Source organism: Haliotis rubra, unplaced genomic scaffold (assembly GCF_003918875.1).
Source record: "Haliotis rubra isolate DU_JTF1 unplaced genomic scaffold, ASM391887v1 Scf215, whole genome shotgun sequence".
NCBI classification, from domain to species: domain Eukaryota; kingdom Metazoa; phylum Mollusca; class Gastropoda; order Lepetellida; family Haliotidae; genus Haliotis; species Haliotis rubra.
The window spans coordinates 248542-392720 of NW_025766170.1; the positions used below are offsets into that span (position 1 = coordinate 248542).

Sequence of the window (144179 nt, forward strand, 5' to 3'; positions counted from 1 at the left end):
CCTCACCTGTGTAATAGTTTGAGTCACAAACAAATTGTGTTTTCCGTTGTTTTAAGATCGATTAATGGTTGGGTTGGGTGGAATATTTGGGATGGGGAAGGAAGATTATGAAGGTGTGCGATCGCTATCCCGACGGCGTCAGATCCCCATCCATCCATTACCTGTAGCTGAATTTATAGACTTTGGTTAAAATGCAACTGGATGTGATTATTTTATTCTATTTAATTCATGTTTCTTCTTCGAATTTGGCAAGTTCTGATTGGTCAGAGGTGCCACAATCACAATAATCACAGCTGATTTGACGATGGTGCTACCGCGGAAGATGCACGGCCTTCTTCGTTGGTCGGTGGACAATATAAATGACATAGATAATTATATATATATATGTTCAATGAACGACCACAGAGAGCGACGCACACACGCGCAAGACACAGACAGACACATTAACAAACACAAGACACACGCCGATAGACACACATACACACACAAAACACAAACTTACAGACAAACATACACACACAAGACATAAACGTACAGACACATACACATGCAAGACACAAACGCACAGACACAATCAGATACACACAGACACATGTACTCACACGACACAAACGCACAGACACAATCACATACACGTAGAGACACATACACACACGAAACAAACGAACAGACACACAATCACATACACACAGACACGTACACACTTAATCGAAAACTTGCTTGAGTCTTAAATATATCATATGCATTCAAGACGACACAAACAGCGAAACTAGACTGTGCAATTGAAATAAAGAAACTATACTGCCGTACACTGGGGGCGGGGGGTCCATAGACCTCGATCTGGAGACCTCCGATTACCTCCATTCGATCAGCTTCCCATTGGACAATTTTTATCCAATCCCATTGGGTGTTTTTCATATCCTGAACTTTCATGTGTTTCATTGCTCAGGGTACTGAGTGATGCCTCATTCCTTTCTCTCGATCCGTGAAGATCCGGGTTTAGAATTGATCATCAGCAACCAATACTTATCACAAGAGGTGACTAACGGGATCGGTTGTTAGGCTCGCTGACTTGGTTGACACATGTCATCGTATCCCGATTGCGTAGATCGATGCTCATGCTGTTGATCGCTGGATTGACATTTTGACATGTACCCAATGTTTCCTCAATTTTCTAAGCTGAACAAATATGGCGAAGAACATGCTCTTATCTTTGTGACACACCTGGCATATTTGCTAAATGATATGGATACAATTTGTGAAGCCCATTTCTGTGTTCCCCGCGGTGATATTGCTGGAATATTGCTAAATGTTAATCACTGGATTGTCTGGGCCAGACTTGATATACAGACGGCCGCCATATAAATGGAATATTGCTGAGTGCTGCGTAAAACTAAACTCACTAACTCACTCACTCACTCACTCACTCACTCTTTCTGGACAACGTGCTCTGTTACCAACTGTTGGAGTTTCTTATGTCCTAGAAAAGTAGCAAACTTGTGTGTGCGGAAAGATCGTTTGAGACGTCACAACATTAAAGAGTAGTCATAACTGGTTTAATATGTCTCACAGTCCCTGAACCTCATTATTTTCCCTGTGTGTGTGTGTGCGTGCGTGCGTGCGTGCGTGTGTGCGTGTGCGTCGTGCGTGCGTGCGTGAATATTATAGTTATAGTTTGGCATGAAATGCATGTGGACCCGGTTTTTTGTAAATATATCTTCAGCCAATTACCCAATCGATCTCAAACTGTGCAAGTGGATGTTTTGTCAGACAATTAATCACATTGTAAATCACCGATGTTATGCATTTGTATTAAAGAATCTGTCTATGTAACTGTCAACAAAATCAACAGCAGAACGCAGACTGCTTGCAGAGGGAGGGAGCCAATGACCTGTAACAGCGAAAAGTGTTGGGTCATAAAGGTCAACGTTCGGCAATGTAGGTCAGCTATGCACGTGACAGGTATGAAGAGGTGTCACAGGTCGTGAATAGGGTAAGGTGGGTGCCAACTGTTAACCATCATACGGAGTTTGTTTCTCTGAGTTGTTCAACATTAACCACAAAACCCATTAGTGAGAATTATTCTGTAGGTTAAAATCTTTAAATTTGTAATGTTAATGCCATATTTTGTTTATGCAGTACCTAAGTGGAAATGTATTTTAAGAACACAGAAAGTATATTTACACTAAATCATTAATCGGACCACCTATGGTTAGAACTCAACAACTGTTAAAGCCCTGTTCCCTCGGACACAAGCACACACAATCATGCACACCCATTGAAGAAAAGATAGAATGAAGACAAAAGTGTTATGTTTTGATGTTCACATTCCAAATTAAGCAATGCAGTTCTAATAGCTTTAAGCATATTGATAGTTAATATTTATATTTTCATGATAATTTTATGTGAAATGAGTGTTTCATGTTACACTATAAGTCGTTGGAATTAGTCAGTGCTGTCATTGTTAAAAGAAGTTATATTTCTTTGAGCATATCTGGCTGGATACTTTTATTATCTGTAAATACCATAACAGAATTAAACTTCATCAAGTTCACTCCATTCTTCCACAGAGGAGTCATCAGTGTCCAGACGAATGACAACTGGATTAACTGTTTGCTCCTTCAAGCCATCTTTGAGCCAGTACTCTTTCTCCACCTTCTTGACATGTTCAACACATGCATGCCAGCGTGCAATGTCAATGTCACATATAGCAGTGTTGATTAATGTGCTTGACATCATTCAACTTGAATGATTGATTTTTCCGGGCCACTGTACTTTTAAGGTCTCCCCAGATAAGTTCGATTGGGTTGAGATCACAGTGGTATGGTGGTAATCTCAAGACCTTATGGCTGTGTTGGCGTAGCATGTTGTCAATGTTATATGTCGGTGGAGGTTTGTTAGGTTTAATCAAAGAGTACAACTGTGGTTTAGTGGCCTTAATTGAAAATTGTATATTGTTATTTGTTAGCCATTGCTGTATATCTGACTTCTTTGCATTGGAAGTTGGGCACCTATTGTTTGGATCTCGCACACTGTGATAGGGAGCATTGTCCATGACAACAAGACTTTTGTAAGGCAGAGCTGGCAACAATTGTTCCTCAACATACTGTGTGAAAACCGTTGAGTTCATTTCTGTATGATAGTCCCTACCATTTGTGCTCTTTGACCGAAATACCAGATCACACCCAGGTAGGAATCCACGGTGGGAACCAGCATGAAGAACGATTAAACGTTCACCTTTGCCTGTTGGTATTTTCCTACCACCACTGGGATCAGTGGGTAGCCACTGTCTGGCAACAGTATGGTTTGCATTGACCCAGGTCTCATCCAGATATATAGGTTCGAACCCATCCTCTCTTGCCTGCTTAATTTCTCTCAGATAGTTACACCTTATTTTCACAATATCAGATCTCTCACACATTACAAGTTTCTGGATTGCTATCTTCTTGTACTTGTATCCAAATTTGAGCAGTAGTGTGCTTAGCATAAACCTAGAAACATTAATGTCGTGATCCTCTGCAAGGATGTGTTTTAACTTTCTTGTGGACAGGTGTTCATCTTTAACAAATAGCCGGCGATTGACATCTCTGATGACCCTGATGTCAAATGAATCTAACTTTGGATGCCTACCTTTTTGTACAAGGTTTTGTTTATTGGTTGTTGGTTTATTTTTGACAATTTTAGCACGATGTTCTTTTTCATGCCAAGAGCAAAAGTTGTACGTTTCATGTAATCCAACACCTTATAAATCGGTTTGCTACGTTTGCTCTCTTTTTAAAAAAAATTCAACACATTTCTAAGTAAACGTTTAGCATCATCTGAATAAGCTTTCATGATGACAGCTAGAAGTAGTCAATGTGAATGATCCAAACGGTCTATCACTGTGCAGTACACAGGTAACTATCATGAACTGCACGTGCATTTACCTTTATGACCCAACACTGCTGCTGTTACAGGTCATTGGCTCCCTCCCTCTGCTAACATTCTGCGTTCTGCTGTTTATTTTGTTGACAGTTACACATGCATTTCATGCCAAACTATAACTATAATATTACACACACACACACACACACACACACACACACACAGAGGGAAAATAATGTGGTTCAGGGACTGTGAGACATATTAAACCAGTTATGACAACTCTTTAATGTTGTGACGTCTCAAACGATCCAGTTTCGTCTCAAACGATCTTTCCGCACACACAAGTTTGCTACTTTTCTAGGACATAAGAAACTCCAACAGTTGGTAACAGAGCACGTTGTCATGAAAGAGTGAGTGAGTGAGTGAGTGAGTTTAGTTTTACACAGCACTCAGCAATATTCCAGCTATATGGCGGCCGTCTGTATATCAAGTCTGGCCCAGACAATCCAGTGATTAACATATTCTGTACACACAATTTAATATTGTTGGGATGAGTTGCATATGTAACCTGGCTGACAAGATAATGTATGAATTTAGTTGTTACCACATTAAAAGCTCTTTGAGTGATTCCCAATTGTCTCTATGGGTATTTCAGTACGTTTTTTTAGGAACAAACGTACTTTTATATATATTTATCAGTATGACTAAATAAATATCATGTACTTGGTGTGATATTTTAAAGGGATAATTAGGACATTTAACAAAAGCATTACATTTAAAAAAATATAAGCGAAAAAATCCTTGTCCATAAACATGAATATCTCTTTTCACATCTGAGATTCCATTGAACAACAAAACAAATATACAGGTATATCATATAGTAGTGAGTGAGTAAGTTTGGCTTTACGCCCCTTTTAGCAATATTCCAGCAATATCACCGCGGGGAACACAGAAATGGGCTTCACAAATTGTATCCATATCATTTAGCAAATATGCCAGGTGTGTCACAAAGATAAGAGCATGTTCTTCGCCATATTTGTTCAGCTTAGAAAATTGAGGAAACATTGGGTACATGTCAAAATACGAATTCAACCACCTCTCTGATGTCCCCAAAACACCCGTGTTCATAGGCGGATCCAGGGGCACGCACGCACACACACGCACACTTTCTCAAAAAGCTGTATCCGTCCCTGGTGTTTTCTGTCTGTTACAGCCTTGTTATGGACAGTGACACACAGTCAACCAGGCCACAGGGACTAATTACCTGATCAGTTAGCCGTGTCTTATAACAACCATAGATCACTGGGGACCACATCCTCACCATGAAGCATAGCAGGGGAAACACCTACTTGTTAACGTTAATGCTAATGGGTATAAGTTACGAACTTACAGAAAGTTCAAGGTCTCCCATGCTGCAGAATTGTACGTAAAACATGTTATCTTTCGAGACCATCGTCGTATTTTAGCTGGGTTTGTGTGGATTTTTACAATTGTATATTGAAACGGATAGATATACCAAGCCTTCTATACCACTTGCAGAAAGGCTATGTAAATATTTTTTAAATGCTTGTACAGATTTCACTTTTTGATCCAATGTACTTTTTATAAAGACATTAGTTTTAACCTTTTAAGGCAGCTGCAGAAAGCAACCGTAATTTTAATCACCTTTGTGATGAATATAAATTGTTTTATATAATAAATTCAGATGTTTTACAAAAAGAATTAGCAACTGCACTTGTTAAAATGTTAAAAACGTCAAATGGCTGAGAAAAAAAAAATTCAATGTAATTTCATCTCATTTTGGGACTTTAAGAATCTTCTGTTATTCTTTTGTTTCTCTTTTGTTGTTTCATCAAGGAGTCTGGTGTTGTTATCAGTGTGTCTTACTAAATATCTGCACAAATCTCTATCTCCCATATTATATTCTATTATGTGTGTATCATTAATCTTGTTATAATGTATTTATAGTGTCTCCTGATGATGTACGAAATTTCAATATTCCCAATTCGCAAAGTTGTCTGACGTCATAGTGGTTAGTTATGATGTCACACTGCAATATTACACTAGCAAACGTCGCAATGCTATTACCGCTGGCACAATGGTATTAGACCTTGCTTGACTTGTGGAGAGCTGAAAGTCAATACACTTCTAAGGCAGTTTTCATCAGTTTATGTTGGAGAGTAATAAACAGAATACTAAACTCGCTTCCGTGAAATACCAGTTTTATTAAACTTGTGAAACATTTAGCATCAAACTCGCTTTCACTCATTTGATACCAAATCATTAACTCGTTTAATAAAAATGGTATTACATGGAAGGGTTAAAGAATTCGCTCATCACACGAAGGCCGATTCGATTCCCCACATGGGTACACTGTGTGAAGCTCATTTCTGGTGTCCCAAGCCCTGATATTGATGGAATATTGCTAAAAGCTGCCTAAAACTAAACTCACTCACTCACTATATATTTAATGACCGTAATATGGTCACTGGTCATTGTCATGATAAATATACACTGTCTACGTGTTAAAACTATTTAAAAAACCATTTGTTATTGTTTCAAAGAAATAAACACATCAACTGTGGACTTTTCATTGAATTCTTGAATGCACATTCATAATTGTTGATATGTACTGTACGTGCCTCCTTGTTACATTGTCTACATGTTAAAACCATACTGGACAAAAATCGTTAGGGATATATGTAAATTTTGAAATTATGAATAATGATCTATTTATTCATTGACACTCTGATAAAATATCAATCATAACAATACCAATATCCCTAACTTATTTTGTCCAGTATATGTAAAAAACATTTGTTATTGTTTCAATGAAAATAACACATAAACTGTGGACTTGTCATTGAATTCTTGAATGCACATTCATAATTGTTACCCTATAATCATGATATGTACCGTATGTGCCTCCTTGTGTATTGTATTTGCCACATTCGTTGCAGCCCATGTATCTGTGTGTTCAGATCTGGAAGCACACCAAAGAAACACTCATTAAGTTACATTTCTATTTATTTTCTCTTTCAGTTAGCCACATTTGATTTTGAAGATGACAAGGTATGTACAATGAAACAACGTGGGATGACATCTTAGTATGTACAAGACAGAGAAGTCAACTAAGTTCACATTAAATACATTTAAAAAAGAAGACAAAGTCATCAATATCCCCCCGCAATGGCAAAATACTCTTCATGATTATGTCTATGAGTTATGATTATGTAAAATATTTAGGTGTGTATATAGAAAAGTGAAAGGAGAGTATTGAAAGGTTTTTAAAGTTTTGCTCCAGAAAGGAGCGCCATCACTAATTTCAGTCTAAGTCAAACTTGTTGCCATGGAAACACCAAAAATATTTTATTCAGAATTCCAAAACTACCAAAAGGCACAAGTACACCACCAGACCAATCTATGTGCCAACTTTGGTGAAGAAATAGTGAACGGTTTTAGAGTTCTGCTCCGGAAGAGAGCACTACCACTAATTTCAGTCTAAGTCGAACTTGTTGCCATTGAAACGCCAAAAATATTTTATTCAGAATTCCAAAACTACCAAAAAGCACAAGTACACCACCAGATCTATCCATGTGCCAAGTCTGGTGAAGAAATATTGAACGGTTGTAGAGTTCTCCTCCGGAAAGTAAAATGTGCACGGACAGACGGACACACGGACAGAGTCCATTTTAATACCCCCCGCAAAACGCGTTGCAGGGGATAATAAAACATAACAAACAAAGGGAGTACCTAAAACCATGAAACAAAACATATGAAAATATTATACAAATTTAAACATAATTTCCATGTATTCTTTTTCTCCAATCAAAACACACAAATGAAGAAGATGAAATTTATCCCGGACAGTGAGTTAGTGATTCTATTCTCATGGTTCCATAGTGACTCATAGTTGACTTCTCTGTTGATTTATGAGGATCAATTTAACAGTATCAGTTCATGAGCACTTCAATCTGTACAAGTCTAGAGTTGGTATCCCCCGGCAACCGGTATGGCAGCATCCCAGCAAACATGATCAGTGCTCTTGCTTGACTCCTCAAGTAGTTCAAATACTGAAAATAGAAAGAAACACTTAATTTCTAATATAAAGCAATTTTATTTATATCAGCAAAAATACCAGTCATGAATTGGAAACTCTTCATTTCTATTATGGAAAGCATCAGTCTCATATATATACAGTTGAAATTGAGGAATGAAAATCTTTCACATACAGTATGATAGCCTTCATCCATATACACTTATAGGAAGGGGGTTATTTTACTGACCGTGTCTTTTCCTCCATCATCCAGTCGTCCTCTCTGTCCTGGTGTTGGACTTTGGATACCAGCATTTCTGAAATAGAGGAAAAATTACCTTCATAATTTGTTGTACCAATAATCCTGGGTTGTCTTTATTGAATATGATCAGTCATGCACAAGCCCACAAAAAGTAACTCATATTCCAATACTGTAAGAAAGTACCATGTGAATCAACAAGGTACCATCTTAAGCCGCTTTTACATGCACACATTTACTTACAGGAGTATATTTGCTTATGTATGTCAGAGCTCCAGATAAGGATTTAGCTCATGTGGGTACTGTACCCACTGTATGTTTTTGGAGTGGGTATTATGAATGTTGAGTGGGTATTTCATTTTCCGTTACCCACTGCTTTCAAATATGTGCATTACTTAAATATAATGGAAATGATTTCATAAAAAATCACTCATCCTATACTGACAGTACAACACTTGTCTTATACTAACAGTACAACTTGATAGCAATCGATGTCTTTTTCATTACGCAAGCAATTTTTATAAATATATTTCATACACATTTGTTTTAAACCTTTTCTGTATCTAACAATTATTTTTCAATGCATAATTGGAAATTTTATATGCGTATTTTACCCCGATACACAGCTTATCTGGGCCTCTGAGTAAGTAAATTTACCTATGGTAAGTAAATTGACCATGTAAACGTCACAAAACAAATTTACTCACATAAGTATTCATACTCCAAGAGTAAATTTACACCTGCTCTGGAGGTAAAGTAAATGTATATTTACTCTTGGAGTATTTTACTCCAGGAGCAAATTGACACTTGTAAATGACCCTTTAGTCAAATATTTTCTTGCTTTTTGACAAGGTGCTCATGTAATTTGATGCATTTCTCAAAGCAAGACTTGTTTTATTATGATGCAGAAGCTGTTTATTGATCCGACTGTCTCGACTATAAGCCTTGTTTGAAGCAAGTGATGTGAGAGTAGGAATCTGATATTGATCAACAGGTGGACTGACAAAAGGACAACTTGTAACAGCTACTGCTGCTGCTTCAAGCCACATCATTCCAGCCGTGTCCTGACATGACAGCTGCAGATTTATACTTCTAACACTGTTTATTGATTCAGTTTTACACCACTTTTAGCAATGTTCCAGCAATATTACGGAGGGGAACACCAGAAATGGGCTTCACACACTGTACCCATGTGGGGATTCAAACCCAGGTTTTCGGCGACTATTGCATTGTCTTCGCAACCGTCATTTATATGGGAACGGAACCCGTGTCTTCGGCTTGGAGAGATATGATTACAATGCTTCTAAGATGACATGATTACAATGCTCCTATGCTACTAAGATAATGAGCAAATTGAGGACCCCAAATGTGATGCTACCCCATATATCACAATATGGCTGCAAACCATATCGATCAACAGATTAAGGAGTGATTCAGTATGGCTTTATGCCACTTTTTTGTAATATTCCAACAATAAAACTGTTGGGTACACCAGAAATGGGCTTCACACACTTGACCCATGTAGGGAATGGAACCTGGGTCTTTGGTTAGACAGGCAAATGTTTTACCTGCAAGGCTACCCCACCGCCCCAGCAGATTGAGGACATTGTGCAGGTGGTTTTCCTTACCTGAGGTTCTTGTACTTGTTGTGGAGGATGTTCATCACAGCCAGGAGGATGTCTGGCAAACACCGTCGCACCTACAACATGAGTGAGTGAGTGAGTTAAAATATAAAGTCACCTTGGCAATATTCCAGCCATATAGTGATGACATGAGTGAGTGAGTTTTACTCCACTTTTAGCAACATTAGAGCAATATCACGGCTGGGGACACCAGAAATGGGCTTCACACAGTGTACCCATGTGGGGAATCGAACCCGGGTTTTCCGGCATGACGAGCGGACACATTAACCATTATGCTACCCCATCACACCACCTAAAAGATGAATGCCTTAGATGGTTGGCTTTCCTGATTATTGTGCTGACAAACCTTGAAAGGCAGCAGGGCAAATATGCTTTTTTAAAATGGGGAACATAAAGTTGTTGTCAGCTGGTATGTCCTAGAATACAGAGTGATGTACCCTGTATGTGAGCTTTTGTACCGTCTGAGCAAGCCAGTGTGGCCTGCGTGCAAGCTAATATTCTCTGTGCAATGATGTACCCTGCATGAGCTGATGTATGCCAGCTGATGAAACTTGACAACAAATAATGTCATGATTTGAAGCATATGTAGAATAGCATCAAGATACACCCTTACCTCATCTGTGAAGTGACGGAAAGAGTTGACCCTGTGTTCTACTTCCTCCGCAGTCAGTGGAAGCAACTTGAGCTGTTTCACAACCTGTAACAACATACAAACACGGTGGTAATCTTGGCAGCTTGATCCCTGAGAGTTGCTAGGACGTAAGTCCTGTTCCACAATGAAGCACACCTGACACATGTAGTCTCTTAGGCAAATGAGTTTGTTCATAAATCGCCTCTGGTCACCCAGCAGTGAATGGGTACCCGGTGGATAAGTCATATGACTGTTAACCTTCTTGTGCCTCACAGGCAGCTTGGGTTAACCAGGTTAACAAGAATAACATTGTGCGCTTCTTTCAGCATGCACAAGTGTGTGGAAACAGGCGCTTTATAAAAAGCCATTATCATGTATCACAATCTCTGGAAACCTCAAGCAAGTATCTACAACACCTTCATAGGCGGATCCAGAGGGGGGGGTGCAGGGCTGCGCACCCCACCTTTTGTGCTGAAAGTTTGTTAAATGACCATTGAAACTCGGGTGAAAATGAAGTGTGCACACCTCCTTTTCTCAATAGTGTGCACCCCCCTTTCTAAAAAAGCTGTATCCGCCCCTGACCTTCATCAGTAGGCAATTTGGATGACAACATGCAACATTTTACTCCGATGATAAATGACATATGAATCCTTTTTCTAAGTTTCTGCAACAATGAACAAAGGCACATGTAAATGGGGGAAAGGGATAAACTGACCATTCCCTTTCGCCTAGGTTCACTGCAATCATTCTTACCTCTTAACCTTAGTCCATACTACCAATATTGAAGATAAGTCAATCACTTTAACCATGTTCTTTCACAGTGACTTTCACCTCTAAACCTTGGTCCATACTACCGACATTAAACATGAGCCAATCAATTTAACCGTGGTCTTTCACAGTGATTCTCACCTCTAAACCTTGGTATACTACCAACATTTAACATGAGCCAATCAATTTAACCATGGTCTTTCACAGTGATTCTCACCTCTAAACCTTGGTATACTACCAACATTTAACATGAGCCAATCAATTTAACCATGGTCTTTCACAGTGATTCTCACCTCTAAACCTTGGTATACTACCAACATTAACACAATCAATCAATTTAACCTTGGTCTTTCACAGTGATTCTCACCTCTAAACCTTGGTCCATACTACCGACATGGTACAGGTCGAAGAAGGTGATCAAGTCAAGCAGAAGGTAGAAGGTGTTGGATGTGGCCTGTGTGCCCTCATAACCAAGTGTCCTATACCTGCAATTATGGGGTCATTGATCATTTTTCAGCCGACAGATTTTAAAATGCTAACTCTGAAATGGGTTCTTTGATTTCTGTTAAATGAATACAAAAAATCTAGTAAAGCAGTGACAAACAGAGAAGTGAGTAAGTGAGTTTAGTTTTACGCCGAACTCGGCAGTATTCCAGCTATATGGCGGCAGTCTGTAAATAATCGAGTCTGGACCAGACAATCCAGTGATCAACAGCATAAGCATCGACACAGATAGCATTCAGACGTTGACCCGATGTTGGCAATGGTTTTGCCAACATTGCCAACGTTGGGCCATCATCCGAATGCCATCTGGGGATCTACACAAATGGGAACCGATTGAAATGTGTCAACCAAGCCAACGAGCCTGACCACCCAATCCCATCAGTCGCCTCTTACGACAAGCATGGGTTACTGAAGGCTCATTCTAACCCAGACCTTCATGGGTCGACTAACAAAGAAACATAATCAGGGCAAATCTACGAATCACACAGAAATACCATGTGTATTATGCGGATTATTTCGTTTTGTTGAACACCAAACTCAGCAATATTCCAGCTATATGGCAGCAGTCTATAAATAATTGAGTCTGGACTAGACAGTCCAGTGATCAATATCATGAGCATCGATCTATGAAATTTGGATACGGTGACATGCGTCAACCAAGTCAGCGAGTCTGACCAACCGATCCGGATCCCAATCATGTGGACAAGGGGTTGCCACTCTAGACAGTGGATTGCAGCATTTTAATTGTCTGGGTCACCCCAAACCAAAGATGTTATTGTGAAAGGTCAGATACAGGAATACAAATCTTGTTAGGAACCTCACTTTAAATCCCAGATATCAGATATTTCTTTTGCCAATAATATTGCTCACATTTACATTGTCACACAAAGCATGTCATCCAAAATTTGAAATTCTGGACAACTTAGACAGTATTAAAATGATAATTTTTAGTGTGCTCATCAGTATTGTTGGTGTGAAGCCCATATTTTATACTTATCCTGACTCCCATGCTTATTGCTTGTCTTCTTCTTGTTGCGAACATAGTGGAAAACACAAGTAGTCTAACCCAATTTTGGGAAAGTTCCTTCAATAAAAAAATCACTAATTAGTACTCATCCACTCATGTTACCTCCCTTCCACATAGTGGAAACATCTCTTGGATCTCCTAATTGAAGCCCTTCAATGTAAAATCACTCAACACCATGTGCCTCAGCTGAAAGGTGGCTTCACCCTCTCTCTCCTCCATATTTTTCGAGCCAAACACTTGAATTTCCAGGGAAATCCAAAGTGTTATGTGGGGAGGATGGGAGGGTTTACCTCATGAGTCAGGATAAGTATAAAATATCAATTTTACTATAAATATTACATATTTTTCCTTATCCTGACTCATGCTTATTGCTTGTAGAATCCGACGGAAAAGGAGGTGGGAATATATAATACTTTGGACTTTAATAATTAGTGATTTGAACTGTGATGATTGTAATAACCCTATGGGAACTTCATAAAGGCACTGAACTGATGAATTCCGGCTGCTAACTTATCAGCTGCCATATAAAGGTTATTACAATGTACTTATTATGATAAAAGTATATATAACATTAATACAATGCTTAAGACTAATAGACTTAAGCTTGTTAATATGACAGCATAAACACCTTAGAGTTTGTTAGCTAAAATACTTTTATGATATAAACATAGTACTGAGCTTAAGATATGATTAAACTTAAGCTAAATATATAATAGCAAAAACTCCTTAGAGTTTATTAGCTAATATACTTTTATGAAGTAAACATAGTACTAAGCTTAAGATATGAATAAAACTTAAGCTATATATATAACAGCAAAACTTCGTAGAGTTTGTTAGCTAATATATTTTATGATATGAGTATAGTACTGTGCTTAAGATATAATTAACTTAAGCTACCTAAATAGCCAAAAACACTCCGTAGAGTTTGTTAGCTAATACATTTTATAATGTAACCATAATGCTTAAGATATGATGAAACTTAAGCTAAATATATAATAGCAAAATACTCTTTAGAGTTTGTTAGCTAATATACTTATATGATATAAACATAGTACTGAGCTTAAGATATTGATAAACTTAAGCTACATATATAATAGCAAAAACTCCGTAGAGTTTGTTAGCTAATACATGTCATAATGTAACCATAATGCTTAAGATATGATGAAACTTAAGCTAAATATATAATAGCAAAAAACTCTTTAGAGTTTGTTAGCTAATATACTTATATGATATAAACATAGTACTGAGCTTAAGATATGAATAAACTTAAGCTACATATATAATAGCAAAAACTCTGTAGAGTTTGTTAGCTAATATATTTTTATGATATGAGTATAGTACTGTGCTTAAGATATAATTAACTTAAGCTACATATATAATAGCAAAAACTCTGTAGAGTTTGTTAGCTAATACATTTATAATGTAACCATAGTACTGAGCTTAAGATATGATTAACTTAAGCTTAATATATAATAACAAACTCCGTAGAGTTGTTAGCTTATATATTGTATACATGATATAATAATCATAGTACTGAGCTTAAGATAATAAAAGAACTTAAGCAAAATATATATAGCATGTAGCTATTTAGTACTGTTATAAGATAAGTAGAAATCTGTAAGATTGACTTATCTTCTCCGAGGAACTATCAACTGTTGTGCGCGGACCATGGGGCCGAATTGGTGGATACCTGAGACGCCTCGGTGGTGATATCTCTCAGATAGTGGTTGGCAAACACCATATCGGATCTCCAGAAATAACCTCCATTATGGTATTTTTCAATAGCACTTGCCGTAGAGCAAGTGTAGATGTTAGCTCTAATATCATGAGGATTAGAAGCTCTTGGAGGGTCGAGTCCTGCAGTCTCAGAGAGGCACATAGTATGACAGTTCTGATCCAAAAGGAGATAGTAGTACGTGACTTCAGTCTGCGTAGCTTGTTGATAGAGGAAATAAATCTCTTGAATTTTTTCCCTCCTGTTTGGCCTCGGTGGAGATATATTTTCAGTGCTCTTACTGGCCATCGTGATAGATTCATCGTGATCATGGGGTCCAAGTATATCATCAAAGCGTGTTCATAAACCTCACTTGTGAGGTGTTGGAGCACTATATTCAGATCCCAAGTTGGAGCGTGAAACTTCCGCTTTAATCCTCCAATCGAAAGCTCAGCAAGGAGAGTAACTGGGTTAAGGTTAACTTGACGCTCGTTCTCAGTTATGATAGAGCTATTGCTGCAAGATAGGTGGACAAGTTGAGCCTTTTAAAATCTTAGTCTGACGATAACATAATTATTCAGCCACTTGAGGATGAGTAGAATATCTAGCTGTAAATCCTTTCTTTGCAGCATAATTGTCAAACTGTGCCATTTGTCATCGTTATAAGTTGCCAGTTGAGTTACGCAGGGCAAGCTAGACTGCTTTGCCGCTCTGGCTGAATAACCTGTTATTCAGACACCTTGATACAATTCATACATTGAAGTTGGAATATTTCTGGCTTTCCGATGCGCTAGTTTGGTGTGCGGATGTATTAACAGATCTCGAAAGCACTCTGTAAGATGTAGTATTGGTTGTCCGATTTCTTGAATAAGAGTTTGAAACCACGTTCTTCGCTGGTCAGTAGGTCGACCACTCAAATTCAGATGGAGGCTCTGCGTTTGACTGATTTTGAGTAAACTTGTGAGATTAACGCTGGTGGCGGAAAAGCGTACGCGTTGAGTCCTTCCCACGATATGCTTAGTGCGTCTGTTGCCAATGCTAGTGGGTCTGGAACTGGCGATACGAATATTGTCAGTTGTTTGTTGAATCGAGTGGCAAATAGGTCTATTAATGGAGTTCCTATTTCCTTGATAATTTGAGTGAATATCTCTGTATGGAGCATTCATTCTGTCGGCGATGGTATGTGTGGCCGAGAGAGAGCGTCTGCTATCACATTCTTTGCTCCTGGAATGTGATGTATGTTGAGATTGTCGATCAAATCGAACAATTGAAAACATAGAGTCGATAGGTTCGGGGACCTGGTTGAGCTTAGTTTGTTCACATAAAAACGCCACTGTCGAATTGACTGTGTGAATCATCCACTGGGTATACTGTAGTAAGTTGCTCCAGTGCATTAAGGCGTTTATCACTGCTTACATCTCTGGCAGATTTATGTGTAATTTGCTCTCTTGATTGCTCATAGCCCTGATGCCGTCCTGTTGGCAAGATGGGCTCCCCAACCTTGTAGTGACACATCTACGTAGAGAAGTGTTATCGATTCCAGCTCTATTAACGAGACGCCTATTCAAACATTCGATCTCTTGGTCCACCATAGTAGATGAGGTTTGACCTGAACCGGTAAATTGAACGGTAGAGATTCGTCTAGATGCGAATTGATGATGACTTGTAACGCGAATGTAATTGTAGTCTGCCTCTGCCTGTCATGTCCTGAGCTGAAGTGCGAACCCCAACAGGCTCTGCCACTGTCGTGAGTGGTAGCGGAGATAGTAAGACTTGTGGAAATGACTGTTGGATCTTGATCCATGGTCCTCCGTACAATTATACGATTCTGCGCCGTTACAAATCAAAACCTAGAATTAGCAGATCTTGCGAAGGTTCTAGGTCCAACTTAAATAGGTTTACTAACCATCTAGTTGTAAGTTAGTAGCTTGATGATGAAATTCAACTGTAGTCTGAGACGCTATGGATTTGGATCCACTTGTATCCCGTCATCGAGGTAAACTCGCTGCGAAGTCCTTGACGATGTAGGTGCACAACCAGGAGTGACTGCCATCGTTGAACTTTATGTAAAAAATCGTCTGACTGCTGTGCCCTCGTCCTTACTTGACAGGGGAGGTCTCTAACCGCAAGAAGGCAGCCCAATCATGAAGGTTCAGATTAGCTGGACTGTAAGGAGGCTTGCTCGTTAACTGATATAGTGTTGTCAACCTATGTCTTGAACTGTGAACTATGATCGACCTCTGCGTAGGGCGTTGTCCATCTCGGTCCAATCAGAACAAGGCATTTTGATTCTGTAGAGTACCCGCGCTGTGATGTCACCGGTGTGGCAGGAAAAGGAACCTTGTATAATATAGTGCCGTCGTTGATATTAGAACAATTGTCGGTCTTCACCGTAGCTTCCCGAAGTTACCCGAGTGACCACGTGTTTCGAGGGTTAATGGTAACGCGAAAACTTACCGGGCGCGAAATACCTCGCTCTGTAATATTAATGCTGGGTAGTTTATTTCCTGGCTGTCGTGAAAGTAACTTCAGTCTTGAAGATAATTCCGACTTCCTTATATAAGGTTCAATAAAACTTGCAAGTTGTCAGCTTGTAGACTGTTAAAGCTGAACTTGTTCATATTTCTTCTCAGGAAATCGATGATTCGATTATGAGTTTTACATCGCTGTAACAAGCCTGCTGTTCAATTTCGTTATTGAATTGTCTGCAGATCTATGAAGGTCACGCATGTAGATAATCAGATCGTAGTCCGGGATTGCATACCTAGCAATCTATACGAAATGTTGATTCCTGTGAAGATCTCACGAAACGTCATTGATGCCCTTGATGTAGGTAGTCGGCTTGAAGATCCTTAATTAGGCTCTTCATCTGTTGATAAAATAATACAGCCACGCTTCTGTGTTGTAAATAGCCTGTGCAATTGTCTTCGCTGTAGTCTTGTAGACGGCATATGGCATACAGTTGATAGACAACTCATGCGATGTCTTGAACGGACTGACGAAAGTGGCTATATATGACGAAAGTGGCTAGTATATGGAGACCTTGAGGAGACTTCTCGGGCTTAACTGGACTTCGCGAAGATCTCGGCATCCCTTCTAGATCTTCTGGGTGAAGTAGACTTGAGCCACTTAGCCTTCGCGACCTTCGCGAAAGTATCGAGTCAGAGTCCGATCAATATATGAGCCCTTGCTTCGCGAACGACCTCTGTGTTCTACAGGGTGTGGGCTCAGCAAAGCGCTCCTCCTCCGCGATGTCCCTCGCAACTGGTGAGGCTCTAGCTCCTTTGCGGAGGCGGCCTGGGACTTCCTTAGCGAAGTGTCTAGAGTCCGATCAATATATGAGCGCTTGCTTCGCTTGAGAATGACCTCTGTGTTCTACAGGGTGTGGCTCGGCAAAGCGCTCCTCCCCGATGTCCCTCGCAACTGGGTGAGGCTCTAGCTCCTTCGCTGAGGCGCCTGGGACTTCCGCAGCGGGCGTTCGCCACGGTCTGCTGCCCTTCGCCGAGGGGAGGCGCTTTACAGCTCTGGGGACTCCACGCTGAAGTCAAGGCGGGCTCTGGGGCCCTGTATGACTTATTATGGGTTGGGCTCTGGGGCCCGTAGCTCTGGGGCCTCTGTAAACCGTATCGGTCCTCCATCAGTCTCATGATTTGGTTGACCAGGTCGTCTGGGATGGTCTGCGCTGGCGTTGAGGGTGTCCTCTGTGATAGTGACGGATCCTCAATTATAATCTCCGGCCAGCCGTAGGGCATCTCTGGTTGCATGTTGATCTGCGCTGAAGTGACGGTAGCCAATACTGGTCACTTCTTATGACGTACCTCTGGAATTATAATCGGAATGTCATCATCATATAAACATAATTCTGAATATCAGAAGTAAAGGTGGGTTTTTTTTTTAGTAGCCTTCGTGGATTTCCCTTTTGGCGAAGCTGTAGACCTGGGGGTTCGAGCTTACGTTGAGATCTATTACATGGAAGCTCATCTAGTCTTAGACTGTGATGAAGGAACGCCCTGGATGCAGGTCGCTTCTAGGATATAGCGGACTGCGTCCCACGCTTAACCCCCGAAGGTAACTCAGGATATATCTGACTCCGATCTATTAGCCATGACTGAAGATTGTTTCCGAGATCTATCTGCCATCCATCACAAGACGCAAAACAAATATTTATCAAAGGCAGAATTAGACAAATTAATACATAATTTACAGCGTGAAACAATAGAGCATGGAGATATGCAACTAGGGCATCTTAAATGCGGATCGGTAGCAGAGTAACGTAATTTACAAACAGTGCAGATTTTTATTAACGCAAACTGCTGAGCAAACACGGCGAACAGTGAATCAAGCAGCAGAAACACGAATAATTATCAATGCATGTTGAATAAGGATACTAGTTACACCTCTATAGATGAATATAAGAGGTAACAAACTAAATATAAATAAAGGATATTGCAGGGAGACACAGGCGCTCTCACGTCTTGCTCACTGGGCGAAGAAGGAGAGAGTGAGGCACATGGGTTGAGGTGGCGCCCTCGTTCCCGCGCTTGTGGAAGGGAGGTAACTCGTGGTGAGTACTAATTAGTGATTTTTTATTGAAGGGAACTTCAATTGGGAGATACACGTGTTCCACTATGTTCGCAAGAAGAAGAAGACAAGCAATAAGTATGAGTCAGGATAAGGAAAAATGACAAGTTTTTGTGTGTTCATCTGTATGGTTGGTTTGAAGCCCATATCTGGTGTCCCCTGTCCTGATATTGCTGGAATACTGCCCCCAATTAATATTGCTCAAAGCGGCATAAAACTAAAGTCATCCACTCAGTGTGCTTGTTGGTAATCTTGTATGTGGAAAAACTGACGAAAGTAGTCTTACCTTTCTACTCATTTTGGGAAATGTGCCAGAGAAAATATTAATTTAAAATAAATTTACGAAGCCTTACAGTGGACCACACCTTACCACTTGGTCCTGAATGACTGCAGCACACTATGGCTCCGCAATATAACCGGTTTACCGGTATTTACCGGTTCAGACATGAAAACGATACGTATTGCGACATGCTGATCGAAAACCGGTATTTTGACATGCATTCGGAAAACTTCGTAACACTCGGAAATCTTCGGATATTTCCGTTTTTTTAATTGTTCTTTTCCCTGTTTAATTAGTGCCAAATGTTACTTACATTTTTATTTTGTCATGATTAAAAGTTTTATTAAAGGTGAATCAATCATAGTGATTTTGTTGTGTTTTTGCTTTATAATCAAGCATTAACTCGATTATAAATAGTTTTTGTTAAAAAAATAATTCTTGCAATATATTGCAATACATATCGCAATATATGCTTCCGCATCGCAATATCGCAATATGAAAATTCTCTGCAATACCCACCCCTACAGCACACACTAACCTCTGAGCAATCCCAAGAGCCATGTTTTTCAGCCTGTCTCTGTTGGACTGTGGCGCCCCTGGCTGGGAGATCACCTGACTCAGCAGCTTGTTTAGCAAGGTCAGCGTCTTCTCATGGTTCTGGAAGACAAATAGGAATTTTTCGGTGTTTACAGAATGCATAAATATCCAGCCATTTACTGTCAGTTTATAAATAATCTAGTCTGACCTGACTAACGAGCCTGACCACCTGATCCCATTAGTCGCCTCTTACGACAAGCCTCTTCAAACGACAAGCATGTACTTGGTTACTGAAGAAAGTTCATTCAAAACCCACATCATCAAGTGTTTGCCACTGATATGGTAATGCCACGCTATATTTACTCATGAACAGGAAGTTTGAAAACCCAATGTAGGCTGTAATTGAAAACACTGGTGACCTTAAATAAAAAGAGGTCACCGAAATCTACTGGTGTCTGCGTAAAACCCCAATGGCGGCTGTCACCAAATTTGAAGAGTTTTAAAAGTGGTCAAAGTGTCGTGGTGACTTTGAAAATAAGGTCAAGGTCAGGCTGTCACCAAATTTGAAGACACTGGGTACAACAGTCCATGATAGCTAACAATATCAAAACGTTAACATGAAGAGGTGACAAATTAACTGGTGTGGACAAAGAGTGACAAAAGTGGACAAAGTGTCGTGGTGACTTTCAAGAAAAGGTCATGGTCAACCAAATAAACTGGTGTCTGCATAATCCCCTTATGTAGGCTGTCACCAAATTTAAATATATTGGATACAAAGTGCATGAGATATCACATTTACAAGAGTTTAAAAAGTGGTCAAACTGTCGTGGTGACCTTGAAAATAAGGTCAAGGTCACACAAATCGATTGGCATCTGCGTAATCCCCCAATGTAGGTTGGCACCAAATTTGAAGACATTGGGTACAAAAGTGCATGAGATATCGCGCTAAAAAGAATCGGGACATACAGATGTATGGACGTACGGACGGACGGACACCGCTGAATACATAGTCCCCCGTTCCGCGTTGCAGTTGGGGACAACTAAATCATGCTGAAAGAAACATACCTTTGCTAAATCAAACAACATCACAGCATCTTCAAAGAGTCCTTTTGATTCTGTATCCTTGGCAACCAGCTCTATTATCTTCTGTGTGTCTCTGTTGAACTTGTCAATAGCACCAGGCTAAAATCCAGTAATTGATAGCTTCATGTTTGCATACTGTTCACAAAATCATACACCATGACCTCAATGACATATAATCTTCCTTATCTGAGTTTAAACACCCATCATCGTACATAAACATCTTTTAAGTTTAAGGGAGACAACTCTTCCAGACTTGTCAGCTGCTGTTATTTGCATTTAAAGATGTAGCAAGGTACTTCTGTCATGGAAGTCTCTGGGACTGAAAACAAGACATGTCAGTGGATATAGCCAGCACTGAATATAGTTGATCTATTTTCTACTGATCAAAGCAACACTTACTTTCCTAGTGCCATCTCTTTCGAGTTTTCCCAGGAGCATTTCAAACTGGAAACAAAAAATTTATTGTTTGTTAAATGAACTTTTACACTTTGCATTGATGTATTAACTACAAGTTCAATTTAATAAAACTAGGGATGTAAGCTGTCTGCAGGGATGGAAATAACTTTAAATTGATAGTGTACTCCAGTACAGTGGAACATGTAAAGCCAATTGCCCTGATAATTTTTCCACGATTCCGACCGTTTTCTTGCTGATTTTTTAAATAAACAACATAATTTACATTGGAAAGTCAACTGGACACCGGTACAGTGTGATATACAAATTTGCTTGCCCAACAGAAAAAAACACTGGACTCGGACGTCGGGCAATGGGTTATTTCCACCCCTGCTGTCTGTATTCAGAACACTTTATCTTCCTCTGGTATGAATGTTTAAAATCAAAATGTCAACCATATTTCAAGTTGAAAATGGAAGGACAACAGCATGCTAGACTGTGCGTACATATATTTAAAACATATTCACAAAGTAACAGCACTTCTTCCAGTGATGATAAGGGCAGTTTCCGGCTGACACATTCTGTGATTTAAACAGGCCAAACCATGCATTTGCTCAGTTCTGTCAAAACTTCACGGGTGAAACTTCATTCATCAAGCTGAAGACTCAGGTTTGATTACCCACATGGGTGAAGCCCACTTCTGGTGCCCTCCGCCGTGATATTGTTGGAATATTGCTAACAGTGGCATAAAACTAAACTCACTCACACTATAATTTCACAATTTATAGGTCCGTCTCCTATTCTCGCGCGTCTCCTATTCACGCGGTAAACATGTTTTCTGCCGAAATCCCTGATGCGCGACACTTATAGTTTGGCATGAAATGCATGTGGACCCCGGTTTTTTGTAAAGATCTCTTCATCCAATGATCCAATCGATCTCAAACTGTGCAAGTGGATGTTTTGTCAGACAACCTAATCACATTGTAAATCACCGATTTTATGCATTTGTATTAAAGAATCTGTCTATGTAACTGTCAACAAAATCAACAGCAGAACGCAGAATGCTTGCAGAGGGAGGGAGCAAATGACCTGTAACAGCGGCAGTGTTGGGTCATAAAGGTCAATGCACGTGCAGTTCATGATAGTTACCTGTGCACTGCACAGTGATAGACCGTTTGGATCATTCACATTGACTACTTCTAGCTGTCATCATGAAAGCTTATTCAGATGATGCTAAGCGTTTAATTAGAAATGTGTTGAATTTTGTTAAAAAGAGAGCAAAGCGTAGCAAACCCGATTTATAAAGTGTCGGATTACATGAAGCGTACAACTTTTGCTCTTGGCATGAAAAGAACATCGTGCTAAAAATTGTCAAAAATAAACCAACAACCAATAAACAAAACCTTGTACAAAAGGTAGGCATCCAAAGTTAGATTCTTTTGACATCAGGGTCATCAGAGATGTCATTAGCCGCTATTTGCTGGAAATGAACACCTCTTCATACCTGTCGCGTGCATAGCTGACCTACATTGACGAACGTTGACCTTTATGACCCAACACTGCCGCTGTTACATGTCATTGGCTCCCTCCCTCTGCAAGCATTCTGCGTTCTGCTGTTGATTTTGTTGACAGTTACATAGACAGATTCTTTAATACAAATGCATAAAATCGGTGATTTACAATGTGATTAGGTTGTCTGACAAAACATCCACTTGCACAGTTTGAGATCGATTGGGTCATTGGATGAAGAGATATTTACAAAAAACCGGGTCCACATGCATTTCATGCCAAACTATAGCGGTTGTTTACATCACTGAATGGTAACTAGGAAGTGGCCCAAGTCTGTGAGTGATCAAAATCTTGCAATGTCACGAAAATTGGGGAGTTTATACCAACTTGGACACATAACCCTTTCATAACTTTAATTCCTCTTTATTCCGCGAGAATTGTAGAAGCCTCATTTTGTCAATGACGGATGGCAGTGTTTATCACTGGGGTCACGAGTGGTAATTCACCTGATGGATCTAGCAGCTGATAGATGCAGATGTTAGAGGAGAAGGCCCTTCATTTAAAAACAACGAGCATTCATACAATAAGAATTGTTTGTGTTACTTTTTCAACCGATACCGGTAAGTACCACGAGAATAGGAAACGCCTTCCTACTTTGGAACTGAGATGCCAATTGCAGAATGTGGCCAAGACAGAAGCTACCATAAACACCAATGTGCAAAAATTATGAAAATTGAAAGGCTCAGTGCCCTGCTGCAACACACTGTTCAAAAGACAGTGCCTGAGAAACCATTGTTCTCAGATACCACAGTTACCTCTCTTGTTTCGAGAACCAGCTCACTGACACAAGACATGAACAAGTTGTCATCACTGCTGGTACGTAAATCTCTGCAACATAAAACAAACACTGTTATTAAAAATAGGCCTCATCGTGCATAAATATATTCTTATTAGACTGAATACTTTGACTGATGATGTTACCATGGAAACATTTTAACTAAATTACATAGTGGAGTATCACAGGCATACAGGGATAAGCACCTGTTAAATAACAGATATGTTAAATTTTACCTAAGGAAGTAGAAGTACTGCAAGGCTTCCCGTGCATCAGTAGCTTCGAACTTGCGTGTGTACATCATGATGAGTCGAGCCAGATTCAGCCTCATCATCGGGGATGTGTCACTGGAGTGACTGGATACTGGAAACACAGATCACAAAACTCACCCGTCTCACTTTCTCAGTTTGATATACAGTCAGGCCGCGTTAGTCCGGACCCGATAATACGATTCCCGAGATATCTGAATGGTAGCTAGCTGTAACCAATCTTGTTTACTATGTAAACTCATTAACTGTTGCTTCATTAATCCGGTGTTTCACTCCCCGGATCTGGTCGTTAATTAGCGGTAACGGATTAGCTAATTACACTTGGTTTTGCTTCATTAATCCGGCGGTATATCCAAAAGGTTCGGATAATCCCCTTACCTCATGAGCACCATTGATTAGAGCTGATCTTCATCGGTAAACTTCAGTGGTAATTGATAAGTGAGGTGACACTTCTGAGTTGAACATGTCGTTAGTTTGTGATTTTAATCAATTAATAGGTCTCACTTGTGCAAACGCAACTGGCACCATCAAAACATGTATACGTTCTTATGATCTTGTCTCGGTATGTCAAAAGGAAGTAACTCTATTGTAGTGGTGTTCATAATGGTTTGTTCAGTAGTCCGTACGTTTCACTATCCGAACGTTTTTGATGAAAAACGAAAGTGTCCGGATTAACGCGGCCTGACTGTAATATTATTACAAATTGTTCCATTATTGAATTATACCTCATCAAATCAAACCTTTCACTCAGTCTCATCTTCACACAGAGGTGGATAAAAATATATATGTCTAAAGACATTGCACCTCCTGTTTCAAGTAGAGTAAATTCTCATTCTTTTAGCTCAAAAACATTATTTGAAAAGCATTAAATTAATCATATAAATTTAACAGTCAAATTAAATAGGTTTTAAAAAAGTCTGCAATTGCAACATCAGCAAAAACCCTCTGACCTGAAAGCATCTTATGTCTCCAATTGGCCAGCAGTGCAAGGAGCCTACATCTACACACAATGTAAGCTTCAACATATATAACTGCTAATCCCTACTCACACAGCTGTGCCTGACAGTTCACTGGCAGTGCTAGGAGCTTCAGCTCATACAGGACAAGTGCCACATGAACAGCATGACATCGCAGCCTCTCAATCCGGGACAGGAACTCAATGGCAGCTTCAAACTGTGCTGTCAAACACAGCACTTGGAAGTACAGAAATGGTTGACTGTAGCCGTTAAAGTGACTCTCACCTGAAGAACAGAGGAAACATAAAGCAATGATGGTTCAAAGGGAGTGTGAGTGAGTTAGGTTTCAGTAATATTATGGCAGGGGGCACGAGAAATAGGTTTCACACATTGTGCACAGGTGGGGAATCAACCCAGGCCTTCTGCATGACGAGTAAACGCTTTAACCGCTTGGCTACGCCACCCTTAATGGTTCACATACTTTGATGACTGAGATCACAATTCAATGTAGTTAGGACTCTGACCGTTTGAGTAAAGATGGGCTCAAGTCATTTCTCAAAGACAGTATTATCGGAACAAGGGAGGCAACTCTGATATTCACTATTCGACATGCTTGTTGTTGATGGGGAAGAGAGACACTTTCAAGAGCCCAAGGTATAAAGTCTTATTTCTCGAGTTGTAACTGTGGCAGTGTTGTATACATATATCTGTATTTTACATATTTGTATATATTTAATGTTGTAATGAAATAACATTAACTTTTACTGTGATGTACAGAATAAAATAAACTTGCTTTCTACTTAGCTCCTGGTTGACTTTTCTTAAATTCAACTTTGCTATTACTTAACTGCCTTTGGGTAGCTGTGGGGTAAGATTTTATAGCTTGGGTTACTCCTTTGTTAAAGACAGCTTATACCTGATTGGCCTTGTTTAAAATACAAATGCTCAACACTTCACCAGCACAGCACACAAGCCACTGTACACCGAGACTGACCAGGTGTTCTTACAGATGGAGTTAGGATAATCAACTGGTGCAGTCATTCCACACCCAAGTATAATCCACAGGGTACAGTGGTAACTCTTTGTGTCTGTTTACAAAAACTAGTCTTGATGCATATCATACGTATACATAGTCAGAGATGTTTATACCACAATACTTGAATGCATTTGATAAATGTAATTGTTAATTACTTTATACCACTTCATCCATTTGATTAAATGTGTGAATATATATGAATATAAATATGAATTGTGATTGTGATGTACCCTTTTATACGCATGTGTGTGTATATGGGTAAGAGTTTCGCCCGTAACCCCCGCTTGCAATGTATTCTTTTTATTATGAATATTTTGAGGTTTTAGGGTTAGGTTTACAGTTTTAGGATGATGGTTAGGGTATGGGTTAGTGTTAAGTTTTTTTTTATAAAAACCATTTGTTCTTAGGCATAGAATGATAACAAAACAAAAAAAACGAGGGTTACAGGTGGAAATCTTTTCCTCTATCACAACCTGTGTGTCATTCCTGAACACCACTGGTTACATAAAGTAATATCGATCTGAACATTTCAACATCAAAATCATCAGCTGGTGTTAGGGTTAGGGTTAGGTCACCAGAGGTCTTCATATTAGTCATATGGAAAGCAACTAGCCAGACTATATGCAGTAATAATGTTTGACAATTGCAAAGAATGTCAGATTCAGTTAATTACAATCGCTCACTCAAAGGAAATAATTATCAATAGAGATAAGATTACCATAATCTTTATACAATAGTGTCTGCAACTTCTGCAAAGTAAACTGCTCCTGCCCAGTCTCATCTGGTTCAAACTGGATCTGACACAACTTGAGCCACAGGTAGTCATCTATCTTGTCTGAGATCTCTGCATGATCTTCACTGAAGTCACACTGTCCTACCACACAGTACACTGCCCTGAAAACCAACCAGATGACACAATGTACATTCATGTCGTTGTGGATTTTGTTGTCCAGAAAATAAAAGTGATGAAGAAATGGGCATCCACTGATTTGTATCACAAAGTTTGAGTTAAAGGTGTCAATCCCTACCCTGTAGGTTCAGGTGACAAAGAGGTGCACTCAGTTGGGGGTAACAAAGAGAAGATCATTTATTATTGGGGCGATGCTTGCAGAACTTTATAATTTCAGAACAATAAATGAAACTCCCAAAACTTTCAAATTTTTTATGACAAAGGTCACAGGACTTTCCTCCTTCATTTCATTCTTTAACACTGCCAGATAGCAACATTACCCCAGTATTTATCAATTGTTACACCCATAAACACACAGCAAATAGAGTTTCTGGATTAAGTATTTCTCATCTGACCAAAACTTATGAATACCACACATATGGGTTCGACCAAAGAGTGAGAGTGAGTGAGTTTAGTTTTACGTCGCTTTTAGCAATATTCCAGCAATATCACATTGATATCCAGCAATATCAATGTGTGAAGATATGGGCTTCACACATTGTACCCATGTGGGGAATCGAACCTGGGCCTTCGGTATGACAAGCGAACACTTTAACCACTAGGCTACCCCACCGCCCCCGGTTTGACCAAAGAGGCAACTTTTACCGATGCATCATTTCAAGCTTTTTTCAAATAGCAAGCATGACAGAACTGAAATGCTCCAGCTCCCTTGGAAGAATACAACCATCCTTGCCATCATGCACTTAATACTGACACTCTGTCCATCCGGCACCAGTCTACTGTCATGTTCTCACCTTTTGTATGAGTCTGTGCTGTTCTTTACAATACGTCGATACTGCAGCTTGATTTTAGTGTCACTGCCGGGACTCAATCTGTGAAAATATGAACAGAATAACTTCCGTTTTTGTCTCGACATTTGAAATTGCCAGTCAGTAAACAAACAGGAAAACAGGTACAAGTAAGAGAGCCTAGCTTCAACGACTGAAACATTCAAAATTGAAAGGATGAGGAAGTGCCCAACTAATTATTGCCTAAAAATATAAGAACCAATATAAGATCAGCTTTTTCTTCAATCTCTTAATTTCTGAAGGTCTGGGTGGAAATGAGACTTCAAGACCAATAATTTGTTATTAAAGTACTGACGGAAAAAAAACAACTGTTTTTTCACATCTATATCTACAATTTAGGTAGTTAATATGTGGAAGTGTGAAATATCTGTAAACTAAGTTTGGCCTAACTACATACAGTATTAGTGGGAGGGAGATAGGAAACGTGAAAAAAGGACTTTACTGAGAAGTGATTAGTGCAGAAATGAGGAATGCATTTTTTTACTTAGTCCAAAGCGACTTACTAGTATTTGGAACAGACCATGGCTTTATGCAAATTAGTGTGCATTGATATTGTATTACAAATGACACTTTCTAAATGCCCATTTTGAAATTAGACTTAGCTTCATTATAAACGATAGCAGACGTAAAAAGTAATAACATTAATACTGAAACTATTAAGGATGTAGATACCATTGAGTCTCACTATCACTATAAAAAAACAGGTAGGAGGGGTCGCCTCAAAAGCAAAGCCAGGGCAGGTGTTGCAGACGGTGGTTGGGGTCGGGCTGGGGGAAAGAGACATCAGCTGAGATAACATAATCAATAGAGACATATTCAGTGCATATCAAAAAAGCATAAAATATCTTTGAGATGACCCCTTGTGCCTATGGGCAGCACATGCATTTCATGCCAAGTGAGTCGACGGCCCATCGTCATAACTGGCTGGGCAACCTATTGTTTTCAGAAGCCATTCGTATTTTGGCTAAGTTTTTCCCGATTTTACAAGTAAACATGCTTTTCTGGATATCCTATTACTAAAAATAGTTTTTTTTCTATTTCCGACAGTACTTTAATTTGAATTACGCATGTTTGGTCATAATTGGTTATGGATGGTTGACAGTGAAGAGGACTTTGAAAACCTAAAGATTCTATATTATTTTTTGTATCTGTCTGTGTCTGTGTGTGTCAGTGACACAAACCTATATCTTACATATATATAGGTTTCAAGGGACATAATACCAGAATGAGGGAGTAAAAACTAATCCGATCTGCAACATTTAAGAAGCTGTGATGGTTGCAGGAACATCATGAATAGGCATATAACATCACCACTAACTCAGTAGGTCTTGTTTGCGACATGGAAATGCAATCAACCTATCATTTGTAGACACTCAGTGACAAAGGAAAATAACCCACCTGTGGTCGGAACTGTTGACATATTCCCTAAAGAATCCTGGGAAGTCATCTAGCTGATGTCTGTAACAGATTCTCATTTAGCAACACATTCAAAGTTATTACATTTTTCTAGTGGTCTGAACTTTATCAACTACTGAATTATCTCCCTTCCTTAAACTTAACATTACACGAGATGAACTTCCTTTTACATAAGAGGCCAATGGTTCAGGAGTATTCTTAATTTGTTATTGTAGATTTGGTAATTATTCGACAGGATTGCATTTTAACTATGAGTAAGGGAAGCAGGTGTTTTGTTTACAGGTGCCCTCAAATTTGACATTCCTTGTATACTGTTACAAATTGTAATTTGACACTTTCCTTAGTATGAATGTAGATCAAATGCACAGACAATCTGTGTGATCTTCAAGAAGCATGCTGAGTCGATAGTATCTTCACAACTTGTCTCAGGTAGATTGACTCTTTATCAGTTAAAAATCAAATACTGAAACATACTGAGTGGCCACTGTGTTGACCTCAAGAGCACAATAAGGGAGACAACTCATTTCCAGCAGTAGCTGTGTTTTAACTCTTCTTTGAAGAGTGATTTGCTTTCAACTTTTTTTTTACTCAATGTATCATGACAAAAAGGATCGAGTTAACCACAAATCACATCTTCATTGTCACCCAAAACAACTAGTTTATACAATGTCACTACAAGACGTAATGTATGTTTCTACATGACTCAGAACAGAAGATACACGAATCAGCAACTTTAAAACAGGCAATGCTGATACAAATATATGCCACAATGTACAAGTGTGACCTGCTCTGCTCGTTACTTCACAGCTGGTAAAGGCGCTACTTGTTTCTGCTTGTAGAATTCTGCCATCTTAGCTAAAGTATCGGTATGACTTACGAAGCTTTTTCCACAACTTGCTGAGCAGCCTTTAGATCTCCACAGCGAAGACAGTAGTAGATTAGTGCCCACACTGGCAGACCATCCATCAGGCCCTCCTGGGAACAGAGCATCACAGTTTTACGCCGCTTTTAGACATATTCCAGCAATATCATGGCTGGGGACACTAGAAATGGACTTCACAATGTACCCATGTGGGGAATCGAACCCAGGTCTTCGGCGTGACGAGAGAACTTTGTTAATTTTGTTGAGCATGGCCATTAATAGTATCCTATCTCAAATGTAATGTTCTTAGCATGTTAAGAGTGTAAGTGCTCACCTCTGATCCCCGCACTGTCACAGGGGGCCTGACTTTCAGGTAGCTTTTCACCAGGTTGAGTGTACCAGGGACTCCACCCAGCTGGGCTTGTTGCAGGTTCACGTAGATCATTGTATTGATGTACTTCACATAACTGAAATAGTGAGAGTTTCAAAAGGTATGAAAAGAACGGTAACAAATATGAAACATTGGTCCAGCATATATTCATGAGGAAATATGGCTGCCAATTATACAATAATAATATTATTACTATGGATATGACCATACTTTCTTCACAACATTGTTCCAGGTGTAGATAAACATTCAAAACTCGACCAAACAAACGATTGACAAGAACAATCCAGTCATGGTACAATCAACCAAGTCACTGAACCTAACCACCTGATCCATTAACTCCCATCTTATAACCAGCTTAAGTTGAAGGGTTCAATCCTAACATAGAATTGCCCCAGACACTTACGTCTGTTCTAGATACTGCCGCGCCTTGTTAAGAAAGGCCATCTGCATGCGCTTGTCCTGCCTCATGGCCGCCGGACTGGTCCCTACTGGGAGACTGAGAGGGACCTCCACCATACACTGCACCATGTCCCATAGGTCACAGACACTCTACAACAAACATCAGCGTGTTTCACCAGGGGCCCGTTCCACAAAGCGATCGTAGCTCTAAGATGATCGTAACTCCCATACTTCAACATAGACTTACCACTGTCGTAGTGCTATGAGGTGAGGTGAGGTGAAATTGGGTTTAACGTCGTACTTGAGAATATTTCGCTCATATGACGACGTGCATGCGTGTGTATGTGTATGTGCGGCTGCTTGTACTAGCCCAGACTGAAGCTGGTTTAATAGTGCTAGCTCACTGAGATACCATGCCACAGTGAAGCATGAATACCCCCACTCAGACACATTATACTGACTCTGAGCCGACCAGTCCTTGTTGTACCCATTAATGCCGAGCGCCAGGCAGGGACCAACAAGTACATTTTAACGTCCTTTGGTATGACGCTGTCGGGGATCGAACCCGCGACCTTCTGCTCTCCGGGCGGACGCTCTAACCACTACACCACGGGGGCGGACGCTCTAACCACTACACCACGGAGGCAGTCGTAAACAAACAGAGATGTGCAAGCTGAACGTAGCAAAGTGCATGGTGCATTTTCTAGGGCTGCACAAAATAACCGGTTTACCGGTTTTTACCGGTTCAGACATGAAAACGATACGTATTGCAATACGTTGATCGAAAACAGGTATTCTGACTTGCATTCGGAAAACTTCGTAACACTCGGAAATCTTCGGATATTTCCTTTTTTCATTTGTGCCAAATATTAGTCACATATTTATTTTTAATCATGAATAAAAGTTGTTATTAAAGCTTAATGAAGCATAGTGATTTTGCTATGTATTTGCTCAAATCAAGCATTACCTCGATCATAAGTAGTTTTTTGTTTAAAAATACTTCATGCAATATATTGCAATACATATCGCAATACATGCTTTCGCATCGCAATATGAAAATTTTCTGCAATACCCACCCCTAGCATTTTCTGGTGATGATAATGTGAGACAATGTCTGAGTGCGTGAGTGAGTGAGTGAGTTTAGTTTTACGCTGCACTCAGCAATATTCCAGCTGTATGGCGGTGGTTTGTAAATAATCGAGTCGGGACCAGACAATCCAGTGATCAACAGCATGAGCATCGATCTACGCAATTGGGAACCGATGACATGTGTCAACCAAGTCGGCGAGCCTGACCACCCAATCCTGTTAGTCGCCTCTTACGACAAGCATGGGTTACTGAAGGCTCATTCTAACCCTGACCTTCACGGGTCGACAATGTCTGAGACTTTCATCATGAACTCCTGAAAATTATGAGCATTGGTGATGAAAGTGTTTGTCTAAAGTCTGGGTTCCATTCCCCACAACATTACTATTTAAGCCATACGGGAAAATGGCCCAAGGCAGTGTCAAACCACACTCCCTGACTTAAACACTATTATGGATGTTTCAACTTACCTTGTCATCAATTTTCTTGGCTACTTCTACAAACATGTCCACCAAGCTGGGGCGTATACTACCCTCAATGACTTGCTCATTGTACATGAACACCTGCAAGCAGAAAGACACACAACCCCAAAGTTATCAGTTTAACGTCCCAATAGCCAATACTGCAGCCATTTCTGTAACAAAGTCGGTTATGACACTCATTTAAGGAGATAATATCATGCTTATTCAGATTGGTGGGTGACAAGAAACACATAAACACAGCTTACAAAATACTCAAGATTTCTGTGATGCAGTTTGAATTAATTAGAAGTATATAGTATATCTAAGTGCTCCATATGTTTCTAAACTGGAGCGTCTGAAATGAATAAATTTTCTGAGGGTTAATTGATTCAAGCATACAGTCAAATACTGATGGCAAATCAAAGGGTTCATCATGTCTTTAGTGTGAAAAGGAGTGGCAGCCCTTGAATTGACAGGAGGAAGCCACAACATGCAAGACAACAAAAACGATGTAAACAGATACTGCTGTACTCATGCATGTGCTCCTAAAACTATCCACACACCTGTCTGGCATAGGCCATCTCCACATGATCCAAGCTGCTTCTCCCTTGAGTGTATATTGTGTCGCCGATGAATGACTGAAACAATACAACACAGTCATTGCAGGCTATAAACACTAGTGAGTGAATTCAGTCTTATGCCACTTTTAGCAATATTCCAGCAATATCGCGGCAGAGGATACCAGAAATGGGCTTCACACATAGTACCCATGTCAGGAATCGAACCCAGGACTTCGCCGTGCAAAGCGAACACTTTAACCACTAGGCTACCCCACCGCCCCTATAAACAATAAAGTCTCTGGAGCTTAAACAATGGTTGATAGTACATATTATGAACATTACACGTCAAGGATCAATGACACACATGCCACAAGAGTCTGACCCCATTTGATCCGACTCTTATGACAAACATGTTTGTTGTTGATTAATGCCACACTCGGCAATATTCCAACTATATGTGGCGGTCTGTAAATAATCAAGTCTAGACCAGACGATCCAGAGATCAACATCATGAGCATCAATCTACCCAACTGCGATATGATGACATGACAAGCATGTCAACGAGCCTGACCGACCAATCCCCTTAATCACCACTTACAACAAGCATGAGTTGCTGAAGACCAATTCTAATTATATATCTTCACGGGCTTCCTACTCATATAAACTGGCTCTTATGAGTTCAATGTGTTTTTCACTGTAGATGTAGTTTACATCAAATATATCCTCAAACCTCTGTCTCCTGCTGTAGCTCCAAGCCATCTTGACTTGAACTGAGCAGCGTGTTGAGAATTTTCTGTTTCTCTCGCTCCCACTCATTTTCCATACATTCCCACTGGCGCCGCTCTGCTTCTTCAAATGTCTGGACAGAAAATCAGACAGTGAGTTCATGGTTGTTTCAGACAAACTTAGCACTATGACAACTACAGTACACAATAGCAGCCTTATCACTTAAACAGTGATGAAATATTTTCTTCATCTCATAAAACATCAATTTACATTCAAATGGTTAAGAGATGCCTTCACATATATACCCTTACTAATTACATTCTGGGTGCCTAAAGGAACTGCTGTAAACAATAATCCCGACAGACAAGAATGATGACATGAAATCATCCACAACAGCGAGCCTCACAACCAATTCCAGTAATAAGATGGGTCCCTGATTCAGGGATAAAAATACACCATCCAATGATTATCAATATTGTGTCACCATTTTAATACCTTGAGATAGTTTTGTTTCATGGGAAGGTTTATTTATAACTTACAACATAGTACTTGGAGAACACAGGGAGAAAGTGTGAAAGTACTTGTGTGATTGTTTTTGACAGTCATTTTATGCATCAATTCACCAAACCTTGTATGTGCGAGAAGCAATTAAATTAAAACGTATCATCATTTACCACTTACAAGTCTTTCAAAGATTACTGATTGTAGAACAATGGAATTTTGTCTCACTGTTTTTAACTATTTTAATTGATTTCAGATGACATATAAATCCATCATATAATGATTTCAGACACAACTGCCATGTGATCAATGCTTGGAACAGAAATTCTGTAAATACTTACATGTTTTCTTGTTTGTTCGATGACAGCTAAGAAGGCATTTTCCCTCTCATTCCTGAGGAATCCCTGAAGAAAACAGTGCAGGAAAAGAGTAAATTAACAGTGTGGTACATACGACACTATTCCAACAATATCAGAGTGTGTGATACATGGGGCATTTGAACCCATGATTGGCAAATGCTTTATCCACTGGGCTAGCCCACCACTAATGGGCCCCCAAGACAAACTGACACAGGAACAAACATCTGGGTTAAAATAGTTTGTAACATATATTAAAAATGTCAGGCATTTTTTCAGTCTACTGTCAGGGAAAGTTATCCTGCAACCAAACAAACCCCATTTCCACAAATAATCCACAGAAAATTCATTTCTCACATTCAAAAAGTCAACTATTTCCCCAAATAGTTTTTCATGTCAAACATAAATAAAACACTGACATAATATATTTTAACTTAATGTCTGACACTCCAATTCACTCTTTACTAGCACTTGTCTAGTTGGCCAGTACATTTGTCAAACCCTGATCAATGAATGATAAACAGAAAATGTCCACATTCTAATACTACCTGAATATCTGTGTCAGCGACAGGCTCCAGTGGCTCAAATGTTGTGGTGGCCTTGAGACCCTCAAGTCTCTCTGCAATCTTTGGTACAGCATAGCCTTTTGACCCCAGTAGAATTGACCTACCAATGGAGAGAAATACAACACTTCATCACTTGTCAATGTCCTGATGTTGAAAGTTGAAGATTTAGGGGTCCCTTGATTTAAACCATATTAGAGTAAACCTCATTTAACCTCATCCTTAATTCATCACAAACGCTTTTGCAATTTACACCAAAACAAACATGCTATTTACGTTTTGATAGATATCATGATACAATCACCATGGCATTTTTTCAAGCACTATTTTTACTTTCCCCATAAAGTTGCATCAAAATGACTGGCATATTTTCAACAGAGTCAGCATCTAAAATAACTGCATTTGGATGCACTTTAGTATTATAATACACATTTTGATGTTCTTAATCTTGTTTCCGAATTTCAAGTATGCACACATTCCATGATTTCTTTCTCTGCTGTCTTACTTTGACAGGCCTGAAAATAGTACCCCTTTTAATCTTTATAGATAGAAATAGTATTCCTAATTCTCTCATGTTAAAAATAACATTTGTCTCAGGACAACTTAACAGTTTATAGGGGCTTATCGTGACCATTTATCATTCTGGACAGTAACAATCAGAAGTTTGACAGTTTTGTGAAACCTCAATCTATAATTATGAAATATGTTCCAGTAATAACATTTTCAAAGGCCTCAATCTATACAATTTTAAGGTCTATCTGTTCCGAAAATAATCTACAGAAAACGAAAACCCAAGGGCAAGTTGTGTTCGGTTAGTTAGACACAGACACATTATTTCTGTTGCTACCCATGCATGTCTTGATACATGTCAAAATGGAATGATAAGTCATGACGTCACAATGTAATATAAGCTCTTTGAGTTTCAAGGGTTTTGACCTCTGCTGCTGAGGAAGGGCGTCTACCCCTACGAGTACATGGACGATTGATACAAGTTCGATGAGACGCGATTACCTCCCATCGACCGCTTTTACAGCAACTTGACCGACTCGACCATCACCCTGGACGATTACGCGCACGCTCTCAACGTGTGGGACAAACTGCCCTGCAAGAATCTGGGCAATTACCACAGCCTGTACTTGAAAACCGACGTGCTGCTGCTGGCGGACATGTTCAAGATATTCAGAAAAACGTGCTCGAAACAGTATGGCCTGGACCCCGCGTGGTATTTCTCATCCCCCAGTCTCTCTTGGGACGCCTTGTTGAAAAAGACCGGCGTGAAACTGAAACAACTGACGGATTACGACATGCACCTGTTCGTGGAGAAAGGTCTGCGAGGTGGGATTTCCATGACATCCAAACGGTACGCCAAAGCTTACGAGTACGTTCCAGGTCACGACCCGAGCAAACCGACCAAACACATCCTCTATCTCGACGCCAACAACTTGAACGGCTGGGCCATGAGTCAGTATCTCCCCACCGGGGGATTCGAATGGGTCTCCCCAACTGATATCGACGGGAATAGCATCGCACCGGATTCGAACAAAGGCTACGTACTCAAAGTGGACTTGGACTATCCCGCAGACCTACATGAATCGCACAACAGCTATCCGCTAGCTCCCGAACGATTGACGGTGAACCCGGACTGGATGTCTGAATATCAGCGAAACTTGCTGGGAAACAATAAGCCGGCTAACGTTGAAAAACTTGTACCGACTTGATGAACAAGACAAAATACATTGTTCACTATCACAACCTGCAGCTGTACTTGTCGCTGGGAATGAAACTCACGAAAAATACACAGGGCGCTGGAGTTCGATCAAAGTTCGTGGATGGAGCCCTACATCAGAATGAACACGGATTTACGAAAGCTGGCCACCAGCGATGTCGAGAAAAACTTGTACAAGCTCATGAACAACTCGTTCAGCAAAACGATGGAGAATTTGAGAAAACGGGTGAACATGAAGCTAGTCAGATCAAGCGAGGAAGAAAAACTCAGGAAACTCATAGCTAGCCCGGCGTTCAACCGAAGCAAAATATTCAACGACCACTTGGCAGCGCTGCACATGAACAAAAGTCACATCAAATTCAACCGGCCTGTTTACGTGGGGATGAGCATCCTCGACTTATCCAAACACTTGATGTACGATTTCTACTACAACAAGCTGAAGGAAACAGTACGGCAACACCAGCGACTACCCTAAAGATCACCCTATGCACAGCCAACTCAACAAAAAAGTGCTCGGCAAGATGAAGGACGATTGCGCTGGCACACTGATCGCCGAGTACGTCGGCTTGAGACCCAAGATGTATTCCATCAAGAAAGCAGATTTAATTTACACTAAATCAGAAAGGCGAAAAGGCGAAAACACGGTGAAAAACATGTGGTGAAAAACACATCAAGCACGCCAGATTCAAGGAAGCCCTGTTCAAGAATAAAACGTTCAAACACCAGATGAACATGCTGAGAAGCGACGGACACAGGATATACGGACTGAGAATCAACAAGACATCGCTGTCTCTCATGGACACGAAACGATAGATCGACGGAGTCACCACTTACTCGTACAGACACACACACATATTAAATAATTAAAATGCACGCAATACATACATCATGGACGAAATTTATTACAGCCCACGCGGTTACTGGAAAGGCGCGGACGCCATCCCGAAACTCACTAAAGCCGATAGAGTCTCGGAAGACGTCGCCAAAGCTTGGCTTAAAAAACAAGCCATCTGGCAAGTTTACCTGCCGGCGCCTCGGTACACCCCAAGAAGAAAATTCGACATTTCAACGCTGAATTGCGTTCACCAAGCCGACCTCCTGTTTCTACCTCATGATAGGGTGAGACGCAAAACCTACAAGTGCGCCCTCACAGTCGTCAAAGTCGCCAGTTGCTACAAGGAAGCCGAACCGTTGATGACCAAAGATTCGAACGAAGTCGCCAAAGCCTTAGAACGCATCTACAAACGCAGTCGATCCCGGACGATCCAGGTGTGGCAGGAGCTCACCAAAGCTAACCCATAGTCGAGAGATTCAATCGCACCTTAGCCGAACGCCTGTTCTCACATTAGTACTCGCAGGATTTAATGGATCCCAAAAACAGAAACACGGAATGGGTTGTACGCTTGCCGCGAGTGGTGGATGCCATCAACAACGAAGTCACCAGACTCGTGGGCAAGAGACCCGTCAAAGCCATCCAAATAAAATCTGTCGAATCGTCGGCGGCAGCGGCACGTCGGGATAAAACAGAAAAAAAATTTAAACAGAGAAAAAATTACCGGACCGGGTCAGCGTAATTTACTTGTACCAGCCGGGAGAATACGAGGGAGACAGCAGAAAACGTGCCACCGATCCGATATGGTCCACGAAAACATACAACGTAGACCTTGTCGACATCAAAGACGGCGAACCGAACTTGTACTACTTGAAAGACGGACCGCCGAGAGCATTCGTCAGAGAAAAGTTGATGATCGTACCTCACGACACAGTCCCTTTTCGATCGCCCACTGTATGATAATTTTCATGATTATTTGTGTGTGTGTGTGTGCTATTAGGTTGTGGTGTGCTATGTGGCTATAGACGCAAAGTTAACACAACAATATGTCAGAGTTGTATTTTCTCGTGTTATCAGCCATCAATTTTAAAGCCTAAATTCATCTCTCACAAACACCCCCTTTTAATTTTAACATCAGAGCCGTGGTGACTATACAGTCTGAGTAGGGCTACTAAGTCGTAAAAGTTTCTGCTGAAAGCAGGGCTCCAGATAAGGTCTGTATCGGCGTATGTACGGATACAAAATATGCACGATACGGTAGCAAATAATTTAGAAAACGTAGCAGGTACGCACCGCAGCAATGGTGTATGATCTTAAAATCATTTACAGACGTATTTATCTGAAAAAAATATTGGTTTATTGTTTATTGACCTGTCTACACAAGACTATCAATGTTGTGGTGCATATATGAAACGAAACGCAAGATTACTGATACGCCATTAAATTCCACTCAGTACCCTAAATGTACTCTTAAGGTTTTCCAGTACTCCTGTAGTGAAAAAAATATGGAGTATGTACTCCTGATGTTGAAAAATTATCTGGAGCCCTGTGAAAGGGAGATTCGAACGCTGGACCTCAGCATAGTGAGCCAAGCTCTGTTACCATTACAGCCCGGAGGACGCTGATAGCACTTGCAAATGAAAGCTACTTATCGATCTAAGCTGTACCACTGTTGATAGAGAGAGACGACCCACCATCATTCTAACCATATTTTTACTCCTGCAGGAGCAATGGATCGTAAAAATTGAGGAATCTGGTCCAAAACTATCATTACATAATGTAGCCAACAGCCAGCCAGCTCTACAGCGAGCTGCACATGGTGAACAATAACCGATCCAAGACACACACACACTGCGACTCGCCCACAGCACTCGCTCAGTACTACCGAGACGGCAGCGAGGCGACCCGGGGGGACTGCCGAGAGCTGCGGTATGATTTAGTGGAAATCAACATAATGTTGCCAGCCAGCTAGCCAGTCGGCTGTACAAGCCAATCCGAGCCAAGACACACACACACACTGCGACTCGTCCCACAGTGCTCGCTCAATGCTACCGAGACGGGACTTAATTACAACAAAAGTTGGAAATTTTGCCTTTTCCCGACAGACCCCATGCTCACTTAAAACTCAATATTTCAGAAACTATTCAACCGATTTTCATCAAATTTTGCTTGCACCTCAGTAGTAGTATACACAATGGTGGACTGGATTAGGGAATTATCCAAGGCCTTAATTTAGAATTAAGGCCTTTGGAAGGACCTGATCCAGTTCCACCATTGTGTATACTACTCATTATGTATCCATATATGACAGCGATCAGTAAATAATCTAGTCTGGACCAGACAATCCCGTGGTTAACATCATGAGCATCGATCTACACATTTAGGACACGATGAAGTCTCAGCCAAGTCAGCAAGCCTGATCACCCGACTTTATCAGTCACCTCTAACAACTTATGGGTTGCTAAAGATCAATTCTAACCTGGATTTTCACCGGTGTGTCTTTATCTATTTATGTAAGACTTAAGGATGGTTAGTTATAGTCATAAGTGAATGAGTACCTGCTCTGATGAAATAGTAATGTGACAACCTGATAACTAAGAATAAGACTTGAGATTTGAACACTGTTCCAAAGACAGTCATAAAAATAATAAAGTGTAACGCTTGTTCATGTTAATTGCTGAATGAAATATGAAGTATTTGAAAAGGGCTTGTTATAATAATGTAATTATTATTTCTTGTACTCACGCCTTAACATCAGATGCATCCTGACTGACAGGGGCTGTCTTCGTGAGCAGTCTCTGTCCAGCCTCTAGAATCTGATGTAGGTTCCGCTCAACGTGAGGCAGGTCAGTTCCACTGTCCATGTCAGCAGTCAGCTGTTCTGCCTGCTGAAGCAGGTCACCGAACCCCTCCACCTCCATTGTGGGTCAGGGTGCTGCTGGTAAACTGCTGTTAACACAAAAATATCACCTCTTTAATGGGTGTCCAGATGTTGGCAATTTTAATTAGCAAAGTATGTGTGCATAGCCACAGTAAGTTTTCCTGTCCAAAAAACGACTAACTTTAAGGCACGAAGAGACACGTGAGATCTGCGAAGCGAGAACCACAGCAAGCAGTGTGAGCCGGCTGAAGCTGACAGTGAGACAGCTCAGTAGTAAGCACGACTTGGATAACGGCATTGTTACTAACACGTATCTGTGTACTCAACCCTATCTGTATTTGCAGTACAAATGACACAGATAGGAAATTCAAAAGATGCATGTATTGCCCTCAAACATGGAGAAAACGAAAGTGGTTGATTGAACTGACGAAAGAAATAAGTTTGCTGTTACAATCAAAGTTAAAACAAAATATCTCTCACAAATTTCTTCAAAATTGGAAGATGATAGTTAAATGGCTGCGGAGGTAAATATAGAATTCATGTCAGTAACCTGGATAATGTAGATGACGATAATGTTGAAATCTAAACACAAGGTTTGAAGCTCTTCGCGGGGAAGGAGGTTTCCGTTTCCGGAATAGAAGATTATGCAAATGTTAAGTCAAGAAACGAAACATTCAAATAGCTCCTAATGGAATATATTGTAACAGATCCCAAAATATACATTTTAATCTCACCTACAGTATTACAAAATTAAATTTATATTTTAAGACATGTTTCTTGTTTTTAGTGGAAACAAATATGGCTTGACAAGTGGAGGCGATTCCGTTAATAATTCCAAGTAGTGATTTGTAATGTTCTATAATTTACCCCTAATGCCGTGTTGATCAAAATGGCCGCCCCCATGATGAAAACATGGTCCTCATGAAATGTAAGGATACGTTTTGATTGCTTTATGAGACAGACTGATGAAACCATTTGTCCTTTTGAAGTAATTTCAATATACAGATTGACGTACACATAATTACATATAAATATGACCATGATAAAAAAAGGATTTGGCTGCGTTGATCAAAACATGCGAGTTTTCAGTTGGAATGGTTTTCAATGACGTGGGGGCTGTAGGTGAATTCGTAGACCAGACTGGTTCGTAGACGTGGAAATCCGGTGGATTCGTAGGCGGATTGAGCTGTGAATTCGTAGACGTTAGTAAAATGGGGAAACTTCAACATCATTGATGATGAAAATCGATATTATGACTTTAGTGTAAACCAAAAGTGTTCGAGTTTTAGTGAAATAAAAAATAATATTAGGTAAGTATGGTCAGTAATGAAAAAAAACATCAATTATCAACATTCAACTACGCAGACCAGCAGAGAAGTAGCAGTAGAGGATAAGGTGGGTCACCAACAAAGTAATAAACAAAACACTTAAATATACACACAGTATTTCACAATCAAAACAACTCACCACTTCCTAATTAACATTCACAACAACTCAGTGCAACCTGTTTTCGATGAGTAGACTTTTTTTTTTTAATCCACCGACAACCTAAATGAAAGTGAAAACTGTTTAACAAGCGTCATTATTTTCTTGTTGGAAAATTATGATGAGTAGACTAATTTTGTCTGATCCGCCGACAAAGATTACCTGTACAAACACTTAAACCTCAAGATGGTAAAAAGAAATCCAAGTGATTATCAAAATCAATATGTTTACAAAATACTATTTTTCAATTATTTATACACGTCTATGAAATCAACGTCTACGAACAAGTCTGGTCTACGAATCCACCGCGTCTATGAACTGGTTCAGCCTACGAAAACACCGTCTCCCTGACATGGTTTAGCGGGCAATTTATAAACTACAGTAGTTAAAATGAAGTGACTGGAGTCTTCTGTGGTTTCACTGATCTCCCTTGCAATCCTTTGACTGAGGGACAGTACGTCAACAGTTGTAATGCAGTGTTTGTGAATATCAACTGATAACTATCAAAGTTATTTGGCTCTGCCTGCCTTTTCTGCGAATGATGTTTCTGCTTCAGTGACTACACCTCAGATGTTAGCCTAGTGATTAAAGTGTTCACTCGCCATGCTGAAGACCCGGGTTCTCTGGTGCCCCCGTTGTGATATCGCTGAAATATTGCTAAAAGCGGCATAAAACTGAAGTCAGTCTTGTGACCGAACTGTTTATAAAATAAGAATAGACACCTATTGCATACCTTTCAATGTTATCTACATTTTAATTCTTATAAACTGCAACAGTGAGATCCAGGACAATGTGGCTGATCACTGGCTCTCCACAGGGATTTAGTGGCAGCACATGGTCTAAAAATATGTAATGAACATAGATTGTTTGTTTTACGGATATTGTTGCAGCGAGGTTAAACATTTCATGACATGTGTTTGTCTATATGTGTAGACTTGTCCTAAAGGGAACAGATGAAAAACACATGACTGGACATGCGACAATTTGGCAGATACAAGGCTAGCCACAAGGCAACTTTGGGTAGGCAAAACATTGGCTGCATATAACTGTGGCACATATACAGGCATTGGAAAAAACTGACTTCTAGTCTAAACAAGCTGTAATTTTGTACTTTATACCTCATCTTTAAGAAAAACAAGCTAGCCTTCTCTTTTCGTTTTGTCTCTGATAAAAAAATATGACTGAAGCCTGTTTGATACAGGCAGCACTAAGGTTGTTGGTTTTATTTTGCAAATCTCTCCCTCTTGATTTAAAATTTGAATCGGGCACAAATAAAATATGTGACATCACTCTCAGCAATTGTACCCTTTTATACCAATCTTTTATCCTTTATCAATGCTTAGTGTAATATGTTAGTTTGCAAATATGTTTGCTTTGTCTTCCCTTTAATCCAAAATAATTTGAGGAAAATCCTTAAGGGGTATGTGAGGTTAGTTTTGTGCCACACTCATAAGTATTCCAGCTATATGGTGGCGGTCTGTAAATAAATAAGTCTGGACCAGACAATCCAGTGATAAACAGCATGAGCATCGATCTACACAATCTGAATACCATGACATGTGTCAACCAAGTCAGCGAGCCAGATCACCCGATCCCGTTAGTCACCTCTTACAACAGGCATGGGTTACTGAAGATCAATTCTAACCAGGATCTTCACGGGTCGGCAAATCCTTATGATTATTATCTGTTTAGTAGTGACCCTAACTTATCTTCGAGGTGGCAGTGAAAATACAATACTCCGGAGAACATCTGAACAGTGCATCAGGAAAACTGCAGCATTTCCATGTCACCTTTTACCATTTGTAAAAAAATGTATGCATTATATCTCATTATGTGATGTACAAACAGAAGTAGTGACACTTTTAAAAATGTGTAGAAACAGATGCTGTGATGTGGAAACAAAATAGGTGTGACTGTCACAATATTTTTTATTGAAAGTTGAAAATAATTTGTTTGAGTGGCTCTGAGTGTGGCTAAAGTCCTTTATCGAGATAGCCAAAGTGGCCTCAAACGGTGAAAAGGATCCCAGCTCATCATCAGTGAAAGTGGCACCATAACATAAAGATAGTGTGATAGAAAAAGAACTCGAGAGTTCCTGAATGTGCACAAGTTCCAAATAAGGAAAGCGACAAAATAGCATCTCTGAAAATGTGTTCTAATCAATGATATATTTAATTGTAATGTTGTAATTATTTGAAAAGAATCATATTTTGTGTTTTGCCCTTTTCTCGGATATTTGAAGTCTGTTAGCACCATTTTTCCAGACACATTTTGCCTCCAGCTGCCAGTTTGGCATTGGGCCACTTTAAGCATAAACTACATCCAGGAAACTGGAATTGCAAGTTTCTCGAAGTTGTGCATCTCTTTTTCCAGGTCTGTGTATGGCATCATCTAAACACTGACATAGTCAACAATGCCTGTAGACTACAGACAGAAAGTTATCCTGGCCCCCATGGTGAGGGTGTGCACCATCCCCATGAGACTGCTTGCTCTGGAGTATGGCGCCGATCTTGTATACTGTGAGGTATGCAGCAAACATTTGTCCAGACCTTGATTCGTAAAATATCAATAGACTATTATATGCAAGTACAGATCTTAATTCGGTGAATCTAAACAAACATGTGACTCCATAAGAGGCATACCTGTGTCTACTGACATTTGAAGAGTTGATTATTTGGTTACAAAGTTGTCAAGAACGTTGTTATTTTCAGTATTGGAAGAATTAATTTTGATGAGTCAAGTGACACAGAACTTGACAATCATATTTATAATTCCACTCTTTGTCAATCTCATTAAAGTAGGATCTTAATTATTCTTTTTCAGAAGAAGTCCTCCTTGGGGTACATATAAGCATTAAAATGTCCATTTTAAAATACCTACGACAGTTGTAACAATATTTCAATAAAATATTTTACCAAACAAAAAACTCGTTTTGTTTAGTGAGACCACCCCTACAGGGTCCCTCACAGGGCCCCCTGCAGCCAAGAGCAGGTAACTCTGGCTGCTTACCTCGTACCTCACTTTTCATGCTGTCGTTGTCAAGAACGGTTGTGCATGGTCCAGTAGAAGACACGTCTTCACCTATCTATGAAAGAGAAACGAGTGAGAAAGAGTCGAATTCTGTATGTTTGGTTCCTTGTTTTTCGCACAGGCGCTAGCTGGAATCTTCGGATGTCTTTTTTCATTCATGATTTATTGTAACTTTGCCGGCGTGTTCGCTGTTTCCAGCCATGTGGCAGGCAAGATGGGTCCCTTCTTTATCCCTTCTGTTGGCTTTGTAAGCCATTGAAGTCGGGTTGTAAGGTTTTCATATTTCATTACGTATGTTATGCTTGCCTAAATTCCTCTTTTTCAGCGGTTTTTTGGTAAGTTATGGTTGAGTGATTGTGTAGCATGTTCATTTCGTATCGCTTACAAATGTTGCTCTTTGTTAGTTATGTGCACAATTAGGCTTCGCTAGTGTTGCTTTATGCTAGTATTTTAATAGCTTTGCTGTGGCAGTTAAATATCGCCCGTATGTTGTATTTTTCTGTATTATTGTGTGCATATTCCACTATGTTAAACAGTCCTTGCTATTAGTCATAGCGCGGTTCTGTTTTTTGCAGTCCAAGGGGTGTGTTACCTGTAGCGCTACATTATCGCCTCAGGATCGCTACCTTGTATGTTTGCGTTGCTTGGCGGAGGAAGCCCATGAACAGGGTTGTACCATGAGTGCCACCGTGACTCAGCGTCGATTCTTGGGTCGGTCGTACCGGGCACCTCGGCTCTGTTCGAGCCTCTGTCACTCTCCCTAGACCCCTCGGACGAACCCTCGGAGCTATCTCTAGACACAGAGACTTCACTCCAGGAGGATCCGTTCGAGGAGGCTATGGAGGAGGATGAGGGTCGGGGAGGGTCGGATACACCATCAGTATCACTCGGTGTGTCCCTGAGACAGGTGCGGGAGCGCATTGCCTCTGTCCTGCCTCAGGTGGTCGTCAGTTCTAGCGCCCCGACCCTACGGAGTTTCGCCTCCCTGGGGAGGCATTCGCTCCTACTAAGGTGGCAGACTCACGGCTATGCATTTTGCCTTCAGTCCTAACTTGCCCGAGCTGGACCGTCGGTGCCTCATGGGTGAGGCCGGTCTATATAATCCCCCAGTGGTAGACGATTGTGTCTATGCGTCAGTTGCCCTGGGGGGTTCATCTAGTAGCTCGCTTGCTTCCGCGAAACAAGGCCGTCGGCTTCCGCCAACTCCACGGCACTCAAGTCCGCGTATCGCTCCTTCGAGGTGCAGTACCGCAATGCGGTCCAGTGCCTCAAGGTTACCATCCATTCTGCCTATATCTCGGTATTGCAGAGGCAATTAGTGGATGTGGGCAGGGTCAAGGAAGTTGCGTCTCCCTCCACCTTGGATAAACAGTTGACAGGTCCAGTCACATCTGGCGCGCGACTCTCTAAGGTCGTCGGCTTGCCAAATGATGTCTGCGGTTATCGGCCTCCGTCGCTCGTCTCGCGCACGGCCCCGGCACTTGCCTCGGCTTATCCTTCTGCCTCGGCGAAGGAACCTGTTAAATGGACCATTACAGTCGTGGAAGGGCAAGGGCAAGGCTGTGGCGGCCCACCAGCCTGTTCAGAGGAAGGGGAAGTCAGGCCCGGCTTCCCAGCAATAATTCCTCCAGAGCTCTTGTCGGTACCAGATCAATGGGAAAATGTCCGAATGGGAAATGGTAACCTCCAATCCCTGGGTCCTGTCCACACTCAGGTAAGGCCACATGCCACAGTGGAAGCGAGACCCACCTCCCTTCTCTGGGATCCGAGTTCAGGAAATACCTAAGGTTTTCCTTCGATGGGAGGTGCTATCAGTTTCGTGTGCAGTTTCGGCATCTCCACGATGCCAAGGGTGTTCACCAAACTCATGCTAATTCCAGCGCAGGTAGCCAGGTCACAGGGCAGGTGCTGTCACCCTGGTGTACCTAGACGATTGACTCATTCATGCGCTTGCCACTCACTTGAGTTGAGATGCGACACTTTCCGTGATGAGTATACTCACCAAGTTGGGCTGGATTATCAATCTCAAGAAGTCAGAACTTGTTCCCACCCAGGATCTGGTTTTCTTGGGAGTGAGATTAGAGGCAGCACGAGGTGTAGTCTCCCTGTCTCCAAACCGTGTCACCAAAGTCCAGAGAGTTGTGTTACAATTTCTCAAGTCCCCCAGGGTCTCAGCTCGGACTTGGCTCCAGTTGCTAGGCAACGCTGGACATTGTTTGGCAAGCGCGGTTGAGGATGCGACCAATTCAGCAAGCTTTGGCTCGAATGTGGGTTCACTCCCGGAGTTACAAGTTGATTCTCCACACTCCGGGGTGGCTAATTCAACATTTGCGGTGGTGGACAATGGCAGGGAATATATCCAAGGGGATCCCCTTGGACATCCCTTCGCCAGATCTCTCGATTCAAACAGAACCAGATTCCGGTGTTTTGCTCTCGGATACCGGATCCAAGAGCCATCGCCTCGGGCGCTTTCAAGCTCGATTGGACGGGCAGGGTTATGTGGTCGTTCCCACCATTACCCCTGATTCCCAAGGTCCTCTTGCAGCTTGCCACCCAACCAACTCGACTGCTTGTGCTCCTTGCACGTCTTTGGTCGGCTCAAAGCTGGTTTCCGATACTACTCAGGTTTCTGGCTCAGCCTCCTGTACTATTACCCTTTCGACCGGACCTACTATCCCAGAACGGAGCGCCACACCCGAATCCCAGGATTCAGTGGGTGGCCTGGCCACTGTCCAGAATCTCCTCCAAGCGAGAGGAATTCCTGCACCAGTTGCAGACACAATTCGTGGAGGAATTCGACAATCGTTCAATATGAGGATAGATGGGCCTGTTGTACGCGCTGATGTGTCAGCAGAGGGATTCTCGATCCCTTTTCTTCAACTGTAATTGAAGGAGTTTTTACAGTCTCGGTTAGAGGCCGGCTTAGCCACATCTACTACCCGGGGCTACTCCACGGCAATCTCTGCCTTCCATGTACCTGCCGATGGTGCTCTCTTGGGGCAGCACCCTCTTGTGCAGCGCTTTTTAGCAGGCGTGGACAGAATCCGTACGACTGTCCGGCGGTTTAGTCCCCTGTGGGACTTGTCAATATTTCTTGATTGGATGTCCGGTCCTCTCTTTTACGATCTGTCGTCTCTTTCACTTCAGCTGTTAAGTTGGAAGGCTGCCTTTCTTGTGACGGTAGCATCTGGCCGGCGGGTAGGCGATATCCACGCGATGTCAGCGGATACTGCTCTGACTGTCTTTCACAAAGACAGAGTAGGTATTCAGTTGCCAGACTCTTGCCTTCCCAAGATTGCAAGCGCCTTTCACGTAACGGCACCTATTGAACTGCCAGCTTTCACTCAGCCTCCATCATCCGGTACCTCTCTTCGACGTGCTCATGTCTTAGATGTCCGTAAGACTCTCAAGGCTTATATCAAACGAACGGCTGCTATCAGGAAAGATAAGCAGCTGTTTTGCTGTTATGGCGAGGGTCAGGCTCATTCGGTTAGGGCAGTGGCTACATCAAAGGCATATGCCGCGGCACTGCCCATTGAGGAGATCTGCTCAGTGGCTATTTGGAGCCGACCGAGTACGTTCATCCGCCATTATCAGCTGAACAAACACTCACGGGAACATGCTCGGTTTGACCAGACAGTTCTCAACAGTGGGCAGCGTCGTGACTCTCTAGCCGAATGAGCTTTCGAATTCACAACTGATTTTACTTCCTGGTGTCGGTTATAAACATTCCACAATTTTTAACGGTGGTGGTATCATATTGGTGGTGGTTTTTACCGATTTTATTGGCTCTAGCATTGTTATGCGCTATATCCACTGTTTTTCCTCCCTGCACCACACTTTGCTGGTTTGGGATTATGAGTGGAATATTTAGGACTTGCCCATACATTCCTTCCCATTTTGATGGTTGGGGTGGGACTTACATCCGTCATTATAATTTCGCCAGTAGCATATAAACTAGGCACTTTCTACCCCGCCTTGCCACGGCCCCGCCTGATTAACATCAGCGGTCACGTGACTCGGTAAGTGTGTCAGCTTTGGCTGTGCCTTCGATTGAACTAGAGGGTATGTTAGCCAGACAGAATACCGCTCCCGCCTCGCCGTCGTTGGGAGTCTGTCTTATGCTTATATGTACCCCAAGGAGGACTTCTTTTGAAAAAGAATTTTACAAACCTGTAGAGGTTATGAATTCTTTGAAGAAAGTCCTCCTTGGGGTACGGCCGCCCACCTCCCTCATTCTGTCTGACACGTTCCGCATGAAAAGTGAGGTACGAGGTAAGCAGCCAGAGTTACCTGCTCTTAGCTTTAGGGGGCCCTGTGAGGGGTCCTGTGAGGGGCCCTGTAGGGGTGGTCTCACTAAACAAAACAAGTTTTTTGTTTGGTAAAATATTTTATTGAAATATTGTTACAACTGTTGTAGGTATTTTAAAATGGACATTTTAATGCTTATATGTACCCCAAGGTGAACTTTCTTCAAAGAATTCATAACCTCTACAGGTTTGTAAAAGTTTTTGCTATTGTGAAACAAATATCTGAGAACATCCACATCAAAACAGTGATTATAAAGTAACCAGTTGTGGTTAAAGTATCTTGTAACTGAAGACATGGGCAGTCATTTGGTATTGTTTAAATGGTTTGAATATGACAACTTATTAATGCTTTCAGGAAATTATAGACTTCAAGATTTTGTCAGCCGAACGCAAAGTAAACGGTGAGTGCATTATCTCTCTACTCTTAGAGAAGTGTTTAGGAATCAAACCAATAAATATTTTTTCAGTTGGTAAGTTTCATGGAATACTTTTCTACTATCTGTTATGTCAAGAAATTGTTGTACCTTGTGAAGAAATGTGCCAAGGGAGTCAGTATTTTGGCCTCACTCGCTCACTCACTCACTCACTCACTCACTCACTCACTCACTCACTCACTCTTCACTCACTCACTCACCCACCCACCAGGTAACATAGTCCTTTATATATATTATGGTAAACATGTCTCTACTTAGCTTTAATGGAAAGAAAATCAGTTTTATTTTTTCCTTTGATTCAGGGAACATCAGATGCAAAGAGGGCTCTGATGGCAGCCAAGAAAGTGTGAGTTACCATTGTTACGTAAACCTATCTCATCTCACAAGATGCGCTGGGGTTGTGAGTTTGAATCCTAGATTTTCTCATTTATCTTTAGTTTGTCAGCATGCCAATTGTGCATGTAGGTTTCATCAAGAAGTCAACTCCACCCAAGTTTAAATCTGACACAGATTAGCTTGGGCAAGTATATATGGCACCATCATCTACCAGAAGACATATTATGACCTGATCAATGACATACAGGTTATTCTGCCATCCAAAATATGCTAATAGGAATTAGGTTCAATTCTAGGAATGATGAGTTATGTTCAAATGAAAATCTTCAGCGACCCATGCTTGTCATGAGAGACAACTACCGTAACAGGATCAGGTGGTCAGGCTCGCTAACTTGGTTATGTCCCAAATGACATGCCATTGTGTCTGAAATGTGTAGGTCAGTGCCGATAGTGTCAATCACTGGATCGTCTGGTCCAGACTCTATTATTTACAGACTGTCATCATATAGCTGGAATGTTGTTGAGTGGTGTATTAAGCAACAAACAAAACAATTCATATGGCCACAGAGGTATAATGGGAAGATTCATGTGGACTGTAAAACATATCTTTGACTCAACATGATTGAGAGATTCTGTTGTTTTAAGGGAGAATGATGTATCTGCTCTGGATATCAACATGGGCTGCCCCAAGGAGTTTTCCATCAAGGTATCAGAACTTAACTCCTGGCTGTATTACACACCTTAGGTGTTCTGGAATGTGTGTTCTGGTATGTGTGTTCTGTGTGATATCTGGTAATGTGTGTTATGTGTGATATCTGGTAATATGTGTTATGTGTGATATCTGGTATGTGTGTTCTGTGTGATATCTGGTAATATGTCTTATATGTGATATCTGGTAATGTGTGTTATGTGTGATATCTGGTAATATGTGTTATGTGTGATATCTGGTAATGTGTGTTATGTGTGATATCTGGTAATATGTGTTATGTGTGATATCTGGTAATATGTGTTATGTGTGATATCTGGTATGTGTGTTATGTGTGATATCTGGTAATGTGTGTTCTGTGTGATATCTGGTAATGTGTGTTCTGTGTGATATCTGGTAATGTGTGTTCTGTGTGATATCTGGTAATGTGTGTTCTGTGTGATATCTGGTAATGTGTGTTCTGTGTGATATCTGGTAATATGTGTTATATGTGATATCTGGTAATGTGTGTTATGTGTGATATCTGGTAATGTGTGTTCTGTGTGATATCTGGTAATGTGTGTTATGTGTGATATCTGGTATGTGTGTTATTTGTGATATCTGGTAATGTGTGTTATGTGTGATATCTGGTTATGTGTGATATCTGGATAATGTGTGTTATGTGTGATATCTGGTAATGTGTGTTATGTGTGATATCTGGTAATGTGTGTTATGTGTGATATCTGGTAATATGTGTTCTGTGTGATATCTGGTAATATGTGTTCTGTGTGATATCTGGTAATGTGTGTTATGTGTGATATCTGGTAATATGTGTTATGTGTGATATCTGGTAATGTGTGTTCTGTGTGATATCTGGTATGTGTGTTCTGTGTGATATCTGGTAATATGTGTTCTGTGTGATATCTGGTAATGTGTGTTCTGTGTGATATCTGGTAATGTGTGTTCTGTGTGATATCTGGTAATGTGTGTTATGTGTGATATCTGGTAATGTGTGTTATGTGTGATATCTGGTAATATGTGTTCTGTGTGATATCTGGTAATGTGTGTTATGTGTGATATCTGGTAATATGTGTTCTGTGTGATATCTGGTAATGTGTGTTATGTGTGATATCTGGTAATGTGTGTTCTGTGTGATATCTGGTAATATGTGTTATATGTGATATCTGGTAATGTGTGTTATGTGTGATATCTGGTAATGTGTGTTATGTGTGATATCTGGTAATGTGTGTTATGTGTGATATCTGGTAATGTGTGTTCTGTGTGATATCTGGTAATATGTGTTATGTGTGATATCTGGTAATATGTGTTCTGTGTGATATCTGGTAAATGTGTTTATGTGTGATATCTGGTAATGTGTGTGTGATATCTGGTAATGTGATATCTGGTAATGTGTGTTATGTGTGATATCTGGTAATGTGTGTTATGTGTGATATCTGGTAATATGTGTTATGTGTGATATCTGGTAATGTGTGTTATTTGTGATATCTGGTAATGTGTGTTATGTGTGATATCTGGTATGTGTGTTATTTGTGATATCTGGTAATGTGTTATGTGTGATATCTGGTAATGTGTGTTCTGTGTGATATCTGGTAATGTGTATTCTGGTATGTGTGATATCTGGTAATATGTGTTATGTGTGATATCTGGTATGTGTGTGTTATGTGTGATATCTGGTAATGTGTGTTATGTGTGATATCTGGTAATGTGTGTTATGTGTGATATCTGGTAATATGTGTTATGTGTGATATCTGGTAATATGTGTTATGTGTGATATCTGGTAATATGTGTTATGTGTGATATCTGGTAATGTGTGTTATTATGTGATATCTGGTAATGTGTGTTCTGTGTGATATCTGGTAATGTGTGTTCTATATGTGATATCTGGTAATGTGTGTTATGTGTGATATCTGGTAATATGTGTTCTGTGTGATATCTGGTAATGTGTAATATGTATCTGGTAATGTGTGTTGATATCTGGTAATGTGTGTTATGTGTGATATCTGGTAATGTGTGTTCTGTATGTGATATCTGGTAATATGTGTTATGTGTGATATCTGGTAATGTGTGTTCTGTGTGATATCTGGTAATATATGTGTTATGTGATATCTGGTAATATGTGTTCTGTGTGATATCTGGTAATATGTGTTATGTGTGATATCTGGTAATGTGTGTTCTGTGTGATATCTGGTAATGTGTGTTCTGTGTGATATCTGGTAATATGTGTTCTGTGTGATATCTGGTAATGTGTGTTCTGTATGTGTGATATCTGGTAATGTGTGTTGTGTGATATCTGGTAATATGTGTTATGTGTGATATCTGGTAATGTGTGTTCTGTGTGATATCTGGTAATGTGTGTTATGTGTGATATCTGGTAATGTGTGTTATGTGTGATATCTGGTAATGTGTGTTCTGTGTGATATCTGGTATATGTATGTGTTCTGTGTGATATCTGGTAATGTGTGTTCTGTGTGATATCTGGTAATATGTATCTCATGTGTGATATCTATCTAAAATGTGTTCTGTGTGATATCTAGTAATATGTGTTCTGTGTGATATATGTGTTCTGTGTGATATCTGGTAATGTGTGTTCTGTGTGATATCTGGTAATATGTACTCAGTGTGATATCTGGTAATATGTGTTCTGTGTGATATCTGGTAATGTGTGTTATGTGTGATATCTGGTAATATGTGTTCTGTGTGATATCTGGTAATGTGTGTTCTATGTGATATCTGGTAATATGTACTCAGTGTGATATCTGGTAATATGTGTTCTGTGTGATATCTGGTAATATGTGATATCTGGTAATGTGTGATATCTGGTAAAATGTGTTCTGTGTGATATCTGGTAATATGTGTTCTGTGTGATATCTGGTAATATGTGTTATATGTGATATCTGGTAATATGTGCTCAGTGTGATATCTGGTAATATGTGTTCTGTGTGATATCTGGTAATATGTGCTCAGTGTTTTATCTGCTAAAATGTGCTCAGTGTTTTATCTAGTAATATGTGCTCAGTGTGATATCTGGTAATATGTGTTATGTGTGATATCTGGTAATATGTGCTCAGTGTGATATCTGGTAATATGTGTTCAGTGTGATATCTGGTAATATGTGCTCAGTGTGATATCTGGTAATATGTGTTCAGTGTGATATCTGGTAATATGTGCTCAGTGTGATATCTGGTAATATGTGTTCTGTGTGATATCTGGTAATATGTGCTCAGTGTGATATCTGGTAATATGTGCTCAGTGTGATATCTGGTCATGTGTGTTCTGTGTGATATCTCTTAATGTGTGGGGCGGTGGGGTAGCCTAGTGGTTAAAGCGTTGGCTCGCCATGCCGAAGACCCGGGTTCGAATCCCCACATGGGTACAATGTGTGAAGCCCATTTCGGTGTCCCCCGCCGTGATGTTGCTGGAATATTGCTAAAAGCGTCGAAAAACCAAACTCAGTCAGTCAGTCTCTTAATGTGTGTTCTGTGGTATAAATTTTAAGATATGGTCTCTGTTCCAGGGAGGAATGGGGGCTGCACTTTTGTCAAATCCAGAGAAGATCAAAGAGGTAAGGGTTTATTGCATCCTTCAGTAGACTAATGAGATGTGGAGTGTTCTGTCAATGATGTGAGGGGAAGGGTTCTTCTGCTATCTGATTACAATTAGATCTATTCTTGCTACCGCTGAACATAGAACTGAGGACATGTCGCTCCTTTAATACAACCTTACCAGAAAGTGAGAGCTGAAAGATTTTTCTAATAAAGGACCGTTCATAATTTATGGCTAGGGGGTTGTGATGATGATTTTAAGGGGGGGTCACCCATTTTGTTCTGGGGAGTTAGGCGGGTCATCTATTTTGTACACACATGCTAGGGGAGGTCAGCAATTGTGTACATAAAAATATGTTTAAAAATATAGCTGCGAGCAGCGATGTAGGGCTCCTTGGCTTTACTTCTTTGGAGCCTTTTGCATCTCTCACATATCTCATGAATGTAAGAGAGGTATTAGTTAATATGAATCATATCACTGCTAGTCAAATGCTCTTCGACTGGAAGTACTGGGAGGTCATTAAGTTTCGAGAAACTCATCACAAAACCTATTTTCGTACATTAAATAATATCACTTAGGTATCATAAATATCAAAACAGAAGAACCCTTTGTTCAAACAGTCAGAGAAACAGAAAATTTTGTGGCCTGAACTAAATAATTTGAAAGGTTCACTGTGACTGACATTATGTGAATGTAAATGTACGTCACATGTAGCTGACAAGTCTTGATTCACATTTAACGGTCAGTCAACACAACTCATGTGTCATTTTACCGAAAGAATGACATTCTCATGCTCTTTATTATGGTGCATTGCCTACTGATAGAGTTACCTGGCGAGTTTAGTGCGAGGATTTTTTCTGCACTGTTGGTGAACACCATTTCCATCTAAATATCAACAGCAACCAAATAGACATGTGGATACCACGAAGCACTCGTGCTCTGTATTTCTGTAGCGTTTATCAATATCCATAGCAGCTGTTCCTCTCACAGCTGACACAAGTGAACATGTGCTTTTACAGCAACTAAGGTACTCCAGTAGGGGGTATACTCGTGGCGTGGACATCCTAAGTCGTGTAAAACAAAGTCAAGAAAAATGTGTCCACTTTGGGTTACTTAGCTAATTAACCCTAGACAATAGACAAAACAAAATAAAAATAAAGAAAAGAAAATAAAGAACAAGATACCAAGTGCATTTTATGTTTATATCGTTGTTACTTGAATTCCGTAAAGCCGTTAGTTTCAGTTATATAATTCTGTAACGGATTTTATAAGATTTTCATTGTCTAAAGGAGATAAATCGTCATTGCCGTGAAGCGGTATTTGCATTCTTACATAGCTTTACAGCAGAAGTAACACACTTCTCTCGTCATTGTCAATTGAAATTGACATCGTCTCCCATATCTGCATGGAGCAGCACACTTTGCAGTGGTAGTTTCTTTATAGGACATTTCATGAGAGGAATATTACTCCGACAAAAAGAGTCACCAAGGCATCCCATGCACATGTTCATATGTAAATATAGATGTAGATGTTGTGACTGCATACTTACCTATTAGTTTTCCATAACTATCCATGCTGACCACGGTGAATAAGCGTGTACAACCTGCTTGGCGTCTGTGGGAAGTCGATAAAAACAGCTTGAGTTAGGTGTTTGAAGGAGCAGACATAATGCGTCCTCGCTTCCCTACAGACTGTAGCATGCGCTTTGCAAGCGGCCATAATCGTCCTCGCTTTCCTACAGACTGTCGCATGCTTTGCAGCGGCCATAATCGTCAGCGCTTTTTCTTCAGACTGTCGCAGGTTTCGCCACGGGTAACCTGCTGTATAGTTAATGTGGGAGAAACCTATGACACATTCGGTAATATAAGCCTTGGCTGTCGGTGATATAAAGTACTGCCATATAGCTTGAATATTTCTGACCGCGCGTAAAACTAAACTCAATCAGTCAGTCACACTCCACGCCACGCGCAAGTGAACTTGTGATTACACAGCAGTTAAGGTATTTCAGTAGTTTTGTATCAGTATCCATTACACTGTTACACTGGGGCTGTTACAACTGAATTTGTGAATCGAGAGCAGGTATATATACTGGAAATACCGCGTAACACCTCGCGATACAGGTCACCTATGAAGTTTTAAAATCCATGCAAACAGCAATCAATTGTTACCAAAAGCGTATTATTCTTGGGCATTGTAAAGCCGGGCCTGGTCGGTGTTGAAGCGATTTTACTAGCGCTTACTTCAGCTAGACCAGAGTTACCCCTTAGACCACAGCTACAACTTTTACCCTGACCCGGGCGCTCAATCATTGACAATCTTTAAAAGCTGCCTAAAAAGACATACCCCTTACAAAGATTGAATTACAATGAAGGAATAGCACCTCTACTGCAGTGTATTTTAATTTTGTTTAGCGCTAGCTCGTCATTGTCAATTGAAATTTACATCGTCTCCCATATCTGCACGTGGACCACGCTTTGCAGTAGTAGTCTCTCTATAGGAGATATCGTGATTCTATGCTTTCCTTCGAACTGTCGCATGCTTTGGGTAATCTGCCGTGCTGTAAATGTCGATGAAACTTATGATACATTAGGCAATGTATCTCCTGGGTCGTCGGTGATAAAAGAAGTCCGTATTTTATTAAATCTGTCCAAACTTTGGGTTTCTGAATGTAAGCATTATTTATGATCACTGGTAGTGCACGTTGTTGGAAGTTTTTTATGTGGCGTTTGCGTGTTCTGCCTGGAGTTGAGGTCAGTTTGTTTGGCACTCTTTTTTTCTTTCATTTGGAATTAGGTCTCAAATAGTATTTTTTCCTTTTAGCTCCCCATACGTTGTATTCACACGGATAATGTTGAACGCCCGTAGCGCTTGCAGTGACTTTTGACATAGGACCAAGAACAGAAAATGTTCAACAACCAAAGGCAACTTCAGAACAAGCGTTTAAAGTGTTGTATGTGCTAAGTTTCGTTTGGCTCAAAATAGCAAAGTAGCCCGTGAAAGTTTTTGAAGACAACTTTTGCCCAAAAGTAGCGCCCAATATGGCGGCCATCATATAAACATAGGCACATTTGACGATGCTACTGTGTAGAAACATGCATAGACACAAAGTATGCAGCGTTTGAAAGCCGTAGCCCTTGTAGTTTTAGTGCAGCACATTTTGGGAGGTATGCAGTCAGCATTTTGCTTAAAAACATCACCAAAAACTTCAATCCCAAATAAGCGCCCAAGCGGTGTATTTGAGCGACTTGAGGCCGTCCAGTAGAAAATTGTAGAGCATTTTGATTAGCGATCTGCTCAAGAACCCGGCAAACATTGGAGCATTAGTTTTGGAGATATTTGCATTTGCATTTGAAATTTTTGAATTAATTTTGAATTATCTGCCCTTTGCTATTGGGCCTACAGCCTAGAGATTTTAATGGGGAATATCTACACCTTGGTAGGCATCTGGGTGAATTTTTCAAGCTTAATCTGTCCAGCGGTGCTCTTTGTAGGGCTGGAACAAAATCATGGCATGAAAAATAAATAATAATAATAAAACATTAACGATTACAATAGGTCTCCTGCCTAAAGGCAAAGGAGCCCTAATTAAAAATCGTTATATTTGAGTTTTTCGGGGTTTTGACCCCGGAACTTGATAGTATGTCAAAAATGCTTTCTAATGGTCAAGGTCACCAAGGTCACGGGGTCAAGGTCATTTGACCGGTCCGTGACAAAAACAAAAACATGTTTTTGGCGAGCTAAGACGCCGCTTGTTATTACCTCTAGGGTGAAAGGGATTAGTGTTTCTGCTTTGCCCAGACCCGATGTATCATATCGCTGGTCAGATTTAGTGACAAATATGTCCGCCTGTCCGCGATGTTCGTCCGTTAAAATACTGTATAATTAGTATTTCCAGAACTATGGAACGCACAGAGTTGAGATTTTGCACATAGCATTCCCTTGACTGTGCCTAATGATGCCGTGAAAAATCAGGTCATTTGAATATCAACTTCTGTTCCCATGGCAACCTGAAATTGAAAAACTTCAATCCAAGATGGCGCCAAACGGCTAGAGATATCGCATTCTGGGACTACCAGACAAAAATGATCGGAATTTCATGACCAAGTCACATGCCAAATATGGAAGCGATTAGGGCAATAGTGGTGGAGTTATATGCTGTTTTATGCCGCTTTTGGACACATAATGCATTTGTGCAATTTTCAATGCCATATGGCCGACAAAGCCGATCAAACTTTTGATATGCATAAGAACATCTAAATGTTAAGCATCTTATGTTGATGCATACTGCCAAGTTTTACTGCCTTGGTGTGCAGAACTTGAGCAGCTATGCTGTTTATAATGTAGTATCATCAGAATCTCGACGAAATCCAATATGGACGCAAGCAATACACATTTTGACATGCACCCAAGAACAAAAATGTTCAACACACTTAGTTACTACGTGACTGCCAGATTCTAGCTGCATAGTTGAAATAGTTATGACGCCATGATTTTGAAAATACATTTTAGTACAAAATAAACAACAGAAGCAAACGTCTAGATATCCGTAACTAATCAAGATATCGCAACATAGCTTATGGGCATTAATATTTGAGGTATATACTGTATATCTGCGCATTTACAGCGTTCTGCAGTTCATACATTCAGAGTTATGGATTGCGAAATATGCCTACCCTACAAATCTGCACATTTCCGATAAACATCTTCAATCCAATATGGCCGCCGCATCACGTGACTTTTGACATAGGACCAAGAACAGAAAATGTTCAACAACCAAAGGCAACTTCAGAACAAGCGTTTAAAGTGTTGTATGTGCTAAGTTTCGCTTTGGCACAAAATATAGCAAAGTAGCCCGTGAAAGTTTTTGAAGACAACTTTTGCCCAAAAGTAGGCGTCCAATATGGCGGCCATCATATAAACATAGGCACATTTGACGATGCTACGGTGTAGAAACATGCATAGACACAAAGTATGCAACGTTTGAAAGCCGTAGCCCTTGTAGTTTTAGTGCAGCACATTTTGGGAGGTATGCAGTCAGCATTTTGCTTAAAAACATCACCAAAACTTCAATCAAAAATAAGTCCAAACGGTGTGCATTTGGCTTTAATTATGCTTAGAAATTATGGGAAGGGGAGGGTCATTGATTTTGTACATGACATATGGGGGGGTCACTTATTTTGTACATAAATTTTTGGGGGGGTCATTCACATTGTACATGCTTAAAAATCATCTTCATCCCCTAGCAATAAATTATGAACGGTCCCTAATGAATTCCTGAAAAAAACAGGAGCAAGTTGCTCTGTGATTGGCTAATGTAGCATTATTAAGAACTGAGATCTTATTTTAATGTTATTGGGTTGTTCCGTCAAGGATGTTGAAATGAGTAATAGTGTTGTTCCACCAGTGATGTTGTTTTAAGGGGGAAGGTTGTTACATCAACCATATTGTTATGAATATGATGGTTCCTGCATGTACTTGGTTGTGAGGGAGGCTGTTCCATCCATATTGCTAATGTCTCCCTGCTCTACCTGCTACAGATACTGACCACCCTTGTGTCTGGCCTGTCCATACCTGTCACTTGCAAGATCAGAATTCTACCCAAGGTTTGTACAATCGGTTTTACTCTCTCCTGAACACACATAAAGTAAGGTTCTTTGTCTGGTAAGTCTTTGGAAGCTTTTACTGGGCATCAGTGCAATCCATAAATTAGGTCACATTTTTGACGCATTATGACAGCAACGTTTCAGTGAAAGTCATGTGTAACTCATGAACGTAGAAGTACAACACCTGTCCATGTAAGTTTGCTTCAGTATTCTGCGTAGCGCCTTGTTGCTGTGTAACAATGAGGGGCGGTAGGGTAGCCTAATGGTTAAAGCGTTGGCTCGTCATGCCGAAGACCCGGGTTCGAATCCCCACATGGGCACAATGTGTGAAGCCCAATTCTGGTGTCCCCGCCGTGATGTTGCTGGAATATTGCTAAAAGCGGCGTCAAAACAAAACTCAGTCAGTCAGTCAGTGTAACAATGATCTCTGTGCAGCTAGAGGACACACTGAAGCTGGTGAAGGTCATTGAGAGTACAGGAGTGGCAGCCATTGCTGTCCATGGGCGCACCAAGTATGAGAGGTCACGTCACCACAACCGCAACGATGTGATCAGAGCCATTGCAGAGCATGTGTCAATACCAGTGATTGCAAAGTGAGTCAAACATATCACAGAATGTATATCTCGTAAGTCAGATTGTTTGTCACTTCTAGGTCACAGAGTCGCAGAAAGTCTTTGTATTTGCCATTAAACATGGGTATGAACATTCAACAGGACAATTTTAATTTGGCTCTTGAGAAAGCATGTCCACCATTTTAGATTCACCTCACATTCATCTATATACAATTTACGGTTTGGTATGCAAGTACCATGTCTTTCATGGATAATTGTTTCAAGTAATTCAGGAATATTTTTAGTGGATACTTGGATGGTAGGATAACCTAATAGTTAAGGATCCGTGAAGATCCGGGTTAGAACTAATCTTCAGTAGCCCATGCTTGTCGTAAGAGGCGACTAACAGGATTGGGTGGTCAGACTCGCTGACTTGGTTGACACATGTCATCGTATCCCAGTTACGTACATCAATGCTCATGCTGATTTGTTTAATCCATGTTGGTCACTGGATTGTCCAGACTCCATTATTTACAGACCGCCGCCATATATAACTAAACTCACTCACTCACTAATGGACCCGTGAAGGTCCTGGTTAGAATATTGATCTTCAGTAACCCATGCTTGACATAAGAGGCGACTAACGGAATCGGGTGGTCAGGCTTGCTGACTTGGTTGACACATGTCATCAGTTCCCATTTGTGCAGATCAATGCTCATGCTATTGATCACTGGATTGTCTGGTCCAGACTCGATTATTTAAAGACTGCCGCCATATAGCTGGAATATTGCTGAGTGCGGCGTAAAACTAAACTCACTTACTCACTCACTCACTAATGGTTAAGGTGTTCACTTGTCACACCAAAGGCCTGGCTTGAATTCCCCCACATGGGTACAATATGTCAAGCACATTTCTGGTGTTCCCTGCCGTGATATTGGTAGAATATTGCTAAAAGCAGCTTAAAATCATATTCACTCAAACACCATACTATCAGATTATTTGATCTTGATTTTTGGACCAAGGGGAATTGTCCCCTTCTGATGAAACTCATTGGTGCTGTTACCTCTGCAGTGCCAATAGACCATTTATAATTATATCGAAATGATGAACATAAATATGAAAATATTTTTATCCAAGTTGACAACTTTACTGATATTTGCTGCAGACTCTTTGCAGAATACACAGTTATGTCACTTAAGTTCCTATTTGAAAACAGTGGTGGTTCTCGAGATATAAAGACTCTTGAAGAGATCAAGGAATTCTGGAAAGAAGCCGGCACCTCGTCGGTGATGATAGCACGAGCGGCTGAATGGAACGTGTCTGTGTTTAGACCTGACGGCCCTCTCCCTCTGCATGAGGTCATCAAGAAGTACCTCAGATTTGTAAGTACAGTAGAACACGGATATAACGAACTCCAAGGGACCAAGAAATTAAGTTTGCTATATCCGTTGTTCGTTATTCACATTTGACCGTCATCTTGGATTGAAGAGATGTAGACATTCACAGACATTACCTATATCATCTTGATAAATATGAAGTTTATTTTTATAATAAAATTGAAATAATACAACTACAACTTAAATAAATTTATTTTTTTGATGAAAATGCAAGCTTACATTTATAATGTCCAGATAAACTGCGCGAAAAGAAGCAAAAACTGTAGCGATTTTTTTTCCATTTGTGACATGTCATAACATGCCCGCGCCTTTTCTTTTTATATTTTCATTTTTATGTAATCAGGCTTTCCGTTCGTTAACATGACACAACAACGGAAATACTTCCGTTTGAGAAGCCTCTCGGTGATGAATAACATGCGAGAAGGCTTAATCGGGTGGTGTCTGGTATCGTTCGACAGCTCTGGAACATCAACAATATCACTGTACCCTTGCCGAGAGTATTTTCACAGTTGTAAAAAGCGATTTTATTGGATAAAATTATCTAATGACGCTTTTTCGCCACAGTCTGCTATAAGGATCGTGATTGGTCAAAATCAGACACGTGAACTAAGGCAGCCAATCATACTACGGCAATGGATACCGTCCTCGTCAAAGAGGTGTTGAATGGGTTAAACACGATATGTTTGTTTTGTTAATTAATTAATGACCATCAAACAATGTTGATTCACCGCCAACAAGATTGATGTATACTGTACCGCTAAGTGGCAGAGTTGACGCTGAGTGAGTTCGCTAATCACGTCGTTAATTGGGTCTTGGGGGTAGTAAATCAGTTCGCTATAGCCGTTAATTCGCTACTCACGAGTTCGTTATTCATGTATAATTTTAATGATATTATAAAGACTGTTGACGGGACTTTTAAATTTGTTCGCTATATCCGTTTGTACGCTATAGCCGTGTTCGCTATAACCATGTTCTACTGTACATTGAGACACCATATGAATGGTCATAATGTATATAGAATGTCTTACTTTCTTGACACCTTTGAAGGTCCGGGTTAGAATATTGAACTTTAGTAACCCATGCTTGTCGTAAAAGGCGACTAACGGCATCGGGTGGTCAAGCTCCCTGACTTGGTTGACACATGTCATCGGTTCCCAATTGCGCAGATCAATGTTCATGCTGTTGATAACTGGATTGTCTGGTTCAGACTCAATTATTTACAGGCCACCGCCATATAGCTGGAATATTGCTTGGTGCGGCGTAAAACTAACTCACTCACTCTTACTTTCTTGAAATGCTTTTTTAATTCAGTATTACATTTAGTGAGTGAGTGAATGTGAAAGTATGGTTTTATGGCGTGCCAGGAACCAAGTGTGCTTATGGTACTTCAAACCCTGTTTACTCTCATTATATCTAGGGGCGATAGGGTAGCCTAGTGGTTAAAGCTTTCACTTGTCACGCCAAAGATCCGGGTTCGAGTCCCCACATGTGAAGCCCATTTCTGGTGTCCCCCGCCGTGATATTGCTGGAATATTGCTAAAAGCGGCGTAAAAACCAACTCACTCACTCACTCACTCATATCTAAGCATGTCAAAACCATGCTTTTACTGATGGAGTCCTCCAAATTGAAAATTGTCTTAGATGTTCATAATTTCCGGCTTTTCCTCACTCAACAAACATGCCTGATATAACTTAAACTGTAAAACCAGATGTTGAAATGTGAGCAGGTTGTAACCTCTGTGTTTTAATTTTAATGTGGACTGACATATTTTCTTGACACCAAACCTGACTGTTGGTTACTTTTGGTGATGTCAGTCTTCCTGCCTACAATGTTTTGATAATGATTTCCCCAGATCAAACTGTTTATTATATATTCAGGCACAGTTCAGCATAGATATATTTTTACTCTCCAGGCTGCAGAGTATGACAACAACGCCATCAACACGAAGTACTGTGTTCTACAGATCATGCATGAGACAATGAAGGAGCCGGAGGGACAGGCCATGCTGGGTATCACCACGATGGAGGAGATATAGTGAGATACTGCTGGGGGATATAGTGAGATACTGCAGGGGGATGTAGTGAGTACTGCAGGGGGATGTAGAGAGATACAGGGGGATATAGTGAGATACAGGGGGATATAGAGATACTGCTGGGGGATATAGTGAGATACTGCAGAGACATAGAGATGTAGTGAGATACTGCAGGGGGATATAGAGAGATACTGCTGGGGGATATAGTGAGATACTGCAGGGGGATGTAGTGAGATACTACAGGGGGATATAGAGAGATACTGCAGGGGGATATAGTGAGATACTGCAGGGGATATAGTGAGATACTACAGCTGGGGGATATAGTGAGATACTGCTGGGGGATATAGTGAGATACTGCAGGGGATGTAGTGAGATACTGCAGGGGATATAGAGAGATACTGCTGGGGGATATAGTGAGATACTGCTGGGGGATGTAGTGAGATACTGCAGGGAGATATAGTGAGATACTGCATGGGGATATAGTGAGATACTGCAGGGGATATAGTGAGATACTACACAGGGAGATATAGTGAGATACTGCAGGGGGATATAGTGAGATACTACAGGGGGATATAGAGAGATACTACAGAGGGGAGATATAGTGAGATACTGCAGGGGGATATAGTGAGATACTACAGAGGGGATATAGTGAGATACTGCAGGGGGAGATATAGTGAGATACTACAGGGGGATATAGTGAGATACTACAGGGTGATATAGTGAGATACTGCAGGGGGATATAGAGAGATATTACAGAGGGGGAGATATAGTGAGATACTGCAGGCAGATATAGTGAGATACTGCAGGGGATAGTGAGATACTACAGGGGGATATAGAGAGATATTACAGAGGGGAGATATAGTGAGATACTGCAGAGGGGGATATAGAGAGATACTACATGAGATCTAGTTATATACGAATTATCTGAGCGAGTGTCCTTCCTATGGTATCTGACCCGCCGTGCCGAGGTCAGATAACATAGGAAGATCACGAAGTTTCAGATAATTCGTATGTAATGAGATCGAAAGTGTGTATTTTATTTATTACCCACGTCTTACATGCATTAAATTGACAAAATAGCGTATTTTTGTTATTATTTTGGTTTCAAACCAAACCGGTTTCATAAAGAGGTTGGAAGAGTTTTGTACTGTAGTACAATATTTGCATGACGTCACACTGTAATGGCGTCACTGCCTTGGTAACCCCATGTTGGCTCTCATTCCATTACTAAGGTGTGAATAACAACTGAGTAACTGAGGCAATATGCCTATATATTTAGTCACTGGTTATTTAACATGTCTGTCTTTTCAGTGACATCTGGGACATGAAGGAGTTTTATTCTGATGTTCTGAAGAAGAGGAAAGCACGAGAGGAAAAGTTGAAAAGAGATAGAGGAGAAAATGACCATTGTATAAAACGCAGAAAGACAGACGATGGCAGTGTGTTGTATGAATTCCCAGTCCGATTTGTTAAGTAAGTATCAAATGTTGAAGTATGAATACCCAACCACATTGGGTCTGTGATAACACTGTTGGGCATTGGTTTCAGTAACTCTGGGATTATATTAGATAGCTAGGCCCTGTGACTTGGATGAATGTGTGTCATCGCACCCTGCCATGTCAGGAGTTTGATCAGAATATCAACCATTGGTTTGTGTGACCCAGATTCAGTTATTTGGACTGCTGTGGTTTAGCTGGAATATTACCGACTGCAGAAATGAGCAACATTAACCTATGTAAGCAGGGGAGCCTAGTGATTGAAGCGTTCACCCGTCATGCCGAAAAGGTTCAATTCCTTACATGGGTACAATGTGTGAAGCCCATTTCTGGTGTCTCTGATATTGCTGGAATATTGCTAAAAGCGGCATACATCACTCACCTCATCCTCGATAATCTCCAGGGTATTCATTCCGATAAATCTCCAATATACCCTGGATGCATCTACGGCTCAGCCTCATAATTTTATTACCTCCCTTGGCTGGCTTTTTATCCAATCAGGTGTCTATGCTGGGACGTTGAGCATACCAATCACAAGGTTTCCATCATAACTCACTTTCGCTTGTTTTATCTAACCGATTAAACTTGGTAAAACAGTTGTTGCAGAGGAACTCTGAAAGAGGTAGAAGAAGTTCTTGCATATATGTTGTGAAGGTTTCAGACCTGTCAGTTTGTCTGTGTGATTTTTCCCCTACATCTGAGTCACACAGCTAACAAACGTTCCCGGCTGCGGCTGCTATCTTTGACACTGGCAAGTTTGGTTACAACGGCTTATTTGACTGGCTACTGTGAGAATGCTGAGCCAGCAAAAGGAGGTTATACAATTAACAGGCCGATCCATAGATACATCCAGGGTATAGTGGAGGTTTATCGGAACGTATACCCTGGAGATTATCAAGGAAGCACTCACCGATGTAAACAGTTTTAGTATCTACAATATTGTTTGTTGTCTCCCCTTCAAGCTGAACGTGTTCCATTAATTCATGTGTCTCCCCACAGAAAGGACTATCCAGTTGCTGTCACCCCCAAACAGCGCCTGTATGAATGGTGTAAGAGGAACAGGGTGGATCTTCCCAAGTACAATACTGTAAGTCACCCATGTACAACACTGTATGTCACTCATGTACAACATGGTATGTCACTTATGTACAACATTGTATGTCATATATGTACAATGCTGTATGACACTTCATTAAAACTCTGCTGTCACTGCAGTACATCATTGTATGTCACACCACTACAACACCAGATGACAGGGGAAGCCCAATAATCTGAGGCACATCAAGTTGTTGTGAGGAGTTGTAGCATTAGATGTCCAACAATCCAATGATTGTTTCCTATTCCTGATGTATATCAAAATGGTCGAGACCTGTGTCACTGGTGAGAGTATCAAGCACGTTTTCCACATTGTCACTCTACTTGGTGAAAGATCTGTTTGACTGGCATTTTAGAAGTTGGTGAGTAATAAGAAAGTAAGATACTTTATGGATGACATCTTCTTTGTTCTATATGATGTGACGTAATTCAACGGTATAAGAATCTATGACCGAAACGTCGCATCCTTGGTGAAAGTCATATTGACCAGCTGTTCTCTGTTCAGGTGGACCGAGTGGCAGACAGATGCTTCAACAGTATTGTGACAGTGCAGGGAGTGAAATACACAACCCCTTTCTGGTAAGTTGAGAGGTTTTATCATATTTAGCACTTTTGACAAAGGTTTTCAATGAACAGACTAAATTATCTGTGAACTTGACCCCTGTTGATGTGTTGATGATGACACCTTAAGAGTGACATTTGTGTGGATTGTGGTTCTCACTTACTCCTACATAATTCAGGTAATTTTTGGATTTGATTGCTGACATGCCATGATAGAACTGCAATTCTATTAAAAATATTTGTTAAAACTCACTCATTCAGGTGGTGAGGTAGCCCAGTGGTTCAGGTGTTCGCTCGTCACGCTGAAGACCTGGGTTCAATTCCTCACATGGGTACATTGTGTGAAGCCCATTTCTGGTGTCACCTGCCATGATATTGCTGGAATATTGATATACTGTAAAGCGCATACTTATTTTCGCGTGGTGCAATTTTGCTAGGAATTGACAGTTTGATATAATTGCATAGTGAAAACTAACAGAGTGGCTTAACCTGTCAGGCGTTTATTGCTTACTCACAGGAAATCTCTATCAGTGTGATATACTAGTACACAGTAATCCGCTTTCTCCCAGAAGAGATGAAAACACATCAGTCTTATGTTCCAAATTCTGACGATTTGAATTAACTTATACTGTATATGAAGCTCTTTGTGATTTCAAACAAGCCGGGTTGTTGTGAATGAGATGATTGAGTGTTAGTGACTATTCGCTTCATGATGTACTGGTGAATAAAATCTTAATGAATAAATAAAATACTGCTGTATTATTTCTTTCGAGTCGCTTCACGCGGTAATCTGTTTTGTATCAAACCATCTGTCATGTGACCAATTTCCATGGCGGCCACAACACACATTGCTGTGCTAATTCGGCAATGGGATTTGGCTCATTATTTAATTATGTTTTGGGAAATCCATTACAGCGACAGTTAAGTATGATCAGTCGTCATTTTAAGATTCCGTTGATTTCTGTCTTCAAAGCGTGATGTGTTATGGCTGCATAGACTGACTGAATGAATGACAGGTTTATTCTTGTGTGCCATGCGAAATATAATCGTTTACAGTAAGCAGCATAAAATTCAAACTCACTCAATCACTCATCCCTATAGCCGTTCCTGGATGGCTGAGATGAAGTAGCCTTCGATTGAAGGATGCTGAAACTCTAATACTTTACTCTGAAAAATGTTTTGCTACTATTAGGGAGAAGTCCAAGCCGCTAGCTGAACAAGGAGCTGCCATTGCATGTATGATAACCTTGGGGGAAGACGATGGGCGCCTGGAGGAGGCAAAGCATGAAAAGGAGGCCATGCATAGGAAATGGGCACAGTTCAACAGTCAAACTAACAATGATGATTCAAATACGAAAAGGAAGACCAACAGTGATCTAACATCTGAAGAAATAGGTGTAGGAACAACTGAAAAGGGAGACTTTGAGAAATCAGATTCACCTGAAATAGTCTCAACAAAGACATCAGAAAAGAGTTAACATCGGCTTTGTTTTGCATATACATGCAATTCATACATAATAGTATTCTTTTGTCATTCTGTCAGCTGAAAGGCAAACCTTGTGAACGTGTATCTTGATGTAACATATTGCGAAGTCCCTCTCCCTTCAATCCCATTTCAGCTATCAGAGTGACCTCTCCTTGAACATCTTTTAGACTTCTCAGTTACTTCCACCCGTAATCACCATGACTACCTGACCACCTTGGTAACTGGCAAGTCTTATTGCTTCAGAGCTTGGACACCCTCTACATCTGCTTGATTGCCTTGGAGAGCTTCTCCACAATGAAAGGTGTCGGTACCGTCTAATTCCTGGGTGTCTTCTAGGTGTTTGTTGTCAAGCAACACTTTAAATATTGTTGTCCAACATTTGACACCTCAGTGTGAGTTACCATGTACACCTTTTTACACTGATAGTTCCGTCTCCTAATGTGCTCAGTCACTGTTTGTGAAAGTTTAGGTTGGCAAAGAACTGGGCCCCTAACACCAAGACTGAAGTCACTGCTTGTAAAACACCAGCCTGAAGTCTCAGAGAACGTGATCAATGTTCATGCTGTTGATCACTGGATTGTCTGGACCAGACTTGATTATTTACAGACCGCTGCCACATAGCTGGAATATTGCTCTCACTCACTCACTCACTCACTCACTCTCAGAGAACACCACTATTTTCAGTTTCAGACAAGCATCTTACATGCAGGAGTGGACCTACCTTTGGTTCAGTATCCAAGTAACAGTGTCTGTCTTCAATCAAGGAATGCTTTGAGGTGACAGATGGTTCGTTTTCTAATTATAACCTACCGGTATGGGATTTATCAGTAGGAGATCTGAGAAACATTCACTAGTTGACACAGCAGTTGATTGTAACTGAGCAAGAATCAAACTGAAAGGTTATCAGATATTTAGCCTTGATGTGGTATCACAGTCAAAAGTAGCTGTTCAAGGGGAGGTTACTCTCATATCTGTGAATAGCAACCCCTGGCAGAGAGGCACATTTTAGGTTCAGTGTAATGGCATTGGGAATTTGCGTCATGTTGTGTCAGGATAAGTTTATGCATAATGTAAATAAACTCATGTATATTTATTTTATCACCAAATTGTAGCGTGATAATTGTATTGTGGGTTAATTACCGGTAGTCATTTCAATTTTATACACTGGACATCACCATCCATTATATCTAATTTTATTCACAAATATGAATTCAAGTTTTATGTTCAGGCTGTTTATGGTTTGGACGTTGTGCGTTTTATACAATGTTTTATGTATCTGTCCATTGTTTTAGGTGTTATGGTGTAGATGTTTCATCCATAAATGTACAAATGCTCATTGTCTTCAAATATGATGGCATGTGTTCCAAATACATGTTTCTTTCATGACCTTCCAAAATGCAAAGTGTTTGGGTTTGTTGTTTTCATGTAAATCACAAATCATGACATTTGACCCACATCAATAACTATCAAGTGTCTTGTGTGACCAGTTTATTTATGTGTGACCTCATACGGAATACATGGTGTTGTTTAGAGAACTTACCTCTGATTCTTATGGGAAAACCCAACAGCAACCAAGCTGGAGATTTTAAACAAGAGTTCCCAAACACAGTTTATTGAACAGGGAGAGAATTCATTGAGTGAACATTAGAGGTATGTACCTGATTTCATACATCATCATGTTTTTAGGAGCGATTGCGACATCCAAATCATGAACCATGGCGGGTATTTTTTAGTACTGTGGTTGTCTTTATTTTCTAAAAACAAAGTTTCCGAAACAAGGAAGGAGAGAAATGAAGCCCAGAAAGCAGACATTTCATTGGCTCAAGAACACAAACATCCAATATTTTGATTGGTCCGTAGACTTTTCCACAGGGTTCACTTGATATGGCCTTCTGTGGATTGTTTTCAGATCTTCATACCAAGAGGTATCTTACCAAAGTGATATCTGTTTTTAATGGGATTGCTCTGCCTGGACCAAGAAGCTATTTAATGTGGTTTACTGCTGATATTAATGACCCATATTTCCAGGTTGTCTTTAAATGTTTCTTTACATCATACATGTGTATATTCTGTCATTAATGTCGCCGTCTGCAAGAATGGGAATGGTCTTCACATTTACTGATTCTGAATGTAAAGAATCAGAAATATTTGAAGAGCATGTGCAAAGGTTTCATTTGATACAAGTGCATGTTGGCAGGAGGAAACATAATGTACAGTGGGTAAGTGAGTGAGTTTAGTTTTACCCTGCTTTTAGCAATATTCCAGCAATATCACGGCAGGGGACACCAGAAAAGGAGTTTCTGGTGCTCATATGGGGAATCGAACCCGCGCCTTCGGAGTGACAAGCAAACATTTAAACCACTTGGCTATCCCGCCACCCCCATAATGTACAGAGAAAACCATGTTTGGGGAAATATCTTCATACAACCTTGATGTCAAACATGCCTCTTACACCAGATGAAAAGGAAAAGCTATGAGAACAATGTATGTTTCTCAAGAATATGTACAAAGGGATATTATTTATGTTCATGATTTGTTATTCAGGGTTTTACTGTTTATCATCATGGGAAATGTATTTTAGATTCCTTCTTCCAACAACAAATAAAATGTCATGGTAACAGATCAATGTTCTTTTCAATGTTATTTTCCCAACAGTTGACTGAATTCAGTGTAGTAGCATCTCATTTCGTCTGACATGCTACTTTGAAATACAAGATACTTGGCATGACAGTGCAAAGATGGGTGAGTCTACAGTATTCACCAACGCAAACAATATGGCAAACATCTTTCAGAGTTAATCCTTTCCCAAGTTCTTATCTCCCAGGGTAAATACATTCTCAAGTCTCATCTCCCAGGGTCATTACTTTCCCAAAGTCTCATCACCCTCGGTAAATACATTCTCAATTCTCATCTCCCAAGGTCAGTACTTTCCCAAAGTCTCGTCTCCCTTGGTAAATACATTCTCAAGTCTCATCTCCCAGGGTCAGTACTTTCCCAAAGTCTCAGCACCCTTGGTAAATACATTCTCAAGTCTCATCTCCCAGGTCAATACTTTCCCAAAGTCTCATCACCCTTGGTAAATACATTCTCAATTCTCATCTCCCAGGGTCAGTACTTTCCCAAAGTCTCATCTCCCTTGGTAAATACATTCTCAAGTCTCATCTCCCAGGGTCAGTACTTTCCCAAAGTCTCATCACCCTGGGTAAATACATTCTCAAGTCTCATCTCCCAGGGTCAGTACTTTCCCAAAGTCTCAGCACCCTTGGTAAATACATTCTCAAGTCTCATCTCCCAGGGTCAGTCATCACCCTTTTCCCAAGTCTCATCTCCCTCATCTCCCGGTAAATACCTTCTCAAGTCTCATCTCCTTGGGTTCCCAAAGTCTCATCTCCCGGGTAAATATCTTCTCAAGTCTCATCTCATTGGGTTCCCAAAGTCTCATCTCCCGGGTAAATACCTTCTCCAGTCTCATCTCCCTTGGTAAATCACCTTCTCAAGTCTCTCATCTCAGTCTCATCACCCTTGGTAAATACATTCTCAATTCTCTCATCTCCCAGGGTCAATACTTTCCCAAAGTCTCATCTCCCGGGTAAATGCATACTTCTCAAGTCTCATCTCCTCCCAAGGGTACTTTCCCAAAGTCTCATCTCGGGTAAATACCTTCTCAAGTCTCATCTCCTTGGGGGAGGGTAAATGCACTCTCAAGTCTCATCTCCCGGGTAAATACCTTCTCAAGTCTCATCTCCTTGGGTTCCCAAAGTCTCATCTCACAGGAAGCAACTAACCCAAGTATGACTGCTCACATGGATACTGTGGACTTGCCCATTCCTTCTTATGGCAGGAACATTGCTAAAACCAAAATGTCTCATCTTCCAGGAGTAGATATACTCTCTCATATAGGCAAATACTCTCTCATATTCACATCTGCTGGGTGAAATAATCTCTCATCGTTTCATCTCCAAAGGTAAATCCACTCTCGGACAGAATCACCAAACCTAAGACTGTTCATTCCACACTTTTTGTCTGTCACAACATCAAGCTTGTTTTATATTTATGACACGAGTCATGGTAATCTAATGACCACCATGTCCATTGTTTTCATTAATGAATGTTGCATATAAATACAAAAAATATCCACATTAATTCAAACAACCCAAATGTGACCACAGTATTGGTCTCTACTGCCTGTCACAAATCATCACAATGACAAGTAATTTTCTGAACTGAATCATTCTAACAGCTATTGGATAACATGCTACAATCCTCAACAGTGGAAAATGGGGTTCATGATGAAAGCTTGCACGCAGACATAACAGACAAAAAATAATTAATAGACGAAAATCTTTCATTTGAAATATCTACAAATTTATTCCACCATAAAAGCACACAGAATTCCTGTACATACAATTGGACTCCTCCAAACAAGCAGGCTACAGTTGGCCATGAGATGTGCATTCTAAGGGTCAAGGACAACAAGAACAGACCAGTCTGGCTGCAACTGGTTGTAAACAGACAAATACAGTACATGCCATCTCCGAATAAAATAAATCACTTCTTACACACTAAAACATAATGCTTGAAGTTTGATACATTCATAATTTTGGTTGGGTTGATATGCAAGTTCTACATGCTGAACAGATCTTGTCACGAACAAATACAATATTCCTGAATTTTACTTTCTTCCTTCCTGATCATGTGGACAAGTTCGTCCTGAATTTTGCTAAAAAGAAAAAATATGGATATTTTTCAAACCTTAGCTTGTATTTCCTTTTATCTGTTAAATCAAGATTATTTTCAAGAATAAAATCAAAATGCATTTTCAAGACACGTTCCAGAACGCCTTACGAAATACTGAAATATTGTCTCTGCTTTTGTCATAACATCAACTTTGGTTCTGGACCATACCTTGATCCTTCAACCGCTTCCTTATAAAAAACAAATAAAACTGATCTGTTATTGAGGTCACTCAAAAGAAGAGTTCTCATCCAACGTCCTGAGTTGAAACGGGAAAATAAGTTCCAAGCATCTAAGTATACATAATGTATTAACAGAGTGTTCTCTTTGGCAAGATCCTGGAGATGGTGTAAAAGGTTTGATAATCTGGCATGTGTGACCCTCCTAATCACTGCATCAATCTTTCAATCCATTCATTCTAACTCCCCTATTAATTCCGCAATCTATGAATACCAATGTCACAGTATATTCAAAGTCCTCCTGGATTATAACATCACAAATACTTCACGTTTGGACACACACTGTTTCTCCGCCTTAAACAAATAGATACAACTTCGCCATTAAAAATCACTATTTTTTAACAAACATCAAGCCATGGTCTCATTCAAGTCCTTTAAATAACAATCCTTTATTCCATGGCTTGACTTGCATGTGTGTGCAAGCATACAAGACATTCACAGCTGATGAAGAACTTGTGTATACAAACCCATGAGGTATTGGTGGTGTGTTAAAGTTACAGTTCTCTTACTTTTTATGCTCTACTACCATCAATAGTTAATCACCCACTTTCCCCTTTAAATGTTTTATGGAAATCATAAATAAGCCACGTAACTACCTACCTTCTATCTGACATGAAAATATGTAATTTTTTAAGTAAAATTGATATTTTATACTTATCCTGACTCATGATCTTTTGCTTGGCTCCCTTTCCCTTGCGAATGGTAGTGGAACACTTGAATCCCTTGTAGTTCCCAAAGCGGACGTAAAAATACACTCACCCACAGGTTACCTCCCTTTTTTCCTGCGCAAACAGTCATGTGACCAGCCTTACTTGTCACTCTCTCTGGGAATACGTGATATTAATCACGAAGAAGAATACTGATGTTGAATCTAATTGATAGAATATAGATTCCTAATCCCCACGCTGAGTGACGAGTGTTAATAATATTATCTGTACGTCCGTCCAAGGATTCTTGAAGGCGTTAACCTTAAGCCCTTTACGAAGGTCGTCTTGAGGTTCTCCAGTACTTGAGATATCGGCTTCATAGGTAATATATTGGAGTCGAAGTCATCAGCATATATGCAGTACGTGTCTGTTGGGTTGGAGTGAGTGAGTGAACGACAATAGCAGCAGGCCAACTGTTACCCAGGATAAGACCTCCGCATATTCCTTTATTGATGCAGGGATTCCCCTCATCAAGTAGGTTTGTCATCCGAAACTGAACCTACTACAGGTTTAAGGTTCGTGCAGGTTGTAGAGTTGTGCAGGCTGTAAGCTGTAGAGATCGCACATGTTGTTGATCTTTTATTGTTGAGTTATAAGCGCGCTGACAAAACCATCCGTTTTCATTCTGACTGCGGATTTTTGAATGTTTTAATCATTGCTTCATTTTTATTCAGCCGCATGTTAATAGAGTCGACGCCATCATCCTGCCTGTTGAACTAAGGGTACGCGAACCCTATAGACGTCCGAACCGTGTAGCTGTCTGCGTTGCTGATATCTGCTTGTTGATGTGTTCGCGAAACCCTAGGGTTCGCGAACCTTGTAGATGCCTGCGTTGCTAATATCGCTTGTTGATCTGAGGGTTCACAAACCCTGCAGATGTCTGCATTGCCTCTTATCGAAACATCCTTTCGCGAACCTTCCCTTCTCGATCCTTCCTTCTCCAGACCTTGCCTTCGCGAACCTTCTCTTCACACGTGTGAGAGCTGTGGGATCTAGATCTGGAACGGCTGGCTCTTGGGGATGGATTCCTAGGCGTTCTTGAATGTTGAGGGTTCATAGACAAACTTCTCATAGAGTTAGTAGCCTTCGCAAACCTTCCATCTTGTTCTATGACGACAGAGTCGTCCGATTGTGATGACATTCTCGAACGTACACGTTCGCCAACGTTGTCTGCAGATGTAGATCTGCGAGGCGTATTAGGTTCATGTAGGTCTGAGGGTTTGCGAACATTGTCAGTTGATGAGAGGTTCTGTCATGCCTTCGCTTCCTCATCAAAACGTCGTTCCATCATGGCCATCATATGAGTAGTAAATTGCCTCATAAAGTCGCCTGGATCGAAGTTCTGCGTTGACTGGAACTGATTCGGCGTTGATGAAGCGTTTGCGAACGCTGATGTGTTGTGTGCTTAAACTTCACTGCGTTGAGAAGTTGGTGGTTGGTCATCAAACAGCTGGCCCGCTCTTGTAGTTGCAGGAGACGATCTAGTAGTCATGGAGGTCGACTGTGTCGGCGATCTAATAGGTACTTCAGGCAGAAGTAACGGTGGTTCATCAAACACGAAAGCCTCGTGCGGTAGGATGATCTCATTAAACGACCTCTGATGAGTTGACTTGCTAGGTCGTGTTGATTTCGATGTTGACCTATTTATAGATACCCTTTTCTGCATTGTGGATGAAGCAATAGTCTTTTTCTTACTCTGAGAGGGCGTCAACTCCGTCGTAGCAGACCTCTTTTTCGACCCCGTAACAGACGACTGCCCCTGCAACGGACTCAACATAGCACCAGAATTATGTATTTCTGCAGTAGCAAACAACCTAAGGTTACCGGCTTGATCTCCAGGTTTATCAACCGTGGCTTGTGATGACTTCCTCACCTGATCCATGGTACGTCTATAGATGTACGATAAATATTTATTAAATTGCAAATCTGATAAATTAATACAGTATCTGTAACGCAAGCTGGAAGAACATGGATTAATGCATGACGGGCATTGGAGGTGAGGATCAGTCACTGATAGCCGGTAACTGTAACACTGCAAGATTCATCAAATGTAAACAAACTACATTATGATGAATAATTGTCACAAAATATGAATAATTTTATGAAAAGTTTGACACACGATGAAAACTAAATATAACCAAAAAACTACACACAGTTTAAATTGGATAAAGGATCTAAATATAAAAGGATATGGTGCCGTATACGGGACTCCAGTGCTCACCCAACCATCCGCATGGGCGAAAAGGGAGAGAGTCACAAGTAAGGCTGGTCACATGACTGTTTGCGCGGGAAAGAAGGGAGGTAACTCGTGGGTGAGTGTATTTTGACATCCGCTTCAGGAACTACAAGGGATTCAAGTGTTCCACTACCATTCGCAAGGGAAAGGGAGCTAAGCAAAAGATCATGAGTCAGGATGAGGAAAAATAAAACAGAATAAAGTTCTGAATCTAATATCAAATGTAATAATGTAACTTGCATCCACCCTCTCACAAAGAAAGCAACAACGAAGCAAATGACAGTGAAACCTTGTTAACCTCAAACACCAGAAAGTTTGGATACCAATTAATGAACCTCAAACACCAGAAAGTTTGGATACCAATTAATGATTTGGAAGTGCGAGTATGGTTTAATGCCGCTTTTAGCAATATTCCAGCAATATCAAGACGGGGCACACCAGAAATGGGTTTCGCACATTGAACCCATGTGGGAATCGAACCCGGATCTTTCGTGTAGCGAGCCAACGCTTTAACCATAAGGCTACCACACCACCCCTGATTTGGAAGAAAGGTGCAAGATGACATTTAATGAATTCTATTGGATATTGGAAAACATGTCTCAAAAGTAGAGAACTATTCACATCATCCACCTCCAGATTTGTTTTATGCCACAGTCAGTTTTGCAGCCACATGATGACCGCCTGTAAACTTGAGTCTGGCACAACAGCGATGTAATGAGCAACACCCATAACATCAGTGTGTAATAACAACGGAACAGTTGGAGGAGTTCGGCCACCAAATGCACACTCAATAAGCATCGGGAACTGGGATATGTTCAACAAATGTTAAAACCGAATTTGCCACAATGAATAGATCTGTCAGACAGGGCATTGCATTATTCATTGATAAAGGTAATTCCATTAAGGGGATTAACCTGCAGGTTACCAAAACCAATAATCTGCAGTTGAAACATTTCTCTATGAACCTTTACACAAGGACTTTAAATCTGATTATTGGAATGGCATCTCACTTGGTTGAAACATGTATCCATACTGCGTAGATCGACTTGATCATTTACAGACCGCCACCTTACAAGTGGAACATTTCTGAATGCAGCGAAACAACAAACAAAACAAAAATGTGATCTTGCGCCTAGGAACTAACAAGGTTCCACTGTCCACACAGGAAGATACACAAATTGTGACAACAGAGCCGAAACCTTGACAACTACCAGATATTAAAAAACACTGTTGGACAGTTTAACAATTATATACACCGTTACTCGCAATCGCCAACTCCAACATGCTGTGCTCACAGAGACTAATATTCAAACATAACAAAGACAACCAATAAATAAATGGTCAAGCAAACACTTATGCTTAGCCTGACCACCTGAGCAAAGATACACTGTAAATAATGCTGTACAGACCACCCTTGACAAGAGTAAGGCAAAGAGTAATGGTACCTACTTTAAAGAATGGACAAAATGTAAAAGACAAAATTCTCAGCACCCTGAACCAGTATAATTTTCTCAAGACAGCATGTTACTTTTAAAAATAACCTATACTTCATTTCAAAAGCTTTACAAATATCATCTGCTCTAACATCACTGTGTTGTGACAATAGTTGTTACCATGGAAACCGAATACAAAAACCAAACAGGAAAAAGCAATTTAGCTCCAGTGAGTGCGACATCGGTCATCAGATTGTTCATCACAACTGATCAGATATCTTATTTTCTTTTTCCTTAATTAAACCAGCAGGAAAACAAATGAGAGAAATGTTCCCACTACGCATTCTTTTTGTCAGTACTTCATACAATGATCATACTAACAGTCTCTTCCAAACACTTTATGAGTTTATATGTACTATCCTATCTATTTGCTACATTTTACTTAGTTTTCAATGTGAATATATAGGGTATAATGATCGAGCTTTCCCCACAAAGTTACCTTGACTCAGGCTTTGGACTAGTTTCTAAAGACAGACTATCCCTGTTGGTTAGCAAAGAACCAACTTGTATGTTTTCGTATCTGCAGAACTTGCAAGAGTGGAGAGTGACTACAGTACACGAACAAGCCCGAGTTCAGCAGCTTTCCTCAACTGTTCAATCAACATATACACAGATGCAACTGAGCATAAAAGACGAGAGACAAGTGTTGTATGATTTTTAATAAACAACTAAAATCATGTCTACACTGCCAGTACCCAGGACAACATATGTACAAACCTGACATTAATATACAGACTACTCACATGACAGTGTGGAAGCCAGTATCTCCACGCAAGGGATAGAGTTCACAGAGGCAGATAATTTAAAATTGGATCTTGTACACATACAAATAGTCATAACTCTCAGGACATCATGAAAATATAACTACCCCAGGTAATAGTTGGGGCATCACTCATTCAGTAGAGCCATAACACTTTTCACCTGGAAATCAACACATATGGACACTACACGTACAGTACATTTAATGGTTTGGCCATGATAAAAAAACAGCACACTTATTTGGCATATAATTAGCACAGATGTTGAGGATCCACTACACAAGAGTGTACACAAAATGTGTCAATGTATCATACAGTTCATACAAGTGCAGATATTTCATGTGTTGACGTAATTCCCCTGTGTACAGTAAGCACTTTGTGTAAGTTCGACAGGGGACGCTTGAATTCAGGCATTTTGATTTCCATAGTATCACTGCTTGCATGAATGGCATGAAGAAGGCAGGCAGACAGGTAATTCTGGCAGCACGTAGCATCAACTCGGGGCCTTACAACATTAATCAGACATATGGCAACAGTATCGACTACACGAAGTCATAACAGCATCACAAGGTATGAATGAAGATATTTCAGACGCTATCAAAACTTCATACATACAGTCTTCAACTGAAACGATGTGTATATGACAACTGGAAACAATATTTAGTATAACAAACATCAAGCAAATCACAATATTTGTAACCGTTTCAACTGAATGTAGTACTAACGGAAAAGAAGTCAGACAAAATATTTCTCTCATCATGACAGACAAGTGTTGACACTTTCACTGTGATTTACAGTTTAAGTTACCGGTACATATCTACAGAAGACAATATTAACTGCAGAAAGAAAACAGGTCCATCTATCACAATGGAAACGAGATAGCAACAGAAGAAAATAGTACAAGGTATGTAGAGGTAAGAAATGATTTCATGTACCGTCAATGGCTACATATTTCTAACACAATTTTCAGAGAATTCATTCAAGCTTATAATTGTGTATGTGTATACAGTGTTTGAAATGAAGGGATGTACTGGGGTCCATTGGGTATTGGCATAATATTTGAATCGTTGGTAACCCCAAAACTATACCTTCGGACTTTTGTGTTATCACAAGGACCCCTTGACAGTTTAATTTCAAACACGATATGTGTATAAATGGCATCTGAGACAAAGACCAATATCCACACAAAGTGCATGTCACTCTTTACGTTACTGCCATTTAAGAGCATCAGCCATGAATGGCATCCCATAGAAGATGTCAACATAACGGGAATTGTCGAAATGAAAGAGTGAGGGAAGAGTACAGAACATAGTGACAGGTCTTTTCCAGTGACCACAGTTACAAGACAGTGAACCACAATAAATATTTCTAGTCTTTTTCTTTAGACTCCAACAAGTTACACATTAACATACTGTTAACTATTTACCTTCATTATATATATATTTATATACAAGTATACAGATTCTACATTACCTTTGAGTAAATATGTAAGTATTTCACACTAGTATCAATATCAAATCTACAATCACTTGGCATGTAAATACATGTTAAAAATGTATGTATAATCAAAATGAATTTAAACTTTAAAACCTAAAGATTAAGCCAAACTCAAAAACTAAATTAAGAAGATTTTTGACAATACCAAAGAAATCCCTGACATACGATAAGATAACAATTGATCACAATTTGCTCTGCCTTCAACTCACACACAGTTTAACCCTTAACATGCAAGATTTATCTCACACGAACCTGATGTCATTCAAGTCCATACAACAGCACATACAAAGGGTTAACTATGTTCAAGGCTCAATCAGAATCCAGCACGTCAAGCTGGGACCATACAATTTACATCACAATGTATGAGGGAGGCTTCTGCCATGTACAATGCAGGACATCCATATTTTAAGTTTGAAAACATTGGTCGTAATATCTGGTAATACCAAAATTGATCAGCACAACATACTATTGCTTGTGCACCCTAACACTTACAGACTTAGAAGTAATATAGCTTCTGAGTTCCATAAATCTGAATATTCGTCTATCAATTACTTGTATTCATATAAAATATTTAGGTTTACAATACTAGCAAACTAGATATTAAATGAAAACATGAGTTCTTTTATTCCTCCCTCTTCTGTAGATGATAGACATGACTTTCTTTTAACTGGGTGTGGGAGATAAAAGGTCATCTTTTAAACTGGATAATGTTAATATCATGCACTTACTAAGCTTGTCGTTCTTCACAGTAAAATGGAGATGAAGCAGTATTATAATTGCCGAATTCGCATGGATCATCAATTTTAACATCCCATTCAGACTTAAAATTTAAATGTACTACTGAGAAACATATATCATAAGCTTAGCATTGTTCTATCATGCTTTGAGCTGCAAGGAATAATCCTGTGCAAATGTGTTTCGAAAAAATATATAATAGGATTGATGACAAACAAGTTACTTGAATTTTTCACTCAATTACATTAGCTTATTTGTGACAATTCATGATTTGGGTTGACATATGATATAGGGATCTGTTTTTTATCTTCATAAAAATGGACACCACTTTCAGCATGAAGGTTCTGAAAGGCTCAGCTTAAAAATATATGACACTTGTCAGGTCTAAAGATTAAATCTACATCTTTCAACTATTATTATAAATACTGGGAAAATTCAGATTATCTTTTTACTCATCTCATCAATTACATTTATACAAATCCAGAAAGTGTCCTTTGAAGGCCTGATAAAATGATAAATTCCTGGAATAAATATATTTAAAACAGTACAGTAGCAATATGCAGAATGACTAAATAATCAAGAATTTCTGGTCTTAAATTGCTGGATTGTACTGTCAGTCCACAGAAACAGAAAGTCTACATCACTACACATTGTAGGAATCTTCTTTCACTTTGCATTCTGGTCACATTTCAATAAAGGACTCCACTTTACCATTCATGTTCAAAGAGTTGGGACCCTCATGCATTTCTGGGGAAGAAGGTAGCTTGTAACCCAAACAATGCTTACAAGAAGCGAAATCTGTTTGTCGTACATTTGGTCATGTACTGAGTTCTCACAAATGAGGATGCATTTTATGGACGTTCTCTTTGTTGACCGGCAGCTGTAGTGGTATGCTGGGCAACTTGAGCTGCTTTCTGCTTTAGCATTGTCCAGTCAAATGTGTAATCATACTGATAGTTGAGGGTGCGGAACAAGATGCGGAACAGCTGTCGCAGATACATATAATCGGGTGCCTCTTCAAATCTCAGACCCCTGCAGTAATTTAAATACATTGCAAACTCTGCAGGGAAGCCTTTACACAGCACTTCAACAGGAGTTGACATCTTCTTTTCGCTGATTTTCTCATATTTCTGTTTCTTTGTATTGGCCTTTAATCCTTGCCAAGGGAGGCATCCCCCGATTGAAATACATCAACACGTAACCAAGGGACTCCATGTCATCTCGTCTGCTCTGTTCAATACCCAGATGAGCATTGATGCTGGCATATCGAGCTGTGCCAGTAAGATTTTTGTCTTCTCTGTATGGTATGTGTTGTTTGGTTCTTGAGTCTCGGAATTTCTTTGCTAACCCAAAATCAATAAGAAAGACTTTGTTACAATGTCGACCAATGCCCATCAGGAAGTTATCAGGCTTAATGTCTCTGTGTATGAAATTTTTGTTGTGGGTGTATTCAATGCGTCCGATCATTTGGTCAGCAAGCATAAGAACCGTTTTCATGGTGAACCGCCTGGAGCAGAAGTTGAACAGATCTTCCAAACTCGGCCCAAGGAGATCCATGACCAGGACATTGTAATCCTTTTCATCACCAAACCATCGGATATGAGGTATTCCAACTCCTCCCTGCAGTATTTTGTAAAGCTTACTTTCATAAAGTAGTTGTGGGTGGCGAGCTTTCAGCGATTCTAACTTCACAGCAACCTCTTCTCCACTGTGTATGTTGATCGCCAAATAAATGTCGCCAAAACTTCCACTGCCGATTTTCCTCACAAGACGGTATTTCTGGCCTACTATGAATTCACTTTTAGCACGAGACGTATCTGCTTCGCTAGACATGTTGGTATGGTGTTCAAAAATGCCTTAGAATCAGAGAAAAGAGGCTTATTTTTCACCTTTTAGATTATCTGAATGGTTGCCATCTTGGGTGTTTCAGTGTAATAAACCTGGCGCTCCCAGGGATCTTTGCACCAGCCCATAATCCTTCACGACCAGGAAGTACGCATGCGTACCGGAAATACGACACAGTGCTAGTGGTATATGACTAACAACAGATTTTAGATTTTTAATATAACAACAGTCGCCAAACGGTGCACCCGAAACACCCCTAACAACCGCACTAGTCCAATTTGATATTCTCAACAACCACATATTTGGTTTGTCTAGGCGACAACCCTATTTCTCAGTAATGCGTTACATTCATAATTATTAAAACTGTCATGGACAGATGTAGTAGTGTCTTAGATTAATGATCCATATTTCAAATATTCTCTTGCTCATGAAAATAAGGTCTCATTGAAATTCTGAGTTCACTTGAATATTTATATGTAATTTTGTTCATAATGGTCTTACATCTGTCTTATTTTGCATCCAGTTACTAACATGTTGCAAATGTATGAAAACATAGTTATTTATGATGTTGCAGTGATCAGTCAACATCATTTCTAAAAGTTGACTTATAATCCACAGAACTTGATTTTCCTTTATCTTTACAACTCCTAAAATGCCTCTCAAAGAAGAAATTATTTCTATCACAAGATTGGACCACAATAAATCCTTAAATCATATTGAAAAAAATTATATGTTTAAAAGCAAATTATTGTTCTGACACTAAATGTCCTTATGAGACTCAATATCTGCAAAATTAGAGATTATTAAAGAAATATAAGTGAATTGTACTAAATAATTCCTTATCAACTGTAAACTCATGTTTTGGGGAGTGATGTAGCATAAGGCACCTTTCATTTGAGTGCTGGTGCAACAATTAGGCAAAACATGACTGACTGCAAAATGGATGTAGTTGCTAACATTTGGAAGAGCTTATACAATAGTTAAATGGCTAAGGAATTTCTTGAGTGAGGGTGGGGATATTGTTTTGTTACTGTAAAAAGAAATAGTTTCCATGAAGACTGGAGTTTAAGATATTTAGATTAGTGGGATTAAATTATAAAATACCAACATTTTCTGACAAAACTGTCTCACCTCTTCATTGATATATGTTGTATTACACAGATTAAAAATTAAAAATATTTGCCTTACTTAATCAAAGTGGGATGTACTGGAAACAAAAACTGGTATTTTTTTGCCAAATTAGGTACACTGTGAAGGCCTTCTTTCCTTGAACTAAGAGGCATTTGCTTCCAACACAACAAAGCATTAGTTTTGCTGTTGGTCATGTTCTCAGTGAAATACAAGACACCTCTATGAAGCCATAATATCACCCGTAACTAAATTGATTTGGCATGAATTATGAAATTGTTATTCAATTTGGATAAATTTAGCTGACAGTCACTGCAGACATTTGGTCAAAGACCAGCTTCAGAGTCACTCCTGATAAATATGTAAGGTGATGAATGTAAGGAGTGAGTGAGTATGGTTTTACGCCGCTTTTAGCAATATTCCTGCAATATCACGGCGGGGGACACCAGAAATGGACTTCAGCACGTTGTACCCATGTGGGGAATTGAACCTGGGTCTTCGGCGTGATGAGCGAACACTTTAACCACTCAGATACCCCACTGTCCCCTGAATGTAGTCACTTGTGAAGTGAATTTCAGATATCCATACATATTCACATGTATATGAAATACTTTTATCTGCCAGGATTTAGAGTTTGTTTTTAAATATGTTTTGTGTTTAATTGTGTCATATAGTGCTTTAATATATCCTGTGTTTTGGAATATGTTCAAACATGCTTTAATATATTCGGTGTATAAGTGTTTTAAGGTTTTCAGTGCAGTGAAAAACATGCACAACATGTTTGCTCCATTTCTCCAGCAAGAACTCTTAAAAATGGCCAAATCAGTAACCTTCATACATGTTTGTCATCTGTGGGTTTGCATTTTGCTGTGTTTAATAAATGAATGAATACTTGGTGATTCTCTCCTTTATATAGTATGACCAGAAAATATTGAGAATTTTAGGAATATGTTTAATTGGACCAGCTATCAAGTGCTTGGTTTCATTCAAGAGAGACAACTCCGTTAATACTTTTCCATTAGTTTGTGAGAGTTATCCCCCTTTGTTTACTTGCTAGCAGACGACATTTTCAGTGATCCTCAGTATGGATGATTTATAGAAGAGGAAGTTGATTTTAGAGTATAATAACAAGGACATCAGATCAGCTAAAGTGTTTTCAAGTAGAACAGGCATCCCTTTGCCCACTGTTTATCGTGTTTTGAAATATATTGCAAATGGATATGGCATTGAGCACCAGGGAGGCACAGGTAGGCCCAGAAACTTGACTGTCGGTGACAGGAGGCAGCTTGGTATTCTTGTTTCTAACAACAACGAATGAGTTTAGAAAACTTAAGGCTGGATATGATTGATAGAGGAACTGTGGCTGTCTGTCAGGAGACAATTAGAACTGAGCTGCATGCAATGGGTTGGCAGAAAGGTCGAGGAATTCCATCACCGATCATGAAACCTGAACAAAAGGAGCGAAGGTTGAACTGGTGCTTACAGCATAGAACTTTTAACTGGGACAATGTGATTTTCTCAGATGAAAGTTCTGTGTGGCTGTTTCCTAATACACTGAAATTCTGGACCATACAAACTGAAAAACATTTGTATCAGCGCCCAAAGTACAGTCTGAAATTTAACGTGTGGGATGGCATATCTGTGTATTTGAAGGGAATATGAACAGTGAGCGGTACACAGATATTCTCGAGGGACATTATTCCACCTGCTCACGTGTCCTATGGACATTTTTTGGATTTTCCAGCAGGACAACGACCCAAAACATCATTCAAAGCATTCACAGGCCTGGTTTCGGACCCAAAATATGACATTATTAGATTGGCCAAGCTATAGCCCTGACCTAAATCCAATAGAAAATGTTTGGGGACTTATGAAGGAAAGTGTCAATTAGAAAAATCTGACAAATATTGCTGAAATGAAAGAAGAGGTGGTCTGATATTGGGACAGCATGGACCACGACTTTCTAACTTCTTTGATCAGTAGTATGCCCCGACGCATTGAAGCCTGCATTGCTGCCCATGGTGACTTGACAAAATACTAAATGTGCACCTGTCTTTGAATCTGGAGTTATGTTCTGCTAATATTCACACTTAAAACGTGAGTAATGAGGGGGAAAACTAAAAAATTTACAATCTTTAAATTCTCAATAATTTCAGGTTGTACTGTATTTATGTATAAACCAGCAGTCACAAGTTAATTTTATTATCAAACTATCATTTTCTACCTCTATATTCACAAATAACATTATTTAATGTCTCAGATATCAATTTCGAAATGATTTCAACAGATCAGTCATGTGTTTAACTTCGAAAGATATTTTAGGGGATCAAAAATATTTTGTTCATATATGTATTTAGTTCATGAAGCGCTTGAGTTTTTTGTTCTATGTACGGTGTTTTATCTTGTACTGAAATGTACATTTTATTGCTATTCATAAACATAAACTAATAACTTGCATTAACAACATTAAATTCGGTGAACAGTAATCAAATGCTTGTTTAACTGGTATTTTAAACATATGATGTAACAACTGATTTGATGTTTTTCGTTAACTTGCTCTTCTCACAACAGAAGCACTTTCCTGTCATATTGAAAGCGTAATATGTCTAACGGTAAATAGTACCTGCTAAAAATAAACTCGTACAACACCTCGAAGCCGTGATAAACGGCACAAAAGATAACGCAATGTCCGACTTGTATATTCCTATGTGATACCGATGTGACAAGTGTCTGCTGATAAACCGAACTAGAGAAAATGAAGAGAAACGTGACCGTTACGAGACAAGAATCACTTGTTGTACCGGACGTTCAGAACCCGTTTGTACACCGGTTGCATTTCGGAATCTTGGACAAAATTCAGGTCTGATTTACTTCCCACCATAACATTAAGGATCGATCAACATTGGTATTTAGAAAATATATGTATGCAATAATTGATTAATTAAGTATTAATTGTGATAAATGAATACGTGTACCTGTATATGCATGCATGGTCAATTCAGTTGTGACAGTAGTTACGGAAGAGGCGTTGTCGTAACTTTGATTGACCACCCATCCTCAAGCTTTTGATTGTTTCATACAAACGTACGCAATAAATTCGAAGTTATAATATTTGTGTTTAGGAATGCACAACTTATATAGACATCCAAACCACAGTGAGTGGGAAGAAATACTTTATATTACTTGTTTGGGGAGTGTACTTAAAGTAAAGGGAATAATTATTAGCAATGTTCAGTGACATCCAACAAATCTTTAGGATTCTTTCAATAATTTTTTTAAGGTTTTCTTCATTTCTGGTCGCACGTACGCTATCAGATGAGTCTTTTTAAAAGAAAAGGTTTTACTGGGGACATTTTGATAGTGGCATGAAAATTATCTGTTTTAACCATGTCATTACTTGCTATCACTAGGTCACAGAGGTCCCTGTTGACTAAACCTGTTAAGATGTATATTATTGTCCTTGACTTTTCAAGTATGGCAAAAATGACATTCATATGATATACAAACAGCAGCATTCTTGCAGAAATGAGTGTATTTTTCAAAATAACAGTAACTTCCTTCTTTCACGAGATAACATTTTTTGTTTATGAATATGCTCTGCTGAAACTGCCCTGACAGAACACTTCCTCGTGAAAAGTTAGGCATTCTGTTTGTTTTTTTATGCACAGATTTTCATAACTACAAACCTTAGTTTGTAATTCCATAGGAGTATGGTTTTCTCTTAACTTGAATCACAGTAGAAAAGAAAAATACTTTCCAGTTTTTTTATGGGAGGAGTTTTAGATCTGTATTTTTATTCTCTCAGTGAAATAGATCATTGTGCTTGTAATAATATTTCAACAGATATTGTTTTCAGGGACAGGGAAAATAGAATGTTCAGGTTATGCTAGTGTAACATTTTCTTGTAAAGTCATGTTTATGATATTTATAAGTTGATCGTCAGATCCAGACCTGATTATTTAAAGAATGCTGCCATATTGCTGGAATATTGCTGAATGCAGTGTTAACAACAGCCAAGCCAAGAAACTAGTCCTTTTGTGCCAAAACTGGTGGAAATCAGGAAAATCTTGTAATCTCATTAAAATCAATTGTTATTGTTCGCTATTGCTTCACTGCCTTGGCAGTTAGAAGTCGCCTATTATATTCGTTTTCAATATATAGACATAATAGAGAGTGGGTTTGCTTGTCTGAATGCGTGGCTCACACATACAAGGAATTTAAAAGTTTTAACTGATTAGGTGTACAGAATCTTAACATGTCACAACTCCGATGGAGTTGTCCTTAGATCTTTACTGTGACAGGTATCATATCAGCATATGACTTTAATGAGATTGACACACGGGTATCATATGAAAGGTCTGATTTTAATGAGATGGGGGCAAAACTCCATTAATGCAACTTTACATTGTTATCATATTTTCATAGTTGAATACCTGCCACACAGATTAAGCAGTGTTCAAAACTATAATGGCTGACAGGTTGTGCTATTGTATCTTGAAATAAAGTTGCTTTTTAGCTTAATTGCCATAGCAGCAATATTGAATTTGTCATTTGACCCATTTTTCAACCATTGAACATTATTGTGAAATGTGGGTTGCAGCATGCTATAACTGAAGGCACTAAAGTACTATCGGAAATAGAAAAAAATTGTTTTTTAGGCTGTTACTCTGTATCCCTAAAATTTACACAATTGCAAATAGCATCTGTCCAAATAACCCACATCGGCCTAACTGGGCGTTCAATGGGATCGCTTATAGGATATCCAGGAAAGCATGTTTACTCGTAAAATCGGGCCAAACTTAGAAAAAATAGGAATGGCTGCTGAAAACAATAGATCAGACTATAGATGGCAATTAGCTCGCTCAGCCAGGTATGACGACGGACCATCAACTCACTTGGCATGAAATGCACGTGCTGCTCACAGACACAAGGGGTCATCTCAAATATCTTTTATGCTTTTTCATGTGTATTGAATATGTCTCTACTTATTATCTAATCTTAGCTAATATCTCTATCCCCAAGCCCGACCCCAACTACCGTCAGCAACAACCGTCTTGGTTTTGCTTTTGAGACGACCCCTCCTACCTGTTTCTTTTTATAGTGATAGTGAGACTCAATGGTAGTAGCCTTACATCCTTAATAGTTTCAGTATTAAAGTTGTTATTTTTACGTCCTGCTATCGTTTATTACGAAGCTAAGTCTAATTTCAAAATGGACATTAAAAAAGTGTCATTTGTTATACATTATTATCGTACACTAATTTGCATAAAGCCATGGTCTGCTCCAAATAAGTCTCTTCGGACTTTGAAAAAACCTGCATTGCTCATTTCTGCACTAATATCTCCTCAGTAAAAATCCCTTTTTAACGTTTCCTATCTCCCTACCACTGAGACTGTAGTTAGGCCGAACTTAGTTCAACAGATATTTCACACTTTCTCATATTAACTACCTAAATTGAAGGTATAAATGTGAAAAAACAGTTTTTTTCTATTTCCGACAGTACTTTAGTCGGAAATCAGAGCCAAATCAAATTTCAAACGGTTAAAGCATTGGCTCATAATGCCGAAGACCCGGGTTCAATTCCCCACATAGGTACAATGTGTGAAGCCCATTTCTGGTGTACCTCTCCGTGATATTGCTGTTTCCCCTTATAGTGATAACACTGATATGAACAAATCATGGGGCCCTTTTCTTCTTGTGAATTGCATGGATTAGTAGCCTAGCTTACAGGACATCGAACAAAATTTTATTTAATCTGTTTCTCGATCCACTGAGCTTTGATAGCGTTACAACACATCCTAACTCTATACTTTATCATAGGCTAACAGTAACAACTGGCGTATCACTATGAACATTTTGTAAATAGGGGCTTCAGACTAGTGGCTAAGTTAGTAGACTGCACAGGGATCGGATATACCATGATTGTCTTTTCCATGACATTAATTATTTTCATTTTGTTTCAGATTGTGATTATGTCAGTGACAGTTGCCCCTATCCGGCTTCTGCTGGCAGGAATGTGTTTGGTTCTAGCGTGGCCATTAGCAGCACTGTCACTTGCATTTCGTACAGAAGAAGAAAAGCGTAAACCTCTGACAGGATGGCGCAAGTATGTACTCTACTGAACGTGATGGGAAACATTTATTCTTCCTATGTTATTATAATATTACCCTTCTATGCTTTTGTAGTGGAGTATTGCTTATTGATGGTATTGTGTCCAGATTCTTTTTAATCCGACTGAAAATGTATAGTATTTTCAAGCAAAGTGCTTGAAGTCAAGGCATCAATCTGAAAAGTCTCAAGGATGACAGATTAGAGCTTTATTGAGCAGGGTCTGTTTCACAGTTTTGTTTTCTAAAACACGACTATCATTTGTTAACAGCTCCATCTGTGACCAAGCATTTATGCATTCTGCAATTTAATTGTAGGAATAACTTCATTTCTCCATGTATATGGAAATAACCTTTCAGCTGCATATCTGTTGACATTTTTGGTTACAAGTTAAGCAGTTCAGGGGATTAGCAACCTTTCTATGAAGCATAACACATTGTGAGCTCTTTACCATGATTCTGCAGCAATATTCTGTCAAGATGCTGCGAAGTATAACAGAACCATGAGAACAACAGCCTAGATTATACAGGGTATTCTGATCTCCATTGTATTATGATTGATATCCTGAACCCAAATGCTATTATAAGTTTGTTTTTTTGAGTTCGCTTCATGTTGAAATTATCCGTCTAGTCAAATTAATTGTGCATTAAGTCTTCCAGTTTGACAAATATATCAAGAGCTCACTCACATGACGCTTCATTTTCAAATTTAGATCTATGTCACACTGTAGTTGTATATTTCTTAATTTCATGATCTAGATCTAGATCTAATGTTTCTATTAGGCCACATGGAAATGGTGATGTCACTTCCAAGACAAAACTGATGGTGAATGGGTCCAGGACATTTATCACAGCAGAATAGCGATGTAATACATGGATTAATCGAAAATGTGTTAACTGTAGCCAATCCTGTTTTTGAAATGACATGCTTAGTGTCTGTTTGGAATCTTGAAAAAATTAATTTTAGTTTTATTCAGTTAGTGTGAAGTTTCATCTGTACCTTTTTTCAGTGGTTTCTTTAATTCTTTTGTTTGGCCATATCTTGGATTATTGGTGTATAGTCACACTGTCTCAAACAACACACATATATCAGCTCACCCCATTGGGATTCCTGGTTAGAGTATGTGCCCAGTTTGTGTCATTCGAATCTAATACAAAACAACAATTGCCTGGTCCAGACCTTATTATTTACAGGCTACCATTATATAGCTGGAATATTGCAGTGCGGTGCAAAATAACAAACACACACACAAACAATATATTGATTAGGAATGTGTAAGGTTTCCTCTATTGAGAGTATAGGTTGTTTTTGTTTTGTGTTTCTCAGAAATGATATGTCTTTAAATAATCTTTTTGAGTACAATTTGTTTTGAGGGTCAACATTTCCAGTGTTTCAGTTCTCTGGTATATACCGGACTTTGGCCGGTAAAATTTGCCCAGGACCAATAAATTTGGAGGCTATCAGTCACCGTGTCCGGTAAATTATCCAAACTAAAATGTTACCGAAATTAAATTGTGATATTACGATTAAGTTCTAAGAAAACACGATGTAGAAACGAAATGGTATGATGTTTTATGAAAATATTTACATGAACTTGATGAAGGTTTTTTGTTTGAGAAATATGTAATTTGGAATTGCTTTATAAAGTGGTTGTTTTTAAACAATTTTGAAATATGTCCAAATCTTTCAATTTTGACATAATGATCTGATTTATGTCATGTGATTTCATCTTATTTCACGGTTTTATTTATTGTGTCAGTGTAGATCCCAAAGTGTATTCAATTGTATAATGATCTTTTTTAAATTATTATTTCACAAAACAATACAGAAGTTTAAACATAAGAATTTTGTAGGGACATAATTGCAAGATGAACAGTATTTAGAAATTAAAGTACTTTATTTGATGTAAGGGCTGCAACAACAGCCTAGGAATGTTTTTATTTGCGATGGCTTGTGGGCTAACTTATGCATTTTCCTCGATTTAAGAAACAAATGCATTACCAAAATGGGAATAATGAGCCAGGATTACTTATTGGCTTTCTTGGATTTAGATTTGATCAGCTGACTTCTCTCTAATTCATTAGTTCTTGCATGATTGCAAAATTAAAAATGTTGGATCTCTTCTATCAGTACATCCAAGTTATGTACACTTTTTCAGTTTTTGCCAAAAATGTTTGAGTGTTTAACTGATCTAGGCCCTTGTCCTTAGTTTCAGAAGATTTTCTAGGTATTGGATGGACAATAGTAGTAGTATGAGTTTTCTCAACTAAACAGAATGTTACTAGATCAGTCTGAGACTTCAGCCATATGTCTGCAGCTACTACTACAAGTGAAGGGAATTTGTGTTTGACCTGGTATGCTCAGCTTACAATAGTACATGTCAATTCTAGAATCAATAGAAAATGATAATAAGAGAATAATTAAGGATAGCAAACCCAGAGGTTGTCAGAGCATTGTAGCAGTAACATACGTTATAATGTATGTACATATAGACATGTTTTGGTTAGGGCTGGGACGATACACTATGTCACGATACGATACATATCGCGATATTTTACCTGCAATACGATACGTATCATGATACATACACCTTGAAGGAATGACACAGTATTAAGATTTAAAATGATTTATTTCAAGGTATTTGTGTATAACAATAACACTATTGTAATAAACAAACAAGTAACTCTATCATACTTGCGTATTTTTCTAAATATGTACTTGATCATGATTAAGATAATACTGTTTTTAAAAAAAGTCTATCGTTTTATATCGATACACCAGTCCATAGCTGTATCAAACTTTAATGTATCGCAATGTATCAGTGCATCGGTGAATCGTCCCAGCCCTAGTTTTGGTATTTTTATCCATCTATGAAACGATTTGTCTTTCACAAAATATTGTTACAGTCAGTTTATAGATTCATTTAATAAGTGCTAACTACACCCAAGATTGTGTTAAGAGGACAGGATGGCCCTTATGTCAGTGTGACCTGGTACATATGATCTCATACACTGCTGATGTGATGTTACATGTAATACCTGATTTCCATAATAACAGGCCTCAGACAAGATACTGGCCAGCTAGACAACTGATAGCCATAGCTTAGCATAATATAGCCATTATATTTCTTCTGACCCAGATAGCTAGTGCAGTAAATATGGACTAGAGACATTACTGATAAATGCCTGAACCAAGTTATTAGTTTGATTAATGGCTGAAAAAATTAGACAACTAGTTGATAATTAGTTGACAGTCAAGAGTACCAACAGAAACAAATAGTGTTGTCTGGTTAATTCTTCTCGTGTGTTTTTGAAGATATTCTGTCAAATAATATGTATGCAAGACAAATTCACTTCCAACATAGCATATTGTATATTGTACCGTGTCATGATATCTGACAATAGTATTTATTGGTAATGCTTGCACAGCAAATCAGTGGACACTATTCTTCATTCAACACAAAGCTTGTGGCTAGTTTCTATGAATGTCCAAACCTTTAAAAGTGTCAGCTTGCTCTGTTAACAACTTAACACACATCTGTTGATGGGTAGAATGTTCACAATATGATTAAAAGTAATATGTGCACGTAGTCGAACCTCGTTTATGCGGACCCCTGCAGATATAAGAATTTCCAGATATCCGAATCATTTGCCAGTTGCCTTCAGTGGTTTCTCTTGGGAAAAAAACAGCAGCATCCCTCTATCATTATTATTATTATGCTCAGTCAAATACTACATCATATCCGTTCAGCGAGTTCATAGGAAGGAATTTGGCATAACAAACTCTTTCAATATATATTTGAAATTTTATACAAAACTAAGCAATCAGCTGGATACTTATTTTCTGCCAATCTGGTGATACACTTTTAAAAACCAAATGATATAGCGCAAAGGCGTTTGACACAATGGCCAGAATAAATTGTATGCGTAACGAATTTTGTATCGAACAATATTTTCCAACAATTTGTTGCAATGCTTACTATTTACATATATATTAAATTGAATGAAATAACTGCAGCAAGTTCTTTGATGTTTTGACGTAGTGCACGACTTTATTATTCATCATATCCCACAGTCCTTCTGTTTTTATTGAGAAAATTCAGTGTATAATTGTCATGCTTCAACAGATATGACATTTATGGTAAAATTATCCATTATTAAGTAACATTCGTTTCGAGGCTTTTAAAAAGGTGAAGTGTTATTTGTCTGTGTAAATAATGGTAATCTGGTGAAATAATATTGAAGAAATTTGGAATAATATAGATAAAATAGATTACAAACTTAAGTTCAGCTATACAATGAACATTTCTTATATATCCAATACGTGTAATCACATACATTAAATCATTATAGTTTGTATATATTTCGTTTGACATAAATACCATGTGGTATACATGGTTTCCTGATATATGGGTCTGTATACACAGGGTTCCACTGTATACCATGATAGCAATAGTAAGTCTGGTAAGAGCTATGTGAATTTGGAAAGTTATTGAAGTGGGTGCTTATCAAACCCATGCAAGTTAAATTTGGTGTGAAGGTTGAAGCAGTTGTGAATAAACTTAGTTCTAATGTTGATGAAAGTTTAAAAAATTGTAATTGTGCTATACCTAGTCACAGAAAATATAGTCTTGTCAAATAAATGTTTGGTTATATTTTCGGCACTTGTGAAGATTACTTACATATTGCTCTGGATGTTGGTCAGAGGGCACTTCCTTGAGCTGAACCTCTTTCCATGAAGCAATCATGGTACTATAAGTGTCATGACGCCCATAGTTTAACAGTTGTGATGATCACTTTGAGAAATGGTACACAGGGTCTTGATATGCTAAGTACAGTTTTCACATAGATTTTGTATTTGGCTCTATTGAAGTTTTTAAGTGTTTATGCACAGTCTCAAATGCTAAATGGTCTTATTATTACTATTTCTATAACTATGACACAAACTTTTGTAACCCTGGGCTTCGTTCCTCAAAGCGATCTACGGCTACGACTGTCGTAAGCTTGTGTTATGAGCGTTACGTTCGTCTTAGGGTTACGATCGCTTTGAGGAATGGGGCCTTGATCTTTTATCTTGCCAGAACAAATGCTGTTATTTGGACAATATGAACCACCCAACCCATTACTAATTCTTTACTTCTGGGTTGTTCAGTGGATCAGTTAACTCTTGATGTAGAAAAAAATCTGTCCAAAAATCTGATCTCAAATTTAAGTAGACCAAAGGTCAAAAACCTATGACAAGAACTATTTTTGTCAGATGAATTATTTGTGTTTTTTTTTTGTCTGTTTTTGTCTTTTTGTTCACAGAAATCAAATACTTGTAAATATTGAATTGACATTTTGGTTTTAATTTCAAGAGAGGTCATTCTGTTATATTCAGATATCTTCATTTTGAGTCTGAGGTAATTTAAATAGAATAGTCAAATTGCACTTTTTGTAACAAAATCGTGTTACATTCATTTGAATAGGAGAAAACAATTTCATAATGTCCCTGTCCAAATGTGTAGAGTACTGACTGAAACTTGATAGATAGTTTATCCATGTTCACTACGAACCACAAAAATAATGAATAATGAAATAAGTATAAATATATAATGATAATCTGGCATATACAAAGAAATATTACTAGCACTGGCTAGATCTAGAGTCCAGTTGTATCTTCGAACTGAAAACTGATCAATTCTTGTGTTAGCCGTGTACTGGATAGGATGAAAATCAATAGCGAACAAAAAAGGCGAACAGATGTTTTTTATCAATTACAAATAAGGCAAACAATGTGGAAATCCAAGTGCAGTAAATGTTATGTTGATTTATGTTGGACATAGGTGTAATGATAGTAAAGTGCTCCAATGAAGTAGATACAAAGTTCAGTAATACAGGTCAGTCGAGAAACTACACCTGTACATCATAACAGTTAATGTGACATACATATAAATCATGATGTATATATGTTTTTATCTAGCCTATGAGATGGAAATTCATAGTATCATATGAAAAGGCAATTCTTGAAACTTGAGTCTGACCATTGTATGTTGTGCTTCTCTTGCAAATCCTAAATAACGCCCACCCAAAAATGTGATATCTCACCTATTTTTTCCACATGAATATAGATCATATGTGAGAAAGATATGGAAGGAATTTACCTTCTCATTAAAACCTTCACTATGTTACTGTGAGAATATTCTAAAAAGGGAAGTAACTCTACTCCAGTGGTCCAAAGCAACATACACTTGCCCTAAAAAGTGGCGAAATGGACTGGATAGTCAGGTTCAAGTGGGTCATTGATTGCATGCCATCATACGCTGATGGTGTTAGATGTTAATTGTAAATATGTAGGAAATGCTTGTTTGCTTACCGCTTTTAAACTGGGCGATTTAATTACTGAAACAGCAACCATAGCGCCACAAGGCTGACCCAACAAACATTAACAATAACATGCACTTATTCAAGTATAAAAAGAATCATAACCAGTTTTGAATTTGAGGTCGAGATTCAAATTATAAACCATTTTTTTGCTGAACTAAAACAGACAGGTTTGCAGTTGTAATATCAAGCAAAGCAGACTAATCTTTTTATTTATTCATATTTCCTGTGCATGCTCCCATGAGTTTGAGGATGGAGATCAGAAACACAATATTATGGATGGCCTAATTAGTCTGAATATTTCATTTCAGACCAACTTTCAGTGTCAAATTAATGGATAATGATTCATCAACACACCACTCGCATAATTAATGTTGTTAAGTGATTGCTAACAATTTGTTCTGTTCTGTATATCTGAAAGTAGTCTCTGCCCATGAACTCTAGACATAACTTAAAATGTGCGAAAATCATTACTGAAAACGTAATTTGGTTTGTATTATATTGTCTGATACATTGGTTTCTGATTTCATTCTGTTTTCAACATACTTGAAAGCTAAATCTTTGATTATGTTTACTGTTCATGGTATTGCATATAGTGAGCATAACATGTTTTAAGTTAGTTACTGATGTCAAGACATGATGTGTATTTTTGCACTTAGTTATGTGACACATTTTTAACCCTACAGCTGTTAACATTTCAGAATTCCTTATATTCTAACATGATAGCTGAGAGAATGCAGTAAACAGACCTGTTTTTCTGAATTTTCATGCAATACGTCCATGTTTGAGTATAGATATACATGTGGTCAAGGTGAGGTTTTACAAATGATGCTAAGGTTACCACTGACATGTCAGTCAACGGAACTGAGTTTGCCCATAGTTCCTTTCAGGAAATCAGGAAGTGTCACTTTTGAGATCCTCGTTAGTAGTAGGTTGCTTTACAGTTCATGATGTTGGGAGGATAGGAGTTAGAGTTATACAGGATTTGTATGAGATTAATATAAACTATCTGTAAAAACACTGTCCCACCCAAATGGGTATCATACTTGTTCATGGAAAGATTATTTACAGAAGATCTCTTGCAGACAACATGACCAGATGCATGAAGGTCATGGTCAGAGCACTGTATAACTGTTGATCATCTAACGAGTCTCACCAGGGGTAAGATCAGGCCAGTGTGGACGTGCCCTGTGCCTGATTCACATGAAAAGTTTTGTCCATTAATGAAGTTGTGGACCAGAAGAAATTACTGTGTTGCTGCTAAGAAACCCCTTTAGCTCCAAATTTTACATGGGCTGTTTCTGAGAAATTTTGTGCTGTGGCTGATTGATTATCAGGGATTTATTTAAACCAGCCCAAATCCATTCTTTTTTCCCAAGTCTGCAGCAACTGTCAAGTAAAATTTCCTGAATTGGAATTAAGAACGTTCTCTCTTCTCTATATATTTTTCACAATTTGCCTGCCAATCCCTGAATATGGTTACTTCGAACATCAATGTACAACTGTCATTGCGTAATAATTACTTAGCAAATAATCGAACTTAAGGGACCGGGGGATTTTTAGGTTTGCTGATGTTTTTAAACATGGGGATATCTGAACCTTTACCATCTTTTATTAGGGCTGTGACAATGACCTCTTGACTTTCTTGTTAATTCACAAAATTATTATTCATGAATGGTTATTCATTTTGACTGAACTGAAGACAGGTCTGTTTCTGCTGTACAACCTATATAATATACACTGCTCTATCTCCTACTATTTCTCTGTAGCCTGCTGCGACCCCTGATTGTGGTGCTGTGTCGAGGAGTGTTCTTCATGGGGGGGTTCCACTGGATCCGTGTGCGGGGGCAACGTGCCACTGCCAAGGATGCCCCTATCATTGCCCTTGCACCACATTCCTCTTATTTCGACGCATTAACAGATGTTTTCCTCGACCTCACAACTGTTGTTGCCAAAGCAGAATCAGAAAAAGTTCCAATATTTGGAAGTACGAATCTTTCATAACTTCTTATTGGGGACATACTTTTTGGATTTAAATTAAGACATATCTGTGTTTTCAGTAACATTATCCCACGATTTTTCTTTTTATACAAAAGAACAAAATTGTTTTACAATACTCCTTGAAACTTGTGGGTACTTGAGGGTTTACACCATTGGTCATATGTTACTTGTCCATAGCTCATTCTGGGCACGTGGGTTATGTAAACAATTCGATTTGAAGAAACAAGTGAAACCTTGAACTTATCTTGATTTACACCAGAAAATATGTCCTGTATCGTGTAACATATTACTGTGATCACTGAGCTTTAAAACCAACTCCTTAAAGTGTTGTGAAATCATGATGCCCATTATTTTATCAGTCGTAATTATTGACACCTGGTCATGTTCCTATTCCATTGTGAAATAATCCAATCATCCAGTGTCATAATAACACTGTTAAGTTTCATTGTCTGATTTCATGCTCAATTTCAGAAAGTGTATGTTTTGAGAAACTGTGATGCTTTTCGTTACACTATGAACTTTGACAAGCGGAACAGTTTTTCCGTTTGTAATTTAATTTAAGTTTGTAATTTAGACTCTTTAGACTTATTGAATTAATTACATATGTGAATTACGTTCGTAGCGTCACATTCTAAAGAGGACACACCAGGATTTCTTGTCTGTTATTGACCTATATGTTGCATGGTCAAAACCAGGAGATGAAAGATTCATCATCTTTACCGTTTGCCAGTTTTTCCTGATACAAGAAACAATATGTCTGCAACTGATGTTTTCAGGTGTAAGTGTACGATTTCTGACAGTCTATCATCATCAGTTTGTTCTTGATGTCAGAATTAATAATTGACTTAAACCCACAATGAATGACCAATATGATGTAGTCGAATGGCTCCTATACCCTGTGAGGCATGTTGGACAATATTGCTGTTTGAATCCTAAACACCAATCAACATTATTTTTTTCTGATATGAGATACAAAGTTCAGGGTGGCATTAGTTGGGAGTCTAACATGGAAATCCCCTGTTTAATAAGCTTAACTCTTATGAGCCTATACAAAGGTATGTAAATACAATTCTCGAAAATCAATGAAAGTGTGCCACGTGCATATTGCCAACCTTGGATACCCATGGTTATGCCATGGTCCCTGAAGATTATCACTGAGTCTAATTATACCCGATTACTGATAAACCCCAATAAATCCCTGTTACTGGAATCTCTATCAAAGAAGCACTTGCATGTTTTGCATTATAGGCAATAAACATTCTACATCAGTTGATGCCATAGTTCTAGTTTAAGAGTTGTTTCCTCTCAACTATGAGGGTTTTATTACATTTACCAACAGCTGTTACATTATGAACATACCTTCTGTAATAAATCAAATGGTATTGTCTGAGAGATAATGATTGTATTAATATGTTATATGGCGCAGAGTGATCGTGTGGTGAATATTGTAATCTAATGTTCCTAACTGATACCTATCTCCAGTCATTATTATAATATAATCATGATAGAGGTTGCCTGAAGTAGGTTGACCACTGAGTTTGTGCATTATTAGTTCCACAACATGTGCTTGGAAGGATATTCAAACGTGTCTCGTTACAAATCATGTAGCTTTTGTAAGCATTTTGTTAAGGATAATTATATGTGAAAAAGAAAATCATGTACCAAAAAAACAAAAATTGTCCTGTGCATAATTTATGAAATGAGAAAAAAGTTTACAAATGGTTATATGGTTACCAGCTGCATTCAACTGAATTAGACTTCTGAATAGGTTTGCAACCCCTGGAGTGTTTACACCTAATGCAACACTTAATGTAAAGGTATGGATAACGGATAGAGTTGGGAGGCTTTCATGAAGTGTAATATTTGAGTAAGTCTCTCACCCAAAATGACTGGTTGAGGACGTGAAGATAATGACAATACAAGCATGTGGTTATGAATTCAATTGGGCCCCACACCTGCTGATAAGATTCTCTTAAAGTTAAACAATTAAATACACAAAACTGACTGATATAGCCTTTGTTTTTTAAGGTTAACAACAAATATGTATTATTGAATTATCCTGTAAAGAAAGGTAATTTATGTTGTGGTAGACCTTGTGTGGTACTGATAGTCATGATTGTAAACTTTCAACATCACCTGCAACTTTTTAGCCATTGCTGTGAGTTGTGTGATAGTCATCTTAGTGTTTTCGTTATATGGTTCTTTATTAGGTTAAGTATTGTGCTTTATGGGGGTAAATGAGTCAGAACTGTTCATGCATGAAGTCATGAATGGGAAAGATGATTTCTTTGTAGAATTATTTACATTACCATTAGAGGAAAACCAAGATATACATTTAAAGCAAAATCGTCATCCGCCTTTGTAACACTGGCTGTTGCTCTTGTTTGATTATTTTAGACTTACTGTTCTACACAAGACATGAGCCATCCTAGTTAACACCAGTTTGACTGCATTAATATAAGTTCACAGCCTTTTCCTTGAAATGTCTGCTGTAAACTTTTATCTATTTCTACGAGTCCTATTCTTATGATCTGAAAAGGTTAAGTTTCATTAAAATGCTTGTGATATAAAACCAAGTAAAACATTTCCAGGAATAGAAATTAGCTCAAGCCCACTTGCCTGAGTCAGTTTCATTAATATTAATGTATTCTAAGGGTGGTTTGAATTTTGAACATTTTGGGGATATTTCTGTACGTTATCTCTGTTCAAGCAAGAAGGCTTTCTTGATTAATTTCTATCCCTACATGATTCTTATTTTTATCTCTTCTTCTTGTGAAGCTCTTGACCAACTGAAGGTACAGCTGGTCAGTTGTTGTGGACGCTAAAGTAATACGTCCTTATCACTTTCAGCTTCGAAGCTTTGCATGGTCTTGTTTGTACTGTAGTTTCTGTTCGATTCACTGATGGTGGTGGGAACTTCCTTGAATGTACGCATTATCATATACTGTATTTTTGGACATGGTTGAACATGTTCAAAATGATTTTGCATTAGGTGGCTGATTTTTTTATATATGTTTTTCCTGCCTCAAAGAAGGCTTCAGGTGATTTATGACCTTATCTAAAGCTGTTATTTTTGTATTTGTAGCCTTCAATGTCATGACTTTATGGTTTAATTCAGGTATATTTGAGAGCATGTATAACCTTGCCAATTTAGCAGTAAAGACATATGTTTCCTAAATGTTTGACAATGTGTGTTTTTGATGCCATAGAAAGAAGCTTTCAAGGAAGCATTTATACATATTTAACCTGATTTGTCTAAAGAAGATATTGTGATGTATTGTTTATATGTATTGATGTATGGGCCTGTGTGTTGTTGCTTCGATTTAAACTCCCAAATACCCCCACACCTAGCTAATCCCCTACATTCTACCTAATCCCCATTCCCCCTCCCTGAACTGTTTCCCTTTCCCAGTTTCCCTGCTTCTACCCCCTCCTTGTCTCCCCCTGGCATATATAATTTTCTGAGATCTTGCAGCATGAATCACACCAGTGGTTTTGCTGGAGACAAATGGTGGAAGGACATTTTCTTGATTTTTGTCAGCTCTCGATAGTATAGTCTTCTATGACATTACCAAATTTTGAAAAAAAAGGAATTGTAAAACAACAAATGACTGCATTTTAGAAAGACTAAAACTGAAGGTTTTTATGTTTTAACTATCAACATAGTTCAAACTTTGTTACAGGAGCATTGATCATGTTTGTCTATGTTTCCTCAATAATATGAATGAAGAATGAAGACTATTTTTTATGGATAAACAACTTCTTTGTTCTGTATAGGCGCATTTCGACATAGATTCTAATGTTGTTGTCAAGCAAGCATTAGAATCTATGTCGAAACGTTGCCTACAAAAGAGTCAGTCCATTAATTACATCCATTTTATTTTTTTCAATAAATTTGTCATGTCAACTTTAAAAATTTCAAACATTAGATTAATACTGAATCCTATTGACAGAAATCAGTTGAAACTTGACAACAAAAAGAACATATGGATCCTTTCAGAATATTTGGATGTATGAGACTCTGTTTTGTCCTTAAGGAAGATATCTGCTTCCAAGTATGGTTTCAAGAAGGTACAAAAATAATTATTTAATTTTTTTACCAATTTTCAAAAAATGAATAAATTGGCTGATCTAAGGACAGTAAAATAGTGTTCCTAACAATGGCTTGACATGAAATCTCTCCCGCATGTGTTGATGGGAAAGGACACAAGGAAGCAAAATCAACTGAATCGGAAACATCTTAACTTGTGACTTGATGCATCTCTGATTTCAAATGACAGCTATCAAAATGTGGCACAGGCAAACGGGTCAACAATGAACTTCCCTGTATTCACTATGGAAAATGTATACCCTCCCACTTCACAGCTCAATGGTTCAGAAACACACAATACATGAAATGATGCCTCTCTTTTTTTACTTCACACAGATAATTAAATGGAGCTATATAGCAATGGAAATATTTTTCTTCACATGCCCTAAACTCATGTTGCTTGACAGATTAGACAGAATAATTTAAGTAGATAAACATGTAATTTGGTAATTGGAGGAATTCAGTTAGATATTAGTTAAATATGACAGGAAATGCTGTACAGTGGATGATAGCTTTCCAGTGAAACTGCAGTGACTGGTGTTCAACCCAAGCGTTTCACATGTGATGAGATCGATGGAGATCTCTTCATCTCCCCACTGGCACTTGGTGTAATTTGTTAATTGATCTTCTCATGGGATTGTGGATATAGAATAGCTGGTGAGACCAGAATTATAGAGCGTGTTTGATTTTCTGGCTGGCCTATTAATAGGATTATCTGTTTCTCTTATCATCCACGTGTAATTTCTCCTTATCATGATTATAGATACATCCTCGTCTTAGACTTTCTTTATATCTGCAGTATCACAGTATGTTTTGTTGACAGATTCCACTATGTTGATAATCAGTCTCCTGTGAGCAGCGGAGGCATGGTTAAGAAGTATTTGTAATAGTATAGCTGTATGACTAGACTCTATGATATCTTTGTGTACTGCTTAGAGGGCATGGGTAGATGTGATCTTTGTGTCATCACACTCCAGTATCACATTGTATCTATGATGTGACCTTTGTGTCATCAGACTCCCAGTATCACATTGTATCTATGATGTGACCATTGTGTCATCACTCTTCAGTATCACATTGTATCTATGATGTGGCCTTTGTTTCATCAGACTCCCAGTATCACATTGTATCTATGATGTGACCTTTGTTTCATCAGACTCCCAGTATCACATTGTATCTATGATGTGACCTTTGTTTCATGAGACTCCCAGTATCACATTGTATCTATGATGTGACCTTTGTTTCATCAGACTCCCAGTATCACATTGTATCTATGATGTGACCATTGTCATCACACTCCAGTATCACATTGTATCTATGATGTGACCTTTGTTTCATCAGACTCCCAGTATCACATTGTATCTATGATGTGACCTTTGTTTCATCAGACTCCCAGTATCACATTGTATCTATGATGTGACCATTGTCATCACACTCCAGTATCACATTGTATCTATGATGTGACCTTTGTGTCATCAGACTCCCAGTATCACATTGTATCTTATGATGTGACCATTGTGTCATCACTCTTCAGTATCACAATATGTCTGCTGAAATAATCAAGTATGACATGATCAGCCATCCTAGTAATATTTGTCTTCTCAAATACTACTTTCCCATGGACACCCTTACAAAAGCACGTACCATGTTCTCAACCTGTTTATTTAACAATCTAGGCAACTGCTTTGGGTTCAGCCGAGGAAGTTGTTGCTGAGGCGTGACAGGCAATGTTATACTATACATGAACAAACACACAACGTCTTGTGTACTAACCAAGCACATTACAAAGGCTGTTTCTGTTGTGGCAACATATCTATATACAGTCATATCAACACGTCTTTGTGTACACCACAACTAGCTACACATACTGACATTTGTATAGCAGTCGCCCACTGAAGTTATTGTTGAAAAGAAAAGCCAGCCATTTGTCCAAGTGACTATTAAGTTCCCTGTTAGTTGTGCGATTTTAATATATTTGTGGTTGTCAAATAAGTCAGGAAAATTTGTTTTCCTTGAATAAAATTGATAATAATATGAATTGTTTTGGAAGGGTAGATTTTAAACATTATATTGAATATTCTTAGCACATTAGACATTTTGGTATGTCATGGTGCTTTATGTAGTCAGTATCCTTGAATATGTTTGCATTACAAATGTTATTGCTTATCATCATTACCAGCCAAATCAGAAAATTGAAGTGACCTTGCATATCCGTTCAATACTTTGCTGCTTTGCATGTCAGATATGTAATTTCAGAGATGGAGTGATATGTGGCCCTTTGTATTGCTCTTCAGAAACTTCACTTTGTAAAATGTCAAGCCTTATTACCAGTACATTGTCCTTGTCCGTAGTGTAAATCAAACACGCCCGTATTAAGCAGTTAAATATCTGACAAATTTTCTTATGAAATAAAACTAGAATAGTGATTTAATACCATTCAGGCATAATGACATTCTTTGAACCTGTATGGAGAAAACTATTATGGCTATTACTGTTAAAAATATAATAAAAGTAGCCGAATTATTTTTGGAAGTCAACAAATGTGCATTGTTATCATAAATATTATAAATATTATAATTTTTTACCTTGTTTTAACCTTCAGGTTTTAAATCTCTTATAATGCACATTTGTCTTTGTAGCTGTTTTCTGTGAAATTGCCAGAAGCTTAACTTTATATTGTCTGTTATTTTTATCATCATGATTTATGCTGAAAGTATTTCAATATCAATGTCGACATCAGCATTGTTTAAGTGGCTTTGTTTGTTGACATAATGAACACTTATAAACATATCCACGCAAATTGTAGTGCCATTGCACTCGTTTCATTAGAGCATGAAATGCTTTGTATAAGCAATCTGGTAGCACACATTCCTGAAAGCTTTCATGTGCCAGCTTTTCTGTGGAAGATGTGTACCATCATAGATTGCTGATACTATTGTGCACAAGCATCTATCCTTGTTTTCTCCTCACTTCAATTGTCTCTCTTCTTTCTCATCTACCGTTCCCTCTTCCTCCAATGCCATCTTCCTTCTTCTCCTGCCATTTCCCACGTCCACTTCTCCTTAATCCCTTCCTTGTCCTACATCGCCTCCAAAGCCTCCTCCTTATTTTCCTCCTCCTGTGCCACCCGTGAAGATCTAGGTTAGAATTGATCTTCTGTAACCCACTATAATGCTTGTCGTAAGAGGCGACTAATGGGATCGGGTGGTCAGGGTAGCTGACTTAGTTATTTACAGACCGGATATGGCTGGAATATTGCTGAGTGCGGCATAAAACTAACTCTCACTCACTCACACTTCCAGTGCCTCCGCACTCCCCATCCTTCTCAATCCCTTCCTTGTCATACACAGCCTCTAATGCCTCCTCCTCCTCCTGCCCCTCCCAACAGCCCTTCTCCCTAGATCCCTTCCTTGTCATACACAGCCTCTAATGCCTTCTCCTCCTCCTGCCCCTCCCAACAGCCCTTCTCCCTAGATCCCTTTCTTGTCATACACAGCCTCTAATGCCTCCTCCTCCTCCTGCCCCTCCCCACTTCCCCTCTCCCTAGATCCCTTCCTTGTCATACACAGCCTCTAATGCCTCCTCCTCCTCCTCCTGCCCCTCCCCACTTCCCCTCTCCCTAGATCCCTTCCTTGTCATACACAGCCTCTAATGCCTCCTCCTCCTCCTGCCCCTCTCCACTTCCCCTCTCCCTAGATCCCTTCCTTGTCATACACAGCCTCTAATGCCTCCTCCTCCTCCTCCTCCTCCTGCCCCTCCCCACTTCCCTCTCTCTAGATCCCTTCCTTGTCATACACAGCCTCTAATGCCTCCTCCTCCTCCTGCTCCTCCCCACTTCCCCTCTCCCTAGATCCCTTCCTTGTCATACACAGCCTCTAATGCCTCCTCCTCCTCCTCTTCCTCCTGCCCCTCCCCACTTCCCCTCTCCCTAGATCCCTTCCTTGTCATACACAGCCTCTAATGCCTCCTCCTCCTCCTGCCCCTCTCCACTTCCCCTCTCCCTAGATCCCTTCCTTGTCATACACAGCCTCTAATGCCTCCTCCTCCTCCTCCTCCTGCCCCTCCCCACTTCCCCTCTCCCTAGATCCCTTCCTTGTCTTACGACACCCCCCCAACACCACCCCCTTCCTCCTCTCCACCATCAACCTCTCCTGCACCTGCTCCTCCACCATCCCTTCTACCTCTTCTTACTCCCCAACTTCACATCCACCATCTCTTCCTCATCCTCATAGCATGTTTGGAGCAACAGCAACCCTGCCCAGTTGTGCTACAGCTGTTAACTGCATGTTTTATTCCTTTGATAGGGCTTTCAGTGGACTTCTCCTATGGCTTGGGAGGTGTGTAATCTTTATAGCAGGATTTCACAAAATCAAGCTCAGAGGGAACCCTGCTAGTGCCCTGGACGCACCTGTCCTTTGTGCTGCACCCCACTCAACATTTTTTGATACCATTGTATGTTTTATGGGGCAAGAACTAAAAAGTCCAGTCGCAAAGATAGAAAGCAGCTCAATACCCTTTTTGGGAAGTAGGTATTAACAGGCTCAGCATTTTCCCAATCATTTTCCCCGTTATTAGCCATCAATGATGAAAGGCCCTCAATATTTATCTCAAAATTCAAAGTGATTTCTCTGAGTTTCAGGTCTGATTTTTGGGACTTCTTTGCTTCATGTAGGAGACATGATTGAACAATGATTATTTTGCTAAACCAATGGGAAAACTGATGAGGGAAAATGCTGCAGCCTTTCCACTGTTGTTTATTTATGTGCTTGAATGTTGCAGTAGTTGCTCGTGTGTCACTGTGTACAGTGTGTTTGCTTCTCCATGTGTGCTGTAGAAACTGCCTGAATGGATTTACATTTTCACCTTTGACTCATTGATTGCAGTCAGAAGATGTATGGTGACTGAAATCAATGATTTCTCAGTACAACACACTTAAAGAACATCTGTTACCGTTCCCAAGCTACAATCTGCAGGCATGTACCAACATACATATGGGGAAAGAAATGGTGTCAGTAATTTAAGAGCAGAGTCGATGACAAGTAAACCATGGTGTCAGTTGTAAGGCATTGGCCTGAACAGGGATGTCATCAGTGGCATTGCTTCATTGTTTTTTAAATTAAATATTTGGTTTTTCAAGCTGGTGTGTCTGTTGACACATTTTGGTTATGATAATCTAGGAAAATAGAGTGATTCTAAAATCAAAATCCCTCAAAATTACCCAATTCTTTTTTTCCTATTTTCCCCTCCTGCACATCATTCGTTTAGAAATAAGACTTTAAACAAAATGTCTATTTTTAGTACACAAGCCGTTGTAAAAATGTCATCATGTTAACATGGCTGAGAAGAACCAATTCTTAAGTGTCCTTGCCAAGTTTTCAGTTCACAAAAGTGATATTAGTGACAAGAGTGTGTGAGAAAATGTGATAAATCCATCAGGTTAGTATTTACGCGCCGTGGTATTGTGTTACATGTTGTCTTGCTGCTGAACTTCCTTGATTGTGCCATTCTTCAGTGTTCATGTTACTTCTTCATTTTCTTGACATCCATTATGTTACATAAGGTCCCAGCTTGAGCAATTGCCAAAAATTTTATCCTTGTCTACACATCAACATGGATGAGGACTACTTACACCAGTACTTAGCTTGCATTGTTGCATTATTGGTTATGAAGTTTTATGATAAACACTGATGAAAGATAGTGGAGAAAAGTCTGAACACTGAAGTATGTCAGTTCCTACTAACCAGTCAGCTTCACTGGAAAGAATCATAGTTCAATGGGGTCACTTACATATGACCTCAATGTTAGGCTTAAATAGTTGTAATAGCATTGCTGAAGGGCCATGGAGGTCAACCAAACTAGACAACAATCTGTGCTGAAACCTTGCGTGTCTCAACCAGACTTGTCACTGACTGGAAATGTAGTGGCTCAAGTCACAAACTTTTAAACCTGCGAAAGTTGTGGTCCAAGCATATATCAGTTGTACTTACTGAATTTTACTAGTCTTGGGTGACGAGACTAACTGTAATTGCAAACCTTCTGACAGAACGGTGTCATATTTGACTTAATTAATAAGAATGTTGTGAAGATATTAGATAAATATAAAAATATTCTAAACTGCTGAAGTATTGTGCAAAATGTGCATACATTGATATTAGTTCCTTTACAACGAGAAATGGGCGACCTAAATGACACAAACAAAAAGCATCCATATGTCAAATAAATTTGTCCGAATTCAGTATGGTGTTAATGTGACGGTAAAGACTGTCTGAGACAGGAGTTGTTTACTTGAAAGTATAGCAGAGATCTCTTTAACAAACTCAGCCCATTGGCTTAAGTGGACCTGGTGGACTTCATGATACATGGGAGACTCATGGCTTGCTGACTCATATTAACTTTCTGCAGTGCTTCCTGTGTTGAAGTTGACGAATGTGTGAAATGTTGATGAGTGGTTGTGTTCCTTAGTTTGCATTCCAGTTCAATTATACATAACAATATATCCGAGATAATGAATAAGTTTTCATGTTGCAACATTAACTGATTACTGATGATGTTTGTAATGTCATATCATCACAAACAATGAAGGTCTAGACAGAAATCCTGGTGTATATTATGCTTACCCGCATTAGTCTTTTTTGCTTCTTTTTTTTCATAACCAAGACATATCACCGTGTTTATTATCCAAATATGAATTTTGAATGCCGATAATTTGTGAAACAATTCTAATTGTCTTGTGCATCGTCATAAATTAATCTTGTTCTATGCTATTTTGTCAGCATTAATTCAGTTCACGCAGCCTGTATTTGTGCGACGAGAGGATCCCAACTCTCGCGCTGTTACCATCCAGCAGATACGGGAGAGGGGACAGTCTGGGGGAGCATGGCCTCAAGTCCTTATCTTTCCAGAGGGCACCTGTACCAACAGGTCGTGTCTCATCACATTTAAACCAGGTGAGAACAGACTGACGAAACAAACTTATATGACAGACTGGTATTGGGGTTTTTTTAATTGGGTGCCCTGATTTAGTTTACATCTGTATATTGGAGTTCAATTTAAGAAGCAACAACATCGAAAAGGTGGTCAGGGTCGGATGTCAGCCCAGTCTTTTCACTTTACTGTGGTTGAAGTTGGACTAGAAGACTAGATAATAAGCCATGATGATGACAATCTTTACATTCCAGCAATGGGTCAACTGACTATTCATACACTAAAAATAATGTAGATTCTATACGTCTTGTGCACATGTTACAAGTATCAATTACCAACATGGCAGAATACTGGCAAGCCATTTGTCTTGTGGTTAGTTTTGGAGGACAAGCAGTTTATATGCCCAGGGGACTTTCTTATGTTTAAATTTTGCTTTCTTTGTCATTATATATATGTCCTTGTTATACAGGGCAGGAGTATCGGGCAAGTTTTATAATATTATTGCACCAATGTATTCCAATCTTTCAGCCTGTGTCAGAACTAAACATGGCCTTTCATCTTGTTTTAAATGTTCTGTAGGTACAAGGCAGGGATGTATTCTAAGCCCACAGATGTTTCTTATATTTATTGATAATCTGTATAAGAAATTAGAACTGGAGGGAGGTCAAGGAATCTTCATTAATCAATTATTTTCGTATCTATGTGCACTTGTTTGCAGATGATATTTCAGCACTATCTGGCACGTGTAATTTGCTTTAAAAGAAATTAAATGTTTTAGAAAGCTTTTGTAATAGCACAGGTATGAAAGTTAACTTAAACAAAACCAAGATTATTGTCTTTAGAAATGGGTGCCTCTTCATCATTATGAGAAATGGTTCTATAATGGTTCCTCTGTTGAAACGGTTTCTTTTTATAGGTATTTAGGATTAGTTTTCACACCCAAGCTTGTCTGAAGTAAAGCCCAGACATGTCTTGCATCTCAGGCCTCTAAAGCTATAATGTCTTTAAATGGTTTCCAGAGGAAAATTGGTAACATAGTTTGCACTGATCTACTTAATATTTTTTATTCAACGGTTGTGCCTATTCTTTGTTATGGCTCTGAAATCTGGGGAACATGTCACTCCAAAATAATAGAGGCTGTGCAAATTAAATTTTGTAAACAATACTTAAGGGTGAAAGAAACCACATTAAATGGTATGGTTCTTGGAAAGTGTGGCAGACTCCCATTACAGCATTTGTACAAGTCAAGAGTGATCAAATTCTGGTTGAGACTTTTACATATGCCACAAAATAGACTCCCACATCAATGTTATTTAATGTTAAGATCACTAGATAGCTTAGGCTATAATACCTGGGGAACAAAAGTTAGGCACATCCTGTTTCAACATGGATTTGGTTATGCTTGGCTAAGCCAAGAAATCGGAAATGTGGAATATTTTGTGTATCTATTCAAGCTAAGGCTAGGTGATAACTTAAAACAGTCTTGGTTCTCATCAGTTAGTGAATCTCCTAAATGTATATTTTACAAGGAGTTCAAAACTTTGTGAAATGTTAAAAGATATTTGTGTTGTGATATCCCTATGCATTTAAGAATTGCTATATCAAGGTTTAGATGCAGTAATTTTAATACGGCTGTTGAATGTGGCAGGTATAATGGAATTGAATAAAACGAAACGCCAGCATTATATAGGAAATGAATATCATGTACTATTTATTTATAATGCCTATGATATACTTAGAACGAAATATATAACAAAGCTCACTAAAGAACCACTTACTCATTACTCTGTCGTAAATCTTTTGCAAAGCATATACAATGTTGGCCTATACTTATACCATGTACAGAAATTGATAAACTCCAGGACATAGAGCTGCAAAGTTGTTTTGCGCACCCACTAAACACAATGTCAGTCTGATTGTAATATAGCGAGGGCCTTTTACTGAGTAAATATATCACATTATGCACATCCTTAAGTGGTGTAGTTTGTGGGTTTTGTATCACAGGCTAAGCTTAGATTAATATTTCAAGAGCTTGCAATGTCACTAGATCATGTCTAAACATATATGATTACTCATAGGATTTCACCTGTATAGTAGCATAGCATCATTGTCACAATTTGTATGTTTCACCTGAATCTTATGCTGCATCCACCAAAGCCAGGTTCATGTCAGTGTGGCAGGGGTGTCCTGTTTGACTGAAGCTTGTGAAAATTCATAAAGCTGATGATAGTTATTCACTATAAATCTGTCTGTCTCATTGTTTCATCATCTACATAAACCTTGTGTGAGTCAGTTGGATGGCTTGTACAGATATCATTATTTTATGTGGCGTCAATTGTCACATCTCAAGTGGTTCTTGGGGATTTGGGGTTGGAACTGGTCCCTATCAACCTGTGCTATTGTCAGGTGACTAAATTCATCTGACCTTGTTTATAGCCTGTCATCAGTTCCAGATGGAATGGATTGTTGTTCATTGATTTGAATAACTAGATATTGCTTGCACAGTGTTCCTCAAAATGATGTTGCACCGGGCTAAACCAGGATGCATTCCTAATTGTACATAGCCATCAGTCCAGGGTGGAAATAACTGTTTTAAAATGGATAGTGTACTCATGGTAGCTACATCCTTATAGTGGTACATGTAAAGTCACTTGCCCTGATATTTTTCCAGTATACCAACCGTCTTTTCTTGCTGATTTTTGTAAAACAAATAAACAACATAATTAACATTGGAAAGTCAACTGGACTTTTTCCGGTACCAGTGTGACTTGTAGTTACGAAAGTTTTACAGATATTTGCTTGCTTAAACTACATAAATTGTAGAAACACTGGAAAATACAGGGACGTTCCGACAGTACAATGGGTTATTTCTCAAAATGATGTAGCACCCTAAACCAGGATGCATTCCTAATTGTACATAGCCATACCTTGGCTTGTTTGGTTCAGATTTGATTATGTTGCTAAATATATAGGTGAACGCCAAAACCAAACATTACAAATTCCACTGGTCATACATTATGTTAGCTGAGAGTCAGTGGTTGGGGACCAGAAGCCTCCTGATGTCAAATTAAAATGTTTCTTTGGAAATATGTCATTGTAAGTTGTAAAACTGAAACGATAATTTAACATTTATCAATAAGCTGGGTACCGTATACAGGATTCTGAACAGTACTTGAATACCACTGAATAATATCTTTGCAGGACTAGTTGATCCGATTTCATGAGGTATCTAGACACAAGTTGATAAAACCAACACAAAGAATTTTAAGCCTGTATTCAAGACAAACACATGTTGATGTTGTTTGTGAACTTTGAGGGCTTATTAGTAATAAATTTCAACTGGCAAAGGGTATTGTTTAAAATTTGACAAAACAAATATTGTCATTGTTGAGGCTGTTTAAGGTAAGCAACATTATACTTCAAGTAGAGCATCATTGCCAATTTATTTTGTAAATTATAACAGAACACACAATATGATTTTGTTGTGGAGGTTTATGCACATTTTTCATGTCATGTCTCAGAAAAATGCTTTACTATTCAAATTTATTCAAATATGAGAATGATTTTAATAAGATAGGTCTGTTTTTCGGCTAACATGGCTGAAGAGCAGTAAAGTCCCCTTAAATCCATTTACTTTAATTGGCTTAATTTAAATACACAATGTAACTGGATATTGATTGCATTGTTGCACTGGGCAAAACCAGGATGCTCTCTTACATTACCTAGCCAGCTGGTCAGCTTTCACGAACATAATGGTGTATGGCTATAAAACATATCTGCACATTCTATTAATGAAGCATCCACACTTCAATGATTTCAGGGGCTGTGGGGTAGCCTAATGGTTAAAGCGTTGGCTCATCACGCCGAAGACCCGGGTTCGAATCCCCACATGAGCACAATGTGTGAAGCCCATTTCTGGTGTCCCCTGCCGTGATGTTGCTGGAATATTGCTAAAAGCGGTGTAAAACTAAACTCAGTCAGTCAGTCAGTCAATGATTTCAAGCCCAAGGAATATTGACAAATTCCATATAGCTCTTTTGATAGTTACTCTGACAGTAAATGCAGTGTATAAAGTTTAAAGGTCAATGTTGAGCAGAAAACTTTGCAATGTAAGTCATTCGCAGATTTGTGAAATGTTAATAGGTTGCAAAAATACTAATAGGTTGCATTTTTCAATATCAGGTTGCTCTAGTTCTTGTGTAATATGGACAAGTTATGTTTGCTTGAATTCAAAGAAAAAGGCCTAATAAGTAGGAGTTTGTTGTTATGTCAATTCTTGTATGTACAAAACTTACTGAAAGTGTTAAACCCAAATTAGACAATAAATATTGAGAATGACAACTCTTGTTTCACAAATTGAATTTGATGAAATCACAACCCTTTTTAAACTTATGGCTCAAGAAACTACTGGAGTTGGCCAAGAAATCCTGATTGGCACATTGGTTGGAGTTCTTCCTTACTTTTGCTGCAAGTACATGTACGTTAAGATACAAAGATGACAGAATATACTGAAAATAGCAACACAAAACACAATGTGTTGCCAAGTTACGACTTTTTTCCTTTGTTAATTGTAAGTTAATTTGGAACTTGTTTCATTTGGAAGTTTTCAAATGGCAGTTTTCTCAACCCACCCATATTAAACACATTTATTTAGGAATAAATGGGAAAAAAAACTTATTTAAGTCTGCTAGAAAATTCGGGATAGATCATTCAAAAAAATTTAATAACAGTTCACAGAAGGAAGCCCTGAAACATTTCTTAGAATACAGTCTTGTACTTGTAAAATGCTACACATTTATTACCTTTTCTAATCATTAACCCTCATCTGGTGTGTGAGGATTAACTCTCAAAATATGGTCAACCTCCTCTATAGAATGAGCTGTTTTTTGTTTTAAACATGTATTGTTTAATATTTTAGGTGCTTTCTACCCTGGTGTGCCAGTTCAGCCTGTATGTTTACGCTACTTCAACAAACTGGTAAGTGTGTTGGTTTATGAACCTCTCAGCAAACACTGTTATTTGTTCAGATTGTTTGTGTTAGGTGATGGGACAGAGCCCCAACGTCACCACGGCTAGTGACCAGACCTACCTCCTGAGATAGTAAGGCAGCTCACTCAACTATGTTTGTTCAGTTACACCTGCTATGGTACAGGAGAATATTTTGTGTGAACTAACAGTGAATAATTAGACTGCCAATAAATAAATAATTGGTGTACCATTGCTAAATATCTAGTATTTTTCTATGTATGAAGTCTGATGAAATTGATATAATAATCAATCCTTTTTCTTGAAACAAGTGTTATCATACCTTATTCTAAAAATATTTCTCTTTTTCTGCAGGATACATTTACGTGGACATGGGATGGTCCAAAAGCGTGAGTACTTGAGTTTGCTTGATTTTTATTATTTTTTAAATGAAGTTATTCTTTTAGTTTTAGTTTACCCTGACATCAGTTTGACCTTGTCACCTGTGTCACGTTCACCTAACCATCTGTAAGCATTCAAAATTGAACAACCCTTCACTAAGAAACTGTGAGAGGCAAGGTCACAGTTGAGTTGCTTCCCTTTGCTTTGCCAGAAACCTAAGATCATTATGTTGGGACTAAATTTGCCCAGGATATGTTATTAGGTTAGTCGACACTATACTGGTGTTTGTTGGTTGTACCAAAATATCCTAGAGAACATTGGTGTTTTATCCCATATAAATCAGTGAGTGAAAGTTGCTTTATGCCGAATCAGCAATTTTGCTGCTATTCGCAGCAAACATCAATCAGACACACTCTGATACAGCTGAATACTGTTCATTAACCCAAGGAACTGGTTTGTTAAGATATAGCTGAAATATGTTTGATGTCATTCATATGTTCTCTTGCTCTTGAATGTTTCAGATTTGCTTGTCTATGGTATACATTCTGTCAGTTTAACAACCAGGTAGAAATAGAGGTTAGTATCTAAGATGCACCATGATACTTGTAATAGCATCATTGTTCATTCAAGATATGTTTGTGCTTAGCTATACGAGAATCTGAAAAATCTGTCAAATTGGCTAATCATATTTTGATCTGATATTCTTTTTCACTGATGTGATTTATTGATTTAGCTTTTAATGAATTCCATGCATTCTTAGAACACACATTTTCCACAATTATGTCGTAAATGTTCCCTCTGGATTATGGTTGCCAGTTTCCTGTGGGTACCACAGATACATACAGAATGAAAGAGATTTAAATTTTTCTAAGTCATAGCTTTCCCTAGTGGTATGCCAAAATAGAGACATGGTTATCTCCCTTAGTTGTGACGTCACAGCATTGTTCTTTGAACACCCTCATAATTTTTTCTGTATGGTCACGCACAGACGTGTTCAGAGTGGAAGAGAATTTTTTCCGAGTTAATCTTCAGATTATTCAAGAATACGGTCAGTAGAGATCCCATTTTGTCACTATAGACAATCACATTGTTACTTCATTACGTTTTGTAACAAAATTTGACATTTTGTGTAGCTTGTTTCCCGCCATTGGACTTGATCATGTTGCAGAATAAATGTGTTCAATACCAGAAGTGTTATGGCCGAATTAGATCCACATTCCCTATGTGCATCATGTTTTGCAGGAGCCTTTGTACAGTAAAAATCGCAGTTTTCTATGCTCGGCCTTATCTAAGGAGGAATGGGTTAACATGGATAACGCCCGTAATCAGGCTAGGGAAAGGGAATTGTTGCACACGCTTCAGATTCCTCTAGAGTAAGAAATCTACCTCTCAGCCTCTTAGTTCGGCGGTTAAATCGGATTCTAGTCCAAATTAGAAGTCTAGATTAAGCTCATCTTCTAGCCAGGTTGATTTGTCAGCTATTACGGCCCTATTGTCTTCTTCAATTAGGAAATTCTATCATCCATGCAGCAGTCATTCCATGATTTAGAATTACGTAACAAGGGAAAAATCTCGGATTTACAGAGCCAAATAGATTTCTCGGGCTCCCTTACACAAATGCTCTTTACTTATATGACTCATGCGACGACGGGCACGTTCAGTCCCAAGGTCAGGAGTTATTCCCCGTAGGGCGGCGCGATGCTCTGCTCGGTTCGGTCCAGCATCACCCACGTCCTGAAGCTGGGTCACCGATCCCCTCGGTGGGAGACGCTAAGGCTTTGAGCGGGAGGGACTATGTCAACAGCTTTGACATTAGGCAGGATTTGCCCATGGCGCAAACTGCACAGGCCCTGCCTTCAGTCCCTGGCTTTCAACCGGCAACGGTAACAACCCAATAAAAAAAATGCCCTCTCGGCCAGCAACCCTTTCCCGCACAGGCGGATTGGCGCCGCACAAGCATAACGGGGCTGATCCCGTGGATCGCTTGCTGCCCACACGTAGGGGATCGTCCCAGTCAACCGTAACGGCTACAGGAGACACGGGCTTCACGGCTGTCCACCAGCTGACGTCTACCGTAGCCACGGGTAGTCCGGCTGATCAGTGGGATGGTGTAACGGGATATGTCTTGGATCAAGTTGACACAGACGGGTGGGACTATGTCAACAAGGTCGACCGACGGCAGCTTATGCCCATCCATGGCACAAGCTGTACGGGGTCTTGCCGTCAGTCCCGGGGGTTCAACTGCTTGCGTTTGACCCTACTAGTACTATCAGTAAGCCTGCTTGGCCGTCAATCGTTATTTTCCGCATGGTGGGGTCAGAGCCGCAAAAGCCCAACAGCATTGACCGTGGTCGGGTGCTGCCCACGGGGTCGTCAGCAGTAGTAACTCGTATGACGCTGGCAAGAGCCATAGTTTAGAGTCTATACCCGTAGGCAGCTGAGATGTTCTATAGTCTATACATGGGTAGTCGAGTACCAACCACGGAGTGAGTGAGTTAAGTTTTCCGCTTCACTCGGCAATATTCCAGCTTTATGGCGGCGCTCTTTAATTAATCGAGCCAGGACCAGACAATCAAGTGTTCACTAACATGAGCATCGTTCTACGCAATTGGGATACGATGTCTTTTTGTGTTAACCAGTCAGCGAGCCTGACCACCTGATCCTATTAGTCGCATTTTTTTATGTCAAGCAGAAGGAACTCCCAAGATATCTCTTCCCCATTCATCACTTGTGAAACGGCTTTTGAATTTTCACTTTTCAACTCTCGGTAGATATCTACCTTCAGGGGGATAGATATAAGGGAGTCAGCAGTGTTTGTCATGACGCAGATAATCTGCATATTTGACAGATAATTATCTCAAATAGGCAGTGAATTTAGAAGCTTGCGTCATTGTTGACGAACTGCTTCTAGGCCCTTAGTTCAGATAATCTAAACTTGCTTTCTATGCGATGACTGTTTTTTTGACTGCTTGGTGCTGCTTAAATACCTGACCTGTCTTGCCTTGTTCTTGTTTTTTGTCGTTATTAAACAGTCAACATTTGATGTCTTGATGAAGTCCAAACTGAGCTTGACTCACAAACATGTCCATGACTCCTTCTCATGACACTAGAGAGTCATTATGACTCCTAAATTTTTATGCCTACGACAGACACTGAGTCAGGGAGTTGTCGATCTCGTCTCCACTCAACAATCTGTTCCACTTGGCATGGTACAAAAGGCTATAAATTTTCATCATCTGAGCCTATTACTTCGTCTACTACTTCGGCTATTCACCAGTTCCATTGGAATCTACCTACGGCCACGGCTTCCAATTAACCCGGTACAGTTGTTTAAGTACTCTGTATCACATACAAGAGTCTAAATGGCATGGCACCAGAATATTTAATTATAAACATGTGCGGATGCCCTGGAAGTATATTAAATGACCATTGAAAATGAAGTGTGCACCCCTCCTTTCCTCAATAGTGTGCACCCCCTCTTTCTCAAAAAGCTGTATCCGATCCTGATATAAGTGATTTGCTAACCTCCTTCTACCACCCAGACAACTGCGACCTGGAAGCAATTCTTTTTGAATACTCCATCTTACAGACTGCCATGGCCTGTTATTGAGAGTGTTCTTTCAGTGGTTGCGCGCCATCACTGTGGAATAGACTGTCCCTCGCTATAAACTGTTTCTATATTTTCAAACGTAAGCAGTTCAAATCACATCTTTAAACGCATCTCTTTCACTGTACTATTAACTCAAACAACACTTTGTAGTGCTTAGGCATACACTTTGTGGTTGGATTTCCCGATATATAACTTTTCAGTATTACATGTATTATTAATACAATTACTGAATTAGAAACACCATGGCTATATTCGAGGCCACGGTTCAAAATCAATCCGCTGACCCACGAGGCGGCGGCAGCAGTTCAGGTAGCACATGAGTCGGGCCAGGTGAATGAACCAGATAACAGGGTGACACGTGTTTTTTCTTCTCGGATTGCACAGTCAGCTGAGAGCTCCTCGGGAGGATGGAAACAAGACTGATATCGGTACACTTACAGAATACCGGATACCTAATTATATACATTCTATTGTGCGCGTGAGGCTCCTATATATAGAAGAAACAGAGAGCGCATGCCTGCGAGCGATCCAATCAAAATACGAATTTAAGGTAAAAAATAAGGTTAAAATGGAATTCCTCACCTTACTTCCGGTTGAAATTTTATTCAAATGCATGCTGGGAAAAGGAACTCTACAGTGTGGGAACACACTGATGGTAAGTGTTTTTTGATTGGTAAGGTAAGGTAGTTAAGGCTTTTAAATAAAGGGGGGTACCCCCTTTACCCCCATTATCTTACCTTTTTAAGCTTTAACATTTAATATTTAATATTGAACGCCGCTTCAACACAGCCTTCATTCATGGCGTGCCGTTGCTAAGGAAACAAAACGGAAGTGCGCAAAAATAAATGCGTAATCAAAATATAAATGGCGGATAGGTATCCGGTATTCTGTAATCTTGCCCTGATATCCAGTCACTGAATACAGGCAAATGATTTTATTCAAATTGCCTCTATTAACCCAGTAGGGTAAATGGGTACCTGGTAGGATAAATCATGTGACTATTCAACTTTCTAGCGCCTCTTGGCGGGATGGGCTATCAGGGGTAATAGAAGGTATAACATGTCAACACCTTGTACATGGTAAAGGGGTGTTATAGGGCACTTTTATTATTCTAACAAGCGCCTATTATCCCTCTGCATTCTGACGGATCTTGGAAGGTGTATTCTGTCAGTTTATTTTTTCATCATCCCCATCTCCCTAAAACACGCTAATGGCATCTGCCATTTAGTCTACCTATTTCTGCCATGCTTTACGACCATGTGCTAAGCTGGGCCCCGTCTTGCTGATTGCAATATACGCAATGTGGCGCAAGGGAGCCGGGAACCAGCTTGGGAACCAGCTTAGACCATGTGTAAGCTAAAATATAACGAATTATTTCATTTCAAATAGTATTTACTGCGGACTGAATGAGCTAATACACTGTAAATGGGCGCTGTAAACATCGCGTTGTTAGGTTGTAGAGTATTACAGGTGGACACGAGTTAATCACGGGTTTAATCAGCGGCGCATTATTATTGATACTTTTTCTATGAAGGTACATTTTCTTAGAAATATGACGTGCCATTGGAGATGCGCTGTAAGAATATTTTGCGCCATGTCACGGCATGTGGGAAATTATTCCATGATTTTGTGTCTGTGTTCACTGCACAACATAGCTGGACAATTCAGTCCCAATATTGCAAATACGAAGACTAAGGGTATGAATTGACAAGTCCATGTCAACCTTGATAGGATGGGTGTTTGTTTGTTATCCCCGCCAGTGCTTCAAATTGATAGGGATTTCTCACACCTGTACTCGAAATTATTCCAAACTTTCGTTCACAATCACGTTACTCCTATGGAATTTTAGGTTTTAGACCATGCATACTAGATCGATATCTTTTCATACGGCGGTTACCTTGTCTTGGGAATCTGGTAGCTGCCTCACCCTGGTTTTGAGGATTATATGGCAATTAATCAAGATACCATGGTCGCCAATTCAGCCCACGATGGATGCTTGCACACTCCTTTTGGGACGTCGTTTTCAGGCGGTTTTCCGATGCCAATCACACTCAAGTGCTTGTGTTAGACCATTCGGCAGCTATAGAACAATCTCACCTCTTGACTGGAGATAAGAATCTTCCAGAACAATCCAATGAGGAAATTGTTTCAACAATCTCTGGATACTTTTCATTCATATGATATTGACCCTCCATTTTTGTTATATTGAGGGGAATTCAGATTCAGGGCTATCTGAACGATTTCTTAGCGGATTGTTAAGAAACTGAAACACAGTACTATGGTGGGCTACAGATCATCAATCGCTTCTGTTTGAGATATACAAGGACTAGCAGTGGTTCTAACAGCTTGTTCTACAAGCCGATTAGATCGTTCCAGTTAAGAATCTTTTTCGGCTCCTAGTCCTACAATCGTCCCCAAGTTGGCTTTATGTCTATTTCTGCAGTCTCTGCAGAAGTCTTCCAAACCTATGCAGGGGGGTGCAGATATATCCAATCTCAGCAGTGGATCACTATTTTTGACTGTGAGGAGAGGAAGGAAACAGGATAACGGTAATGGAAGGATGAGGATCTTTGAAGAACCTTATCTACTAATATGTATCACCAGTTAAACGGGATTGTTATGTCCGCTGCAGTTTATTACTCCAGTTAAAATAATCCACGAGAAGACATGAAAGCACTTACCGGAAGTGACGTCATAGACTGGAAGTGACGTCATAAGACCGAAAGTGACGTCATAGACTTGAAGCTACATCATAGACCGGAAGTGATGTCAATAACACGGAAGTGACGCCATAACACCGGAAGTGACGTCATGTCTGGTAACGAGGTTTTGGTACGGGACTTAGGTCTCATGATTTAGTAAGAACGATATCATCGTTTAGGAATTAATTCAGTTATTGATCTAATTTCTCTCCAAATATATTTGGAATCCTCCCTCACGTTAACTTCCTGTTCTAGTAATGAATTAGCAAGATAACATGGTGGCGGGAATATTGAACAGGAAGTTATCTAAGTGATAGTTATCCCGAAGGGAAATTCTGGATTTCAGAGGTATAGTGGTATTCCTATGCTTCCTCATTCACTGGGGCCCTCCATCCTTATGTGGGATTCTGGCAACCATAATCATGTTTACGACATAATTAGGAACAATTACGGATATTGTTAGTAATTATTAGTAAACTTACCTCTGGATTATGGGATCTAGGTCCCTCCCTTCCTCCCCGTGAAGTGTATGAGGAAGAAATAGTTTAACAAATAAAATTTTAGAAAATTATGAGGGTGTTCAAAGAACACTGCTGTGATGTCACAACTAAGGGAGATAACCATGTCTCTATTTAGGCATACCACTAGGGATTGCTATGACTTTGAAAAATTTAAATCTCTTTCATTCTGTATGTATCTGTGGTACCCACAGGAAACTGGCAACAATAATCCAGAGGTAAGTTTACTAATTATGACTAACAATATCCGTAATTGTTCCTATTTTAGATGAAAGAAGTACTTATTCATTAAGAATGATGTACCTATTGAAATTGGTTAAATATTACAGTTTTCTGTACAAATTTGTATGTTCTTAATGCAAACTGTATACAAACTGAAAGTGAAAGAACATGCTTAACACCGGACTCCATTCAGATTCTGTCACTTTCATGTCTTGTATTATTATCAACAAACTTCTTTAATCAATAATAATAATCTACAAATGAGTTGAAATGACTTTCATTTGAAATAATTAGCAACAAATGCCCATTATCCATTTTTATTATCCACAGACATGTATCAAAGTGGCATATTCATGGAACATGTACCCAAACTTTGCTGCTTTTGTTTTCAGTTCCTCCCTGTATATAATCCTAGTGAGGAAGAAAAGAATGATGCTCGACTCTTTGCCAACAATGTTCGAGCAGTCATGGCCAAGTAAGTGTCTTTCGTTGAAACACATAAATCTCAATTACATTGTATTTTATGTGTATCTCTATATGTTTTTAGTCCTGCATTATATAATTTTCGAATGATTTAATATCTCATTGCTTTTAAGCAGTAAAATCCCTTAGGGTGTGTTGTGAGTGTGTGTGTGTGTGTGTGTGTGTGTGTGTGTGTGTGCGTATGTGGGTGTCCCCGGTGTCTAGATGTAAAAGTGTTTATTGCAGACTCATATTTGTAATCCATTATGTTAATTTTATTTCAGATGTCATTCAATTCTCATTACATTATTTTTTGTTGAATATACAAAGATTTCCTATGTTTGTATATTTTTTAAAATTCAATAATGATATTTGCCATGATATTAAGTATTATTAAAACTACATCACCCATGTATAGGGGAGAAAAGGTATGAACAGCTTAATGCTGTGTCTAGCATACTTTATAAGTACAAATACACACATGATCTTAATCTTTGTCATTGTCTGTCATTGTTTGTCATGAAGGACACAAGATGCCATTGAATTTGGTATATCATAATGTTTAGAGATGTTTAGTCTCACCAAATTGGCCAAAAAAACTGTGCTAGTAAATCGTACTGTCATCACCATAACATGAGATGCACAATGAGGTGTGAAAAGGGAAGTGAACTGCACACTGTAATGGATCTTGTCATTTGTAGCATTACATAAGTTTGGTGCCTAGGATGGGGCTGAGACATGGAATATTTACTTATTTCTTTTTCAAAAAATGGATATAGATATGAAACAGACCTTAACATGACATAACAGTACCTGAGAACCAAGACCATTATTTGTATTAGCCATGTTATGAATTATTGTGGGTTTAGTATGACTGACTGTCAACACTCCTAAAGATAAACTTATTGTGCTTCAACATATGGCGTTTCATTATGCCTCACATTTTGAGACATTTATTTTCCAGACACCTCAATTGTCCTGTAACAGACCACACTTATGATGATTGTCGTCTGATGGTTCGAGCAGCAAGGCTGAAATTGCCGATGGAGGCTGGATTAGTAGAATTTCAGAAACTTCATCAGAAACTAGGGTTTGTACCTTCCTTGAAATTTCCTTGAAATATATGTATTCATTTAATATGACCTTGACTCATTTCCTTTTGGAGCAATGGGATAGTAGCTTAAGTGTCTCTTATTGTGTTGATAATGGGGCACTTCAATTGCAGTGATAGATATAATTTTTCATTTGAAAACAGGTTTTTGTAAATAGAATTAAACCATTGTTTGAGTAGGTTGTTCATTGGTATATAAATTGAAGATGTCAAATTCATTTCTTAAATGGATTTTAGATCTGTTTGAATTTTATGCATATATATATTTCCATATAGAAGTGGCAGTTTGCACCAGCTGTGATATCCTTTGTTATTTCATGAATGGATCTTTTGCAGAGTTAGCTCTAAGCAGATGCAGGTATATTTAGACAAGTTCTGCAAAATAGCAAAATCTGGTCACATAAGCTTGGAGGAGTTTGCCATCTATTTACACCTGCCCAAGTCCCAAGCTTTAGAGGAAGTATTTGCTTTGTATGATCGGGTAAGTCTGTATATGGTGTGTCTTTAATACAAGTCTTTTTTCACCACAAAATAGGGATAAGAAGGGGGAGGGAAAGCATATTATGCAAATGGTTGGTTTTATTTGTGGTTAGTATATCAACAAGGATTCTGCTATGCAATAACACCATGATTTAGGGGCAGAACAGGTCCACAGTACCTCATGGTTGTTGCAAGAGCTGTTTAAAATTATGATTGGTCATTTTTGTTAACAAGGACACTGCTTCACAAAAATGTAGGTCTTATTGTTGAGATGAGGTCCTCAGTACCTCAGGGGGTTTAAGGGCCATTGGAATCAGTGGTTACAATGCATCTCCTTGTTGTTTGTTTGTCATCAAACCTCATCATGATATCAACAACTGATTTTCCTTGACTGAGATGTCGACATCATTTACATGCACATCCATTTACTCATAGTAGACCAGGAATTGTTATAGATTGTAGATAGAGGTATGCGAGTCAAGTGTATCAATATTGTATGTATGTAGTTTGTAAGAAACAGAAAGGTAACTTTAGTCTTAGTTTGGTGTCTGTTTTGAATAATTTATGTCATTACAAATATGTTCTGATCATAAATATATCTGAATGGTACACAATCTACAATATATGTTCATGTAAATTGATCTGTAAATCTGAACTGAATAAAATAAGTCTATATGAGCTCAAGACAAAAATGGGTAGCCTAGTGGTTAAAGTGTTCGCTTGTCACGTCTAAGGTATGGGTTCAATTGCCCACTTGGGTACAATGTGTGAAGCCCATTTCTGCTCTCCCCTGTCGTGATATTGCTGGAATATTGCTGAAAGCGGCGTAAAACCCAAACATCTTGTGAACTGATATCGCATAATTCCTGTCATAAAACTGCAGCCTGTACAATGGATAGCAACACAATGTCATTTTACTGTTGTATGTGTGCAACTTTCATATGTTGCCTGTGTTTAGTATTTGAAACTAAGTATTTTGTTTCTTTGTACAGGATAATTCTGGCACAATAGATTTCAGGGAGTATGTGATAGGTTTGTCCTTGGTGTCTGGACCGGCAAACTCAAACGACACTATACAGTTTGCATTCCAGGTAAATATTGGTAATTTGTTGTTTTGGGTTTTTTTGTTTTGTTTTTTGTTGTTGTTGTAAATAAATCTAGGTGCTGACACATTTCAGTCTGCCAACTAGTCCAAAGACCTGAGTGAAGTCAAATCTCTTGTGCTTATTCTGTCTTTGTACCCATGAAGATCCGGGTTAGAATTGATCTTCAGTAAACCATGCTTGTCGTAAAAGGCGAATGGCATCGGGTTGTCAGGCTCGCTCACTTGGTTGACACATGTCATCATATCTCCGATTGCATAGATCAATGTTCATGCTGTTGATCTGGTCCAGTTGATCTTCATTATTTACAGACCACTGACATATAGCTTGAATATTGCTGAGTGCGGCATAAAACAAAACTCACTCACTAGTTATGCTTTATGCTGAGTCTAAAAGCCACCTGAGTGCCAAAATACGAGATCAAACTAGTCGACTCATAAGTATTGACACAGATTGGTATCTGCAATGATTGTGATGCAGATTCTGTCAACTGGGTGAAACAATTCAGGGAAAATTGGCAAAAAAAGTATGGCTGTAACTGTTTTCAACCAAATGCCTTATGTTGTGTTCCTATTTTTTTACTTGGCTATTGTAGTTTTTCATTTAATTATTCTATTAAATTTTTTAATTGCAAAAGGTATTATTAGTTTAGTCCGGATGAAAAGGAAATGGCAAGTTAAAATGAAACAATTCACATGTACTTTCAGTTATTTGACACAGAAAATCAGGGTTACATCAGCAAAGAGGGGTTCACGCAGATCCTGTGTAATGCCTTTAAGATGAACACACAGGATGTGCAGGTGCTGTTTGACAAAGTGGACTCTGACAAAGATGACAAGATTTCATTTGGTAAGTAATAGTATGTTCAGATGACTAGATGTAGCTCATATTGCTGAAAGGTTTCTGTGACCTATTTGCGCTGTGACCTGTTTCACATTTTGGAGTTAGTTGACAGAGTTGCTTACAAGAATATGTTAAGATGTTTTGCTTTTATTATCATAACATGGATTGATTTTGCTCAGGGCATTTACTGGATGATCAAGCAAAATAATTGTTTAAAGATCTTTTGCTAGAAATCCCTAGTTTATGGTTCTACTCAAATGTTACAGGCATAGTAACATTAAATTCTCTTGGGGACTTGGGGAATGAAAAAAGAAAGATCACGATTATTACAAATGTTTGTGAAAGACCTTATTATCAACGAAGAAACTAACATATTGGTTGGCAAGGAATATTTCATGTGGTTTGGGTTCCATGACAACTGTATTTTAAGATCTATTTTTGGTCATTGGTCCTATGTATATAGAATGACTAGATTTGTTTGTATATCTAATGTACAGTAACACAATATCAATATATTCATCACTGGCTTGTATGGTCTCGAAAAGATTGCCAACAGGCCACCATAATATTGCTGAGTGCGACATGATGGAGATAGATAACCTGTACATTACAGGTATTGTATAGACTATCAGTAAATATATGCTCAGGTCAATGAGATCATTTATATTTATTTCCTATGTTGGTAAAATTACTTGCAGATGAATTCAAAGCCTATGCAGAAGAAAAACCTGAGTATGCAAAGTTGTTCAAGACATATCATGAGCTGGTACAAGGCAATGGCCATGTGGAGAACAATGGGACCCCACCTAAGGCAAAGTTTGATTGATGGGTATACCCTCCCCTCCATGTGTTCGTGAGGCTGTCGACTGTGGGAGTGATTCTACTAACTCCATACTCCAGGATCAACAGATCTGCTTATACGTGTTTTTATCTAATCAGCAATACACCTTTCTAAGTTTGACCCAAGATCTGCATGCTTCACTTGATGATATTTTGTTTGCAATTTGTCCACACACCTCTCTCTGCCTATCACCTGTTGCCTTGAACAGAATAAACATTGTAGACCAGATCGAATATATATAGGAATCATGAGCACCAAAATGGTTTTACCACAGATGTTAAATCTTAGAAATGAGTTTGTTTCACGAATTGTAAAAGCCATTTGGAACTCATGATTACTACAGCCATCGTCAGGAAGAAGCCGTGTTTGTTGAGATGAAACTTTAAAAATCATTAGTTACCAGTCTTTCTGTAAGATCTGGATCCAATGCAAAGACATGAACAGCGTGATAGCTGAGAAGGGTTGTACCGGTAGCTATGGTCACAATTGTCGGTAACTGTGGGCCTATTCCAGAGGAAAGTGAGTGACCCTGATGGGGGCCGTCCTGGCTATATGACGGTCTGGCCTTACACCAGACCTGATACAACATTCCTACCTCTGGAATGGCTGAAGGCAGAAGGGCAGAGATGGATGTGGTCTCTTTGTAACGTTTTGTTTATACACAACAACCATAGTGTCACAATATCTTATGAAGACTCCAGTTGGGGTCTTACGCTAGTCAAGGCACTAATTGTCTCGGCTGCGATATATTTTGTCAGTGGTAATGGTCTACATGAAATTAATAAGGGACATTATGAATGGAATAATGAATTTGTATCACAAGGATTTATAAACAGGTTTATGGGCAACTCATATTTGTAGTTATGGGTGCGTAGAGATCAAAAGATCAGATGATTCTATTTATGAACTTATATAAACAGCATTATATTATAATTTAGGTTTGATATACTGTACATCACTGCTCACAGATTAAAAGAGTTTTAGTGTTGAATGTTTGTTGAATATTTTCAATATTGATTTTGTTCTTGTAAATTGATTATAATTATCGCATTTAATAATTCTTGTGCTTTAAATTACAAATCTGTGGTGGATATTTTCAAAGATTTTGAAGGATAACAATTCTGAAATACCTTACAGTTGTTTGTTTTGGTTTCTTTACATTTGGTTAATTGGTTATGTTTGTGCCATATTATACTTTTGTTTGAATATTCTTTGTGTTCTTTATTTGTACATGTTTCATTTAGAAGGTTTAGTTGAATATTTAAAATGACTAAAATCAAATCAATTTGGATGAAATTTAAGAGGGGTGTATATTATAGCTGAAATTGTAAGATAATCCTATGGTCATGTCTACAAGAAAGTTTGAATTCTGCTTATACAGATCAAGCATTTGGGGTAATTGGGGAATTTGTTGATATGCCATGTAACATAACTGAGCTTTGCAAGCACAAAAAACTACCTCTGTCTCCCACCTTTCCCTAATATTCATGTACCCAGTGCTTGCCTAGTGTCCAGAATTGTGGAGGTCAATTAGGTTCCCTGATAAAGTATCGGAATCTAGACACCCCTCACTCTCACACATAGAACTTAAGGGATATGACAAGGACACTTTGACTGTTTATTCTGAACATTGATAATGCTCTGAAACATTATTAGTTGTAAGGTGTACATATTCTTGTTGGCAGTCCTTCAAGGAAGCATTTTGAATTGTACTAACCAGTCTTTCAGAGTCTTATGAATACAGGTTTCAGATTCTTATGACTGAGGAAAGATTTGTAGTTTTCTGTCTCCTTCATATTGAAACTGAGAATGAAACATATGTTTCAGTTCAAGCTGCACATGTTGAACCACTTCAAACTAGTTTGTGATCTTTTGTCCACTTGCATTTTTTTCTTTTGCTTATTAGCTTCAACTGTTGCTTTGTTTATTTTTTACTATAATCTCTGCAATACTGATGGATCTAACAGTTCATATTTTATTTTTGTTTATTTTGAAACAAGACCATTTTCAATCTCAATGTAGCCCATTAACCCTACAACTATTTTGTTTTATCTGGACTTTTGGGGTTAAATATACATACAGCTTTTCTGTACCTGAACATCAATACTCTTCGTTTGTATTCCATGTTATTTTTGGCCTGAAAGCTGTATCAAACATGGGACAGATTGAAGTTGGTATTTATTCCTTAGACTCTAGTCAGACCTTACACTAGTCCAGTAACTCATCCTGCACAACTGTATTACATTTCAGTGTCATTCACATGTTATTTTCTTTTAAAGAATTAATGTTTGTTTGAAAATATGTACCACTTCCTGTTCCTCAAAGCTAACACAGCACCAAGACAATCGTAATGCCCATAGGGCGGTGGGGTAGCCTAGTGGTTAAAGTGTTCGCTCATCATGCTGAAGGCCCAGGTTCGGTTCATCACATGTGTACAATGTGTTAAGCCCATTCCTGGTGTGCCCTGACCATGATATTGCATGAATATTGCTAAAATTGGCATAAACCCCAACTCACTCACTCACTGTAACACCCATACTCTAACAAAGACTTTTGACATTTGAAGCAATGGAATATCTTCGTGGAACAGGATCATGGTAAACATTACTAATGATTGTATATTAGTTTACTGCTACTAATCAGATGTTTGCTTTGGGATTGAACTTAGCACAAAGTCATTGTTCTGCCATTACAAATACCCCACTGTTTTGCTATAACACCTAAAATAAAACTCCCTTGATCAGTTCTTTCTGAATGTCTCTTATGTTGAGTTACTACTCTGTAGTTTCATCATTGCAATGGCTGAATACTCTGCATGTATTTTTTTCTTTTGCTCAATTTTCAGATGTTTCCACTCATGCAATAACAATAGTCCCTGAAATAAGAAAGAGGTTTTTACAAAGTCAGAATACTATATGTAACATTTGTAGTGGGTTGGAACTGAGAACTACAACAGGAATTCTCTCCCCTTTATTTCAGGCGATTGATTCAACAATATCAGATGCCACTCAAGACAGTTAACCTGAACTCAGATACAGTTTACCAAGGGGTGCGTAGTTCTGTTAGACAAGGCTGTAAGCTCACAACAAAATCAGAGAAGACTGTGTATATTGAGTACAGGTGCATATGAAAGAAATACCGGAACATCTTCTCTTGTATTTAGTTTGTGTAGGGGATAGTTTACAGAGATATGCATTGGTTTCTATCCCTGCCTTCTACAGGAAAATGTCTTGAAAACCTAAGTGGTTTGCATAATATGCTCAATAATAATACAGATGCCATACATTTATCTTAGTAGCCAGCGTAGTTTACAAGTCATCAGGGTATTATCCTCCATGTTTCGTACCATCAGGATCTAGTATTTTGAAACAGATTTCAAAATGTACTCATTTGCATGAGGTTTCTTGCCAAAGATGTGTGCATCATTTGTTATTTTAAATCTGGCTTGTTTTACATCAATTTCAGAGGTCAATGCTACCAAGTCAGTAACGGCCACACTAAACAGCTGGTCTGCTTCCCTAGTTAGGTTGCACAGGTGGCTGGCCCCGAGAACTGTTGATTGTATCAGCAGGCAACGTTTGATAATATTTATGTTAATTTCTTTTCTTTTTGTTCAGTGCACTACAATGTGTGTATATGGATTTATGAGCTCACCTGGTACAAAGTCCAAGTGTGCTCGTTGTGGAATATCGTTCGTCATTAAAGTTTACACTTTCAACATTCCTTTGTACCATTGGTATTACGCTGCTCAACCTCCAACAGGATATACCACCAATGGTTTCACCAGGATGTGCTCAAAATAGTTAATTTGATTACATTTATAGGGACAGTTTTCAACTGTACTGGGTTTGTGATGCATGAAGACACAAATCTAAAACCCTTCCATCTTCTTTGGTCTACATTATATAATTTAATGTTTCATATTTTTTTTTCTTTGCAATATGGTTGAACTATGATGACATACATGCAGTTTAAATTTGAAGTTATGGGGCTAAGTGCCAGGATTAATTCCCTGAAATTAAGTGTTCCCACACCCCATTCCCATTTGATTTGTGTTAGGATTTATGTTAAGTTTGAGTTTTTGCTGATTTTGATCCTTTGCTTGAATTGTGTTGATGTATTTTGTGTTTATCTAAGATTTACAGTTGAGCTGCAGAGCCTTGTGGTTTTCTATTTTTTTAAGATATACTTTTTGATGTGATATATAATTGTTGATACATCCCTATTTCCATGATATATTTTCATGTGAGATTCAAAAAGGTTCTATGAATGTTAACATATATCAAATGTAACATTGCCAAATAGTTGTTTAGGTGATGCTAAGTGTGTAAGTGATTCAAGTCATACATGAAGGCATTTAGTAGGTTGTGCACTAGGTTGGGAAATTGTTCGTTAAGCAATCAATATTTTGCTTCAAAATGCAGGATTTCATTTTGGGGAAAACTGTATATTTAGTCTTTGCATGACATTTTGTGCAGTATTTTTCTTCTTGAATCTCTGAAGGATCTTAAAATAGTCCAATGATTGAATCATTGATATTTATTAGAATTTTTAATACCCATTCACGTGTTCTTGAAAGCATTCTATGTTTGTTCTGTAAGTATTCGTGTCAAATAATACTTTTAATAAGATAGAGGACAAATTATCTTTTAATATTTGTTTTGTAGTTTCTGTCACAGAAAGTACTATTTAGATTTTTAACTATTTTCTCTATATTTGTATGTTATCTTTCCTTAACAATGGAGATGCAGAGATCAGTACTATTTTTCTATTTCAGAGTATCAACTTTCAATTTAGTACACTGATATGGCTTTATGAAAAGGTCTTAGGGATTGTCTTAAACATTCTCAATCAACTGATTCATTTGAAAAGATCAACAAAGTTCCTGTCTTGTACTCTTAGTTTTAGTTTGAAAGTCATACATAAACACAAACGATTTCAACAGGATGTTTTATTGAAAATATCAACAAAGTTCCTGTCTTGTACTCTTAGTTTTAGGTTGAAAGTCATACATAAACACAAACGATTTCAACAGAAAATATCAACAAAGTTCCTGTCTTGTACTCTTAGTTTTAGGTTGAAAGTCATACATAAACACAAACGATTTCAACAGGATGTTTTATTGAAAATATCAACAAAGTTCCTGTCTTGTACTCTTAGTTTTAGGTTGAAAGTCATACATAAACACAAACGATTTCAACAGGATGTTTTATTGAAAATATCAACAAAGTTCCTGTCTTGTACTCTTAGTTTTAGGTTGAAAGTCATACATAAACTTAGTTTTAGGTTGAAAGTCATACATAAACATTTTATGGCAAATTGTAAGAAATGCAGAGAAGTAAACTACTTTAAATACTGTTTGTATGAGTGTTTTGGCACCCTGATATTGATAAAACAACCAAAGGTTCATGAAACCAAATAACAACATACGCATAATAAGTGAACCCTTTTATTTGTGTCAACACATTCAAACAATGTGTACAGGTTCGGTGCAACACTAAAGAAATTCTGGCTGTTAACTGTGATCTTTAGCAGCGGTTCATTTTGGTAGCCATAGGAACCATTTGTCTTGTAGTGTGACACACAACTGAGGACAGAATCAAGCTAACAGTCTGTGTTTGTCATGGTAGAGCAAGATATTCATCTTCAGCTTTTGTTACTTCATTGAATCAGTTGGTGAGGGTCACATTTTGGAAGTGGTTATCTGTTCTTCGAACATCAGCTCTATTTTTGCAGTTTGTTTTTTCAAAATGTCTGCATTTACTACCCTGAAATTGTCTCAGCATTAGATTCAGCAGATTTGAATGTTAATGAATGGACTATTTTTATCTAGTGTGTTAGACCAAATGATACTTTACCTGACCTGTCGACTGACTAGTTGTGGAGGCTCGGACTGGTTTTGTCACACTTCTACTCAATAATAAGCCTTGCCTTTACACTGAATTGTTTGTGACCGAAATACCCACAGTTTACCAGTTTGGGATAAATATTCAAACTGCAGTAAACTAAAAGCCCTTGAAGGTTCTTGACAGGCATCATCCAGAAGGCAGCGTTTCCAGACTAACACATATGTTTGATGTTCATGAAACTGGAAGAAGCTGCTTTTATGATGAAGTAATGGGTATAATGACTTATGACATCAACAGCTTTTACACTATTTTACTTCCCTTGACATGAATCTCAAAAATAGATATGTGTAGCCACTGTGCTTTGTATTTTTGTCTTATCTAGTGTCATGTTTTCATTATTTAAAATGTAAATAAACTGGCAAAGTATTATTTTTGTTAGCATTTGAAGATACATTTACCAGTAAGATATTTTTTATTCTAAGATACCTGTAGGCCTAAATGATAATTGTTATTTATATTGTTATCTACTACTTAAGGCCATTGTGGTGTTATTAAGTCATTTATTATTCTTTACTGATGCATACAACTACTCTAACCAAGCATGTGTGTATATCTTATTGATCATTGTCCTAACTACATTCTGTCAATTAACTATGATATATATTTCCCATCTTCTTCATGTTCTACACTGGTTAGGATAGAAACTACTGTTAACTAATTCTGTAGGTGTGTATGAGGTACCGGTACAATATGATAATGCGAAATGAAGATGATTGTTTTGTCAAGACAGCTGTTCCTTGTGATAAATTGAGTGTTGGGCGAATTAAATTTGAGTCAGGTGCAGTTACTTTTGTCTCACCTGAACCACAATAAACTTTCAGAGAAAAGATTACCTGGAGAATCCTGTGTATTCGTACAGATTGAGCCGACATCTGTCCCACAATAGTTTGTGTTGAAAATATTGTTAAGTTGTTATTTGAGTATGAGTGATGCAAGATAATTGAAGATCTGTTTTAGCTTCTGTAACTGCCTGATTTAAGCAAGAGATAAATGCCTGAACGCTTACCATTGTTACTTTTCAACATGTACAATGTATTGTGGAAACCTGGAACAATGTTTCAGTGCATGAAGTCTGAAATTGGGTTCTTATTTGTTGCCATGGATTTTGTATGTGTGATTCGCCATGACTGTCATGCTACAAGAAACTGCATGACTGGATGTTGGATATAGTTGTATGTCCGTGTGAACTAATGGCATTCCATAACACAAGGCAGTGTATTCTGTAAATGTCTTTGGGTCTTCGCATAGTGCTTAAATAAATAGCAAAATACAGTTCTATCATCACAAGATCTACAGGATATCTTATTGAATATCTTTTATAAGAGTTGTATACAAAGTTGACTATGAGTCTCTCATGTGAGAAAGAAAGTGTTGTTCCATTTCCCCCAAATTTGGTGCATGTCAAGACCAGGACTCCTCGGATTGCTGATGATTATGAATGTAAAATACACTTTGATACAATAAAGTAAAGAAACAGGATATCAAGGTAATAATACAGGACATGATGCACCCGAAACAAAAACAAAAACTGTCTTGAACTTCTGCAACAGAGGATGACTTCAACTAGTTTATTGTTAGCAACAGCACAAATGTTTTTACTAAATTTATATTTATTCAACTCTTTAAAAATGATAGTCCTCGCTTTGAGAAATTAGGTATTTACAGCCCATCTGCATCTGATGTTTTACATCTACACTTGAATCTTGTGAGGTAGAACACCTAAAAAAAAATAGATAAAAAAACCAGATAAATAGATACATTTGCTTATAGACTATAGCTTTATTTATTATCTTTTAATAACAGAATTGTTTTTGTCATTTAATGTAAGCAAATTGATGGCAAACATGCTGTTCCTCAAAGTATCTGATAAATTTACAAAAACATTTGAAGCACTTCATCACTTCACTGACTGATTGGTGTTAACCGTCTTTGCTCATCTTGACTGCCATTGAAAATAACTCCATAATAAGAGAATATTTTGGAAAATGGTGTGAATTTGAAAAATACTCTCAAACATGTCCACTATTTGTTGTCTTACCAAATTTATTTATTTATTTTTCTGGTGAATATATTTTTTAAATTGCTTTTAAACATCTTCAATTATCAAGTCTCTATTCCTTGTGTGGTAATATCACTTTGTTACTGTGTTTTAATTGGTACAATATTAGACATGTGGTATGTGATAAGAAAGTTGGAGAAGTAGTTACTTTCATCTCAGTCCCATGATTTGCCACTAAATGATAGTCGATTGTAGCAGTTTCATTAAAATCTCTGATATGATACGTTCTTAGAATGTGATGTTAATTGAATCCAGAGCAAACTTTGACTTACCAATCTAATTGAAGAATGTGTGGATTCTTGAGCCAGCCAGCTTTCTAAAAGGATTTGGGTTAATTTCTTCAGCACCTTTATTCAGCATTATTTTTATCTTAGCTACCAGAGAAGCCAACAGAATAAAAAACAGTCTCTTATAATTTCATGCTTAAGGGTATAAATGACATGGCATTTATAGTGACAGGATGTGTTACATATCATCAACAATATACTGGTGCACTTTATAATTGCATTTGAAATTGCCCAATTGACTTTGTTTAAGAGACACACAAATAAGATTTGCTGGTCTAAATTCTCCTCTCACTTGAATTCATGATTTTGATGCTGATGGGCTGATGTACTAATGAGAAAATACAGTGACCTTGTACAGAGATGTCCCCAGAGATTTACCTATGGGAGTAATAGATTTCCAAATTAAATTAGACAGTGAACAAGCTGTTCTGACACATGTCGCAGAGACCAGTAATGACATTGACAGAGCCAAGTGTATTTTAACTTTATCCTGTGATTCTTCTACTTCCAAAGATATGTTTTATTCCTTTCTACTGTGTTTTCTTGTTTGTTATCCCAAATGCTCATACATGGAAACTGATAGCCAGCTTTTTGTTCATGTCTCATTCTGTAACACTTTGATAGAAGTGTTCATGTTGTCTCCTTGCTTGCGTGAGTGGGATGATGCAGGAGGACATGTCCTGGCAAACAATGTCCTGGCAAGCAGGCAAGCTGATCAGCTTAAGTGGAAGCTTTCACTGGACATCTTGTTAATTAAAATAGGAATTTGTTCCACAGTTCTACCAGAGAGTGGCCTTATCAGCTAAATGTATAGTTTGCATCATTGGGCATTTTCCCCAAACATTTTCATAACTACTGTGTTTGTTTTCTAATGTGTCACATGTCTTTAAACATCAATACCTTCATGAAAAATAAACTGTGTTTTATCTGAAATTGTCTGTTTTTGTTGCTATCATTGATATTTACAAACATATCATGTACTTTCAACTGAGGTAAATATGATATGTTAACAAATATATAGTAACGGATACAAATATTTATTCATGAATATTTTATGGTTAAATATCTGGGCATTTGAACAGCACACATGTCATGTAATTGCTTAAGTTGGAACATGCAAATGACATTCGCAATAAAATAAAAAAGGAATACATGGCGAACAATGTCGCTTATAATCATGTCAGTGTTGGAGGGACCCACATCAAATTAACACAAGTTGAAACGTTTCACTATGGTTTGTATATTTTGCTTTACATTCACTTAGATAAGCAACTAGTTTGTAAAGTAAAAACTAGTGAGTTGGAACACCCTCTTAAAAATATTTGTTAGTATTCCTGGCCATACTAGTGACTACGATAATGAATTAAGTTCAGGGAGGGATTCGATTCAATTCACTGAAGACATGACTGAATTGTAACAGGACTAGTAATATGAACCATGAAGGTTATAGTGAAAGTGACTATTTTCTCTTGAAGATTGGTTTGCATCTGGAAATCATAACATCTGGTTCAGCTTGCAATGAATCACAGGTAACGATTATCCTGACTTCAAGATTAGGCTGAAAGGAGACACTACAAGACTAGTGTGGGAAATAACTGCCTTCCAGATGAAATTTCATTTTGGCAAAAGGTTCTGAAATGTTCCAAGCCTGACCATCTTCCCTAGGCAAAGAGGTATACCGACTCTTAGGTGCAGTTTTAATCCTTGCCAAAATAGACAGGAATATGTGACTAGATCATAGCACCTGGCACCAGAAGTGGCTGTTCAGAATAATGTCCCTTCTATGTCCGTCCTGTTGACCAGTCAGATTCCACCTCTCTTCAATGCATGTTTTGAACAAAATCGTGGCATCAAGTCGAGGCACTCTGATCTGTTATCAAGATCTGTATTGTTGTTAAACTGGTCTTACCTCATAAAGTGCATTAAATCACTTGAACAGGTTGTAAAAAATTAACAGATTTGGATAAACATGTGGATGACCTGTGGATGGTACACATCTTGCAATCAACCAAAATGTTCATGGCAGTTGCAATGTTCTTTACAAATCGGATGTTGATTCCATTATTGATTTTGATTGCACTATGCATGGACTCAATAGACCAGTCAAAATATACTGATAACTCAGAAAATCCAGCCTAGTTCCTCATGGGTGGAAATTACTTACAGCTAATGTAACTCCCTTTGCTTCAGGGTGATGGTGCCTGACTGGCCACTGAAATTTTCATGGAGATTCGTATTTTCCAGTTTTGCCATTTTTTGTAGAAAAATATGACTTTCCAAACAATTAAAGTAATATAATTACTTTGAGCTAGAAATCAATGTTGTGAGATTAGTCATTTTTATCTTCTGGTCGGTTTTGTCTTCATTGGTTGTAATGTAACCATTTACAGACTGTGATTACGTAACAAATTTTAACAACCCATGAGAGACTTTATGGGGACAAAGAATACACTGTCACAACAATTTCACAATTGTCAGTTTGTATGCTGTGAAAGGAGATTAAAATAAGCTGGGGTATGTGAAAGTGGACACGTTTTAGAAACATTTAGTGATCAAGTACTTATAGAAACCTACATACAGTACATATGTGTACAGACATAAATAACCTACGAACCATACCATACATACTTCATACATGCATATTGAACTTGCATACCAGTTTTGTATTCTCATCCAATATCTAATCACTTTCGTTTTTGGGTGAACAATGGCATCATTTAGTGGTGATTCTGGGTCAGAGTCTGTCCTCAGCAACCTTTACTGGTGCATTCTCTATACCCCAAAGCTCACAATACAGTAGACCTACTCTAACTGGGAGGGGCGGTGGGGTAGCCTCGTGGATGAGGTGTTGGCTCGTCTTGGTGAAGACCTGGGTTCAATTCCCCCCATGGGTACCATGGTGTAGCCCATTTCTGGTGTCCCCAGCCATGATATTGCTGGAATATTGCTAAAAGCGGTGCCCAGTTGTACTCAAAATACCAATCACTGGATTGTCTGCACATTACGTACAGATCACTGTCAGCTGGAGTATTGCTCATGAAGGCAGTGAACAATGAACATACAAAATATTTCACGGAGAATTACTTGCTATGGGATCACAGGCCCTCTTTATGGGACTACAGCAAGGTATTCATGTATTGAAGGGATTATGTCCAAGGTATCTTATCATGATATACGGGAAATAAAATATTCCGGATACCAAGGTTGGGGTTATAGCTAAAACGGCACCAAATTTGTTTGGCGAAAACGGCACCATATTGGCGAAAACGGCTACTGATTTCTGAGCTAAAACGGCACCATATATAAAACAAAGTATGACGTTGACTTTTATGTTTTATTTCATTTCATTACAACATTAGCAAGATTATAGCAACATACATAAAACAAAGTATGACGTTGACTTATGTTTTATTTCATTTCATTATAACATTAGCAAGACTATAGCAACATACATAAAACAAAGTATGACGTTGACTTATGTTTTATTTCATTTCATTACCACATTAGCATGATTATAGCAACATACATAAAACCAGAGACCATATAGATAAAACAAAGTATGACGTTGACTTATGTTTTATTTCATTTCATTATAACATTAGCAAGATTATAGCAACATACATAAAACAAAGTATGACGTTGACTTATGTTTTATTTCATTTCATTATAACATTAGCAAGATTATAGCAACATACATGAAACATTTCATTAAGAAATGTATACCTTCAACAAAGTTGTTTGTCCTGACCACGATGTTGAAGACTGACCAGGTGCGGGGGGTGAATATAGGATGGGAGATCCACTGTCTCTCAAAGTAGTCTGTCAGTTGTCGCAGCTTGCCATGAGTGGGGTTCTTGTTTATTATATTTTGAGCAGTAAAAGATAGTGTGGGCTATTGTTTCAGGAAATTGGCAAGCGATACATTTGCCGTTTGGATGAAGGTTGATTTTGTGTTGATAGTGATTATGATTGCCATTTGCTAATCTTAATCTGGTTATGGCAACATCAATTCGGCGTGTTTGGTCCTTGGATCCGTCAGTATAAATGTTCTTGCACTGTGAATTTGTTATGTATATAGTGTTCATTAAATTTTGTGTTGGTCAAGATTTTTGGCAGTAATGCTGGAGGAAGGGATTGTAGTATGGGTTTGTATTAAGTATATACATCAAGTTGTTGTTTAATTTCCTGTATTTTGGGGGGATGCCCTTAACAATCACTGTCGGCACAGAGTAGATGTATTTATTGTCCAAACATTCTGCAATCCGATTATCGGCTATGGGATGCCCTTTCCAATCACTGTCGGCAGTGTCTACGAGACGTATTTAGTATCTAAACAATCAGTTTTATCAGAATTATCTATAATGACAAACTAGTTTTCCACATAAGATTTTAGTTGGTGCCGTTTCGCATATATTGCATCAATTAAATCGAAGAGTTTCTTCCTGGACGAAGATTAATATGATAAATCATAACAGAACATTCACTCACTGAAATGATCATCATCAAAGTATATTTCAAACTCAACAACCATGAATTGATCAACTATTTTGGAAATCTAATCACCAACCAAGACATACTTTTGGTGAGTAATTAAAAATAAAGTACCAAAGACCTTTGCACAGTTTGGATCTACAACAACAACAAAAATGTCCGGCCAATCACGAAACATATGCTTCGAACTTACTTTGTAGGATTATTAACACATGTTATAGCAACAACGTTGACCTGTGTTACCTCCCTTTTATTGATATCCCATACAACAAAGTTGTTGTACACATTTGGTCAGTCTGCCATTACTGTATGTCTTGTGTAAGGCGTGAAATATTTCAGTTTGTTTGGTTGTTCAGAATGACTATTGCCTGAGGTGAAAATATTATGCAAGAACCATTATATCTATTTTGATATTTCACAAGGGATATCATATACACAACATGGCTGTCCCTTTCGTTATTAAGGTTGCAGCCGCCGTAACGGTTCTGCTTGCCGTCATTCTGGGTGGGATGTATGCCTTGTCTCTCCAGGCAAAAATGTCAAGATTGCAGTTCGTCATTTTTGCACAAGCATTCCTGATTTTTCTCTCCAGATTTGTGTGGAATAACTTCTCGACTATGTTCGATAAGCCGTCACGGAAGGAAGGGCTAAGACATGTCAAATATTCGGATAAAGATCTTCATCAGATGGACGTTGCCCAATATGATCTCAAGAAGTGGACAATATGGAGGATTTTTCTTATAACGTACTTAGTATTATGTCATATCAGTTACTTTACGAACTTTTACTTCATAGGTCGAGAACCGTATGTTATAGCATACAGTTGTTATGCGGCACTTGGACTATTGTTTCAGATAGTGACAGGTTTAGTATTTGTGAAAGTTATTCTGTTTTGTGTAAGGTTCATTTTTAAAAGTAATTCCTTTTTTTCCAAACAACGGGAATTACAGTTTGTACTTATTTATGCTATTCTTTTATGGACGTATGGTCTTTACAACGCTACTACTCCTCCTGTTGTGAAAGAAGTCCCCATTCCAGTCAAAGGATTGCCTGCATCTCTTGATGGATTGAGAATTGTGCAAATATCAGACATTCATCTTGGACCAACTGTTGGAAGATGGAGACTTACTCGCATAGTAAATATCATTAATGAGTTGGATGCAGGTAAATACGAACTTGAAACAGTGATGTCAATAAATCAGAGCACGTTTTGAGTGAGTGAATAAGGTTTCATGCCTCTTTGAGCAATATTCCAGCAATATCATGGCAGGGGGACACCAGAAAAGCACTTTCATGTATTTACATGGGTCAGAGATTCAGCTTCCATTGTTTAAAATGTATGAGAAGGGGATACATTTGCCCCTTAGACCCAAAACACAGCTCTTTCCTGCAGTTTTCATTACCAAAAAAAAGCTTTAAAACCTAACCAATTTATTGCTGAAGATGTCCCACAGAAGATAGTGTTCAGACCAGCGACGGATGTGTGCAGCATCAATAATTAAATTCTTGACAAACTGCATTCCTGTACACAATAATGAAAATTACTTCATATTTGTGAATCTTCTCACTCGAAAAATGTTGATATGTTTATCTTGTATTATGTAGGGAGAAATAGGACATTCAGTATTTATCTCCTCCATGCTTTTGCTTTTGTTTTTCGTTTTTAACGCTGCTCTCAGCAATAGTCACACTTTATAAGTGTGTAAATAATTGAGTCTGGACCAGACAATCCAGTGATCAACTGCATGGGCATTGATCTACCCAATTGGGATATGATGATAAGTGTTAGTCGCCTCTTACAGTAAGAATGGATTACTGAAGACCAGCTCTAACCCGGATCTTCTCGGGTCTCCTCCAAGTGTATATGACACAAATACTGCTTTTGGTCAGATTAAAGCTGAGTGAATCCAGCAACTTTGTCTTGTGTAATCCTTGGATATCAAATTATTTCATGTTGGAATGGTTTTGACTGTGTGTTTTTTGTATTTTTCCAATATGTTTTCATTCTGTATTCAGCTTGTTCATGGAAACATTTGAGTTTTTATTATTGACTCAGTTTCATATCCTTGCAGATGTTGTTGTGATGACTGGAGATCTCGTCGATGGAAGTGTTGCAAGCCTCAGGGAAGCAGTGGAACCTGTTAAGGATATTCAGGCCAAGTTTGGGAAATATTTTATAACAGGTGCACTTGTTTGTTGGTGGCATTCCATAATGACATTGTGTTTTGTCTATATCCATCTAAGTTTATCTTTTTCGTGCTTGTCATAAGAGACAACTGGTATCAGGTGGAGAGACCCACTGACATGGTAGGTCCGTGTCATCATGTCCCATTGTGTAAGTTTGATGCTCATGATGTCAATCACCAAATTGTCCAGACCAGACTCTACTCCTTACAGACCTCTGTCACATAGCTGGAATATAGCTGAGTGTGGCCATATTTGTAAAACTATAGCAGCAAATCTCAAGGACCCTTCTTTGCATGCCCAGTTCTAATTTCTGACTCGAACACAGTCTGTGCCAATTACTAGTGAGTCTACAGCCCCAGTATATTTCAGCTTAAGACACAGTACTTAAACTAAAATATGAGACCAGGCCCCGATTTCTCAAAACAAACTTAGTTTGAAATTTGTAAAAACTTGAGTTTGACAATTTGAAACAGCTGGATTTTTAACTCAACTGCATTTTAATATAAAAAGCCCAAACAACTTAAGTAATCTATCCACCAAACTCAAATTGTCAACTATGTTTGAGTTGGATATCAATTTCAGTTCATTCTGGGAAATGCATTTTGCTGCGTTTTCTTTGATGGGCATTTTAGAAGTTGAGTTGATGAAGAATGATGACAAGTGATACATGAGAAACAAATTCAGATAATATGTAAATGAGTTGTTATTACAATAGATTGGGAATGAGTTGTTTATACAATAAATGAGGTTAATGTACATCGCTTGTATAGGAGATTGAGTAAGTTGATTGGAACCCAGTTGGGTGACATACAAGGACTGACTTAGAGCTTATACAAATGATAGGAAGCCAGGTGAATGTTTCCACAATAGATGCGGTTGATGTACATAGTTTGTATGACATGTTGGGTAAAGTTGTATTGAAACAGATAATGTGCACAAGAAGTATTACTGATGATTACTTTATCAAGTGATGGTAGGCATCGGGAATGTAGTACCCTTCATCTCTCTTGAGGGCAGAGCCTATCTTTTTTATATGCACTGCTTCCAAAAAATTATGAAATTTGTCGCCTGACTGGTTCCTTTCTATGGTCTTGATGTTGTCCCAGTTGATAGTGTGGTTAGGGTGGGCTTTGATGTGGTTGGCAATGGCTGATTTAGAATCGTTCTTCCTAACTGAAGCCTGGTGTTCCTTGATCATGTTGATCCTGAGGGTGAGTGGTCTTGATGTTTCTCCAACATAGGAGTCACCGCAATAACATTCTATGTAGTAAACCACACCTGAGGGGTCTTGCTTGTGGGACGACCTAGGTCTTCCTGTGGCCTGCAAGAGGTTCTGGATGCTGTTGCCTCTTGTTGACATCTTTGTCAGCTTGCTGCTTCAAGAGTTGTTGGATGTGATGACTAGTTGTTTCTCATGTATCACTTGCTTGACAACGACATTAGAATCTATGTTGAAATGTCGCCTTTCACAAGAAAAGAAGTTGTATATCCATAAAAATTGTCATCATTCTTCTAAAAACTCTTACTTAAGTCAAAACTCAGACTTAAGTTTGTTTCAAGAAATCGGGGCCAGAAACATGTGAACTTGACTCTGGGTTTGAACTAGTGTCTAAAGACACTGACTGCTACATTAACAAATCTGTCACTGAAAAATAGTATAAAATCATTTAGATTGCTTTAAAATTACCCATTTTGTCACTGTGGTCAGTTCACCAGGAACCATGTATGAACCATGCAATCTGAAAAAATTGATTTGACAGTCTTCAGCTTTAGACACTTGTCTGAAAGCCTGAGGCAAGTGAATTAGTTTTTATTATTATAGGATATTTAGGGTGCACATATCCAGGCAACTAGTGCATGCTCAAGGCGCTGGTATTTTTCCCTCGATCATTGGATGTCAATCTCAACGGCACATCGTATCATCAATCTCAACTCCCTGGGCAGTATACAACTCTTGCAGCCACTAGGTGCACCAAGTTATTATGTCTTTCTCATCCTCACGAGGTACCCATTCACAGCTGGGTGGACTGGGACACATTGTCACAGTACTTTGTCCAAGTTCACTGAATGTTGCTGTACCCACAACTAGGTGTTTGCACATATTCATTGGGCCACCATCTTTTCATATACCAACGGATTCGTGGGTTCTTTTAAGTGCACAGGGTTGTGTACTGTATACTGTTTTGTCCTCTCAGCTAGTAAGAGTGTAATAGTGGTACATAAAAATCCACAGAAAATTATGCTTATGACCAAGGTTGACTCAAAAGTGATGGGCATTGACGGTAGAAAGTTTGTTTTGTCTGTTTGTTTTCCAATGTATGTTGTTTGTTTTCTGTTTCAGGCAATCATGAGTACTATACAGGTGATGTAGACAATTGGTTCTCTCACCTCCGTGGTCTCGGCTTTATTGTATTACACAACAGTAATGTCCGACTTCCCAGTGAGAAACTACCCACCAACCAACAAATATGCCTTGCTGGGACAGACGATATCCATGCTTTAAAGATAGGGTAAGGGACAAAGGATATTGTCCTTAATCCATGACTTACCTTGCAGAATACATTCCAGTTACCATGGTTACCTATGCTAACTAAATTTCGATCAATTATTGATAAGTATTG

General features: G+C 38.8%; 5 protein-coding genes and 1 long non-coding RNA gene across 10 annotated transcripts in view; 4 read left to right on the plus strand and 2 right to left on the minus strand.

Moving 5' to 3' along the window:
* Nucleotides 1-7591: 7591 nt before the first annotated feature.
* LOC124276891 (nuclear pore complex protein Nup93-like) lies at nt 7592-41071 on the minus strand. Of its 3 annotated transcripts, none has more exons than XM_046712558.1 (24): nt 40994-41071; nt 40308-40511; nt 34990-35107; nt 34427-34489; nt 33589-33717; nt 32862-32936; nt 32308-32400; nt 30756-30901; nt 30296-30428; nt 29977-30074; nt 29082-29141; nt 27630-27707; nt 26644-26819; nt 24983-25174; nt 23901-24027; nt 23645-23717; nt 21327-21371; nt 20910-21026; nt 19846-19964; nt 11569-11686; nt 10416-10499; nt 9788-9858; nt 8151-8217; nt 7592-7937 (listed from the first exon to the last, which is right to left on the minus strand). In XM_046712558.1, exons 2-24 carry the CDS (start codon nt 40481-40483, stop codon nt 7818-7820), a joined length of 2478 nt encoding a protein of 825 aa, XP_046568514.1. In that variant the 5' UTR covers nt 40484-40511; nt 40994-41071; the 3' UTR covers nt 7592-7817. The 3 variants fall into 3 exon arrangements, with proteins under 3 accessions (XP_046568514.1, XP_046568515.1, XP_046568513.1); XM_046712559.1 differs by having other exon boundaries at nt 40924-41063; XM_046712557.1 differs by having other exon boundaries at nt 40308-40508; nt 40994-41044.
* A 228-nt stretch (nt 41072-41299) lies between these two features.
* On the plus strand, nt 41300-71131 carry LOC124276892 (tRNA-dihydrouridine(20) synthase [NAD(P)+]-like). The gene is given in 16 exon segments (XM_046712560.1): nt 41300-41371; nt 42862-42948; nt 44302-44452; nt 49624-49728; nt 49730-49738; nt 50005-50048; nt 50684-50744; nt 54259-54306; nt 59825-59890; nt 60326-60483; nt 61658-61823; nt 63752-63873; nt 65183-65344; nt 66367-66454; nt 66968-67041; nt 68216-71131. Coding segments are annotated over 14 exon segments (1500 nt in total). The 5' UTR covers nt 41300-41371; nt 42862-42948; nt 44302-44341; the 3' UTR covers nt 68502-71131.
* Nucleotides 71132-78559: 7428 nt separating this feature from the next.
* Nucleotides 78560-82882, minus strand: LOC124276893 (casein kinase I-like). Its single transcript, XM_046712561.1, is given in 2 exon segments — nt 78560-82089; nt 82091-82882. Coding segments are annotated over 2 exon segments (981 nt in total). The 5' UTR covers nt 82742-82882; the 3' UTR covers nt 78560-81759.
* Nucleotides 82883-86519: 3637 nt separating this feature from the next.
* On the plus strand, nt 86520-131548 carry LOC124276894 (lysophosphatidylcholine acyltransferase 2-like). 2 transcript variants are annotated; one of them, XM_046712563.1, is made up of 13 exons: nt 86520-86741; nt 89845-89987; nt 98121-98338; nt 109216-109389; nt 114285-114343; nt 114707-114741; nt 115255-115309; nt 122178-122260; nt 123212-123337; nt 123695-123839; nt 124831-124929; nt 125649-125790; nt 126483-131548. In XM_046712563.1, exons 1-13 carry the CDS (start codon nt 86637-86639, stop codon nt 126608-126610), a joined length of 1512 nt encoding a protein of 503 aa, XP_046568519.1. In that variant the 5' UTR covers nt 86520-86636; the 3' UTR covers nt 126611-131548. The 2 variants fall into 2 exon arrangements, with proteins under 2 accessions (XP_046568519.1, XP_046568518.1); XM_046712562.1 differs by lacking the exon at nt 98121-98338 and adding an exon at nt 106747-106967.
* Nucleotides 131549-131586: 38 nt separating this feature from the next.
* LOC124276895 lies at nt 131587-135813 on the plus strand. Of its 2 annotated transcripts, none has more exons than XR_006898685.1 (2): nt 131587-131623; nt 131912-135813. It is a non-coding gene; the product is annotated as an uncharacterized LOC124276895 (long non-coding RNA). The 2 variants fall into 2 exon arrangements; XR_006898684.1 differs by lacking the exon at nt 131587-131623 and adding an exon at nt 131818-131881.
* A 3974-nt stretch (nt 135814-139787) lies between these two features.
* LOC124276897 (transmembrane protein with metallophosphoesterase domain-like) overlaps nt 139788-144179 on the plus strand; it is a 6116-nt gene continuing 1724 nt past the window's right edge. The window contains exons 1-3 of the mRNA XM_046712565.1: nt 139788-140535; nt 141444-141554; nt 143900-144068. Of these exons, the coding sequence (XP_046568521.1) occupies nt 139812-140535; nt 141444-141554; nt 143900-144068 (1004 nt within the window). The 5' untranslated portion in view covers nt 139788-139811. The remainder of the gene's footprint in view (nt 140536-141443; nt 141555-143899; nt 144069-144179) is intronic.

What these genes read in the sequence shown, in the direction of transcription:
- LOC124276891 (XM_046712558.1), bottom strand. Translation starts at nt 40,483, where the DNA reads ATGGAGGTGGAGGGGTTCGGTGACCTGCTTCAGCAGGCAGAACAGCTG. An exon ending in TGACAGTGCGGGGATCAGAG is followed by an intron (nt 30,075 to 30,295) that starts GTGAGCACTTAC and finishes CTCTGTTCCCAG; the next exon opens with GAGGGCCTGATGGATGGTCT. An exon ending in AGCACAGACTCATACAAAAG is followed by an intron (nt 26,820 to 27,629) that starts GTGAGAACATGA and finishes GTTGGTTTTCAG; the next exon opens with GGCAGTGTACTGTGTGGTAG.
- LOC124276894 (XM_046712562.1), top strand. Translation starts at nt 86,637, where the DNA reads ATGAAGAGAAACGTGACCGTTACGAGACAAGAATCACTTGTTGTACCG. An exon ending in TCTCATCACATTTAAACCAG is followed by an intron (nt 109,390 to 114,284) that starts GTGAGAACAGAC and finishes TTAATATTTTAG; the next exon opens with GTGCTTTCTACCCTGGTGTG. An exon ending in TACGCTACTTCAACAAACTG is followed by an intron (nt 114,344 to 114,706) that starts GTAAGTGTGTTG and finishes CTTTTTCTGCAG; the next exon opens with GATACATTTACGTGGACATG.